The sequence below is a fragment of the Vicia villosa genome, linkage group LG3 (genome assembly GCF_029867415.1).
Source record: "Vicia villosa cultivar HV-30 ecotype Madison, WI linkage group LG3, Vvil1.0, whole genome shotgun sequence".
Classification (NCBI taxonomy): domain Eukaryota; kingdom Viridiplantae; phylum Streptophyta; class Magnoliopsida; order Fabales; family Fabaceae; genus Vicia; species Vicia villosa.
Window position 1 is genome coordinate 198117013 of NC_081182.1, and position 144179 is coordinate 198261191.

General features: G+C 36.3%; 10 protein-coding genes and 1 pseudogene across 50 annotated transcripts; 8 read left to right on the forward strand and 3 right to left on the reverse strand.

Moving 5' to 3' along the window:
• The first annotated feature begins 7816 nt into the window (after window positions 1-7816).
• LOC131593233 (putative disease resistance RPP13-like protein 1) lies at window positions 7817-14884 on the forward strand. 9 transcript variants are annotated; one of them, XR_009280803.1, is made up of 10 exons: window positions 7817-11835; window positions 11909-12051; window positions 12154-12279; window positions 12448-12553; window positions 12663-12873; window positions 12985-13085; window positions 13165-13299; window positions 13445-13561; window positions 13743-14043; window positions 14281-14884. XR_009280803.1 is itself a non-coding variant. In XM_058865545.1 (2 exons), the coding sequence occupies exon 1, from the start codon at window positions 8084-8086 to the stop codon at window positions 11819-11821; it is 3738 nt and encodes a 1245-aa protein (XP_058721528.1). In that variant the 5' UTR covers window positions 7817-8083; the 3' UTR covers window positions 11822-11835; window positions 11909-12052. The 9 variants fall into 9 exon arrangements, 1 of the variants encoding a protein (XP_058721528.1); XR_009280805.1 differs by having other exon boundaries at window positions 13448-13561; window positions 13739-14043; XR_009280802.1 differs by having other exon boundaries at window positions 13448-13561.
• Window positions 14885-17055: 2171 nt separating this feature from the next.
• Window positions 17056-24309, forward strand: LOC131593237 (putative disease resistance RPP13-like protein 1). Of its 7 annotated transcripts, none has more exons than XM_058865561.1 (6): window positions 17056-21206; window positions 21311-21434; window positions 21915-21974; window positions 22077-22336; window positions 22483-22588; window positions 23876-24309. In XM_058865561.1, exon 1 carries the CDS (start codon window positions 17425-17427, stop codon window positions 21190-21192), a length of 3768 nt encoding a protein of 1255 aa, XP_058721544.1. In that variant the 5' UTR covers window positions 17056-17424; the 3' UTR covers window positions 21193-21206; window positions 21311-21434; window positions 21915-21974; window positions 22077-22336; window positions 22483-22588; window positions 23876-24309. The 7 variants fall into 7 exon arrangements, with proteins under 7 accessions (XP_058721544.1, XP_058721545.1, XP_058721541.1 ...); XM_058865562.1 differs by having other exon boundaries at window positions 22077-22308; XM_058865558.1 differs by lacking the exon at window positions 23876-24309 and adding an exon at window positions 22969-23329.
• LOC131659687 (putative disease resistance RPP13-like protein 1) lies at window positions 22197-36004 on the forward strand (annotated as a pseudogene).
• On the forward strand, window positions 25674-101695 carry LOC131593236 (putative disease resistance RPP13-like protein 1). 10 transcript variants are annotated; one of them, XM_058865547.1, is made up of 10 exons: window positions 75644-75903; window positions 76605-86956; window positions 87046-87185; window positions 88896-88958; window positions 90007-90232; window positions 90327-90361; window positions 90441-90533; window positions 100696-100759; window positions 100925-101062; window positions 101358-101695. In XM_058865547.1, the coding sequence occupies exon 2, from the start codon at window positions 83106-83108 to the stop codon at window positions 86940-86942; it is 3837 nt and encodes a 1278-aa protein (XP_058721530.1). In that variant the 5' UTR covers window positions 75644-75903; window positions 76605-83105; the 3' UTR covers window positions 86943-86956; window positions 87046-87185; window positions 88896-88958; window positions 90007-90232; window positions 90327-90361; window positions 90441-90533; window positions 100696-100759; window positions 100925-101062; window positions 101358-101695. The 10 variants fall into 10 exon arrangements, with proteins under 10 accessions (XP_058721535.1, XP_058721530.1, XP_058721532.1 ...); XM_058865549.1 differs by having other exon boundaries at window positions 101384-101695; XM_058865548.1 differs by lacking the exon at window positions 100696-100759.
• Window positions 46948-47346, reverse strand: LOC131659688 (uncharacterized). Its single transcript, XM_058928843.1, has one exon. It carries the CDS (start codon window positions 47344-47346, stop codon window positions 46948-46950), a length of 399 nt encoding a protein of 132 aa, XP_058784826.1.
• LOC131659689 (protein MAIN-LIKE 1-like) lies at window positions 74462-75045 on the reverse strand. Its single transcript, XM_058928845.1, has 2 exons — window positions 74842-75045; window positions 74462-74746 (listed from the first exon to the last, which is right to left on the reverse strand). The coding sequence occupies exons 1-2, from the start codon at window positions 75043-75045 to the stop codon at window positions 74462-74464; spliced, it is 489 nt and encodes a 162-aa protein (XP_058784828.1).
• LOC131659690 (uncharacterized) lies at window positions 87658-88722 on the reverse strand. The gene has a single exon (XM_058928846.1). It carries the CDS (start codon window positions 88720-88722, stop codon window positions 87658-87660), a length of 1065 nt encoding a protein of 354 aa, XP_058784829.1.
• Window positions 101696-105643: 3948 nt separating the features above from the next.
• On the forward strand, window positions 105644-107209 carry LOC131659691 (uncharacterized). Its single transcript, XM_058928847.1, has 3 exons — window positions 105644-106320; window positions 106405-106728; window positions 107071-107209. The coding sequence occupies exons 1-3, from the start codon at window positions 105644-105646 to the stop codon at window positions 107207-107209; spliced, it is 1140 nt and encodes a 379-aa protein (XP_058784830.1).
• A 690-nt stretch (window positions 107210-107899) lies between these two features.
• LOC131659692 (uncharacterized) lies at window positions 107900-113467 on the forward strand. Its single transcript, XM_058928848.1, has one exon. It carries the CDS (start codon window positions 107900-107902, stop codon window positions 113465-113467), a length of 5568 nt encoding a protein of 1855 aa, XP_058784831.1.
• A 13842-nt stretch (window positions 113468-127309) lies between these two features.
• On the forward strand, window positions 127310-136547 carry LOC131593238 (putative disease resistance RPP13-like protein 1). Of its 18 annotated transcripts, none has more exons than XM_058865567.1 (15): window positions 127310-131130; window positions 131219-131381; window positions 131827-131891; window positions 131974-132021; window positions 132112-132175; window positions 132315-132421; window positions 132523-132634; window positions 132941-133029; window positions 133787-133852; window positions 133947-134039; window positions 134395-134450; window positions 134544-134682; window positions 134777-134857; window positions 134962-135100; window positions 135282-136353. In XM_058865567.1, the coding sequence occupies exons 1-2, from the start codon at window positions 127403-127405 to the stop codon at window positions 131250-131252; spliced, it is 3762 nt and encodes a 1253-aa protein (XP_058721550.1). In that variant the 5' UTR covers window positions 127310-127402; the 3' UTR covers window positions 131253-131381; window positions 131827-131891; window positions 131974-132021; window positions 132112-132175; window positions 132315-132421; window positions 132523-132634; window positions 132941-133029; window positions 133787-133852; window positions 133947-134039; window positions 134395-134450; window positions 134544-134682; window positions 134777-134857; window positions 134962-135100; window positions 135282-136353. The 18 variants fall into 18 exon arrangements, 17 of the variants coding, with proteins under 17 accessions (XP_058721550.1, XP_058721552.1, XP_058721560.1 ...); XM_058865569.1 differs by having other exon boundaries at window positions 133947-134022; XM_058865577.1 differs by having other exon boundaries at window positions 133947-133969.
• A 5247-nt stretch (window positions 136548-141794) lies between these two features.
• Window positions 141795-143045, forward strand: LOC131593242 (putative disease resistance RPP13-like protein 1). Its single transcript, XM_058865583.1, has one exon. It carries the CDS (start codon window positions 141899-141901, stop codon window positions 142685-142687), a length of 789 nt encoding a protein of 262 aa, XP_058721566.1. The 5' UTR covers window positions 141795-141898; the 3' UTR covers window positions 142688-143045.
• Window positions 143046-144179: the final 1134 nt, after the last annotated feature.

Genomic DNA, 144179 nt, shown 5'->3' on the forward strand with positions numbered 1-144179 from the left:
TCTCAAAAACCGGATCTCTTGGTGGAACAAAACGGTCTATGGGTGGATAGACCTAAAAATAGACATAGATGGAAAAAAGATGCACTCTTTAGATAACAAGTTTGTTCATTTTGCAGGTGACGTTCCGGAAGAAGTGGTTATGGAAAGAATAAAAGTGGTGGAGGATTTTTGGGATAACATTAACAAGAGAGAAGGACTTCTAAGATTAAAGTCGAGGCAACTTTGGCTTTCCGAAGGAGATGATAATACTAGATACTTTCACAACTCTCTAAAAGAAAGAAGAAGAAGGAATTCTATTTGCTCCATTGAGACTTTAAAGGGAAGAATGGAAGGGGTCGATGGAATAAAAGAGTTCACTTTCAAACATTTTGAAAATTTCTTTAAAGAAGAAACCCTCTTAAGGCCAGAGCCAACCGGGATCGATTTGAATTCTCTATCTTATGATGATTCTTTGGACCTTGAGAAACCTTTCTCCGAAGGTGAAGTGAAGGAAGCCATTTGGTCGTGCGATGGTAACAAAAGCCCGGGGCCGGACGGATTCTCATTGGAGTTTTACAAAAGGTTTTGGCTTTTCCTCAAAGTAGATTTGATGAAGTGTTGCAATGACTTCTACCTTAAAGGTACTCTTGTAAAATCCATTACTTCTTCTTTTCTCGCTCTTATACCTAAAAAGAAGAATCTGCAAGATTTGTTTGAATACCGTCCCATTTGTTTAGTGGGGAGCATTTACAAGATTATTGCTAAGATATTAGCGGCAAGATTGAGAGGAGTAGTGGACAAGTTGGTCTCTTCTAACCAAACCGCTTTTGTTCCAGGTAGAAGCATGATGGACGGGGTCTTAATGGTTAATGAGATTCTTGATTGGGCTAAAAAGAAAAAGAAGGGGTGCTTATTACTCAAAGTAGATTTCGAAAAGGCGTCTGATTCGATTTCTTAGAATTATCTTAGGTGGATTTTGGTGACAATGGGATTTGGCAAAAGATGGATGAAATGGATGGAGTCTTGCATTTTTACTAGTTACATGTCCGTGTTGGTAAACGGTAGTGCAACAAAAGACTTCAAGGTTCAAAGAGGATTATGCCAAGGTGATCCTTTATCTCCTTTTTTATTTGTTTTTGCTATGGAAGGTTTAACCGCTTTAACTAAGAAATCGGTGGAGGTGGGAGACTTTAAACCTTTCAAGCACGGAGAAAATGACTTTGTGGACATCCTTCAATTTGCGGATGATACCATCATTATAGGCGAACCCACTTATGATAATATTTGGAGCTTGAAAGTGTTGTTGAGAGGTTTTGAGTTTGTCTCCGGTTTGAAAATCAATTTCGACAAAAGTAATCTCTTCGGAACTCACATAGGAGATTGGTTTTTTAAATCGGCCACAACATTCCTCGTTTGCAAAAAAGGATCCTTTCCGTTTAAATTCCTTGGTATTTGGGTGGGTGAGGGAGCTAACAAGAAAATGGTGTGGAAGGAAGTGGTTGACAACATCAAATCAAGACTTTCAAAATGGAAAGGTAGAAACATATCCATTGGTGGAAGGGTGACTCTCATTGGATTCGTTCTTAACGCTATCCTTATTTTTACTCTATCTTTCTATAAAGCTCCGAGTAAAATTGTTCATGAAATAAGAGGTATTCTTAGCAACTTTTTGTGGTGTGGGAATATGAAAACAAGATGCATTCATTGGGTAAAGTGGGAGAATGTTTGCAAGGCAAAAGGGAAAGGAGGGTTAGGTTTAGGAGATGTGGGAGAAATGAACAAATCTCTTCTTCTTAAATGGAAGTGGAGAATTTTGAAGGAAGACAAGGCTATATGGAGTCGAATTTTAATTTTGAGATACCTTAACCCGAAACTTAAAGTGTTAGCTTCTTGCAAGGACTCTTTAAACCGGGATGATTCTAGATGGTGGAGAGACATAATTCTTAACGATTTCAAAGAGGATGAATCAGAAGATGGTTTTACCAATTGGGTAAAATGTGAGTTAAAGAATGGTAATAACATTCCCTTTTGGCATAGTTGTTGGTTGGGTGATCAAACTCTCCGAGCTTCCTTTCCGTATTTGTTTGAACGGACAACCAATAAACTAGGTGCGGTGGGCGATCTTATCATTTGGAACAACGGTGCCATTTCTTGGAACTTGGAAGCTATTTTTGGTAATGATCTTTTGACTACTCCGGTTCCGAACTTTTCTTCTTTTAATATTCTTGGCACGGGCTCGGTTCTTGGGAATGAATTGAGGGATTTAAAGGAGCTTCTAGATGGAGTGGTGTTGGACAATTCGGCAACGGATGAATTCCAATGGAATCTAACCTCTAACGGAACTTTCTCGGTGTCTAGTGTATCGCATTTGGTGTCTAATGCAAAGAACCTAGCTTGGCCAATTCCAACCATCATGTTGTTGGATGTTATTTGGAAGACAACCATTCCGTCAAAAATCAAGATTTTTTCTTGGAGATTTTTCATAAAAAGACTACCGCTAAAAGTTCTTCTAGCAAATAGAGGTATGTCTAACTTTCCTTCCATTGATTGTTCTTTTTGCAATAGCCATCCGGAATCCTTGGAGTATCTTTTCTACCAATGCCACGTTTCAAATGCGGTATGGAATAGAATTTTTATTTGGTTGGGTAATGAGGTTGCTGTTTCGTTGGAAGAGTTCAAGAGCTTTGGGTGTATCCAAGACAAAGTGAAAAATACCAATATTAAAGCTAATCTAAATACAATTTGGTTGGCTACAATATGGTGCATTTGGACTATGAGAAACACCGTCACTTTTGATAACGTTCTTTTTAGCTTTGATGAGGTGATTTCTAACATCATGTATTACTCTTGGAGATGGGTTTGTAGTAGCGAACCATCGCGTAGGATTAATTTTTATGATTGGTATAAATTAACATTATGTTGTAACAACAATTACTAGTGTATTCTTGTTGTAAGGGTTGCACCCCTAGTGCGATTTCTTATATTCATTGCTTATTAAAAAAAAAATTGTTCTTAATTTTCTTTCAAAGTTACTATATGTGATTGCAAAAAGGTCATTAACAACAAACTAGGATTTTTAGCTGTGTTCACCATGCTAATCTTTAACTGAACTAAAATAAATATTTTCAATGAAAATTATGATATCACAAATCTATTAAATTAAATTAAATAAAAGAATAGTTTAACACCCACGCGCAATTTAGTTATTAATAACTGTGACATCAATAATTATTTTACAATAATTTTAAATTTAATTTAAACTCTTTCTTAGATTTACTACTTTATTCCTAAATATGTATTTTCTAAGAAAAAAAAAAGCCTATACATAAGTTTCATTTCAAAGATGAACACAACTATAAACAAAATTTACTGCTAACATAGTTAGTAAGAAATTATCTGACCTAAACCTACAAGTAAAAGGTTAATTTTAAAATATATTAATGTTACTATATAAAATATGTGTTGTTATCATAAAAAATAGGAGAATGTAGATTTATGTGTTTCTAAGTAAGAAGGTAAAAATGCCACAAACGATCTATCTCAAGTTTGGATGACAAAGTCAGTTAAAGTCATTGACAATAGCTCTCAACCTTAATAATAGTGTTTCAATAAAAATATCTCATACCTCATCAACAAAAGGACCCAAATGCTTATATGATCAGAAGCAATATGACAAAGAATCTTGAAGCCTCAGATAAAGTGTGAAGGCAGGTCATGTCTGTCTATCTATTTGAGTGACCCGAGTATTGTAAAAGTAAGGAAGTAGCTAAGAAGTGTTGTGATAATGACAAGGTTCAATTTCAATCAACACTTTGTTAACTGATACAAAGAATAATAGCAACTAAAATAAATGATCTTCAACAATAATAATCAATAAGCAGAGAATATAACAGAATAGGGCAAGAAAAAACGAAAAAGTTTGTTTACCTAGTTTGATAAAAAGATATACTCTGGGGGCGAGAGCAGCTCTACAATTTACTATACTCTACAAAAAACGCTCATTAGTGATGTGGTTTTCACGCCACAATGTGTAAAATCACGTCACAACCTGTTTTTTGCGACGTGAACATCTATGCCGCAGGGGAGTGCGTAGCAACTTTATAGTGACATGATTTTAATGTCACTAATTAGTAACGTGACAATCACGTCGCAATATCCTGCACGCAAATTAGGGTCTGATATTAGCAGGTTGCGACGTGATCTACATGTCACTAATTTGTGACATGTATTTCATGTCACTAAAATTAATTTTAAAATAAAAAATAAAATCGGATATAAAATTAATAAAAAGGTTTTTGTTAATAATTCAGATTCAAAATTAATTATTATATTAATAAAAAATATTTATTTAAATATAAAATAAAAAATTTTAATATAATAATTAATAAAATATAATTAATAAAAAAACTATGAATTAAAATTAAATTTAATATCTTGCATTAATTAAAATAAAAATAAAAATAAAACTAATCTTTATGGGTTTTCTGGGTCAGGAAAATCATCAATGTTAATGTCATTATTATTCTTCTTATCCGTCGGTGCACCACCAACTCCACAAACTCATACGTTTCCACCAATCGTTTGATTACCGCTTTCTTGGAATTGCATAAATAATCGCATTTGCTCCTCTATCTTTGCTTGCCTCTTCGCCATGTCTCTTTAAGGTGACCCCTTTTTAAGATGTCCTATTTTTTTGCATTTTCAGATTTAGCCTTAAATTCTTCTGAATCCAATAGACAAAAAGTTGCTCAAAAACTTCTTTGCCTATCCATTCGGGACAACCACCATCAAGTTCCCAACGTTTTTTAGCATGCCGTAGCAAGTCAGAAAGTCCTTTTGATGTTCTGCTATAAATAGTTAGAAAATTATAATAAAAAATTGGGTTAAATAAGTTTTTGGTCCCTATAAATATTGCAGTTTTATTTTTAGTCCCTCTCTGCCTTTAGGCAACGGTTTTAGCTGGTTTTGGCAACGGTTTTCTTGTAAAAACCGTTGCCTAAAGGCAGGGAGGGACTAAAAATGAAAATTGGAATATTTATAGGGACCAAAAACTTATTTAACCCTAAAAAATTTTAAATAATAACAATGACTCAAAAAAAATTAATTATACCTTAAACAATATAAACCAAGCATCTTTATTTGAAACTTCTCCAAAACTCTTCCAAAATTCTTTATAGATTTGCTGAATCACATAATTTATACACCTGACAGCAGTCCGACTCGGTCCAAAACTAAACAACAATAATTTGAATTAGCATGCATTAAATATAAATTAATATTAAAAAAGGAAATATATACTTAATTAAAAATTTATAAATAAGATACTTACGAAACTCCCTCGGATCATCCCCCTTGAAGATCGTCGCCATCCAACTGAACAACGTCCTCATCCAGCTCCACATTCGATTCCACGTGTTCATTCTCACGTGCAGGTATGTGTGTGGTAGGTGGGATGCGAGATCCCTCAGTTTGTTGAAAGGATGGGGGCACCTGTGTGGTAGGTGGGGTGCGGGATTTTCCAGTCTGCTGAAAGGATGGAGGCACCTATGTGGGATGTGGTCCCCCAATCTGCTGAAAGGATCAGGGCACCTATGTGGGATGTGGAGTGCGAAATCTCTCAGTCTGCTGGAAGCGTGGGGGCACCTGTGATGGATAGCTAGGTGAAAAGCTAAGTGGATAGCTAGATCCCGCTCTCTGCTGGTATGATTAGCTAGGTCCTCCGGTTTGCTGGAATGGATAGTTAGGTCCCCTAGATGGGCTAATAAAAGATAGTGCCCCGAATGAGAACATAGGATACTCATGAGAGGAGAGTAATGGCATAATAGGCTGAGTACTGACCATGGACATGTGATCTAACTGACTCTTTGGGGGAGGACACAATGTCAACTGAGGTGACGGCATACTACTATCCTAGGCGTTCGGTCTTTTTACCCTTACGCTTTTCAGATTGGAGTAGCATTTTGCCTATATTTATTATAGAGAATACACAATTAATATATATTCATCAACACAAATAATAAATTTACAAAAACACATTCAATAGATGGTTTGTTAAGTAAAATTATAAAAACACATTTTCATAAATACACATAAAGTACTTGCTATCTGATGAGCGAAAAAAGCCGACTTGAACCTCCAAATTGAAAAATATATAATCGAACCAAAAAAACGACTTCAACCTCCAAATTATAATTAACTTACAAATAGGACTTTTTAGCCTAACCAAAATAAAAGTTGGGTCCGTCAATTTTAATTATATCATTTCAAAGTGTGAACATGAAATCTTTTTTTATACACATGCATTGGGACAAGAAAGATAGACTTATACCTAATGATGGAACGAGAAATCATTTTAAAGTACTTTTGAAATGATTTTGATGGAGAAAAAGGAAATACAACGGGTAATTATTTAATTAACTTTTCTACATTGTTTTAAAAATCGGACCGGTCATTAAATTGGTGAGGATGTTGGGTCACTGGTCGAATCGCATGACTAAATTGGATTAAATTGGATAACTCGGTTGAATAAACCGGTTTTTATTGCAATACTATATATTTATTAAATCGATCGAACTGACTGACTTAGTCTCTAAAAAATATCACAACACCTACAAAATTTTAAAATTTTAAAATATCATAGTTTCACATGTTTATTCTTTACATTCAAATTCTAAATATAATCATCACTCACAATAAAATAATACAAAATATAAATTTTAATAAATTTTAAATCAGGTCTAATTGCAAAGAGGAAAAAATTGTTTCAAATAAGGTTTGAATAAAGTCTAAATATATTTTAATTATATATTTTTTTAAAAAAATCATGAAAACGACGTTGTTTTGTGCGAAAAAATAGAGCATGCATTTGAACCACCGGTTTTCTGAAACCGCTGGTTCAACGGTTTTTTCCGGTTTTGACTGATTTTGGTCAATTCTCACCGGTTCAATAGCATACCTGGTCTAGCAATCAAACTAGACCGGTGACCCCTCCGGTTCTCGGTCCGACCGGCCGGTTTGATCCGGTTTTTAAAACACTATTTTTCCTGTTTCTTCTTTTTATCTATATATCATTTTTTTAATCAAGGAAATATATATAAGTGAGAACTAAGGATTCTACAGCCCGATTACAAAGAAACGGGATAATCCGACAAAAAAAGATTACACACCAATTAAAATTACGAGAGAAATATTAGAGGGTCTTTACTAAACTCGTAAAAGGAATAATTGAAGTGTGTAATTTTCCCACACTTAGACCACTTCCAAACTAAGAGCTTAATATTCCAAGCATCATTCCAACAACAAATCCCGTTCTTCACTAACCATAACGTCCAAGAAGTGGCGACCCAAACTACTCCTAACTTAGTATCTTTATTCTTATAAAACCGAATGAAGGAGTACCAATCCATAAAAACAAGCTGATATTTTATTGGTCGCCTCAATAAATATTGAATGTCAATATATGATTCTTAAAATATTATAGAAATAATTCAGCCATAAAATTTCGATAAAATTAAAAGAACTCTACTAGAATAATAGTTTTCAGTCTGAAGAAAAACTGGAATTTGACTGCGTTCTTAAGAATTGATTTGGTGTTATAATCACTCTTTAAACATTATTATGATGTTGTATTTTATTTTAAAAAAAAGTTATGTTTCTAATGTTTTCATTCGTTTTATGTTATATGAACTCTATTTCAAATGTTTATTGTTTCTAATATTTCAAAATAATCGTTGCAGTGTATTAATGGAATCGAAATGATTGCTAGCTAACTTTAATATTTTCTTTGACACAATAAACAAATGTGATTATCATTGTTGACTGACTATCAATAGGAAATTGAAGTAGTGGACACAATCATTCCTCCACTAATTCCGGCTTTTTGTTCTATACGTTCCATTACTAATAATTGTTGCTTTTTCTTCTTTATGTTTCATCATTAATAATTGTTGCTTTTTCTTCTTTATGTTTCATCATTAATAATTGTTGCTTTTTCTTCTATACGTTGCAACAACTTAATAAGTCTTGTTAAGCTGCATTTTCATCTACCTTGCATTTCCTTTCTACACTAATTTCTCAAATTATTCTTACTCTGTTGAACTAAGTTATGGCGGCTATTGTTGGAGGAGCATTTCTATCGGCTTCTATGAAGATATTAGTGGGAAAGATTGCTTCTGGCGAGTTTGTTACTTTATTTCGGAGGACTAAGCTTAACGATGAGCTGTTGGATAAGCTGAATGTATCACTGCTGAGTCTTCAATCTGTACTTTATGATGCTGAGGACAAACAGATCACTAACCCTGCTGTCAAGAAGTGGCTGGAGATGTTGCAAGATGCTGTCTTTCAAGCTGACCAACTGTTCGACGAACTCAACACTGAAGCTTTAAGGTGCCAAGCTGAAGGTGGTCAGGTTCTTAATAAGTTTTTGTCGTATTTTAAAAGGTTTAATAAAAAGATCAATTCTAAACTGCAAAAACTATTTGGAAGGTTAGAACATTTGAGAAACCAAAATCTCGGATTGAAAGAAGGTGTTTCCAGCTGTGTTAGGAATATAACTCCTACAAGTCCTTTTTTAGGAGATGAATCTGCTATTTATGGCAGAGATGATGACATAAAGAAACTCAAAGAGTTTTTGCTGTCAGAGGATGGTTATGATAGTGGAAATAAAATAGGAGTGATTTCCATTGTGGGTATGGGAGGGTTAGGAAAAACAACACTAGCTAAACTCCTTTACCATGACCGCGACGTGAAGGAGAAGTTTGAAGTCAGCGGGTGGGCACATATTCCAAAAGATTTTGATGTTGTCACTATCACTAAAACCATTCTTAAATCTGTCACTTCAGGAACAATTACAGAAACTGACTTAGTTAAACTCGAAGATCAGTTGCAGCAAAGTTTAAGTAACAAAAAGTTTTTGTTAGTACTGGATGATATATGGTATGGAAACTATGTTGGTTGGAATAGTCTAAGTGGTATCTTTAATGTTGGACAAATAGGAAGTAAGATTATCATCACAACTCGAGATGTAAGAGTCGCACTACCCAAGCAAAAATCTGTCTATGTCCACCATTTGAGATCTTTGGAAACTGAAGATTCCTGGTCTTTATTAGCCCAACATGCATTTGTAGAAACAAACTACCAACAACATCCCAATTTAGAAATAACTGGTAGAGAAATTTCCAAAAAAATTGGTGGCTTACCATTAGCTGCAGTAGCATTGGGGGGTATTCTTCGCACCAATTTGTCACAAGATCATTGGAATGATGTATTAAACAGTAGTATATGGGAACATACAAATGATGAGGTGCAACCAGCTTTGCTATTGAGCTATCAGTTTCTTCCAGCTTCCTTAAAAGGATGTTTTGCTTATTTGTCAATTTTTCCGAAGAACTCAATCTTAGTGAAAGCGATGGTGGCTCGGTTGTGGATTGCAGAAGGCTTAGTACCTTGTCCGGAAATTGAGAAAAGTTGGGAAAAAGTAGCAGAAAAATACTTTGATGAACTAGTGTCAAGGTCTCTGATACGTCAACGGTTCGTTGCTCATGAGGAAAACAGTTTTGAAATGCATGATCTAATCAATGATTTAGCTATGGCAGTTTCATTTCCGTATTGCATTAGATTGGACGAACATAAGTCAGATGAAAGGGTGCGACACTTGTCATACGACATAGTAGAATATAACTCATACAATAAATTTGAAAAATTGCATGGACTAAAAGGTCTACGGACCATTTTACCCATGCGGTTGCAAGCTTCATCTGGGTATGACGATTCGGAGTCGTGGAAGTTATTTTCTGACTTGTTGTCAAAAATGACACACTTACACGTGTTGTCACTTTCACCCTACCAAAATATCACTGAGTTGCCCAAATCAATTGGAAATTTGACGTATCTGCGATACCTGAATCTCTCTCAAACTTGGATTAAAAGTTTGCCTTCAGAAACATGCAAGCTTTATAATTTACAGACGTTGTTATTGTCAAGATGCAACAAACTTGCTAAATTGCCAAAGGACATTGGAAAATTGGTGAAACTACGCCACCTTGACATCAATGGCACTCCATTGGAGGAAATGCCTATACAGTTATCTAGACTAGAAAATCTACAAACATTGTCCAATTTTATTGTGAGCAGCGATAACGATGTTGGATTGAAGATTCAAGATCTTGGAAAATTTCACCATCTAAAAGGAAGCCTTTCCATCTCACATCTTGAAAATGTAATTGACTCGTCTCAAGCTTCTCAAGCAAACTTGGAGATGAAAAACGAAATTGACAAGTTGGAACTAGAGTGGTCTCACATTGCTCCTTCAAACTCACAAATACAAAGTGTTGTATTGGAGCAACTGCGCCCATCGATAAATTTGAAGAGTTTGACCATCTCTGGATATGGTGGAGACAAATTATCAAATTGGGTGGGAGGTCCTTTATTCGTAAACATGGTGTGTTTGAGGATCACAAGGTGTAAAAATATTTCAGTGCTGCCATCCCTGGGACAACTCGGTAATCTAAAACAACTTTTTTTTAGTGAGATGAAATCTGTAAAAAGTGTCGGTACCGTATTCTATGGAAGTGGTTCTTCTTCATTTCAACCATTTACCTCTTTAGAGATTCTAAGCTTTGAAGATATGGCAGAGTGGGAGGAATGGAAGTTGATTGGAGGTACATCTATAGAGTTTCCTAATCTTTTAAGCTTATCATTAAATAATTGTCCGAAACTGAAAGAAAACATACCTGGCAACCTTCCTAAGCTTGAAAGTTTGTCACTTGAAAATTGTCCCGAACTTAAAGGGATGGCACCCAACAATCTTCCTTCACTTGCCAACCTTAACTTAAGGGATTGTCCCTTATTGATGGGGTCAACACATTCTATTACAAACCCACCATCTGACGTATTCAGCCAATTGGTGATTTGTCTCAATTCTCTTCAAAAGTTGACCTTATACAGAATTCCATCTCTAACATCCTTTCCGAGAGACGGTCTTCCCAAAACCTTACAATCTCTCTATATCATTTCCTGTGAGAATCTGGAATTCTTTTCTCATGAATCTTTTCATAATTACTCATCACTGGAGGAATTGAGGATATCTGGTAGTTGTAATTCAATGACATCATTTACCTTGGGCTCTCTCCCTGTCCTCAAAAGTCTAGTTATTGAGAATTGTGAACATTTAAAATCCATATCAATAGCAGAAGATGCATCGGAACCAAATCTAGTGTTTCTTAGAACCATCACAATATGGAGCTGTGATGAACTGGAATCAGTTTCCTTAAATCGATTACCCATTCCTAAACTCACTTATTTATGTTTGCGGAGTTGTGAGAAGTTAAGTTCTCTACGATTCACTCAAACTAGCCTTCAAGAAATGGAAATTCGTGAGCTTCCAAATCTTCAATCTTTTCCCATAGATGATTTGCCGATCACTTTGCGGGAACTGTCGGTTAGTAATGTTGGAGGGATTTTGTGTAATACAACTTGGCAACATCACACGTCTCTTTCAAAGCTGGCTATTAGGGGTGATGATATTGTGAAGGGGGTGATGAAAAGGCAAGTTCCATTTCTACCCACTAATCTCGTTTCCTTAGTGATCTGTGATCTTAAAGATATAGAATGCTTGGATGGGAAGTGGCTTCAACATCTCACCTCTCTCCATACACTTCACATTTCTAATGCACCCAAACTCAAGTCATTGCCAGAAAAGGGGGAATTTCCTTCCTCTCTTAAAGAACTGCATATCATAAGATGTCCGCTGTTGAAAGTAAATTTGCAGAGGAAGAAAGGGAAAGAGTGGCGTAAGATATCTCACATTCCCTCAATATATATAGAATTGGAAATCATCAAATGAGTAATTACATCAAGGTGAGTCACTAAATACCATCAATAAATATGTTTAATTGCACTGTTTATGGATAACATTTTCTTCCTAATCTAGGTTTTAACTCCATTTGGGGTTCAAATTGAAATGGAATGCTTCCTCGTTCTCACATCAAAACCCCTTTGATTCTTCATTATATTGTTGCTGCTGACATGGAGAAGATTCTAAGAGAAGAAACAGCAAAACAAGAGACAACAACTGTATGTGTTTTCTCAATCTGTTATGTATTACTTCATTTATATACCCGTTGTCTACCCATTACAAATAGTTCCCTGCTTAGTGAGGGGATATTCTTTGTCCAGGAAAGAAAGGTTTTATGAACTTGGAATAATATGGATGTCACAAACAAACAGAATTGCAAGAAAGTGTTTGTATCTCCTCTGAAGCATTTAACCAAATGTTTCACTCTCCAAGGCTACAACATAGTTGTGAGTATTTTTTTAAGAAGATATCAATTTCTAGTAAGTGTACATTGATTTATTGCTTTGAAATTTATGAAAGAAAATTGAAAAGCGTGTTAATTTGATGATTAAATATAATTTTGAAATAAACTAATTACTTTGGAATTTTTAAAAGATGTGTTTCTGTTCAAGTAGGTTATAACGCTTTTGACAAACATGTTACGTGTCGATGAATTTGAATCCCAACTTTCAAAGCATGGAAGTCTTTAAGAAACAATACTTTTATGACTAGCACATATATGTGAGTATCCATATTCCATTTTCATTGGAACGATGACTAATTTAGTACTATGAATATTGTTGCATGTCGTTTCTATTCATTTTAAGGCCAAATGATGTTTCTATAACAGGCTTCCTCAACATTGTTCTGCATGGCTACAGATTGCTAGTATTTTTTCGGAATACGTGAAAAATATGGCCCAACTGCAGTTTCTATAGACCAGTTCTCATTTTTACACATCTCTAATCTTAAAGAGATATAATGCCTGGATGGAAAGTAACTTCAACACGTAGTCAGAAGAGGGAAAGCAAGTTTGTGGAAGAAACGATGAAAAGAGTAATGTAAGATTGCTCACATTCCTAACTTGCTTATAAATTATGAATTAATCATATTCACATTCCTTGCATCATATTCACATTAGTAGTTGAAATACTTCTTCTTTCATTTTTCAGATTGGGGGCTGAAATTCAGAATTCCAACTGCAGACAAAGTCAGATTTCTAAGATGGTGAAGATTCTAAGAGAGAAAATTGCAAGCTAGCTAGAAAACAAGTGTATGTGTTTTCTCAATCTGTGAGATTACACACTAACACAAAATTTGTTAGTTGATACTTTCCTTTTTATTTAATATAGACAACTGTTGGGCACACTCATGGAGAAATCTGGAGGAATTGCAAAATTACTCATGGATCAACTGGACCTCACAAACCAAGAGGATCACCGAAGAAGCATTTAACGAAATGATGCACTCTGCAAGACTTCATGGTTGTGAGTATTTGCTAATCATAATATGAACTTCCATTTATGGTGAACATATTAATCTTAGTCTTTCTAAATACAAAAAATTTGTGTATTTTCTGCTTCAAGTTTATATTTGACTGTTACTAACTGAAATCTATCATCTGGTTAATAGCAGATTCTGAAAAGGCCTTTGTTAAAAGTATGTTTGATTTTGGATTGTTTTGCATTGGGAAGGAGTTTGTTAAAGCTGCCACCGATACTATTTTGATAACATTATGGAACCTCAAAAGTATGGTTAGATCTTCTCTTTTATTTTTGTTTCTTGTTGGTTACCTCTGTTCAGATATTTCAAATATATTTTTGACATTATTCACTTAGAAAGCATTCATTCTTAATTTTATTTGCTTCTGGTTACTACTTTGTTCTATTAACCTTTACACTATATCTCCATTTGTTTTTCTGTGAGGTAGATCTGTCCAATGATATTCCCTTCAAATCTGAATGGTCGATATCCGGAAATTTCCATACGTCTGCAGAGAGATCCTCCACATCAGTCAAGACACATTCATCCTATATTTGAGGCATTCAAAAATGGAGTATCCCCGCCACCTTCAAGGAAAAGAAGAGAGCCATCTTGGAAAGACTAAGAGTTTAGTTGATCATAGCAACAACTTTGCCTAGTTTTGTCATAGGCATGCAACACCTTTTTATTGAAAATTAGAAGAGTTGGCAAATGCGATCATAAGGAGAAAATTAGAGAGCGTGGCTAAGGTAAGATATGGTTTTTCTAAGTTCTAGTTGATATTTTGTTTTGATAATAAATATAAATGTTTTGGAGGGAAGCAAAGTAACATTAATTGGTTTTTCTGAACTTTGTTAGGTTGCAAATAAAAATTAAATGTGCCCAAAAGTTCTAGTCTTAAAACTGGTCTTGGTGCCAATAGCATAATAAGATTTTTAGCCACCACACAAGCTTTGATAATTAACTTCTTCTTTTTTTAACTTCAGGAAAGGATCTACGATGTGTTCTTGAGTTTCAGAGGGGAAGACTGTCGTGCAAAATTCATTTCACATCTCTATACCTCCCTTGAAAATGCCAGGATTTATGTTTTCAAAGACGATGATGGGATTCGACGAGGAGATCAGATCTCAGTCTCACTTTTGGAAGCAATTGGACTGTCTAGAATCTGTATCGTTGTTTTGTCAAGTAACTATGCTAATTCAAGATGGTGTATGCTAGATGTGGAGAACATCATGGAAATTGGCAGAAGCAAGAGTCTGGTGGTTATACCAGTGTTCTATGAGGTAGATCCCTCAGAAGAGAGCCATCATGGAAAGACTCAAGAGTTTGGTTGATCATAGCAACAACTTTGCCTAGTTTTGTTGGAGACATTGCAACACCTTGTTATTGATTTTTGTTTTCTGTAACATGTAAAACATAAATATGATTAATATAACGGAACTACAGCTGCTCTGTAGTCGGAGACGTAGGCACAACTGGCCGAACTTCGTTATCAAATATCGTGTGTTCTCTTTATGTATTTTTGTCGTATTTGTTTAGTTTTGAATTGGAATTGTCGTTCTAACAATTTAAAATACATTGAATTTTGAACTCTTTTCTTGACCTGTAAAGATGTCACGAGTTTACCAAAAGTATATCACAACAAAATGATTACTATGTGGCTGAAAGCTTGGATGAAGAAATGGCAAACATGTGTGTTTATTAATGCAGTTCTCTAGTGAACATTGATCTTGAGAAGCATGGGAAATGTCACATGCAAGGAATGTTTTCATAGTATGGAGACTGGTAAACATGCTGGCATGATAAAGTGCTGGAGGGGACATAGAAAGATGTTGCAGAGCCGTGATTGTTACCAACATGAGGAACTTTCACAATCTCAGGCACTTTGTGCTTCAGTATATTATACATTAATATACAGCATATTGCTAAAAGGTTTTGTTCTAAATTACTGCTCTTATGATAACTCCCCTTGCAATTCCTTTGAAAATGACTCTATTTCCTGCAAGGTAAAAAAAACAATGTTCTCATGGTTGGTTCTTCTGATGTCTCAACACAAACACGTCCGTTGATTACATCTTCATCCACTTCAGCTGCATATGTTGGAAGGGGATAACACGATGATTATAAGAATGGTTAAAAGAAAAATTACGAGGATGTGTTATAATATAGAAGTTTGTGTCGATGTATGATAAACACAAATTTTTTTAGTGAAAGAGAATGTTCTAAGTTTTGATGTTTATAAATTAAAATTTTCAAAAATAATTTTATTAAATAAAATATAAATTGACCAATTGTATGCATATATGTTTGAACTACACAGTTTCCCAAACCTAAAATGTGGACTGAAGCTTGGAATGGATGGTAAGCTATTTCGTTTTCATCACATCACACTCAGTTTCTATGTTAGTTTAAGTATTATTGACATGGTTTCAAACCAAAATCTTTCATGAATTATTGCATATAACAAACTTCAAAACTCATTTCTCCTCACTGCAATAAATGCTTTCTCTTGTTGGGATGCGATTATCGAAACAATATCTCAAACGATATTATTGATGATTAACTAAATAGTTTTGTATTCTGTTCTTAAACAATCAGGTTTGATTAGGCAGCCAAAATATGGTCATATAAAGGAGCTTCATAGAGCTATCAATATGTGCGAGCGAGCTTTGGTTTCAACTGACACAATCGTTACTTCATTAAGGAGCTCCCAACAGGTTTTAACTCAATTCAAAGTTATTTTGCTATCTGCTTGTGTTTAGCTTATTTACCATCCTATTATACCATGTGTAACTTTTCGAGCCTCATGTATACTCTACGGAATCTAGATATTGTTCAGATTTTCTCTCAAATTAATGATTTAAGATCAGCTGTTAGAGTGTTGTTCAATAATATGCTTACAACGCACCCCCTTGGTTCATCAGCATCCTACTGAATTGTAGAAATGTTGTCTTTAATACTGCAAAAGTATATTAATAATTTATACTCTTTATTTTAGATTGGAGTGCAAACATTTCGAATGCAAATGTTATCGACAAATACTCAGATGTTCTCGTGGGAGAGTTTTGATGAAGTTGTTTCTTCCCTGGACGATAGCTCCACACTCAGTGCTTCTGGTCTCTATGAACAAATAAATGTAACACGATATGCAAGTGATTATCTTGGTATACAACTTAGTAAGCCTGAATATTTTTAAAGGTATATTTTTCTATATTTTGTTGTCAAAGAATGTGGTAGTACATTTTGAGTCATGGAGCACAGGAATCTTAGGTCTGGTCGCACAACTAGTTTTTTTTTTGTTACATGGACTTATCATATTGGTTGTTTACCAAAACATAATTTAGTCTTTTAAATATTACTATAATATTTCGCATAATTAAGATTTAGATATTTAATAAATTAAATGAATTTTACTAAAATAATAGTTTTCCATCCGAACTTTGACTTCGTTATTAAGAATTGATTTGGTGTTATAATCACTCTTTAAATTTTATTATGATGTTGTATTTTATAAAAATAAATATATGTGTCTTTTTAATGTTTTCATTTGTTTTATGTTATATGAAATTTATTTCAATTGTTTATTGTCTCTAATATTTCAAAATAATCGGTGTAGTTCTTTTATTTTGAATACTGAAGTATCACTAGTCTTTTTATAATCGAAATGATTACAAGCTAACTTTAATGTTTTCTTTGACAGAATTAAAAAGTGTAAACAAATGTGATTGCGAAAAAACTATAAAATTGTCAATTATGTGTGTCCCTCAAAAATGTGAACACAATCTTTTTCTTTTTGACTATTGACTATTGAGAAGCAAGAAAAGAAGAGGAAGTTTCCATGTAATTATTATTGTTGACTCTAGGTTGTAGCTTTTTCTTCTATACGCTGCAACAACTTAATAAGTTGCATTTTCTTCTATAAGTTGCAATAACTTAGTAATTCTTGTAGTCTTACTATTATTGAGTATCAATCATTAGGCAGTAATAAAAAAGTAGTGGACACAATCAATTCACCATCCAAAAAGTAGTTGAAATAACTTTCTATAATAACTCTTGTGAACCTGCATTTCCTTCTTCTACGTTGCATTTTCTGAATCCAATCTTACTATCTTACTTTGCTGAACTAAGTCATGGCGGCTATTGTTGGAGGAGCACTTCTTGCAGCTGCGATGGAGATGTTGGTGAAAAAGATTGTTTCTCGTGAATTTGTTGCTTTATTACGGAGGACTGAGCGTGACGATGAGTTGTTGGAAAAGCTGAAGATAACACTGCTGAGTCTTCAATCTGTACTTTATGATGCTGAGGACAAACAGATCACTAATCCTGCAGTCAAGGAGTGGCTGAACAGGCTGCAAGATGCTGTCTTTCAAGTTGACGATTTGTTTGACGAAATCAACACCGAGGCTTTAAGGCACCAAGTGGAAGCTGGCCAGGTTCTTAAAAAACTTTCTTCTCCTTTTAAAAGGTTCAATAAAAAGATCAATTCTAAACTGACAAAGTTATTTAAAAAACTAGAACAATTGAGAGACCAAAATCTTGGATTGAGAGGTGATTCCAACTGTGTTTGGAATGTAACTCCTACAAGTTCGGTTTTGGGAGATGAATCTGCTATTTATGGCAGAGATGATGACAAAAATAAACTTAAAGAGCTTTTGCTGTCAGAGGATGGTTGTGATAGTGAAAATAAAATAGGAGTGATTTCCATTGTGGGTATGGGAGGGTTAGGAAAATCAACATTAGCTAAACTCCTTTACAATGACACAGTAGTGAAGGATACATTTAAGGTGAGAGGATGGTCACATATTCCAAAAGTTATGGATGTTGTCACTGTCACTAAAACCATTCTTGAATCTGTCACTGCAGAAACAATTGCTGAGACTAACTTTGTTAAACTCCAAGAAAAATTGCAGCAAACTTTAAGTGGCAAAATGTTCTTGTTAGTATTGGATGATATGTCGCATGAAAACTATGTTGATTGGAATAGTCTAAGTGATATCTTTAATGTTGGGCAAATAGGAAGTAAGGTCATCATCACAGGTCGAGATGAAAGAGTTGCACTACCCACTTTAAAATCTCTCTATGTCCACCGTTTAAGCTCTTTGGAAACTGAAGATTCCTGGTCTTTATTAGCCAGACATGCATTTGTAGAAAGAAACTACCAACAATACCCTGATCTAGAAGAAATTGGTAGAGAAATTGCAAAAAAATGTGGCGGTTTACCATTAGCTGCAATAGCACTTGGGGGTATTCTCCGGTTCATGTCACCCGATCGTTGGAGTGATGTGTTAAACAATAGTATCTGGGAACAGACAAATGATGCGGTGCAGCCAGCTCTCCTATTGAGCTATCGTTATCTTCCAACTTCTTTAAAAGGATGCTTTGCTTATTGTTCAATTTTTCCAAAGAATTCAATCTTAGTGAAAAGGATGGTGGTTCAGTTGTGGATTGCAGAAGACTTAATACCTCAGCAGAATAGTGAGAAAAGTTGGGAAAAAGTAGCTGAAGAATACTTTGATGAACTAGTTTCGAGGTCTCTTATACTTCAACGGTCCATTGATGATAAGTCAAAAGAGTTCACTGGTGATGAAACAGCATGCTTTGAAATGCACGACCTCATCAATGATTTGGCTATGACAGTTTCATCTCCATTTTGCTCTAGGTTGGACAAACATAAGCCAGATGAAAGAGTAGATGAAAGGGTGCGTCACTTGTCATATGATAGATTAGAATATAACTCATCCGATAAATTTGATCTATTGCATGGGTTAAAAGGTCTACGAACTTTTCTACCTATGCCATTGCAAGTTTCATGGGAGTATTCTAATTCCGTGTTGTCGAAATTATTTTCTGACTTGTTGTCGAACATGACTCAATTACACGTGTTGTCACTTTCTCACTTTGAAAATTTCACTGAATTGCCCATCTCTATTGGAAAATTGATCTATCTGCGATACTTGAATCTCTCTAGCACTCGAATTAAAAGATTGCCTTCAGAAACATGCAAGCTTTACAATTTGCAGACGTTGTTGTTGTCAAGATGCAAGGAACTCACTGAATTGCCAAAGGACATGGGGAAATTGGTGAAACTACGCCACCTTGACATCAGCGGCACTAAATTGAAGAGAATGCCGGCACAAATGTCCAAATTAAAAAATCTACATACATTGTCTGACTTTATTGTGAGTAGCGTTAAGGACTTTGGATTGAAGATTGGAGATCTTGGAAAATATCCCTATCTACGAGGAAGCCTTTCCATCTCACAACTTGAAAATGTAATTGACTCATCCCATGCTTTTGAAGCAAACTTGGAGATGAAAAAAGAAATTGATGAGTTGGAACTAGGATGGTCTTACACTGCTCCTTCAAACTCACAAATACAAGTACTCGAACGGCTGCGTCCGTCAAAAAATTTGAAGAGTTTGACCATCTCTGGATATGGTGGAGACAAATTATCAAATTGGGTGGGAGATCCTTTATTTGTAAACATGGTGTGTTTGAAGATCACATGGTGTAATAAAATTTCAGTACTGCCATCCCTGGGGAAACTAAGTAATCTTAAAGAACTCTCATTTGTAGGGATGCAATCAGTAAAGAGTGTCGATACCATGTTCTATGGAAGTGGTTATTCTTCATTTCAACCATTTATCTCTTTAGAGACTCTAAGTTTTGAAGATATGGCAGAGTGGGAGGAATGGAAATTGATTGGAGGTACATCTATAGAGTTTCCTAGTCTTATACGTTTGTCTCTAAGTCGATGTCCAAAACTGAAAGAAAACATACCCGGCAACCTTCCTAAGCTTGAAAGTTTGTCACTTGAAAATTGTCCCGAACTTATAGGGATGACACCCAACAATCTTCCATCTCTTGCCGTCCTTAGGTTAGAGGATTGTCCCTTATTGACGGGGTCAACACATTCTATTACAAACCCACCATCAGACGTAAGCCAATTGGTGAATTGTCTCAATTCTCTTCAAAAGTTGACCTTATACAGAATTCCATCTCTAACATCCTTTCCGATAGACGGTCTTCCCAAAACCTTACGATCTCTCTATATTGATTATTGTGAGAATCTGGAGTTCTTTTCACATAAATCTTTTCACAATTACTCATTACTCGAGTATTTGAATATATCCAGTAGTTGTAATTCAATGACATCATTTATCTTGGGCTCTCTCCCTGTCCTCAAAAGTCTATATATTTACGGATGTGAACATTTAAAATCCATATCCATAGCAGAAGATGCATCGGAACAAAATCTAGTGTTTCTTAGAACCATCATAATAGAGAGTTGTAATGAACTAGAGTCGGTTTCCTTAACTGGATTGCCCATTCCTAACCTCACTGATTTAAGAGTGGATTGGTGTGAGAAGTTAAGTTCTCTATCTGAATCTATAAAGAATCTAACTAGCCTTCAAGAAATGACAATTACTGGCCTTCCAAATCTGCAATCTTTTCCCATAGATGATATACCTATCAATTTGCGGGGACTGTCGGTCGGCAAAGTTGGAGGGATTTTGTGGAATTCAACTTGGGAACATCTCACTTCTCTTTCAAAGCTGGATATTGAGGGAGATGATATTGTGAAGGGGCTGATGAAAAGGAAAGTTCCGTTTCTACCCACTAATCTTGTTTCCTTAGGGATCTTTCGTCTTGAAGATATAGAATGCTTGGATGGGAAGTGGCTTCAACATCTCTCCACTCTCCATAAACTTGAGATTTGTAACTCACCCAATCTCAAGTCATTGCCAGAAAAGGGGGAATTGCCTTCCTCTCTTAAAGAACTATATATCAATTTTTGTCCGTTGTTGAAAGAAAATTTGCGGAGGAAGAAAGGGAAAGAGTGGCTTAAGATTTGTCACATTCCCAAAATATTTATAAACTGGAAAATCATCGAATGAGTTGTTACATCAAGGTGAGTAACCAAAATACATCTTTCGTGTTTCCTGTTATAAATATCATCAATAAATATGTTTAATTTCAGGTGTTTATGGATATAACATTTTCTTCCTAATCTAGGTTTTGGTTTCATTTGGGGTTCAAATTGAAATTAAATGCTGAAAAGGATTGACAATTCCAACAAGATACAAGTCACATTCTGAAAGAGGATATCATAAATGGGTTGCTCAACAAGTCTAAAATTGTGAGTTCTAATTAACTTTTACTTTATTTTTTAATAGAATCAATTCCTGAGGTCAAGTGTTTATACTTTTATGTGAACAAATGAACATTGAGTATGTTTTATGTGACTATTGCTTGCTTAATTCCCCAAGTTATACACATGATATTAAGTAGTAATAACTAGTATATCAGGGAAAAAAACTAGAATAGAGTTGCAGTCTAATAACATGTATTGTCTCGGCGCCATCATTTATGTTGCATTGAATTTAAATCCATTAAGCAACATTCAGTTAGATGTGTTTCTGTAGACTGATTTTGTGTATTGAATATAGAGAGTCTATAATATAATTTGGTTATCTGGTTACTCTGACATTTTATTTTTGTTTGCCTCCATAACTATTATGTTAAAATTCCGTCCGTCGTGTTTTTCGATGTATACTTTTCCCCTTAGATTCGTTATGGGATTGATTGTTATGTTTAATAATATATTTTTGTTCACAAGGTTGATTCAAAGATGAAGGAGATTCAAAGAGAAGAAACAACAAAACAAGAGACAACAATTGTATGTGTTTTCTCAATCTGTTATGCATTACTTCATTTATATTTATGTTGTCTACCCATTACAAGTAGTTTCTTGCTTAATGAGGGGATATTCTTTGTCCAGGAAAGAAAGGTTTTATGAGCTTGGAATAGTATGGATGTCACAAACAAACAATATTGCAAGAAAGTGTTTGTATCTCCTCTGAGGCATTTAACCAAATGTTTCACTCTCCAAGGCTACAACATGGCTGTGACTATTTTTTTAAGAAGATATCAATTTCCATTTGATGTATATTTGTTTACACAAGTTCCATGTGTTGTTAAAGCCAAAATGAAGACTATTGCCACTAGTGCAAGTAATACATGAGGGTCGGGAAGTGCCTAGTAATTTTTATGAATTTTTTCCAATACAACAATAATTATGACTTTTTATCCCTTCCTCATTTTTTCATGAGTTGTCTCTACTTTAAGTTTATATATTATATGTTACTATTACTTATTGCAAATTTATCTTCTGTTTTTTTTTTCAGATTTTGGAAAGGCGTTTGATAAAAATATGTTGGATTTTGGCATCTCTTGTAGTAGGAAGGAGTTTGCTAAAGAGATGATGATTTTGGCACATAAATCTTGAGAATGGTTAGCTCTTCTCTTTTATTTTTGTTTCGAATTGGTTAACTTACATCATGCACTGCGTGTAAGTAGATCAAAACTGAACGAGTATCAATTATGCTTGTACCTCTGTTTGGATATTTCAAATGTGTTTTTTACATTATTCAGTTAATTTCAATTATATCTCCAACTTTACAAATACCAACTTAATGTCACTTAGGAAACTATTTTAGTCACTTAGAAAACTTTGGCCAACTTCATCATTAGTGCCTAATAACTCATCCATTCTTAATATTATTTGCTTCTGGTTACCACTTTGTTCAATTATAAATGAACACCATAAAGCTTGACACAATATTTCCATTTTTTAATGTTAATTAGCTTTGTGTTTGCTCAACTGAATGTAGATTCTTCCAATGGTTTACCCTACAAATATGAATGATGTCAGAAAATTTCCATGCCTTTGTAGAGAGATCATCCACATCAGTCAAGGAATAGAAGAGAGCTAGTATCTTGGAAAGACTCGAGAGTTTAGTTGAGCACAACAACAACTTTAACTAGTTTTGTTGGAGACACTACAACACCATCTTTTTATTGATTTTTCTTTACTGACAAGGGAATAGGTTTCTCAAGTTCAGCTTGTTTGTTAAATTGTAACATGTAAAACATATAAAATTGATTAATACAACGGAACTACAGCTACTCTGTAGTCGGAGACGTAGGCACAATTGGCCGAACTTCGTTATCAAATATCGTGTGTTCTCTTTATGTATTTTTTTCTGTATTTATTTTCTTTTGAATTGGAATTGTTGTTCTAAGGGACAAGTACCAGCATGATAATGAAAGGAATGTTTTCATAGTATGGACTGGTAAACATGCTACAGTTAGATTCATGTAGCAGGAGCTATTCCATTGATAGGGTTCTTGAAATTAATCATATGTGACAATCAAGGATAGTTAGAAATAGTAGATGTGGATGGAAGTTCACGTTACGTACAACTACGGTTGAAATGCAATATTTATTTAACTCATGTGAAGTGTTAATGTCCATAAATTGTTAATGCCACAATCCCTAATGAGAAATGGAGTTGTGAATGTCCACTTAGTCTTCACTTTGAAGATTAATTGTAATGGTGATCCACAAACCTCGAGGAGGGTATTATTTGTTCCGGAATCATATTTGCATACAGAGATTGCATTAGGATTGTGTTTGCATTGTCATGATGTTTGATATTTTGAGAACATGCCAGCATTTAGGCCTTATATTATGAAGTGATATGTGTACTTTCTTTGTGAATTTTGTACTTTCTTTAGATCATGATCCCCTATTTGCGATTGTGGACTTTGGGAGATGCTCTCAGACAATATTTGCTTGCTGCTTGGGAATTTGTTGTATTATCATGTAGTCACACCTATGTCGGCCGTAATGATGATCTCAAAAAGGAACAATGGCTTTCATGTAGGAATTATACATTGGTAGGTGTTCCCTGTAACTTCAGTTTTGATAGTTCATTCATGCTTTATGAAATGGACGACCATTGTGGAATGAGAGTTGCAGAGACTAATGACCATGGCGTTACTATAGAAGTTGTTAGGCTATATGTTAGGGAAGAAAATATTTGCATGGTTCAACAGTTTGGTTGCATGCAGCTTCATTAAGTTTGTAAATCAAAGCCTATATAAAGGCATCCAAGCTATGCTTTGTATATTATTAGGTTTGTAAAATCAAATACTAGTGAGAAATTTCATTTGCTCTTGCTTTCTCTCTGCTTGTGTATTTCTTGTTTCAGTTTAATATATGTCCCTTGATGTCAAATTATTGTTAGAGCAATGTTAGGTTTTTCTAATGTGAGTGTAAAAAATACTTTGAGTGTGTGAGAAACAAAAGAGTTTTTTGTTGTGTAAAAAAATATTGTGACTATTTTTCTGAGAAATATTCGACAAGTAATTACATTTTTGTCTGGTCCTGTGCAAAAATAAATGCAGAATTCGATTTTAGCTGATGGAAACTTTTGATGACAATACATCTAATAGCTCACAATGTTTGGACATTTGTGGATTCTAATTTACAACAAAGACTAGATGAAGTATCTCGTAGAAATGACCAATTGACACTTTCACAAATTCATCAAGAAATAGATTACTCAATGACTTGCGTGCCATGAGAGATTGGCTACTAAGCACCGTCTGAAAAAATTTGGTATGGTTATTGATAAATGCTGTTGTTTTTGTTCTAATGAGAAAAACAAACCACCTGTATTTTGGTTGTGTTGTATTAAGGATTATTTGGCCTAAGGTCCTTTGGTGGATTCAAATTTACAGAGTTCCACAGAAATGAAAGGAAGACCTAGATTCGTTGATTATCTCCACCAAAGGGAAGGGATGGAGAGTATATATTCTGAAATTGGTTGCTGCTGAAACTCTTTATAAAGTTTGGAAATACCGTAATGACATAAATTTTATGATAATAGTGTGAACCGGTCGAATTGGGAATCGGCCAGGTAATCGGTCTGGTTCAGTTGCTGGATTGGACAAGTCATTGAACCGGTGAATCCGTCAAAACTGGTATAAACTGCTAAAATTGGAAATATCGGCGGTTTTCCTGAACCGATGGTTTAAGGCTCTGTTTGGTAAGACATGTTTTCGAGCTTATAGCTTATGTCTTATGTCTTATAAGCTCATATGATAATTTAGACCCGTTTGGTAACGGTCTTTTCATCACGAGCTTATAGCTTATTTTACTAGCTTATAGCTTATTTTCCAGACGTTATTTCAAATAGCGTTTTAGCTTATGTCTTATAGCTTATTATTTTTTCTTCCTTTTTTATCCTTATTATTTTAATTAAAATTCATTTTTAACCCTTATTATTTTAATTAAAATTCATTTTTAACCCTTATTTCTATTCAACCGAGTTATCCAATTTATTCTGATTTAATCATACGGTTCGACCAGTGAACAGTAGTTCAACCAATAAACCAGAAAGTAACTAAATATCCTCCTTACCAATTTGATGTCGGATCTGATTTTTAAAAACTAAGATAGCTAAAAATATTATTGACATCTAGTTGATAAGGGGCTGGTGGAACAATTGCAATTTGGCCTAAATTATGTTACTAATTGCTGCAGAAAATAGTAAAAAAGTGAGGGGGAGACAGTCATGTTAATGGGCTGAAAATAGAATAAAAGAACATAAAAACAGTTAAACAAAATTAATCGGACCGACCGGTTTGAACCGGACCATACCGGTTCGGCCATCTCTTCCTCCTCCATCATTTTCTCCTGAAAACACCATGCGGGCCGGCCACTGGTTATCTGTTCATCTTCTACCTCTCTCTCTCTCAAGCTTCCATTAAAGACATGAAAAAAGCTTGTTGAAGGTAATGAGAAATTGATCAAAACTCAATCAAATTTGGTGAAATAAAAGTCTATCTCACTTATAATTTCATGGGGATCAAGAATATATGATTAGTTTTTGTTGATTTTGTCATTTTCTTGGTTTTTTGAATTTGGTGAAATTTTGCTCATGTTCATGAAAGGTTTTTTAGTGAAAAAGAAGTGATTTTTGAAAGATTAATTCAAATGCTTATGCTAAAATTAATGCTAATTGTATATGGTTTTTATGTATTGAATTTGATCTTGTGAAATTGCAATTGGAATAAAAAGCTTATTCTATGTTTATGTCAAAAAAATGAGTTTCATGAGAAAAAGTGATTATGAAAAAAAATCTATTTCATGTTATGTATTAGAACCACTGCTAATGCCATTCTAAATATGCAATTAGAACTATATTAACAAAAGCTAATGTCAATCAAGTTTCTTGAAATATGGTTTTTTGGTGAATGTATATAAGTGCTTATTAGTGTAAAAGTGATTATTTTGACTAATTGTTGCATATTGCCTAAACCAAACTTGTTGCTATACTACATGCAATCTATTATGACACTAAATGCAAATTGGTGGTTAGATTGAGAGGAGCCTACACTATGTTAATTTTCATGCTACTTTAATGTAAATTTTCACGAATAATTAAGCTACTTTTATGATCAAATCAATTCCAAAACAGCGGCATAATCAAAGTAAACACCATATACATTCAACAAGAACATTTCATACAAGCAAGAACATGACCAGTGGCATGAGATGAAGAGAGTTCAAGGCTTACCGACGGAGCGGGGATTTGCTCCGGTTAGTATTGAAAATTGTCGATAAATTCACCAACGAGAAACGCGGAAAACTTCAAAGTAAGATTTTTTCACTCCAATTAATTTCCAATGATGACAATAATTGAATATAGATGAATAATCTTGAATATTACTTGTTGAAACTTTGATGATGAATGTAGATTAGAACCTTGAAGTAAAATGATGAATATGTTGATGAATGTGGTAAACCTTTAAGTCATGAAACTTGATGAAATCTTGGATGATGATGATGATTGAATAATTGTTAGATGTAGAATATAACATTTGCACTTGAATATGAATAACATTGAGATGATAACACTTGAATTTTGTTTATTCTTGAATGATGAATACTTGTGGAATTGTTGTATTTTGTTGAATTTTGGATGGAGGTTTAGTTTCCCCAATCTAGAATTTCCATTTTTGAAATTCTAGATGGTGATGGTGATGAACTTTTGTGATGGTTAGGGATGTAGTAATGGAAAATTGAGAGAGTGGAGAAAAATGAAAGTACGAACATGGTGAAAATGGTTAAAATGCTTAGGTCCCCAAAATTATGGAAATGGAGGATTTTTATAGTTTTTGTGGGTGGTTGTGAACCTTTAGATTGTAATCCAAGTTAGAAGTTTATCAATGGTCGAAAAGCAATTAGAGGCTTAGTTGCGGATCATTAACCGTAGCCGTTGGATGAAAAGTTATCAATGGTGGAGGTATAGTAGAAAATTGGTTTGATTTTGTGTTAGTTTGAAAACTTTAAGGAAGTTGAAGTTAGCTAAGGGTAAATGTGTAAATGCATGAGTTTGAGAATAAATAGGTAGTTGAAGGAAGTTAGAGGGAAGACATGATGAGGTTTAGCATAAATACCAAGTCTCAATGTAAGACTAATGGTCACTTGAACTAAACTTGAATTTTGCTTTGTATTTCCTTTTGAATTTACCTTTGAATTCACCACTTTTACTTTGAATTTTTGTGAATTAAGCCATTCCTTTGAAAGTTCTTTTTTGAGAAGTGATTTTGTTGAAAATAAGTGCTTTTGTTGGTGGTCAAATTCTGACTTTGTAAGGGTTGCACCCCTAGTGCGATATCTTATAAATTGCGTATTGAAAAAAAAAAAATTCTGACTTTTTACTTGAGAAGTACATAAACCCCCTAAGCGTGAGGCCTAGTAACGGCGATATGCTTAAGTTTATCGGTTGGCAGATTATCCGAGATATGCATCCCGAGCGTACATAAGTCCTAAAGTAGTTTATCGGTTGCTTTATTTTACTGTATATCTGAGATCTTATTTGTTTTGATACTAAACAGTGATGCTTTGTATCCGTGTTATTTTGTGTTTGTTACATTCTTCCTAAAGTATTTCCTACTAAATTAAGTTGATAAAATGGACACTTATATTTTATTTTTTATGTTGAGAATCATAACAATCTGTTTCTCAACATATTTCAATTTATTTATGTTTTTCAAACAATTTTAGATGAAAAAAATGCATTATAATACATATATCATTTTCTTATATATCAATAGCATACTCAAAATTTAACTCACTAATCAACATTTTATTTTTATTATAAGAAGTATTTTGAAAGACATGGATTTAAAATTTATTTTGAATTAAAATTTTTAACAACACAAGAATCGCTCCAAATAAATATATTTAGTTAGCTGAGTATATTTCCTATAATTTACCACCACTTCTCAAAAGACAAGATCTTGTATTGAGTATCTATTTGAGGTCACAGGTTCAAATTCCAATAAATACAAAAATATATTATTTCAAATATTAATTTTTTTTACATTAAAATAATAAAATTTAAAATTCATATATGATTTATATAAAACAAATTTACTTATTTTTATACGTAGTTATCTAAACTAAACAGCCCATGTGAGTCTCGTTTCATTTGTTATATTACTCCCTCCGTCTATTATTATATTTCCATGACAGTGCATTATTGAAGTAATTATTATTTTATTTTGGTTGACAGTCTGTAGCTTTTACTTCTATACGTTGCAACTTGCATTGCATTGCATTTTGTTTTAAAAGGTTTAATAAAAAGATCAATTCTAAACTGCAAAAACTATTTGGAAGGTTAGAACATTTGAGAAACCAAAATCTCGGATTGAAAGAAGGTGTTTCCAGCTGTGTTAGGAATATAACTCCTACAAGTCCTTTTTTAGGAGATGAATCTGCTATTTATGGCAGAGATGATGATAGAAAGAAACTCAAAGAGTTTTTGCTGTCAGAGGATGGTTGTGATAGTGGAAATAAAATAGGAGTGATTTCCATTTGGGGTATGGGAGGGTTAGGAAAAACAACACTAGCTAGACTCCTTTACAATGACCGTGAAGTGGAGGACAAATTTAAGGTGAGAGGGTGGTCACATATTCCAAAAGATTTTGATGCTGTCATTGTCACTAAAACCATTCTTGAATCTGTCACTTCAGGAACAATTACAGAGACTAACTTTTCTAAACTTCAAGACCAATTGCAACAAACTTTAAGTAACAAAAAGTTTTTACTAGTATTAGATGATATATGGCATGCAGATGAGAACTATGTTGGTCGGAATAGTCTAAGTGATATCTTTAATGTTGGACAAATAGGAAGTATGATCATCATCACAACTCGAGATGAACGAGTCATACTACCCGAGCATAAAAATTGTGTCCACCATTTAAGATCTTTGGAAATTGAAGATTCATGGTCTTTACTATCTAGACATGCATTTGTAGAGAGAAACTACCAAGAACATCCTGAATATCCCAAACTAGAAAAAATTGGTAGAAAAATAGTCGAAAAGTGTGGCGGTTTACCATTAGCTGCACTAACATTGGGGGGTGTTCTTTGCAAGAAATTGTCAGAAGATCATTGGAAGAGTGTGTTAGACAATAGTATTTGGAAGCACACAAATGATGCTCTACTATTGAGCTATCATTATCTTCCAACTTCTTTAAAGGGATGCTTTGCTTATTGTTCAATATTTCCAAAGAACCTAATCTTAGGAAAAAAGATGGTGATTCAGTTGTGGATTGCAGAATGCTTAATAATACCAGCGCTGAATAGTGAGAAAAGTTTGGAAAAAGTAGCTGAAGAAAACTTTGATGAACTAGTGTCGAGGTCTCTAATACTTCAACGATCCATTGATGATGAGTCAAAAGAGTTCATTGGTGATGAGGAAGTTTGCTTTGAAATGCACGATCTCATCAATGATTTAGCTATGGCAGTTTCATCTCCATATTGCACTAGGTTGGACAAACATAAGCCAGATATAAAGGTGCGATACTTGACATACGACAGATTTGAATATAACTCAGACGATAAATTTGAAAAATTGTATGGATTAAAAGGTTTACGAACTTTTCTACCCATTCCGTTGCAATATAAATGGGGTTATGATAATTCTGTTTCGTCGAAGTTATTTTCTGACTTGTTGTCGACAATGACAATTACACGTGTTGTCTCTTTCAAACTATAGAAATATCACAAAGTTACCCAACTCTATTGGAAATTTGGTTTACTTGCGATACTTGAATCTCTCTGATACTTCGATTATAAGGCTTCCTTCAGAAACTTGCAAGCTTTACAATTTGCAGACGATGCTATTGTCAAGATGCGAGAAACTCACTGAATTACCAAAAGACATGGGAAAATTGTTGAAACTACGCCACCTTGACATCACTGGCACTAAGCTGAAGAAAATGCCGGCTCAAATATCCAAATTAGAAAGTCTACAAACATTGTCGGACTTTATTGTGAGCAGTGTCGAGGATGTTGGGTTGAAGATTGAAGATCTTGGAAAATATCCCCATCTTCGGGGAAGCCTTTCCATCTCACAACTTGAAAATGTAATTGAACCATCCGATGCTTCCCAAGCAAACTTGGAGATGAAAAAAGAAATCGACAAGTTGGAACTAGGATGGTCTTACAGTGCTCCTTCAAACTCACAAATACATAGTGTTGTATTGGAACGATTGCGTCCGTCGACAAATTTGAAGAATTTGACCATCTCCGGATATGGTGGAGACAAATTACCAAACTGGATGAATGATCCTTTATTTAGCAACATGGTGTGTTTGAGGATCTCAGGGTGTAAAAAATGTTCAAGGCTGCCATCCCTAGGGCAACTAGGTAGTCTTAAAGAACTTTTTATTAGTGACATGCAATCAGTAAAGAGTGTTGGTACTGTCTTCTATGGAAGTGGTTCTTCTTCATTTCAACCATTTACCTCTTTAGAAACTCTAATCTTTGAAGATATGTCAGAATGGGAGGAATGGAAGTTGATTGGAGGTACATCCATAGAGTTTCCTAGTCTTATACGTTTGTCTCTAAAGTGCTGCCCGAAACTGAAAGAAAACATACCTGGAAACCTTCCTAAGCTTCAAAGTTTGTCACTTGAAAATTGTCCCGAACTCGAAGGGATGACACCCAACAATCTTCCTTCACTTGCCAACCTTAACTTAGGGGATTGTCCCTTATTGATGGGGTCAAGACATTCTATTACAAACCCACCATGTGACGTATTCAGCCAATTGGTGATTTGTCTCAATTCTCTTCAAAAGTTGACCTTACACGCAATTTCATCTCTAACATCCTTTCCGAAAGACGGTCTTCCCAAAACCTTACAATCTCTCTATATCATTTCCTGTGAGAATCTGGAATTCTTTTCTCATGAATCTTTTCATAATTACTCATCACTGGAGGAATTGAGGATATCTGGTAGTTGTAATTCAATGACATCATTTACCTTGGGCTCTCTCCCTGTCCTCGAAAGATTATATATTTTCGATTGTAACCATTTAAAATCCATATCAATAGCAGAAGATGCATCGGAACCAAATCTAGTGTTTCTTAGAAGCATCACAATATGGAGTTGCAATGAACTGGAGTTAGTTTCTCTAAGTGGGTTGCCAATTCCTAAACTCACTTATTTAAGTTTGCGGGACTGCGAGAAGTTAAGTTCTCTACCAGAATCAATAAAGACTCTAACTAGCCTTCAACAAATGGAAATTCGTGAGCTTCCAAATCTCCAATCCTTTTCCATTGGTGATTTGCCTAACAATTTGCGGGAATTGTCGGTCAGCAAAGTTGGAGGGATTTTGTGTGATACAACTTGGCAACATCTCACTTCTCTTTCAAAGCTGACTATTTTGGGTGATGATTTTGTGAAGGGGCTGATGGAAAGCCGAGTTCCGTTTCTACCCACTAATCTTGTTTCATTATATATCTATAATCTTGAAGATATAGAATGCTTGGATGGAAAGTGGCTTCAACATCTCACCTCTCTCCATGAACTTTACATTTCTTTTTCACCCAAGCTCAAGTCGTTGCCAGAAAAGGGGGATTTGCCTTCCTCTCTTAAAAAACTGCATATCACATGGTGTCCATTTTTGAAAGAAAACTTGCAGAGGAAGAAAGGGAAAGAGTGGCGTAAGATTTCTCACATTCCCTCAATATATATAAACTTCAAAATCATCGAATGAGTATTACATCAAGGTGAGCCACCAAAATACATCTTTTCTGTTTCCTGTTATAAATATCATCAATAAATATGTTTAATTTCATTCATTCTTAATTTTATTTGTTTCTGGTTACTATTTTGTTCTATTAAACTTTACACAATATCTCCATTTGTTTTTCTGTTAGGTAGATCTGTCCAATGATTTTCCCTACAAATCTGAATGACCGATATCCGGAAAATTTCCATACATCTGTTGGGAGATCCTCAACATCAGTCAAGACACATTCATCCTATATTAGAGGCATTCAGAATTGGAGCATCCCCGCCACCTTCAAGGAACAAAAGAGAGCCATCTAGGAAAGACTCAAGAGTTTAATTGATCATAGCAACAACTTTGCCTAGTTATGTTGGAGACATTGCAACACCTTTTTATTTATTTTTGTTTTCTGATAAGTGAATAGGTTAATTGATTTCAGTCGCTGTAGTAAATTGTAACATGTAAAACATAAATATGATTAATAAAACGGAACTGCAGCTGCTCTGTAGTCGGAGACGTAAGCACAATTGGCCGAACTTCGTTATCAAATATCGTGTGTTCTCTTTATGTATTTTTTTTCGTATTTGTTTAGTTTTGAATTGGAATTGTTGTTCTAATAATTTAAAATACATTGAATTTTGAACTCTCTTCTTGACCTGTAAAGATGTCATGAGTTTGCCAAAAGTATATCACAACAAAATGATTAGTATGTGGCTGAAAACTTGGATGAAGAAATGGCAAACATGTGTGTTTATTAATGCAGTTCTCTGGTGAACATTGATCTTGAGAAGCAAGGGAAATGTCACATAAAATGAGTGTTTTCATAGTATGGACTGGTAAACATGCTGGCATTAAATTTGCTTAGAGTGTGGAGTTTGTCCATATTACTAAGAAAAGGAGAATGATCAAATTTTAGGTATGTCTGTCTTTATAGGCGAAGCTTTTGTTTTATTTCAAGGACTTATTTTATGTATAACACATGATGGGTATAGTTGGATGACTAAACTATTCTTTTTAGAGAGGATTAATATTTGTAGGTGAATGGTTTGCATTTTGTGTTACGGCGTACAGAAGTGCATCGTTTGGCACAGCCGTGATTGTTACCAACACAGCGGTGCATGGCTCGACATAGCCGTGATTGTTACCCACTTGTGCTTCAGTACATTATACATCAATATATAGCATATCGGGAAAAGGTTTTGCTTCTAAATTACTGATTTATGATAACTCCCCTTGCAATTCCTTTGAAAATGACTCTATTTCCTGCAAGGCAAACAAAATATAAATTGACCAATTGTACGCATATATGTTTGAACTACACAGTTTCCCAAACCTAAAATGTGGACTGAAGCTTGGAATGGATGGTAAGCTATTCAGTGTTGTCAAATATCGGTTATATCGCCGATATACCGGTTTTCCATATCGGAATTTGCCTTTCCGATACGAGATCCGATATTCCGTTTCAATTTCGCGACGCTCCGCATATCGGCCGTTTTCCCCTATACCGGTATACCGGTTTTGGATTCCATATCAGAAATTATTTTTTTCTGATTATTTTTTTAACAAGTTATATTAAAAAATAATTTAAATATTGAATGTGAAGAGGTGGAAGGTTAAAGTAGGCTAGGTGAAGAGGTGGGACAGTAAAAGATGGACAGTAATAATTAGTAATGGGCTGTGAAGAGGTGAAGAGGTGCACAATATTTGAAGAGGTGGAGTAATAATTACGTGGTCAAGAGTATGGATATTAACATAATAATTAATAATGGGCTGTGAAGAGGTGAAGAGGTGCACAGTATTTGAAGAGGTGAAGTGATAATTGGGAAGCTGTTTATAGAGAGCATCAGGTGTTGGAGAGCCTACAAGATGTACTAGACAAACAACTAAAAAGAGAAAAGCAACTCCAAACCCCAATGTTATTGGCACTTCATCTAAAACAAAGAAGTCGGCTGCATCTAGGAAAGGAAAGCAACATGTGGTTGAAGAGCAAGATCCTGTTTTTGTAGAATCAGAAGAAGAATTTGAGGATATTATTTCAGATGATTCAATTGAAGAAGCTGAAGGATATGCCTCACTATCGGAAAATGAGGACAATGATTATGTTGGGGAATAATTAGACCTTTATCACTAGTTATGCTTAGAAGTTATGCTTAGAAGAACTACTAGTTATTCCTTATTTTGAAGTTTGAAGCTTAGAAGTTATGCTTAGAAGAACTACTAGTTATTCCTTATTTTGAAGTTTGAAGCTTAGAAGTTATGCTTAGAAGAACTATCGTTTTAAGTCATTTTGATTTTGAATTTTGAAGTTTGACCTACTTGGTTGTTAGAACTTGTCATTTTGAGTTTAATCTTAAGTAAACTTTTTTAAAAGTTGTTTATGTCAAGTAGCTTTTTTGTGTTTCATGTTTTATTTTAATCGCTTTTGTGGTTTCCGATATTTGCCCGTTACGATATCCGATATTTCTCATATCGGATTTTTGGTGATCCGATATTTTCCGCGATCCGATATTAACAACACTGAAGCTATTTCGTTTTCATCACATCACACTCAGTTTCTATGTTAGTTTAAGTATTATTGACATGGTTTCAAACCAAAATCTTTCATGAATTATTGCATATAACAAACTTCAAAATTCATTTCTCCTCACTGCAATAAATGCTTTCTCTTGTTGGGATGCGATTATCGAAACAGTATCTCAAACGGTATTATTGATGATTAACTGAATAGTTTTGTATTCTGTTCTTAAACAATGCAGGTTTGATTAGGCATCCAAAATATGGTCATATAAAGGAACTTTATAGAGCTATCAATATGTGTCCAGCGAGCTTTGGTTTCAACTGACACAATCGTTACTTCATTAAGGAGCTCCCAACAGGTTTTAACTCAATTCAAAGTTATTTTGCTATCTGCTTGTGTTTAGCTTATTTACCATCCTATTATACCATGAGTAACTTTTCGAGCCTCATGTATATACTCTACGGAATCTAGAGATTGTTCTGATTTTCTCTCAAATTAATGATTTAAGATCAGCTGTTAGAGTGTTGTTCAATAATATGCTTACAACGGACCCCCTTGGTTCATCAGCATCCTACTGAATTGTAGAAATGATGTCTTTAATACCACAAAAGTATATTAATAATTTAAACTCTTTATTTTAGATTGGAGTGCAAACATTTCGAATGCAAATGTTATCGACAAATACTCAGATGTTCTCATGGGAGAGATTTGATGAAGTTGTTTCTTCCCTGGACGATAGCTCCACACTCAGTGCTTCTGGTCTCTATGAACAAATAAATGTAACACGATTATCTTGGTATACAACTAAGTAAGCCTGAATATTTTTAAGGGTATGTTTTTCTATATTTTGTTGTCAAAGAATGTGGGAGTACATTTTGAGTCATGGAGCACAAGAATCTTAGGTCTGGTCGCACTCCACCGACTTGACCAAGGAAAATGGAACTTGTCGCACTAGAAATGGACTTATCAGGTTGCATATTCTTACTTTAGATACTTAACTACATCCTTAGGAAATGAGGCATCACCATTGTCTCCAGCCACACCCTTTTGGACCAAGCATTCAAGACTCTTCATCGTGTTTTCCTTCGTTGCAATTACATCACAAAATATTGGATTCGGTTGGCCTTAACGATTGACATGATGAATCTTGACACAAATACCTTCGATAGTCTTTTCCATATTTGTAATCGTGAATGAAGCCTCAACTCAAGCAACTGATCATTATAACAATCACCTTGAATTTCAAATTCTTTAGTTTTTTTTTGTCATTTCAAAATAAATAAATTTAACTTAGATACAATACTCCATAAACTTTCATCATTTTAACAATTCTTCATTTTTATATCCAAATAATAAATTTTGTACAAATTATTTTAAATTTCCTCAAAATATTACATTTCCTCATCAAAATAGTTCATCCAAACACACTATTAGTGTTTCTAAATGAACTAGACCATATCAGCGTGAACCTTTTCCACTCATGTGTAGAAAGTTAAAATGTTTCAAATGACTATCAATTATGTTTGACATTATTCACTTAGAAATCATTGGGCAACTCCATCATTAGTGCCTAAAATCTCATTCAATCTTAATCTTATTTGCTTCTGGTTACTTGCTTTGTTCAAAGGTTTTTATGTAGGGCAGTATAGTCCAAAGTTTTTTTCTACAAATCTTAATGATCGATGTTCGAAAATTTTCGTGTTTCTGTATAGATATCCTTCACCATCAATCAAGACACATTATCCTGCATTTTGACACATTAAGTAAGATTATGTTTGAGAGTTTGGAGGAGAAGGAAGGAGAGGATTTTGAAAAAATAGAAGAATTAGTGAAAAGAATTGAATGATTTTGGTAGAGAGGATTTTAGAGAGTTTGCTTTTATTCATAACACCAAAAACCCCTAATAGAAAACTCAAAATTTGTATTGTATTAGGGCTTTTGAGGGTTTTAGATGACTTACATAAATTTTCAAAATATCTTTTATGTTGTTATAATATTCATAAAATAAAAAATATAGTAATGATATAAAATCTTTTATCATTTTATACAAAATCATTTTTTCAAAAAATACTAAATATTTTCCTATATATTTTTAAAAATTCGTTTTAGGAAGTCTTTCCATCCTCTCCAAACTCTCAAACATAGTTTTAAGGAACATCTCTCCATTCAAAGATCAGAATAGAGGCACTATAACACCATCTTTTTATTGATTATTTGTTAGATACTTGGATAGGTTGCTCAAATTCAACTGCTCTATTAAATTGTAACCTATAAAACATAAATTTGATTAATACAATGGCACTGCAGCTGCTCTGCAGTCGGAGACATAGGCATAATTGGCCGAACTTCGTTATCAAACATGCATTCTCTTTATGTATTTTTGTCGTATTGTTTAGTTTTGAATTGAAATTGTTGTTCTAACAATTTAAAATACATTACATTGAATTGTGAACCCCTTTCTTGACATGCAAACATATATCACAACAAAATGATTATCAAATTGTTCAAAATCTTGGAGATGAGGAAGATTGAAAATCAGAAGAGAGAGAATAGAGCAAAAAACCTCCCAATTATAGTTAATTTATAAATAAGACTTTTTGACCTAATCTTATTAAAATTTGAGGCCGTTAGTTTTGAATTATGTCATTTGAAAGTGTGAATAATTTTTTTTTTTTATATAGGGACAAGAAAGATAAAGACTTATACGATAATTTCACATTATTATTACTAATAAGATAAAGACTTTGAAAACTTTTAACAAACACCTTAGGATCACTGTATCAACACAATCTCGTGACTCAAATTAAAGCTTCTCTTTTGCAAACCATGTGAGAGGAATTGAATCTGATATTGAACACAAAAATGAAATAGACAATCAAATGGTGTTTTACTCGCATACATATCCACTATCGAGGTCATTGAATAGCAGCGTAACACATAAAACAGAAGAAAGATCCATATTGAATTGCTATGCTGCTTTGAATCTCAGATTTCTCTTTATGATTCGAAATTGGATTTACAATCAATCAAAGTTTTTCGTTCTCTCGCTGAATAGCTCCAGCCTATTTGGAAGTCTTTGCGAGGCAACTGAGGCTTAGGGTAAAATTAAAAATTAAAAATTTATAAGATATTAAATTTTAATTATTAAATTTTATTTTAAACAAATAAACTATGTTTTTATTTGTCCAATAAACAAATAAAATTATTGATCGTGACGTTTATCAATAAGTGGTTTTCTATTCTAGGATATAAATCAAATAGCAAAAACAATTAAAATTGACGCAAAACACTGTAAAAACCATACAACAATAAGCAATGTAATTGTTTATGGTATACATACATATCAGGTTTTAATAACAGACATAATACTAAAAGTACTTATAGGGGGTGTACGCGGGTTGGGTTGGACTGGGTTTGGCCTAACCCGTTACCCAACCCGTTCAAACTTAATGGGTTGGGTTCGCTATCCACCCTGCAATTTCATTAGCAAAACCAACCCAAACCGACTCGTGCATTTATGGGTTGGATTGGGTTCGTGGGTTGTGTTTTAAATGAAATAATAATAAATTTGTTTCAATTTAAAAATATTATAACACAATTCGATACATTTATACTTATTTCTAACACACAAAATGGATGAAGCACATCATATAATATCTAATAATGTTTATCAACATGACATAACACTATATAATAGTATAAAATTTCACAAGATACATTATTTTTATAAAATACGTAAGTTGGAAATGATACAAAAGAAAATAAGAAACAAAATTTAGTCTTAGAATTACATAAACTCATTTATTTAGTAATATTATTGGTGGAGAATAAAACTTTTTTAGAAAAATTATGGTTAGGACTGAGATAATAATTTATATTTTTATTTAAAATAATAACAAAAAATAAAAATTACTAATGTGACATCAATGGGTTGGGTCAACGGGTTCACGGGTTGCAAAACTCAAACCCGATACCCGAACCAAAACTATATGGGTTGTTGTGGATTGGGTTGGGTATACCCGTAAATGAACGGGTTCGGGTAATTTATGGGTTGGTTCGGTTTGGGTTAACGGGTTGGTGGGTCTACCCAAACCCATGAACACCCCTAAGTCATAGCAGAGATATTCATCAAGCTTTGTAATTAAAGAAAAATTAGAGGCCCTAGACAACCACCGCCTTTGTTACCTTGCCTTATGATCGGGCCTGTTGTGAACTTGCATTTTCTTCAACCTAACCCGCGGGTTTAATCTAGATACCTAAACGGTGGTCTATACAAGCCACAAATGTATATAAAACGTGGCCCAAACAAAAAAATTGTGATTTATACTTTAGGTCACGCCTACATATTCCACAGTTACGTTTCCGTGACCAAAGCGTTAAACCACGGTTATTTTGCATATAATTGCAGTTTTATGGCCGTGGCAGATGACCTTCTTTTTTGTAGTGTCACTACAAGAAAATCGTGTTGAAATTCTGATAAATATATTGTGATATTCACTAAATTGTAAAAATCTATATTTATTAAAATCATTAATATCTACAATATTAATACATCCACATGTAGCGTCGGTCACAATAAATCAATGTAGAGTTGGAAAATAAAACAAATATGCATTCTTTTTTATTAAGTAAAAATCATGATTATATAGAAATAGCACGTAATCGGACAACAAACTACAACGCTATTTCTTTTTGGGTGACAAAATCAATCATCTTAAATACTACATTCATTATACTAGGTGATACAAAATTGCAATGTATGAATCTTTGCATTCTCTGTAAAAGATCTACCGCTTCTGGTGCTAGAAAATCAAAAGTGTCAAAGACAAATAGTGTAAAAGCATTTTGATTGTCAGAATATTCGTTCTCATACTTGGCCACTTTACTTGAAGCGACTTAGAAAATTGTCTGTCCCACAATAAAACCTCCATTTCTCAGTCCCACCCATGGGGAAATCCCCGTCAAATCTACACATGCATATTTTCCTCTCATCCATCCATACACTAGAACATATGTTGTTCTAAGAGTCAATCTCCCCTCTTGTGGGTCAATCAAGAAATTCACAGACGCCTCTTTCTTTACAGATACCTCTGCACGCCTAAATATATCAAACATGACATCCCTAACAAAGTCATGTTGGTATTTGAATCTTGGAAGCTCTTTGCAATGAATAACATGTTTCCCAAACATATCCAAGCACACCTTGAGGCAAACAGGGCAAACCTCATCAACAGAAAATAAAGGAATCATAAGCCGGTATTTAAGGATGATACGGTACTCTCCGGAGACATGTGTTGGCCTAGATTGTCAATAGGGATAACAAGGAGAAAATCTTGAGCATGTGATGCTTGCAAACAACCAAAAACAACTTTTTGTCTTATGGTCATGTCAAACTTACTTCAATGTCTTTAACACTTTTACTAAAAAATGACATTCTCTAAAACATATTGTGCTTTAGTATGGACAATGCCCTTTCTAGTAAAACCGTTGAGGTCAAAATCTGGAGTCACAACACTAAGACCATCCAAAGCTTTGTCGAATCAAGGTCCATATTGTATACCCCACTATCTCTCAATATATGATCCTACAACACTCTAGACTGAGCCCTAGAAGCCACAAACGCATATGAGATCGCCTCAACTGTTGAGTACAAACTTAATCCCTCAACTTATTTAAAAAATTATTGTCTTAGATGAAATTGCTATAATATTCTTCGACCACACCCAACCACAAATTCAACATATTTATATTTATTCATTCGATATATCAGACATTCAATAAACGTTAAAATTAAATTTAATAAAACAATAACACGGTCCTTGAGAATTGTCTTCTTATTCTTAAGTGTTTTTATCCAATTTCTATGACATTAGATCAACACCCTTATGCAAAAGGGGTTGAGACTTCAATGTATTTGAAATTATTATAACAATAACTCCGGTTCAAAAAAACAAATACAAGAGCAATAACTCCGAATCATGAAATTTACCGAATATAGACTATAATGTTCTTATATTAATTAAACTTGTGGTTTATATTACAATTGATTAGAGGCAACACAACTTGAACGACATGTGTTGAGAATCAAATGTGAGGAAGAAGTCCCAAATTGATTAGAAAAGGGTGAGAGAACCCACACACCTATCACTTTAAGGTTTTGGATGAATATGTGGTATGTTTCTCACAAAGGTGTATCCCAAGGGTAAAATGCTCTCTTGTGTTGACCCCTGGATTTCCTCTAACAGTGGTATCATGAGCCTTTGGTTTCGAGTGAAGGGATCAACTTTCTTGTATAAAAAGTACTTCTCGCAGGTGGTGGATATGAGGTGTTCCATTAAAGAGTGTTAACAATTGTACAAGTGTATGTGGAAGAGAGAGCTTCCACTTGAGGGGGAGTATTGAGAATCAAGTGAGGAAGAAGTTCCACATTGATTAGAAAAGGGTGAGAGAACCCACACACCTATCACCTTAAGATTTTGGGTGAATATGTGATGTGTTTCTCACAAAGGTGTGTCTCAAGTTAAAAATACTCCCTCGTTAATCCCCGATTGTTGACTCAAACAACACGCCCACTTATGAGTAAAGTATGCGTCATACCCAACATAAAAAAAAAATGGTGTCATAGCGTCTTCTATAGAATTTTGAAGAGTATTACTATGCAACTAAACTCTTGATCCTTGCCAACAAGCCTAGCATAAAAATAAATGGAGATAATGTTTGGTGTTCATTTGTAAATAGAATAAAAGTAAGAATGGATACGATTATAGACCTTATGTGTGTGTAAGATTGAGAAGCAAGTAAAACTACTAGAACTTCCTATTCATGTTACATGGTAAATGCCTTACAGATTGTTTGAGAGTTGACTTTTGAAGGGTTTTGGAGGGAAAGATTTCAGAGGATTGCATCAATATCTTGAAATGTGTTTGATATTTTTAAAAAGTTAAAAAAAAAACAATATGATTTTATATGTTAATAGAGTATGTTGATTTTTAAACTTTTTAAAAATATCAAACACATTTTGAGATATAGATGCAACCCTTCAAAAAAAACTCTTCTAAAACCTTCCAAAAATTAACTCTCAAACAACTCCTAAATGAATAACAAAGAGAAAACACATGATTTCTGATACTGTTCTAAACATGTATTGTTTTCTGACTCGTGATTTTGGCTCTAAAAGTATTAGTTACATAAATAATAATAAAAGATAAGAACTAACAAGACTCTCAATGTACCTTTAAATTTATTCGATATTCATAGGCCAAAATCAAAACATATATTCGGAAAACGTGAAACTCACTACAAGAAAATCTATTATTAGCTTCGAAAAAAATCACATATAATCTTTATCAAACAGAGAGATAGAGATTAGTTCGAGATTAACTACTATATATGCAGCAACATAGACTGAGTGGCTAATTGCCTAGCAAAACTAAAACTAATCAACATTTAAATTGTAGCAAAAGTATTTCAAGAGTTTATGTTTTTTAACTAAATAGTTAGAATATCGCTACAACGGTATCATAGTAAATCTCTTGTTAAAGTTTTGAAGTAATTAGATAAAATATTTTATTTAAATTTTTATAATTAATTAAATAAAATATTTGAAAACTAATTAGACTCAACTAAAAAAATAGCATAGAAAACAAAATTTGAAATTATTGTAATAGTATATGATTAAGCATTAATTTAAATAAACAAAAAAATTGAAGTTACTGTAAGCAGTAGATAATTAAACATTAATTTAAATAAACAAAATTATAATATCATTAACAAAATCATATTTATTCATGAATGTGTCACTTAAAAAAGAGTTTTGGAATGTGAAAAAGAAGATAACTTTACATGGGTTTTGGGAATATGCAAGTCTTTGTTGGTTAATCAAAAGGTTATGTCAAGTGTCACTGTTACCGACCGAAACAATGCTTTGATGAATGCGGTCGATACCGTCTTCCCGACATCGACCGCATTACTTTGTCGGTATCACATAACGTGCAACGTGAAAAGTAAGTTCAAACCCGCGGTTGGCACGAAAGATAGGCCGGATGAAAACGGTAAAGTCATCAAAGTCGGTGTTGTGGTGGATAGGATTATGGCCACATGGAGGGAGATTTTAGATGCACACACCGAAGAGTTCTATACCGAGAAATTGGTACACTTTAGGTCTTTGTGCGTTTTCATTAAGACTTTTTGTCATTATGTCGAATCCACTATCCTTGACAAAGTAAAGGAAAAAGTTGTTTGTGCTTGGATGGATCGAGTAAGACATCTTGGTTGCACCACGACTAACCGAGTTGAATCCGCACATGCGGTGTTGAAGAGATGGTTAGGTGATAGCAAGGGAGATTTATGTCGGGGATGGGACACCGTGAACCAAATGCTCCAAAATCAACACAATGAAATTCAAACATTGTTCGGTCGGAGCAAGATGGTTATGGAACACCGATTTAAGGGCAAAAATCTATTCTCGCAATTGATTTACAACATATCCCGTTCGGGTTTGAATTTTATGTTTCATGAAGCGAAGCGGGCGGAGACAATGGGTCCGGATAGTTATAAATGTGGGTGCACCATTAGAAAGACATACGACCTTCCATGTGCTTGTATACTTTCTAAAAAAATGAATTTGAATTCACCGATACGCATGGACGAGGTAATCGACCATTGGAAGAAGCTCCGTTTTGATGATTTTGAACCGCCGAAAGAAAATGATTCCAAAATCACCATCTCCGACGAGGTGGAAGTGATAATGGATAAGTTTGCTAAAGCGAATGACACAATGAAAATGCACATAAAAGAACAATTACGAAAAATTGCATTTTCGGAGACCACCGATTTGAAACTGCCATCTCAACCGGTTAAAACGAAAGGTGCTCCAAAAAAGTCGAAAAATACACAAGAAAACACATCAAAAAAAGATCTCCTTCCTACTTTGAACAGGTTGATGCATTTTTCCCGGATTCACCGACACCAAAGTCCAAGTGTAGTGGTAACAAAGGAGCCCGTATTTCGAAGCCGCCTCGCACACCGCCGATCAAAAAATCACCCATGGTCTAAATTGATGAGATGTCATTTTTTATGCACAAATATATCGATAACATAGTTGATGTTGGAGGCGACGTCAATTGTGGATATCGGGTCGTTGCGGGTTTGCTCAGAAAAGTGGAAGAAAATCACACTTTAATTCGACGGGAACTTCTTTCGGGGTTGACTTCGCATCGGGACATCTATGCCAACTCTATGAAAATCAAGAAAAATTTGAGAAACTTCATGATTCACTTGTTCCATCACTTAGCGATATCGCCCCGGTTTCGAAGTGGATGTCATTCCCCGATATGGGCCATCTAATAACAAGTGCATATGATCGGGTGTGTGTCAATTTGACGAGATTGGGACTGTGAGACATTCTTTCCACTTCATATTCGACCGCCAATGGACGCGTTGAGACGCATCATATGTATCGAGTATCTAATATCACGCCACTTCGTGCAAGTTTTTTTGAAATCGGGGTGTCCTATACCGGCTACTTCTTGTCAATGGACGACATATCATTCAAATGAGGCGGAGACTTGGCCGAATCCTTTCGTTTCAAGAATGGCAGAGTTTGAAGAAATGATGGGCCAAGAGCGTGAGCAAAATAGAGAGCGGTCGAAGAACATACCGATTTTAGATTTAGGCGCCACTGATTGGTTCGACGAATTTTAGTTTTTACTGGGTCGTTTTTTGTTTGTAATGACCGGTGCGTGTCTTTTTTTGTATGTATTGTCGTTTACCATATAAAATCTGACCGATTCAATACATATATAATATAAGTATGTTTTATGTTGTCATTGCCTATTTTATGCCTATTTTGTATGCTTTTGGTATTGTTAACCCAAAACAGAATGCAATGCACAAAATGAAAAATTCACCTCTGTTTCTGCATAATTCGGAAATGAACTTCCGAACTATACATGTTTTCAGACCAATTTCGGAAGTTCATTTCCGAATCTTCCACTGAATGCAGGATAAGGTTTGTTGGGCCATTATTACTCTAATAAGTCTATAAATACAACACACTCTTCTTCATCCTCTTCACACCACAAAACACAAATGACACAAACCTACCCCCACCAAGCATTCGTCTACTTCACGAGTGGCTACCCGATGTCGTTCCAATTCCGCTTCTCGCATGACACGCTGTTTGCGTACTTGATAACATCGCTCAACACGCTATTGCAATATCCGGAAAATCGGAAGGTTGTCAAGCTGGAGTATCGCTCACCATTGCTTAACGACGACGGAGACGTTGAGTGACACTATTCGAGGTCAAGAACGACGAAGATTTAGCGGTTTTGTGGGCAACTTTCGACCGATTTTCTTCGAAGGGTCCGATCGAGTTGGATGCGAAACTTCAAAGATCGGGGGCCGACGTTATCAAAATGTTGACTCATCCTCACCTACCTGTGTTTAACAATATGTAACTTTAATCTTATGTAATGTGATTGATGTGATCTTCGTCCGTTAAATAAATCGAATCGTTGTTGTTTGTTATTTTTCTTCTGTCCAGACCTTATTTCAGAAGTACATTTCCGAATTCTTCCATGGGGGTGAATTCGGAGATGCACTTCCGAATTCACCCATTTTCTGTAAAAAAACATTATTTCGGATGAACATTTCTGAAATCAGTTTTTTCCATAAGAAAAACACGTTTTCAGAAATACATTTCTGAATTCACCTTTTTTCTCATAAAATAAGTGACTTCGGAAATGTATTTCTGAAATAGGGGGTATTTTGGAGATTTCACCATAGGTGACCAAGAAAGTAAGGAGGTGGGTAAAGAAATTTCCTAAAATGAATCACCTGTAGATATAAATCACCTATAGATATACGAGATGTTTGTTCAATCATTCGGTTGACAAACAAACAACTTATAATTAGGGAGGCCTCATATGAGAATCATCGGTCAATGATAAAAATCAAAGAAGAACACTAATTAAAAAGAAATTTAGAAAAAAAATAAGAAATATGTAAAAGCCAAGTGTAATGTGGAAATTGTGGATTATTGTGTTAGTGATTGTTGATGAAGAATGAGGGTGGACAATCTCTTATTTATAGACTGAAATTAGGTCAAGATCAATCCTAAATAAGGAAATGATACGACCCAGAGGTCCATAGATCTTTCTTGATGACCAAGATTAAGAACCTGGACATACTTGTGATCAGGTGCAAAAAAGATTAAAAAAAAATAGTCAAAAATGACACAAGTGCACCAAGCGGGATACGTACCGTGACCTTCTATTTGCAAGTCTTTCCTTCTTACCAAATGTGCTATGTTATTTATTTGAAATAAAAAGCCAATTAAAAATGTATGAAGCACAGGCGAGCATTTTTCTATTTATTAAAATGTAATATTTTAAGAGTAAACTATTATATTTTAAAATAGACTTTAAATTGAATATTTATAAAATTCAGAATGTCAATGTAAATGAACCCAAGATTTTTATAAAACCCAATTTTTGAAAAGTGTGGGTAATTTTTGGGGTACAACAGATATAGTGAGGATGGTTGGACAATAGTTCGTCGTGACTTGGACATGAAAATAAGAGAAAAGAAGGACTTATATGAGAGATTGTTCGGCTCAAGATTATCCGAAGTGAGAAACGGATTGATGATAGATGATGTTGATTTTCAACCACCGGAGAAATGGTTGTCACTACCAGAGATGGGCTATTTGATAGCGAATCGGTATAACGTCATTCTTGTGCATTTAGGTAACCCGTGCTTGACTTTTTTTTCCCATGACAACAAAATTTTCTCCAAGTGCTCCTACATATTGCACTGGCCTTGTCAACAAGAATCATTGGATTCTGGTAACCTTTATATTTATTTATTTATTTAATTATTTATTTTTATGTTATGTAATCAGGTTAATATGAAAGAAGGCTTCCCACTGCCACCCATCACGTTAGATTGGAAGGATTTTCGTTATCAAGCGGCGACATCTTAGATGTTAGGATTTGCAGGACGTCTTCAACATTGGCTACATCTTTCGCCTATGTTACCATCAAATGTTAATTTAGAGTAGGTGACGTTTATTACATGTAATATTTTAACTAAGAACATCTTGGAAGAAGTTTTTATTTTACTTTTTTTTTAGTAGATAGAACTTAGAATATTAAAACATAGAACATAAAACATAAAACATAAAACATTAACAGTAAAACATAGAAAATAGAACATTAACATTGAAACATAGGACATACAACTGAGGATGCGACACACAGTAATACCACTGTAAATATTCATCAACTATCTCATAGGGGTATGCCACTGGTGCGGTGTCTCTGACCACATTGGCCACGCTGTGGTCATAGCCAATCCACTCCACAGCAATGTCATCATTGCTCAACGTATCAGCAGGAGGTGGAGGAGGAATATATTGATGAAGACAAAACTGACGAAGACACCTGTCAGGTAAGTATGGCACATGTACGTCACCCCAGACAAGAAAACCTCTGTACAAAGATAACTCGTCAAAAGGAAGGTGACGTTTGTGATCCTCGAATGTGCGCCATATAACGTCTGTAGGTGTCAACTGGTCCACCTTCATGGCTCCTTGCCTGTAGGACCATCTCATCGCCCGAGGAAGCCCAATATTTTCATATGGACGCCAGTTAAGAAATTAGATACCCAATACCTTAGGGACATGGCCCAGTTAGCGGATAGAGTTCGACAGGTCGAACGCTTGAAAGCAGAAAAGGCTAGGGCTAACAAAAGTCATAAGAAGGAAAGGATAGCGTACGTCGAAGTCGAAGACGCTGATGATGAGTCTTGCGATGACTCATATAGCCTGGAGGAAGTCGAAATAGACTTAGCAGAATTAAAAGAGGCACCACCTTATGCCTGCAAACTATTAAATCCTGCAAATGGAAAGAACCCTGTAGAAAATGATAAGAATGATAGGTTTCCTAAGAAAACTTATACATTTGATATTACTAAGTGTGATGAAATATTTGATCTATTAGTAAAAGATGGCCAAATGATACTACCTCCTAATTCCAAAATTCCTCCGTTGGAACAACGGAAGAAAAGAGGTTTCTGTAAATATCATGGGTTTTTAGGCCATAAAACTTCACAATGTTTTCTTTTCAGGGATCTAATTCAAAATGCTATCAATGATGGAAGGTTGAAATTTGCTGACAAGACCAAGAGTCACATGAGGGTCGATACCAATCCCCTAAACATTGCTGATGCTAGCCTCTGTGAGGTAGAAGATATCAACATGGTGGAGGTATCGGAGATCGAAGTGGCGGAAACTAAGGCAATGCTCAACGGAAAGCAGGCTACTGAAAGCCTGAATGATGAAATAATCTTCAATACTGAGATTGAAGAAGCTTCCCAAATAGAGATGACTGAAGCACCAAAAGAAGAGAGCAATGAGGCCACTGAAGACCTCAGGATGAAACTCCAGAAAATCCAAATCTCTGAAGTTGCTCCAGCGGTGGTCAACATGGTTAGCGCCAGACACCCAACATCTGAGTTTGGCGAACTAGAGACACGGCTGACAAGGCAGAATGGGGGTATTAAAGTTCCTCTAAGAGCTGAAAGCCTCAAAGACTACCTATGGAATTGCCATGAGAGAAATGGCGGAAAACAATGGATGTGCCCAAGGTGTTCGATCATGCTGAATCGAAGAATCGAAACCAATTTCGAAAGGGCTCGACGTGAAAGATGGGAACACCCAGGGAGAGAACCAAATCCTTTACTACAAGTGTACCCAAGGATGGATGAAAGCTTATTAGGATTTTTGATCAGATGCCACAAGGGGAACTCTGAAGTTGCACTCTGCCCCAGATGTGGGGCAGCCTATGATGAGATGCTAGCACGATCATTTGAACGTGTGCACTGCTCCATGAATCAAGAAACTCAGGGGCTACGTCCTGACCTGTATGGTTTCGATGTATGGACCCCAACGAAGAGACCAGATAGTCCACACCCTAGAGTTCGAAGGGTAACGTTCAAAATCCCTGCAGATCCACCTAGGGATAGATGGGTACAAGCTGATGCAAGAACCAACAAATGGCGTAGTTGGGACCAAGGAGGAAGAACCGCAATGGCATATAGGAGACAATTTCAAAGGCCAAATCGAGAGACATATCGATTGGAGAACTATAAGGGAAAAAACCCTATGTCTCGGTCCCAATGGAGGAGGCACCAGAGGATGAAAAAGGCCCAGAAGGAATATAGACCAAGAGAAACTGGAGAAACTAGCAGCAACCAAGTCCCATACCAGGGAGCAAAGTCAAACAAACCTCCGGTGGAACGTGCATTGTTCGAAGCTGAAAAGCTCTTGGATGAAGAAGATAAGATGCGGTCAAATTCCTGGAACGAAGAGGACAGAATGACAAATGATTTTGATTCTGATGGAGTCTCGTCTATAAATTTAAATTGCAATGTTGTGTCCGTACTCCCTCACGAGTTTAACCAAGAAACTGAGGTAGAAGACTGTGAGGAGGCTGATATCGAAGAAATGGCAAAACACAGACCTGTGTGTTACTATGTGCTAAATAATGGTGCAGTCGAAGAGCAGAATGCTTTCTTCGAGAGGCCTGATGAGGGTATGAGAAATCATTTGAAACCACTCTACATTAGGGCTAAGATTGAGAATGTTGGCATCAATAAAGTCCTAGTTGATGGGGGAGCAGCAGTAAATTTGATGCCCCAGTATATGATAAAGAGAATTGGCATGTTCGATACGGACATAAGACCACATAACATGGTCCTGTCTAACTATGAAGGTAAGATAGGACAAACACTGGGAGTTGTTCAAGTCAATTTGACAGTAGGCTCAGTTACCAGACCCACTATGTTCATGGTTATACCAGCAAAAGCAAACTATAACCTGTTGCTCGGAAGGGAATGGATTCATGGGGTAGCAGCTGTACCCTCCACAATGCATCAAAGGGTGACAATCTGGAGAGAAGATGGCATAGTAGAGAACATCGAAGGTGATCAGAGTTACTATATGGCTGAAGTTAACCAGGTAAATAAATCCAACTTCGATAGGAATCTGGCAAATATAGGACCTTGTCATACTGCAGAAGAGATGTACACCCCAAATAAGAATGCATTGTATTATCTTACTTTGCACCCAAACGGATTCCAATGGGATAGAGAGATCATGGATGGTCCAACGGATACAGCACCTTTAGAAGATCATGCAGCAATACGGCCAACAGGCTGGGACGATGACATTAATCATGTCTGAGTCTTCATTCTTCGAAAGGATTTCGGCCTATGTGGCCGAGAACAAACAAAAGGCGGCTCTCGAGGCCGAATTAGCAGATGTAAAGGTAGATACCATCCAAATCAAAGAAGAGATAGCAGAATTGGAGGTGCATACAGATTTCAAACACTCCAAAGATACGATCCTAGACGAAGAGATTATGGACGAAGGATCAAACCAAAGATTAGATGCAATATACGACGAAGAACCTTTAGGGTTCGAAAAAGACCCAATGGCTTCTAATATAAAGATGTTAGCCCAAGATCCACTCGAAGAAGTAAACCTCGGAGACAGGGATCAAAAGAGGATAACATATATCAGCGCGAAATTAGAGCCAGAATTAAAAGCAACGGTCATCAAAATGCTGAAAGAAAATAGAGATTGCTTTGCTTGGGATTATGATGAGATGCCTGGTCTAGGAAGGGATCTAGTCGAATTGAAGCTTCCGATAAAAGAAGGGAAGAAACCTGTGAAGCAAACTCCTAGAAGATTCGCGCCAGAGATCCATTCGAAGATTAAAGCAGAGGTCGAAAGGCTTTTACGTTGCAAGTTTATCCAAACTACAAGGTATGTCGAATGGATTGCCAATATAGTGCCTGTAATTAAAAAGAATGGCTCTTTACGAGTATGCATAGACTTTCGTGATCTTAATGCAGCCACTCCTAAAGACGAATATCCCATGCCTGTAGCAGAAATGCTGGTAGACTCAGCCGCAGGTTTTGAGTATCTAAGTATGTTGGATGGATACTCAGGATATAATCAGATCTTTATTGCAGAAGATGATGTATCCAAGACAGCGTTTCGTTGCCCAGGGGCAATAGGCACTTACGAATGGGTTGTAATGCCTTTTGGTTTAAAAAATGCTGGGGCAACTTACCAAAGAGCAATGAACTCTATATTCCATGACTTTATAGAAACATTCATGCAAGTATATATAGACGACATTGTGGTGAAATCTACTTCGGGAATGAGTCATCTCGATCATTTAAACCAATCATTCGAAAGAATGAGGAAACACGGATTGAAGATGAACCCCCTTAAATGTGCTTTCTTTGTACAAGCAGGAGATTTCTTGGGTTTCGTAGTCCATAAAAAGGGAATAGAGATCAACCAGAACAAGACAAAAGCCATCATGGAAACCAAATCTCCATCCACGAAGAAAGAGTTACAATCATTATTGGGAAAGATAAATTTTTTAAGAAGATTTATCTCTAATTTGAGTGGACGCACGCAAGCCTTCTCGCCTTTACTACGGCTTAAGCAAGGAAAGTTCGAATGGCGTGCTGAACATCAAGAAGCTTTCGATCAGATAAAGCAATACTTGACTTGTCCACCAATCTTATCTCCCCCAAATGGGAAGAAACACATGCGCCTGTACATTTCAGCATCAGACAAAACAATAGGCAGCATGCTGGCACAAGAAGATGAAAATGGCATCGAAAGAGCCATTTACTACTTAAGTAGAGTACTCAATGATGCAGAGACTAGATATACTGCTATAGAAAAACTCTGCCTTTGTTTGTATTTCTCTTGTATTAAACTTAAGTATTATATAAAGCCAGTTGATGTTTACGTTTCGTCTCATTGTGATGTTATTAAGCATATGTTATCCAAGCCAATATTACATAGTCGAATTGGCAAGTGGGCTTTAGCCCTAACGGAATATTCGCTAATATTCCAACCTCTCAAGGCAATGAAAGGCCAAATTGTGTCAGACTTCATTGTCGATCACGCAGTGGTCGAGAATCATCAGCATTACGTGGACCTAAAACCTTGGAAGTTGTACTTCGATGGGTCGACACATAGAGAAGGTTCTGGAGTTGGAGTGTTGATAATTTCTCCTGATGGAATTCCAACAAAGCTCAAGTACAAACTCGAAGGACCATTATGCTCCAACAATGAAGCTGAGTACGAAGCGTTAATCGCCGGACTTGAGGCTTTGTTAGAATTGGGGGCAACCAGAGTCGAAATTAAAGGAGACTCCGAATTGGTCATCAAACAATTAACAAAAGAATACAAGTGCATCAAAGAGAATCTAATCATGTACTTTGTCATTGCAAATAGGCTACTCAAGAAATTCGAATACGTAGAATTGAAACATGTATCAAGGGTGAATAACCAAGAAGCGAACGACTTGGCACAGTTGGCTTCAGGATACAAAGTATCGAAAGAAAAATTGGAAGAATTGATCGAAGTAAGAGGAAGAGCAATGTCTACTAAACTTTCTCCGAGCGATCTAGAGAATTCACAATTGGGTTATGCCAACAAAGAAGAGTTCGAAGTCCTAAATATTGACTCTTTGGCAGACACGGATTGGAGGAGCCCAATAATCAACTATTTGAAGAATCCTTCGACGGAGACAGATAGAAAAATCAAATATAGAGCCTTGTCATATTTTCTAATGGGGAACGAATTGTTCAAGAAAACTCCTGAAGGGGTATTGCTGAAATGCTTGGGCGAAGCAGAAGCATACTTGGCTCTATCAAACGTACACAGTGGGGCATGTGGTGCACATCAAGCAGGACATAAGATGAAATGGCTTTTGTTTCGTTATGGGATGTATTGGCCTTCAATGTTGAAAGATTGCATAGAATTTGCCAAGGGGTGCCAAGAATGCCAAGAACACGCAGGTATACAACATGCTCCAGCAAATGAACTCAGTACAATAGTGAAACCTTGGCCTTTCAGAGGATGGGCTTTAGATTTAATTGGAGAAATTCACCCTAAATCATCCAGAGGTCAAAGGTACATTTTGGTAGGAATAGATTATTTCACAAAATGGGTCGAAGCAATACCATTGGCAAATGTGGACCAAGAAGCGGTGATTGAGTTTATTCAAAAATATATTATATATAGGTTCGGAATCCCAGAAAGCATAACAACTGATCAGGGATCAGTCTTCACTGGACGAAAAATGCAGGACTTTGCCAAGGAAATAGGATTCAAGTTGCTAACATCCACACCTTATTATGCTCAAGCAAATGGACAAGTCGAAGCAGCAAATAAAATTATAATTGGTCTTATTAAGAAGCATGTGGGGAAGAAACCCAAGAATTGGCATAAGACTTTAGATCAAGCACTTTGGGCTTGTCGAACCTCTCCAAAAGAAGCTACAAATACAACTCCTTTCCAGTTGACGTTTGGACATGATGCGGTACTACCAATCGAAATATTTTTGCAGTCAGTAAGAATACAAAGACAAGCAGACATTTCTCCCAACGTTTACTGGGAGTTAATGATGAATGAGTTGGTAGATCTAGACGAAGACAGGCTTCGAGCATTGGAAATGATTAAAAGACAGAAAGAAAGAGTATCCAGAGCATACAATAAAAAGGTGAAAGGTAAAACTTTTGTTAATAATGATTTAGTCTGGAAAGTTATTTTACCTATAGACCGAAAAAATCAGGCGTTTGGTAAATGGTCCCCACATTGGGAAGGACCTTTTCGAATCTTAAAAACATTTTCGAACAATGCTTATGAAATTGAAGAATTAGCAGAAGATCGTAGGATCTTAAGAGTAAATGGGAAGTATTTGAAGAAATATAAGCCAAGCATGTTCGAAGTTAAGATTGCAAAAACGTAGACACTTGAGGTGTCACGAAAAGCCAAAATGGTTAGCCATGTGTCAAAACACATGAGCCATATTGATCAAAATGGCTTTACATGCAGAATAACAGACTTAAAAAAGGAAAAGTCTAAAGAAATTTCAAAATATTTGTCATTCATAACTTGGGTTTTGCATGCATTACAAAAGATCCAAACAGGATCTGAAAGTACAACAAAAAGGAAAGAAAGCATAAAAACCCTAAGACAAAGGAAAAAGGAAAGTTGTTAGTTAATCCTTTGGTTTAAACCCTCCAAGGACAACACGGGTGAAGGTTCGGCTTCGAACATGTCGATGGCTCCGCCCTCACGCATGCGTCTCACTACACCCTTTCTTTGAAAGATGAAAGAAAGAAGTCTTCCGTAAGGGAGGCAAGTCACGTTCCTCTGCCGTTCAGTACCAATAGAGACAGCTTTCACAAGACCTTTGAATATCATCAAAGGAATGTTGATCTTCTTCCCTCGAAGACCACAGAAGATGAACTCCAAATCTTCAACCAAGATGTTGTTTTCGTTGACCCTCCGAGGCTGGAAGTTGCCTACGAGCATCTGATGCCAGATCCTAACAACTCTGGCGCTGAAAGGATCATTTTCCATGACGGACCTCAGCATGAGATGCGTGGTCATGTTAAAGACATCATCATCAAAGCGTTCCCCAGAGTTACTACACTTGATTAAGTGAGCAATGGTGGCAGGAGTAATACTGAAACGTGCATGCCGAATCTCAGAATCTATGGTGGTTCTACCTTCAGGATCTATGCGTACAGTAGCATTCATCCAAAATTCAGCCAACATGTTTGGATAAACAGCACCTTCCAAGACTTCCTCAAAGTAGAAGTCCAACTCCTGATTGGCAAACAAAGTTTCAAAAGTGACAAAGTGGCGAAGGAGTTCATCCTCAGAAAGTCTGAACTCGCTCCGGATAAGGGTTTTGATTTCATTGAGTGAGAGGATTTCGGCCATTATGAAAAAGAGAAGAAGGTTTTGGAGGAAGAAAAATGGTTTCTCTTTTCTGAGTTTAGGAAAGAAGAGAATGAGTGAATGAAGAAAATAAGGGTGATATTGGACCTTTATATAGAAGGGGAATACTAAAGGTTGGTTTAGTTTCTTAATAATTGATTAGACTGCAGTTGGTTTTTTCAAAGAGAGGAGTTATTACATCCGCCGTTTCCCGCCCTTGGAAGTTGAACAGCAATCATGAAACTGATTCACGCACGTCTTGAAATGACGTTTTGAAAAAGTAACGTTACTGTTAGTCATGATTAGGGCTAAAGAAGTAGAAACGTCAAGTCCAAAGGCTAAGAGGTCGCGAAGAGTATTCGGAGTTTACATGTTGCATTAATGAAGAATACTGTGGAGGATCTGAAAATATATTTTGACAAGAGATTGAAAAGATTTGCTAAGAAATAGTGCTGATAAATATTATATTAAGGGAGAAGTTAAGCATATAAATAAGTGCTTTTACAAAACATATGAGGTTTCGATTACAAATGAGAACGCAACAGATAATAAGGTTCGAAGCAGCTAGTTGAAACCCTCAGGGAGGTTATTCTTGATCTTTGAATATTGTGACTCCCAAGAAGTCATACGGAGTTCGATCACCGATCGTTGCTTCTTCAACCTTTCGATCTCAGGAATTAATTTTTGAGCAGCCTCGAAATGTGTGATCCCTGATTGTACTATTTCGACCAACTCCTTTTGATTGGATTGTTGGATGGTTGCCTGGCTGCGTTCAGCTTCCTCGATTTTCTCCTCAAGTGCCTTTATCTCTTGTTTCCAGATCTTGATATTTTTTGCATGATCATCAAAGGCCTTCTGGTCTTCTGATTGCTTAAGTTTGAGGACCTCGCCTCGTTGGGTTGCATCTACTGCAGAATTCCATGAAGAATCACGGGAGGCTATTGCTTCAGATAACTCTCTTTCGATATTTCGTTTTCGAAGGATATCAGCTTGAAGTTGCTCAACCAAGGAGCCTAACAGAACAAGTACATCTGAGACTGTTGTGGAGACTTGAAGTAAATCTACTTTTCTCAAAAGTTGATGTAAACCATGACTCTTAAGAGGATCCCGAATGAGGAGATCCACAAGATTGACATCGAAGAACCGCTCTTTGATTTGTCGAAGCACGCTAGAAGTGTCTTCTTGGTTGCCAGACTCCACAGTCGCAACTGGAATAGCGTCAGGACTTGGAGACGAAGAAGCATCCACATTCATGATAATCTTCAAGAAACTAAGAGGATCAGCATGCTTTAATTGTTCTAGCTCCGAAGGCGTAGGGGCAGGCATTGAAGTGGTCCCAGGATCAGCTTTTGTGTCAAGAGTCGAAGCTTCTTGAAAGTTTTGCTTTTCTAGTTTGGAAGTTTCCTCCGTAGCATCTGATTCAGACACGGTGTCGTCACTGTGATGAGGATGCAGATTCACATTGTCACTACCTGAGAGGGCGTGATCTTCGCCTTCCAAACTTTTGTCTTGATGGGTAGCTGGAGACTCATCAGTAGAATGACTTTCTTCAACGGGTTCATCAGGCAGCATAGTGTTGATGGGCTGAGCATCTTCGACCACGGGTGAAAGAGCGGGAGCTTTGTCTCGAGAAGTATCTGTGTCGAATAAAGCAGAGTTAGTCATAAGAATAAACCTGTAACAAGTTTGTTCAACGAAGCTAAAGATTATTATTACCATAAAGTTTGGGGACATCAACGGTAAGACCAGGATCTTTGAAGCCTGAAGTAGCAGTACCAGCATCATCCTGCAATAACAAGGTAGAAAAGTTAATCCCATTATTTAGATAAAGTCACAAGTTAATATGCGAAAAACCTGAAAGACCTTGGTTTGGATATTATCTGGACTTGAATTGTGACTTTCGACAACAAGTATGTTGCTAGTTGTTTTCAAAGGAGAATCTTCAGAGGACGCTTTATCAGTAGGAGAAGCAGTTTTGGAGGGACTCGCTCCCTTTCCTTTTTTCGAAGGAGTAGCAGATTTTTGTCTTTTCCTAAGTCCTTGTCTAGTGTTAGGAGGAGATTTATCCCCATCATCTGAAGCAGCGGGCGAAGAAACTTTCCGTTTCGGACCAGTTGGGGGCTTCGAACTCTGAAAAGACAGATGATAAGCAAAGGGACTATTGATTACGGATTATATAAGATTAAGAACGCAAAAGGTGCGTACCGTAGGCTTTTTATCAGGATTGAGAGAGCCACTTTCACTGGGTTTGTCGCTTTGGGATGTCCCAGGATTCTTTTGGGCAGGAGTCTCTTTGATCTTCCTCCTGTGAGCAACAGCTGTAGTCGAAACTAAAATTAGTATACCAGCCAAAAAGGAAAAGTCAGTCGAAAAGATTGTCTGAATCCAAACCTTCAGGTATTGGAGTCAAGACACGAACGTGTTTGAGATCTATATGGAGATGTCCTTTGAAAGTATCCAAGGTATGCTTAGTCGGAACCACCCGTTCAGCGCGTTTTTTACTACTATTTTGAAGATCTTTTAAAACGTTGCCACACACAAACCAATCTGGAAAAGGAGGGCTCAAAGCCACACCAAAATCCGCGCTTGGCAGCGGAGGAAATTTTGGAGGATTAAGTTTGAAAGCCACTTCATAACGTAGTTCTGGTCGAACATACGAGGGCAATTTCAACTTATCCAGTTTGGCGGAAAACTTTTCGCGCAAAGTAATTGCAGCCTCACGGACGGTCCGACTAAGATCATCAGGCCTATAGATAGTTTCAAAAAATTTTTGGAAAGCTTGTATTTCTTTAATATGAGTTGTAGTACCTTTACGAAAATGCTCCTGCACATCAGCAAAAGCTGCAGTTAGTTCCTGCGTCAAACTATCAGCATCAAGGATTTGAGAAGTATAATAATCCGTCCACCATTGATGGAAGTCTGGTGTACAGTAAAAGGAAGGTTCGAAAGGAATAGGGGAAAGGTTGGTGACGCCAGCATATCTGTTAACTTTCTTTTCACATTCTTCTTCTGACAAGTATAAGGTGTGGAAGCATATATGACTCCTTTTCTCATATAAGCATTTTGGTTTTATTTGGACCAATCCAAACTGTCGTGAAACCAAATTTGGTTGATAGCACACAAGAGTGCATTGCCCTTTCGATGGTCGAAGACGATAGAGGAACAATCTTGGAGTCAGAAAAGATTCCCAAATTTCCATAAGCTCAGTTTGTTGGTCCTGAGATGTTGGTGGGAATTTCTGAGTAAACCATTCAGGACCCTTGGTTCTATGTACAAACGGAGCCATAGACGGATCAAATTGACGACGTTGGGCAAACATCATCATGTACGCTAAGAAGCATTCTTGAAGTTTCCTAGGCTCTTCTTGTGGAGTCAGGTAAGCCAACCTAGTTCCTTCAATGGTTCGATTCCTGATTTTGTCATCTTCCTCCTTGATTTTCCCTCGAAACGGAAGATGAGCTTCGAACGTAGCATTTAGCCACAGTTGCAAAAGCCAGAAAGGTCCAGCATAAAGTAAGGTACCAGATTGGAAATTCTTGGTAAGGTTTGCAGCTTCGCTGAGGTTTTCATAAAGAAATCCCAGAAGTAGTTGGCCAAGATTGAGCTTTTTTCCATTATGCAATTGGTTAGCCATGCAAAGATATCTCTTTGCAACTTGTATGGATCTTGAGCAGAAAGCACACCGTGAAAGCCATAGCGCCAAGAAAGCAATATGTTCGTTATCAGAGACTTCTTCGTTCGCGGTAACATGATGTCGTTGGATAAAAGCAGTATAAGTAACTGTCGAATTATTAAAGCCAATCGTGTCATCATCCATCTCAGTGGGATCGAAGTCTTCCCCAGTTGGTCGAAGTCCTGTAATCGCAGCTACATCAAAGAGAGTAGGGGTGACCATTCCACATGGGAGGTGGAAAGTGTTGTGGGAAGCATCCCAGAAATGGACCGCTGCTACTAACATGGGTTGGTTATATGTTAAGCCTGTTTTTGATAGTTGGATCAAATCGTAGATTCCTAACGATTTCCAGTCAGATTCTTTCTTTTTCTCTACTTTTTCTAACCAGGCAAAGTATAAGTCAGGATCTTTGGCTAAAGGGAGTGACCTAAACACTTTTACAAAGTTGGTCATATAATTTAACCTAATTTTTGGCAAAGCCAAAGGGGCTACGGTTGAAGTTTCTTCAACATTAGCAGATTCTCCTGAAGGAGAGCAACCCTCTTCATTTGTGTTAGCTTTGCTCACTAATGGCCTAGTCTTATAATAAGCAGGGAAGAACTTACTTAGGGTTTGATTATCTTCACCCGGCAATGGACCCATAAAAGCAAAAGTTTTTCCAGAAAGTTCAAAGGGTATGATTACCTGGGAAGCGTAAATAGCACGAACTTCTTCAACGTTAGGGTTTGGAATATGTTCGTTTTCACCAGACCGTGTGGTGGATTGGAGCTTTAGAGCAGGTTGAAGAACGTTGGAAGATGAAGCCATCGGATGAGTTTTGAGAAATTCAGATTTGAAAAGTTTGAAGATGTTGGTTCCTTTGTTTGATGAAGAAGACGGAGAAATAGGAATGAGAAGTTGTAAAAAGAGTGCAAGTCCAAAGTATTTAAAGGTTTAACGGAAACCCTTTTTTAAAATCTTTTGGGTAAAACCCAAAGGACACGTGGCGAATGATGATTTAATCCAATGGCGGTCGAGAGATTCAGCTTTACTCCTAGTATATAGGAGTAATAATCAGGAAGTAAGGTCAAGGACGTGGGAATGTAAGTTATGAGAAGACATTTTGAGAATGACAAGACGTTTCGGAAACAGAGATTATCAATGATTATGACGTTTAGTCAGTAGTCTTGGAACTATCAAAACTTAATAAGAGACGAAATCTTATGATGGCAAAAAACGCCTATTTCTGTTGATCTTCGAAACAGGCATTTATTGGGGGCAATTTGTTAGCTGAAGATTTCGTTGAACAAATATATGTGCTTCGAAGAAGTGCATAATCGAAGGCAAGGTGGTTACTGATGACCATCTCTGAGAAGTATAAAATGGCTACTGATGGCCATGTTTCGATAGCAGGAAATGTCTAAGTTTTTTATGAAGGTGATGGCTACTGAAGGCTATTGGAAGGATATATCCTCGAAGACTTAGACAAAATTTATAAATTTACTTAAGTATTATTATTTAGCGTGTTTTGTTAGTAAGTGTTTATTAGCATACTGCCACGCGTCGAAGATGGACTCAGGCGGGAAGATTTGAAATTCGAAGATAGTCACGTAACTGCTTATTCACAGATGTCATCGCTGGAAGTTCTTATGAGAAACGTGGCAGCAGATTAGCGTAGGGCCGTTATGGTCGAAACTAGTATAAATAGGAGTTTTCATGATAGAATTCCGTGTGTTCATTTTGTACAAATCACTCACATATTTACTCAAGTATCAAGCGTTAACGAGAACGAGTTCGCTGAGAAAATGTACGTATGACACCACCATCTTAATACATGAGTATTATCTTTTATTGCTTTTCATCTTCGAATATCTTTAAATTCTTGCATTTAATTTACTTCTTATCATTTACGTTACTGTATCTTTAACTTTCATGTTATTTACTTTCATGTTATTTACTTTCATGTTATTTACTTTCATGTTATTTATCTTCATGTTACTTACTTTCAAGATCTTTAACAGTTTTATGTTTTAAGATTCTTTTTAACAGAATTGCATGTTATGTTATATGCGTTGTCTACATTTTAAAGTCATAATCGCATATAATCAAGTCATCACTAAAAAAGTGTATGTTTTTAATCGAATAACATTTGTCGAAGACAACGAATCGTGAACATGGTTCTAAAGAATGTTGATAACAATCTAATCGACTATGTGTCCTAGGATCAATCTAGTCGATCCTGCGAGTAACCAAATCATATTTATTATAGTTTGGAGGACTAGCGGTTGTTTACCGGAAATCACCGTAAACAAATTGGCACGTCCAGTGGTCATCAGTAACCAGTAATTAATTTAGAGACTTCAAGTCAAAGAACCGTCCCCGTTCGACAAGAAACGGAGGAAGAACAACCCAGAGTAAGAATTGTAGGTAGAAATGAACATCCAGATGGGGTTGTTCAAAGAGTCACTACTTTGCCACCCAATTCGATAGATGCGTGGGCATACCTAGAAAGATTGTTCCATGAGCAATTTTACATGGGTCAAACTAAGATAAGTTTGAAGGAATTGGCCAGTGTTAAGAGGAAATTCACGGAGACTATTGATGATTATTTGAATAGGTTCCGTCTGTTGAAATCTAGGTGTTTTACGACAGTTCCTGAGCACGAACTTGTCGAAATGGCAGCAGGTGGTCTAGACTACTCAATAAGAAAGAAATTAGATACCCAATACCTTAGGGACATGGCCCAGTTAGCGGATAGAGTTCGACAGGTCGAACGCTTGAAAGCAGAAAAGGCTAGGGCTAACAAAAGTCATAAGAAGGAAAGGATAGCGTACGTCGAAGTCGAAGACGCTGATGATGAGTCTTGCGATGACTCATATAGCCTGGAGGAAGTCGAAATAGACTTAGCAGAATTAAAAGAGGCACCACCTTATGCCTGCAAACTATTAAATCCTGCAAATGGAAAGAACCCTGTAGAAAATGATAAGAATGATAGGTTTCCTAAGAAAACTTATACATTTGATATTACTAAGTGTGATGAAATATTTGATCTATTAGTAAAAGATGGCCAAATGATACTACCTCCTAATTCCAAAATTCCTCCGTTGGAACAACGGAAGAAAAGAGGTTTCTGTAAATATCATGGGTTTTTAGGCCATAAAACTTCACAATGTTTTCTTTTCAGGGATCTAATTCAAAATGCTATCAATGATGGAAGGTTGAAATTTGCTGACAAGACCAAGAGTCACATGAGGGTCGATACCAATCCCCTAAACATTGCTGATGCTAGCCTCTGTGAGGTAGAAGATATCAACATGGTGGAGGTATCGGAGATCGAAGTGGCGGAAACTAAGGCAATGCTCAACGGAAAGCAGGCTACTGAAAGCCTGAATGATGAAATAATCTTCAATACTGAGATTGAAGAAGCTTCCCAAATAGAGATGACTGAAGCACCAAAAGAAGAGAGCAATGAGGCCACTGAAGACCTCAGGATGAAACTCCAGAAAATCCAAATCTCTGAAGTTGCTCCAGCGGTGGTCAACATGGTTAGCGCCAGACACCCAACATCTGAGTTTGGCGAACTAGAGACACGGCTGACAAGGCAGAATGGGGGTATTAAAGTTCCTCTAAGAGCTGAAAGCCTCAAAGACTACCTATGGAATTGCCATGAGAGAAATGGCGGAAAACAATGGATGTGCCCAAGGTGTTCGATCATGCTGAATCGAAGAATCGAAACCAATTTCGAAAGGGCTCGACGTGAAAGATGGGAACACCCAGGGAGAGAACCAAATCCTTTACTACAAGTGTACCCAAGGATGGATGAAAGCTTATTAGGATTTTTGATCAGATGCCACAAGGGGAACTCTGAAGTTGCACTCTGCCCCAGATGTGGGGCAGCCTATGATGAGATGCTAGCACGATCATTTGAACGTGTGCACTGCTCCATGAATCAAGAAACTCAGGGGCTACGTCCTGACCTGTATGGTTTCGATGTATGGACCCCAACGAAGAGACCAGATAGTCCACACCCTAGAGTTCGAAGGGTAACGTTCAAAATCCCTGCAGATCCACCTAGGGATAGATGGGTACAAGCTGATGCAAGAACCAACAAATGGCGTAGTTGGGACCAAGGAGGAAGAACCGCAATGGCATATAGGAGACAATTTCAAAGGCCAAATCGAGAGACATATCGATTGGAGAACTATAAGGGAAAAAACCCTATGTCTCGGTCCCAATGGAGGAGGCACCAGAGGATGAAAAAGGCCCAGAAGGAATATAGACCAAGAGAAACTGGAGAAACTAGCAGCAACCAAGTCCCATACCAGGGAGCAAAGTCAAACAAACCTCCGGTGGAACGTGCATTGTTCGAAGCTGAAAAGCTCTTGGATGAAGAAGATAAGATGCGGTCAAATTCCTGGAACGAAGAGGACAGAATGACAAATGATTTTGATTCTGATGGAGTCTCGTCTATAAATTTAAATTGCAATGTTGTGTCCGTACTCCCTCACGAGTTTAACCAAGAAACTGAGGTAGAAGACTGTGAGGAGGCTGATATCGAAGAAATGGCAAAACACAGACCTGTGTGTTACTATGTGCTAAATAATGGTGCAGTCGAAGAGCAGAATGCTTTCTTCGAGAGGCCTGATGAGGGTATGAGAAATCATTTGAAACCACTCTACATTAGGGCTAAGATTGAGAATGTTGGCATCAATAAAGTCCTAGTTGATGGGGGAGCAGCAGTAAATTTGATGCCCCAGTATATGATAAAGAGAATTGGCATGTTCGATACGGACATAAGACCACATAACATGGTCCTGTCTAACTATGAAGGTAAGATAGGACAAACACTGGGAGTTGTTCAAGTCAATTTGACAGTAGGCTCAGTTACCAGACCCACTATGTTCATGGTTATACCAGCAAAAGCAAACTATAACCTGTTGCTCGGAAGGGAATGGATTCATGGGGTAGCAGCTGTACCCTCCACAATGCATCAAAGGGTGACAATCTGGAGAGAAGATGGCATAGTAGAGAACATCGAAGGTGATCAGAGTTACTATATGGCTGAAGTTAACCAGGTAAATAAATCCAACTTCGATAGGAATCTGGCAAATATAGGACCTTGTCATACTGCAGAAGAGATGTACACCCCAAATAAGAATGCATTGTATTATCTTACTTTGCACCCAAACGGATTCCAATGGGATAGAGAGATCATGGATGGTCCAACGGATACAGCACCTTTAGAAGATCATGCAGCAATACGGCCAACAGGCTGGGACGATGACATTAATCATGTCTGAGTCTTCATTCTTCGAAAGGATTTCGGCCTATGTGGCCGAGAACAAACAAAAGGCGGCTCTCGAGGCCGAATTAGCAGATGTAAAGGTAGATACCATCCAAATCAAAGAAGAGATAGCAGAATTGGAGGTGCATACAGATTTCAAACACTCCAAAGATACGATCCTAGACGAAGAGATTATGGACGAAGGATCAAACCAAAGATTAGATGCAATATACGACGAAGAACCTTTAGGGTTCGAAAAAGACCCAATGGCTTCTAATATAAAGATGTTAGCCCAAGATCCACTCGAAGAAGTAAACCTCGGAGACAGGGATCAAAAGAGGATAACATATATCAGCGCGAAATTAGAGCCAGAATTAAAAGCAACGGTCATCAAAATGCTGAAAGAAAATAGAGATTGCTTTGCTTGGGATTATGATGAGATGCCTGGTCTAGGAAGGGATCTAGTCGAATTGAAGCTTCCGATAAAAGAAGGGAAGAAACCTGTGAAGCAAACTCCTAGAAGATTCGCGCCAGAGATCCATTCGAAGATTAAAGCAGAGGTCGAAAGGCTTTTACGTTGCAAGTTTATCCAAACTACAAGGTATGTCGAATGGATTGCCAATATAGTGCCTGTAATTAAAAAGAATGGCTCTTTACGAGTATGCATAGACTTTCGTGATCTTAATGCAGCCACTCCTAAAGACGAATATCCCATGCCTGTAGCAGAAATGCTGGTAGACTCAGCCGCAGGTTTTGAGTATCTAAGTATGTTGGATGGATACTCAGGATATAATCAGATCTTTATTGCAGAAGATGATGTATCCAAGACAGCGTTTCGTTGCCCAGGGGCAATAGGCACTTACGAATGGGTTGTAATGCCTTTTGGTTTAAAAAATGCTGGGGCAACTTACCAAAGAGCAATGAACTCTATATTCCATGACTTTATAGAAACATTCATGCAAGTATATATAGACGACATTGTGGTGAAATCTACTTCGGGAATGAGTCATCTCGATCATTTAAACCAATCATTCGAAAGAATGAGGAAACACGGATTGAAGATGAACCCCCTTAAATGTGCTTTCTTTGTACAAGCAGGAGATTTCTTGGGTTTCGTAGTCCATAAAAAGGGAATAGAGATCAACCAGAACAAGACAAAAGCCATCATGGAAACCAAATCTCCATCCACGAAGAAAGAGTTACAATCATTATTGGGAAAGATAAATTTTTTAAGAAGATTTATCTCTAATTTGAGTGGACGCACGCAAGCCTTCTCGCCTTTACTACGGCTTAAGCAAGGAAAGTTCGAATGGCGTGCTGAACATCAAGAAGCTTTCGATCAGATAAAGCAATACTTGACTTGTCCACCAATCTTATCTCCCCCAAATGGGAAGAAACACATGCGCCTGTACATTTCAGCATCAGACAAAACAATAGGCAGCATGCTGGCACAAGAAGATGAAAATGGCATCGAAAGAGCCATTTACTACTTAAGTAGAGTACTCAATGATGCAGAGACTAGATATACTGCTATAGAAAAACTCTGCCTTTGTTTGTATTTCTCTTGTATTAAACTTAAGTATTATATAAAGCCAGTTGATGTTTACGTTTCGTCTCATTGTGATGTTATTAAGCATATGTTATCCAAGCCAATATTACATAGTCGAATTGGCAAGTGGGCTTTAGCCCTAACGGAATATTCGCTAATATTCCAACCTCTCAAGGCAATGAAAGGCCAAATTGTGTCAGACTTCATTGTCGATCACGCAGTGGTCGAGAATCATCAGCATTACGTGGACCTAAAACCTTGGAAGTTGTACTTCGATGGGTCGACACATAGAGAAGGTTCTGGAGTTGGAGTGTTGATAATTTCTCCTGATGGAATTCCAACAAAGCTCAAGTACAAACTCGAAGGACCATTATGCTCCAACAATGAAGCTGAGTACGAAGCGTTAATCGCCGGACTTGAGGCTTTGTTAGAATTGGGGGCAACCAGAGTCGAAATTAAAGGAGACTCCGAATTGGTCATCAAACAATTAACAAAAGAATACAAGTGCATCAAAGAGAATCTAATCATGTACTTTGTCATTGCAAATAGGCTACTCAAGAAATTCGAATACGTAGAATTGAAACATGTATCAAGGGTGAATAACCAAGAAGCGAACGACTTGGCACAGTTGGCTTCAGGATACAAAGTATCGAAAGAAAAATTGGAAGAATTGATCGAAGTAAGAGGAAGAGCAATGTCTACTAAACTTTCTCCGAGCGATCTAGAGAATTCACAATTGGGTTATGCCAACAAAGAAGAGTTCGAAGTCCTAAATATTGACTCTTTGGCAGACACGGATTGGAGGAGCCCAATAATCAACTATTTGAAGAATCCTTCGACGGAGACAGATAGAAAAATCAAATATAGAGCCTTGTCATATTTTCTAATGGGGAACGAATTGTTCAAGAAAACTCCTGAAGGGGTATTGCTGAAATGCTTGGGCGAAGCAGAAGCATACTTGGCTCTATCAAACGTACACAGTGGGGCATGTGGTGCACATCAAGCAGGACATAAGATGAAATGGCTTTTGTTTCGTTATGGGATGTATTGGCCTTCAATGTTGAAAGATTGCATAGAATTTGCCAAGGGGTGCCAAGAATGCCAAGAACACGCAGGTATACAACATGCTCCAGCAAATGAACTCAGTACAATAGTGAAACCTTGGCCTTTCAGAGGATGGGCTTTAGATTTAATTGGAGAAATTCACCCTAAATCATCCAGAGGTCAAAGGTACATTTTGGTAGGAATAGATTATTTCACAAAATGGGTCGAAGCAATACCATTGGCAAATGTGGACCAAGAAGCGGTGATTGAGTTTATTCAAAAATATATTATATATAGGTTCGGAATCCCAGAAAGCATAACAACTGATCAGGGATCAGTCTTCACTGGACGAAAAATGCAGGACTTTGCCAAGGAAATAGGATTCAAGTTGCTAACATCCACACCTTATTATGCTCAAGCAAATGGACAAGTCGAAGCAGCAAATAAAATTATAATTGGTCTTATTAAGAAGCATGTGGGGAAGAAACCCAAGAATTGGCATAAGACTTTAGATCAAGCACTTTGGGCTTGTCGAACCTCTCCAAAAGAAGCTACAAATACAACTCCTTTCCAGTTGACGTTTGGACATGATGCGGTACTACCAATCGAAATATTTTTGCAGTCAGTAAGAATACAAAGACAAGCAGACATTTCTCCCAACGTTTACTGGGAGTTAATGATGAATGAGTTGGTAGATCTAGACGAAGACAGGCTTCGAGCATTGGAAATGATTAAAAGACAGAAAGAAAGAGTATCCAGAGCATACAATAAAAAGGTGAAAGGTAAAACTTTTGTTAATAATGATTTAGTCTGGAAAGTTATTTTACCTATAGACCGAAAAAATCAGGCGTTTGGTAAATGGTCCCCACATTGGGAAGGACCTTTTCGAATCTTAAAAACATTTTCGAACAATGCTTATGAAATTGAAGAATTAGCAGAAGATCGTAGGATCTTAAGAGTAAATGGGAAGTATTTGAAGAAATATAAGCCAAGCATGTTCGAAGTTAAGATTGCAAAAACGTAGACACTTGAGGTGTCACGAAAAGCCAAAATGGTTAGCCATGTGTCAAAACACATGAGCCATATTGATCAAAATGGCTTTACATGCAGAATAACAGACTTAAAAAAGGAAAAGTCTAAAGAAATTTCAAAATATTTGTCATTCATAACTTGGGTTTTGCATGCATTACAAAAGATCCAAACAGGATCTGAAAGTACAACAAAAAGGAAAGAAAGCATAAAAACCCTAAGACAAAGGAAAAAGGAAAGTTGTTAGTTAATCCTTTGGTTTAAACCCTCCAAGGACAACACGGGTGAAGGTTCGGCTTCGAACATGTCGATGGCTCCGCCCTCACGCATGCGTCTCACTACACCCTTTCTTTGAAAGATGAAAGAAAGAAGTCTTCCGTAAGGGAGGCAAGTCACGTTCCTCTGCCGTTCAGTACCAATAGAGACAGCTTTCACAAGACCTTTGAATATCATCAAAGGAATGTTGATCTTCTTCCCTCGAAGACCACAGAAGATGAACTCCAAATCTTCAACCAAGATGTTGTTTTCGTTGACCCTCCGAGGCTGGAAGTTGCCTACGAGCATCTGATGCCAGATCCTAACAACTCTGGCGCTGAAAGGATCATTTTCCATGACGGACCTCAGCATGAGATGCGTGGTCATGTTAAAGACATCATCATCAAAGCGTTCCCCAGAGTTACTACACTTGATTAAGTGAGCAATGGTGGCAGGAGTAATACTGAAACGTGCATGCCGAATCTCAGAATCTATGGTGGTTCTACCTTCAGGATCTATGCGTACAGTAGCATTCATCCAAAATTCAGCCAACATGTTTGGATAAACAGCACCTTCCAAGACTTCCTCAAAGTAGAAGTCCAACTCCTGATTGGCAAACAAAGTTTCAAAAGTGACAAAGTGGCGAAGGAGTTCATCCTCAGAAAGTCTGAACTCGCTCCGGATAAGGGTTTTGATTTCATTGAGTGAGAGGATTTCGGCCATTATGAAAAAGAGAAGAAGGTTTTGGAGGAAGAAAAATGGTTTCTCTTTTCTGAGTTTAGGAAAGAAGAGAATGAGTGAATGAAGAAAATAAGGGTGATATTGGACCTTTATATAGAAGGGGAATACTAAAGGTTGGTTTAGTTTCTTAATAATTGATTAGACTGCAGTTGGTTTTTTCAAAGAGAGGAGTTATTACATCCGCCGTTTCCCGCCCTTGGAAGTTGAACAGCAATCATGAAACTGATTCACGCACGTCTTGAAATGACGTTTTGAAAAAGTAACGTTACTGTTAGTCATGATTAGGGCTAAAGAAGTAGAAACGTCAAGTCCAAAGGCTAAGAGGTCGCGAAGAGTATTCGGAGTTTACATGTTGCATTAATGAAGAATACTGTGGAGGATCTGAAAATATATTTTGACAAGAGATTGAAAAGATTTGCTAAGAAATAGTGCTGATAAATATTATATTAAGGGAGAAGTTAAGCATATAAATAAGTGCTTTTACAAAACATATGAGGTTTCGATTACAAATGAGAACGCAACAGATAATAAGGTTCGAAGCAGCTAGTTGAAACCCTCAGGGAGGTTATTCTTGATCTTTGAATATTGTGACTCCCAAGAAGTCATACGGAGTTCGATCACCGATCGTTGCTTCTTCAACCTTTCGATCTCAGGAATTAATTTTTGAGCAGCCTCGAAATGTGTGATCCCTGATTGTACTATTTCGACCAACTCCTTTTGATTGGATTGTTGGATGGTTGCCTGGCTGCGTTCAGCTTCCTCGATTTTCTCCTCAAGTGCCTTTATCTCTTGTTTCCAGATCTTGATATTTTTTGCATGATCATCAAAGGCCTTCTGGTCTTCTGATTGCTTAAGTTTGAGGACCTCGCCTCGTTGGGTTGCATCTACTGCAGAATTCCATGAAGAATCACGGGAGGCTATTGCTTCAGATAACTCTCTTTCGATATTTCGTTTTCGAAGGATATCAGCTTGAAGTTGCTCAACCAAGGAGCCTAACAGAACAAGTACATCTGAGACTGTTGTGGAGACTTGAAGTAAATCTACTTTTCTCAAAAGTTGATGTAAACCATGACTCTTAAGAGGATCCCGAATGAGGAGATCCACAAGATTGACATCGAAGAACCGCTCTTTGATTTGTCGAAGCACGCTAGAAGTGTCTTCTTGGTTGCCAGACTCCACAGTCGCAACTGGAATAGCGTCAGGACTTGGAGACGAAGAAGCATCCACATTCATGATAATCTTCAAGAAACTAAGAGGATCAGCATGCTTTAATTGTTCTAGCTCCGAAGGCGTAGGGGCAGGCATTGAAGTGGTCCCAGGATCAGCTTTTGTGTCAAGAGTCGAAGCTTCTTGAAAGTTTTGCTTTTCTAGTTTGGAAGTTTCCTCCGTAGCATCTGATTCAGACACGGTGTCGTCACTGTGATGAGGATGCAGATTCACATTGTCACTACCTGAGAGGGCGTGATCTTCGCCTTCCAAACTTTTGTCTTGATGGGTAGCTGGAGACTCATCAGTAGAATGACTTTCTTCAACGGGTTCATCAGGCAGCATAGTGTTGATGGGCTGAGCATCTTCGACCACGGGTGAAAGAGCGGGAGCTTTGTCTCGAGAAGTATCTGTGTCGAATAAAGCAGAGTTAGTCATAAGAATAAACCTGTAACAAGTTTGTTCAACGAAGCTAAAGATTATTATTACCATAAAGTTTGGGGACATCAACGGTAAGACCAGGATCTTTGAAGCCTGAAGTAGCAGTACCAGCATCATCCTGCAATAACAAGGTAGAAAAGTTAATCCCATTATTTAGATAAAGTCACAAGTTAATATGCGAAAAACCTGAAAGACCTTGGTTTGGATATTATCTGGACTTGAATTGTGACTTTCGACAACAAGTATGTTGCTAGTTGTTTTCAAAGGAGAATCTTCAGAGGACGCTTTATCAGTAGGAGAAGCAGTTTTGGAGGGACTCGCTCCCTTTCCTTTTTTCGAAGGAGTAGCAGATTTTTGTCTTTTCCTAAGTCCTTGTCTAGTGTTAGGAGGAGATTTATCCCCATCATCTGAAGCAGCGGGCGAAGAAACTTTCCGTTTCGGACCAGTTGGGGGCTTCGAACTCTGAAAAGACAGATGATAAGCAAAGGGACTATTGATTACGGATTATATAAGATTAAGAACGCAAAAGGTGCGTACCGTAGGCTTTTTATCAGGATTGAGAGAGCCACTTTCACTGGGTTTGTCGCTTTGGGATGTCCCAGGATTCTTTTGGGCAGGAGTCTCTTTGATCTTCCTCCTGTGAGCAACAGCTGTAGTCGAAACTAAAATTAGTATACCAGCCAAAAAGGAAAAGTCAGTCGAAAAGATTGTCTGAATCCAAACCTTCAGGTATTGGAGTCAAGACACGAACGTGTTTGAGATCTATATGGAGATGTCCTTTGAAAGTATCCAAGGTATGCTTAGTCGGAACCACCCGTTCAGCGCGTTTTTTACTACTATTTTGAAGATCTTTTAAAACGTTGCCACACACAAACCAATCTGGAAAAGGAGGGCTCAAAGCCACACCAAAATCCGCGCTTGGCAGCGGAGGAAATTTTGGAGGATTAAGTTTGAAAGCCACTTCATAACGTAGTTCTGGTCGAACATACGAGGGCAATTTCAACTTATCCAGTTTGGCGGAAAACTTTTCGCGCAAAGTAATTGCAGCCTCACGGACGGTCCGACTAAGATCATCAGGCCTATAGATAGTTTCAAAAAATTTTTGGAAAGCTTGTATTTCTTTAATATGAGTTGTAGTACCTTTACGAAAATGCTCCTGCACATCAGCAAAAGCTGCAGTTAGTTCCTGCGTCAAACTATCAGCATCAAGGATTTGAGAAGTATAATAATCCGTCCACCATTGATGGAAGTCTGGTGTACAGTAAAAGGAAGGTTCGAAAGGAATAGGGGAAAGGTTGGTGACGCCAGCATATCTGTTAACTTTCTTTTCACATTCTTCTTCTGACAAGTATAAGGTGTGGAAGCATATATGACTCCTTTTCTCATATAAGCATTTTGGTTTTATTTGGACCAATCCAAACTGTCGTGAAACCAAATTTGGTTGATAGCACACAAGAGTGCATTGCCCTTTCGATGGTCGAAGACGATAGAGGAACAATCTTGGAGTCAGAAAAGATTCCCAAATTTCCATAAGCTCAGTTTGTTGGTCCTGAGATGTTGGTGGGAATTTCTGAGTAAACCATTCAGGACCCTTGGTTCTATGTACAAACGGAGCCATAGACGGATCAAATTGACGACGTTGGGCAAACATCATCATGTACGCTAAGAAGCATTCTTGAAGTTTCCTAGGCTCTTCTTGTGGAGTCAGGTAAGCCAACCTAGTTCCTTCAATGGTTCGATTCCTGATTTTGTCATCTTCCTCCTTGATTTTCCCTCGAAACGGAAGATGAGCTTCGAACGTAGCATTTAGCCACAGTTGCAAAAGCCAGAAAGGTCCAGCATAAAGTAAGGTACCAGATTGGAAATTCTTGGTAAGGTTTGCAGCTTCGCTGAGGTTTTCATAAAGAAATCCCAGAAGTAGTTGGCCAAGATTGAGCTTTTTTCCATTATGCAATTGGTTAGCCATGCAAAGATATCTCTTTGCAACTTGTATGGATCTTGAGCAGAAAGCACACCGTGAAAGCCATAGCGCCAAGAAAGCAATATGTTCGTTATCAGAGACTTCTTCGTTCGCGGTAACATGATGTCGTTGGATAAAAGCAGTATAAGTAACTGTCGAATTATTAAAGCCAATCGTGTCATCATCCATCTCAGTGGGATCGAAGTCTTCCCCAGTTGGTCGAAGTCCTGTAATCGCAGCTACATCAAAGAGAGTAGGGGTGACCATTCCACATGGGAGGTGGAAAGTGTTGTGGGAAGCATCCCAGAAATGGACCGCTGCTACTAACATGGGTTGGTTATATGTTAAGCCTGTTTTTGATAGTTGGATCAAATCGTAGATTCCTAACGATTTCCAGTCAGATTCTTTCTTTTTCTCTACTTTTTCTAACCAGGCAAAGTATAAGTCAGGATCTTTGGCTAAAGGGAGTGACCTAAACACTTTTACAAAGTTGGTCATATAATTTAACCTAATTTTTGGCAAAGCCAAAGGGGCTACGGTTGAAGTTTCTTCAACATTAGCAGATTCTCCTGAAGGAGAGCAACCCTCTTCATTTGTGTTAGCTTTGCTCACTAATGGCCTAGTCTTATAATAAGCAGGGAAGAACTTACTTAGGGTTTGATTATCTTCACCCGGCAATGGACCCATAAAAGCAAAAGTTTTTCCAGAAAGTTCAAAGGGTATGATTACCTGGGAAGCGTAAATAGCACGAACTTCTTCAACGTTAGGGTTTGGAATATGTTCGTTTTCACCAGACCGTGTGGTGGATTGGAGCTTTAGAGCAGGTTGAAGAACGTTGGAAGATGAAGCCATCGGATGAGTTTTGAGAAATTCAGATTTGAAAAGTTTGAAGATGTTGGTTCCTTTGTTTGATGAAGAAGACGGAGAAATAGGAATGAGAAGTTGTAAAAAGAGTGCAAGTCCAAAGTATTTAAAGGTTTAACGGAAACCCTTTTTTAAAATCTTTTGGGTAAAACCCAAAGGACACGTGGCGAATGATGATTTAATCCAATGGCGGTCGAGAGATTCAGCTTTACTCCTAGTATATAGGAGTAATAATCAGGAAGTAAGGTCAAGGACGTGGGAATGTAAGTTATGAGAAGACATTTTGAGAATGACAAGACGTTTCGGAAACAGAGATTATCAATGATTATGACGTTTAGTCAGTAGTCTTGGAACTATCAAAACTTAATAAGAGACGAAATCTTATGATGGCAAAAAACGCCTATTTCTGTTGATCTTCGAAACAGGCATTTATTGGGGGCAATTTGTTAGCTGAAGATTTCGTTGAACAAATATATGTGCTTCGAAGGAGTGCATAATCGAAGGCAAGGTGGTTACTGATGACCATCTCTGAGAAGTATAAAATGGCTACTGATGGCCATGTTTCGATAGCAGGAAATGTCTAAGTTTTTTATGAAGGTGATGGCTACTGAAAGCTATTGGAAGGATATATCCTCGAAGACTTAGACAAAATTTATAAATTTACTTAAGTATTATTATTTAGCGTGTTTTGTTAGTAAGTGTTTATTAGCATACTGCCACGCGTCGAAGATGGACTCAGGCGGGAAGATTTGAAATTCGAAGATAGTCACGTAACTGCTTATTCACAGATGTCATCGCTGGAAGTTCTTATGAGAAACGTGGCAGCAGATTAGCGTAGGGCCGTTATGGTCGAAACTAGTATAAATAGGAGTTTTCATGATAGAATTCCGTGTGTTCATTTTGTACAAATCACTCACATATTTACTCAAGTATCAAGCGTTAACGAGAACGAGTTCGCTGAGAAAATGTACGTATGACACCACCATCTTAATACATGAGTATTATCTTTTATTGCTTTTCGTCTTCGAATATCTTTAAATTCTTGCATTCTAATTTACTTCTTATCATTTACGTTACTGTATCTTTAACTTTCATGTTATTTACTTTCATGTTATTTACTTTCATGTTATTTACTTTCATGTTATTTATCTTCATGTTACTTACTTTCAAGATCTTTAACAGTTTTATGTTTTAAGATTCTTTTTAACAGAATTGCATGTTATGTTATATGCGTTGTCTACATTTTAAAGTCATAATCGCATATAATCAAGTCATCACTAAAAAAGTGTATGTTTTTAATCGAATAACATTTGTCGAAGACAACGAATCGTGAACATGGTTCTAAAGAATGTTGATAACAATCTAATCGACTATGTGTCCTAGGATCAATCTAGTCGATCCTGCGAGTAACCAAATCATATTTATTATAGTTTGGAGGACTAGCGGTTGTTTACCGGAAATCACCGTAAACAGATATCCACCTAACTGCTTGCAACTAAACATAGATGCATCTCCAAGATGTCTATAAAGAGTGACCAGTGCAGCAGATGCCCAACTGTAAGCATGAAGTCTACCTAGGTCTCTAAACAGCAGCAAATATCGGGCCTCGACAAGAGTGAAAATCTTGTCGGCAAAAATTGTAGAACCCACCAACATCAAAAGATATGCCCTTGTTGCAAAAATCCAGCTAGTGGCAGCACGATACTCCACGAATCTATCATATAACCACTGCAGTGAATAATAAGCTCCCCGACAATCACGCACATGTCGAGCCATCTCACCCCTCTCCACTCCCAAATACTGGATTCCGAGCTCAACAACCATCTGCTCGGTGACATGCTCCTCGGGATATCAGAACAAACCTCTAATCGGCAAGTGCAACAGACTGGCAACATCATCCAAAGTAATCGTTATCTCACCAAATGGCATGTGAAATGACGATGTCTCTATATGCCACCGCTCCACAAATGCTGATACAAGATTAACATCTATCTTGGTCAGGCTAGTTCTCTGGAGACTAGTAGGACCTGACCTAGACACGAAAGCCTCCATCTCTGGTGGGAGCATCTGAGGCACTCTATCCTGAAGCTTCGTCCCATGACCTGCGACTTTGAGCTCCTTTTTAGGACCTCTTTCCTGAAAATACAAAAAATACACATTATAAAATATAATAATAAATTAATTTTGAAATAATAAAAATAGAATAAAATAAATAAATTTATTTCACATACCTCCCTGAACCATATACGACGAGCAACGTGATCCTCGTACCGAACAAGTAATGATCGATCCGAAGGTCCTTCAAGAAACCCGACTGGCTGTGGTGGCTCCTGCGGTGGTTCATGTGGTGGCGGAATTGGTACAAAGGGACCAACTTCATCTGCTATGCGGTGGCGTCTGCTAGTAGGCCTCCCGTCTGCTCCAAGTGTGCACATGTTTCTGATTTAAAATAAAAAATTAAAAAAAATCGTAAAAAACCAAATCAGAACAGTTCAAAAATGCGTTCCGGTATGTTATTTGACTGAACTGGAACAATTTATAAATGCGTTCCGGTATGAAAAATACTAAACCAGAACAGATCACAAAAGTATTTCGGTATGAGGCAAGCGAACCTGAAGACTTTTCTAAAGGGTTCCGGTATGTGTTGTGTGTGAATAGGAACACTTTCCAAATATGTTCCGGTGTGTTTTTTATAAACCAGAACTCTTACCTCAACTGTTCCGGTGTGTACAAAATGTGAATTGGATGCCTTCCACAAAGTGTTCCGGTTTGTGCTTTAGAAATTTTTCAGAGTGTTTTCGTTTCCAAATGGTAAAATGGTAAAAAGGTAAAAATGTAAAAAAAAGTTACGTATTTATATGAGGATAATTTCGTTCAAATTTTTGTAAAAAGTAAAATTTTCTTGGAACAATTGCAATTTGGCTTAAATTATGTTGTAGAAAATAGTAAAAAAGTGGGGTGGAGACAGTCATGTTAATGAGCTGAAAATAGAATAAAAGAACATAAAAAAAGTTAAATAAAATAAATCGGACCGGCCGGTTTGAACCGGACCAGACCGGTTCGGCCATCTCTTCCTCCTCTCCATCATTTTCTCCTGAAAACACCATGGAAAGAAGAAACATGGCAGCCCCCATGTGGGGGCGGACGATGGGGATGGAGCTGGGGGCAGCCGGCCGGCCACTGGTGCAGGTGGAGGCGCCCCTTCTCTTCATGGTGGTGGTGCTATTTGTTCATCTTCTACCTCTCTCTCTCTCAAGCCTCCATTAAAGACATGAAAAAAAAGCTTCTTGAAGGTAATGAGAAATTGATCAACACTCAATCAAATTTGGTGAAATAAAAGTCTATCTCACTTAGAATTTCATGTGAATCAAGAATATATGATTAGTTTTTGTTGATTTTGTCATTTGCTTAGTTTTTAAATTTTGAAGAAATGTGAAATTTTGCTCATTTTCATGAAAGTTTCTTTAGTGAAAAAGAAGTGATTTTTGAAGGATTAATTCAAATGCTAATTGTTTATTGTTTTTATGTATTGAATTTGATCTTGTGAAATTGGATTTGGAAGAAAAAGCTTATTCTATGTTTATGTCAAAAAATGAGTTTCATGAGAAAAAGTAATTATGAAAAAAAGCTATTTCATGTTATGTATTAGAACCAAATCCAATGGTAATGTCACGCTAAATATGCAATTAGAACTATTTTAACAAAAGCTAATGTCAATTTTCATGTTTCTTCAAATATGGTGTTTTGGTGAATGTACATAAGTGCTTATAAGTGTAAAAATGTTTATTTTGACTAATTGTTGCATATTGCATAAACCAAACTTGTTGCTATACTACATGCAATCAATTCTGATACTAAGTGCAAATTGGTAATTAGTGCAAATTGGTAATTAGATCAAGAGAGGAGCCTATACTATGTCAATTTTCATGCTACTTTAATGTGAATTTTCATGAATACTTAAGCTACTTTTATGATCAAATCAATTCCAAATCAGCGGCATAATCCAAGTAAACACCATATACATTCAACAAGAACATTTCATACAAGCAAGAACATGATCAGTGACATGGGATGAAGAGAATTCAAGGCTTACCGACGGAGCGGGGATTTGCTCCGGTTAGTATTGAAAATTGTCGATAAATTCACCAACAAGAAACGCGAAAAACTTCAAAGTAAGCTTTTTTCACTCCAAATAATTTCCAATGATGACAATGATTGAATATAGATGAATAATCTTGAATATTACTTGTTGAAACTTTGATGATGAATGTAGATTAGAACCTTGGAGTAAAATGATGAATATATGTTGATGAATGTGGTAAATCTTTAAGCATGAAACTTGATGAAATCTTGGATGATGATGATTGAATAATTGTTAGATGTAGAACATAACATTTGCACTTGAATATGAATAACATTGAGATGATAACACTCGAATTTTGTTGATTCTTGAATGATGAATACTTGTGGAATTGTTGTATTTTGTTGTGTTAAGAAGTGTGGTTGGGCCTAACTCATCCCTACAAAACCGGTTTGTAGGGTGAGGACTCTTAACACACCCCCTAACTCAAGCCATATATTGTCCGATGTGGGACTCTTAACACACCCCCTCACGCCCAGTACTAGACAACTGGAGCGTGGAAATAAATGGCGGGTGACCCGATAGCGGAAACCATAGAAGGTGGCCCACCGGATCTTAAACGAGGCTCTTGATACCATGTTAAGAAGTGTGGTTAGGCCAAACTCAACCCACATCGACTATATCATGTATTTAGTTATAATCTATCTATATATAATAAAGTCTCCGTAGTGCTTTACAAAACACACGGTTTATTCAAATGTCTCTTAGTCTCTTGTATTTCAACATGGTATCTAGAGCCTGCTGAGAGACAACCATTTACCGTGCTTTACCCGGTTGACCCACTGTCTGGTGAGAAATTTTTGGCAAACCGTGTCATAACTCCGGTTTGCCTTCCATACATTGTCGTGACTCATTCTGGCATCCATTTTCAAATTTCTCCAGTCACCACCGGACTGCTATCGCCATCCGCTGTTGCCGTTATTGTTTTCGGCAACCTTTCGGAAAACTAACCCTACCGGCAGACACGCCTCCTCCGATCCGGCCGATCCCGACAATTTTTCCAGCGCCCCACTCGCCACCGTGCTACTGTTCCAGATCTGATACTCATGGCTACTACTCAGAACTTTACGCCAAACTACGATGATTTTCTCAGGTGGTATCAAAATTATCAGAACTCATTTTCTACTGCTTCGGTTGCACACGCTGGTAATTCATCTGCTTGTCTCTCTCAATCATCTTCTCTTGGACCTTGGGTTCTTGATTCTGGTGCGTCTGATCATGTTACTGGTAATAAAAATCTTTTCACTTCCCTCTCTACCTCGGGTGTCTTACCTACTATAACTTCTACCAATGGTTCTCAAACCCAAACTGAAGGGATTGGTACTGTTCAAATTCTACCTTCTCTCTTTGTTACTTCTGTTCTCTATGTACCTAATTGTCCATTTAATTTACTTTTAGTCAGTCGTTTAACTCGTTCTCTTGATTGTATTGTCACCTTCACTAAATGTAATGTTATCCCGCAGGATCGGAGTTCGGGACGGACGATTGGCGTCGGATGTGAGTCTCAAGGCCTTTATTACCTCTCAGTGTCATCTCAGGCTTGTTCAGCCAAAGATTCTCCACTCACTATCCACGCTCAGTTAGGTCATCCTAGTCTTCCTAAACTACAGAAGTTGGTTCCAAGTTTATCGAAGGTGTCTAATTTACATTGTGAATCGTGTCAGTTAGGTAAACACACTCGTAGTCAATTTCCCAATCGAGTCAATAAACGAGCTTTGTCCCCTTTTGCTTTAGTTCACTTTGATGTTTGGGGTCCATCGCGTACTGTCTCTACACTAGAGTCTAGGTATTTTGTCACCTTTATTGATGATTTTTCACGTTGCACATGGTTATTTTTAATGAAAAATAGATCTGAATTATTCTCTATTTTTGAACAATTTTATAAAGAAATAAAAATTCAGTTTGGTGTGTCTATTCGTACCTTAAGAAGTGATAATGCTCGTGAATACTTATCCCAACAATTTCAAACTTTTAAGTCGAGCAATGATATTCTCCACCCAACATATTGTCCTCATACACCTCAACAAAACGGGGTAGCCGAACGCAAAAATCGGCATCTCGTAGAAACCACTCGAACCCTACTTCTCCATGGTAACGTTCCACTTCGGTTTTGGGGAGATGCGGTGCTAACGTCATGTTACCTTATAAATCGCATGCCCCCATCTGTCCTTAACGATAGAATCCCTCATTCAATCTTTTTTCCCAATTCTCCACTTCATTCAATTCCTCCCCGAGTCTTCGGGTCCACATGTTTTGTACACAATCTCTCTCCTGGTCTTGATAAACTATCAGCTCGATCACTAAAGTGTGTCTTTCTTGGTTATCATCGATCCCAAAAAGGTTATCATTGCTACTCACATACTCTACAGCGATACGTATCTGCCGATGTTACCTTCTTCGAGTCTGCTCCATATTTCGAGTCCAGTCAAGTAACTCCGGAACCCGTTCAGGAGAGTACTCCCACACCTCTTTCGGCAGTCTCATTTCCCATTATCTCCGATCATTCTAGCCCTACGGTTGACCCCCTCACTTCTCGGCCACTTCAAACATATCAGCGTCGTCAACCCACGTCTGTCACACCTATCCTTGAGGCAATACCTATCCCTGATACACTAATTGTCCATGAGGTCATTGCAGACTCTCCTCCGACGCCTTCGCCATCATTGGATCCGATCCCGCAACCTGAGTCTGATCTTCCGATTGCTCTTCAAAAAGGTATACGTGAAACACGAAATCCTTCTCCACATTATATTGATTTATGTTATCATCGTCTTTCCCCTTTGCAGTATACTTGTTTGTCTTCTTTGTCTTCTGTTTCTATTCCTAATACTCCAGGTGAAGCATTATCTCACCCTGAGTGGAGGCAAGCAATGATTGACGAAATGTGTGTTCTTCAAAGCAGTGGTACTTGGGAATTGGTTCCTCTACCCCCTGGAAAATCTTTAGTAGGTTGTCGTTGGCTTTATACTGTGAAGGTTGGTCCAGATGGTAAGATTGATCGATTTAAAGCTCGCTTGGTAGCCAAAGGATACACTCAGATTTTTGGATTGGATTATAGTGATACCTTCTCGCCTGTAGCCAAGATGGCATCTATTAGACTTCTTCTAGCCATTGCAGCCATTCGACATTGGCCTCTTCATCAACTTGACATCAAAAATGCCTTTTTACATGGTGATCTTGAAGAGGAAGTATATATGGAGCAACCACCTGGGTTTGTTGCTTAGGGGGAGTCCTCAAATATGGTTTGTAGGCTACACAGGTCTCTTTATGGTCTTAAGCAATCTCCGAGAGCTTGGTTTGGCAGATTCAGCACTGTAGTACAACAGTTTAGTATGGTCCGTAGTGAAGCTGATCATTCTGTGTTTTATCGTCACTCTGCTCAAGGGTGTATCTTTCTTATTGTATATGTGGATGATATTGTCATAACCGGCAGCGATCAGCAAGGAATACGCCAGTTAAAACAACATCTCTCGAATCAATTTCAGACAAAAGATCTTGGTAAACTCCGTTATTTCTTAGGTATTGAGGTAGCCCAATCTAAAGATGGTTTGGTGATTTCTCAGCGGAAATATGCGTCGGATATTTTGGAAGAAACAAGTTTGTTGAATGCTAAACTAGCTGATACTCCTATGGATCCAAGTGTCAAACTCCTACCCAATCAGGGGGAGCCCCTATCTGACTCAGGAAGGTATAGGAGATTGGTTGGAAAGTTGAATTATCTCACAGTCACTCGTCCGGACAGTTCTTTTGCAGTTAGTGTGGTAAGCCAATTCTTAAATTCTCCTTGCCAAAAACACATGGATGCTGTTGTCCGAATTCTAAGATACATCAAATGTGCTCCAGGAAAAGGGCTCTTGTATGAAGATAAAGGACATACTCAGATAGTTGGATACTCTGATGCTGATTGGGCAGGGTCACCCATTGATAGACGATCCACCTCTGGGTATTGTGTACTTGTTGGAGGAAACCTTATATCCTGGAAAAGTAAGAAACAAAATGTAGTTGCAAGATCAAGCGCTGAGGCAGAGTATAGGGCCATGGCAATGGCAACATGTGAACTCATTTGGTTAAAACAGTTGCTCAAAGAACTTCAAATTGAAGAAGCAAGACCAACGACACTTGTTTGTGATAATTAAGCTGCATTGCACATTGCTTCAAATCCAGTCTTCCATGAGAGGACCAAACACATTGAGATAGATTGTCATTTTGTCAGAGAGAAGATTGAATCAGGCGACATTGTCACAAGCTTTGTCAACTCCAATGATCAATTAGCAGATGTGTTTACAAAATCTCTGCGAAGTCCTAGAACTAATTATATATGTGGCAAGCTTGGTGCATTTGATTTATATGCTCAAGCTTGAGGGAGAGTGTTGATATTTGTAAATATATAGTGTTAAGAATATTATTATATAGAATAGTCCCACATCGACTATATCATGTTTTTAGTTATAATCTATCTATATATAATAAAGTCTCCGTAGTGCTTTACAAAACACACGGTTTATTCAAATGTCTCTTAGTCTCTTATATTTCAACATGTTGAATTTTGGATGGAGGTTTAGTTTCACCAATCTAGAATTTTCATTTTTGAAATTCTAGATGGTGATGGCGATGAACTTTAGTGATGGTTAGGGATGAAGAAAGTAATGGAAAATTGAGAGAGAGTGGAGAAAATTGAAAGTACGAAAATGGTTAAAATGCTTAGGTCCCCAAAATTATGGAAATGGAGGATTTTTATAGTTTTTGTGGGTGGTTGTGAACCTTTAGATTGTGATCCAAGTTAGAAGTTTATCAATGGTCGAAAAGCAATTTTAGAGGTTTAGTTGCGGATCATTAACCGTAGTTCTTGGATGAAAAGTTATCAATGGTGGAGGAATAGTAGAAAATTGGTTTGATTTTGTGTTAGTTTGAAAACTTTAAGGAAGCTGAAGTTAGTTAAGGGTAAATGTGTAAATGCATGAGTTTGAGAATAAATAGGTAGTTGAAGGAAGTTAGAGGGAAGACATGTTGAGGTTTAGCATAAATACCAAATCTCAATGTAAGACTAATGGTCACTTGAACTAAACTTGAATTTTGCTTTGTATTTCCTTTTGAATTTATCTTTGAATTCACCACTTTTACTTTGAATTTTTGTGAATTAAGTCATTCCTTTGGAAGTTCTTTTTTGTAAAGTGATTTTGTTGGAAATAAGTGCTTTTGTTGGTGGTCAAATTCTAACTTTTCACTTGAGAAGTACATAAACCCCCTAAGCGTGAGGCTTGGTAAGGGCGATATGCTTAAGTTTATCGGTTGGTAGATTATCCGAGATATGCATCCCGAACGTACATAAGTCCTAAAGTAGTTTATCGGTTGCTTTATTTTACTGTATAGCTGAGATCTTATTTGTTTTGATACTAAACAGTGATGGTTTGTATCCGTGTTATTTTGTGTTTATTACATTCTTCCTAAAGTATTTCTTACTAAATTAAGTTGATAAAATGGACAGTTATATTTTATTTTTTATGTTGAGAATCACAACAATCTGTTTCTCTACCTATTTCAATTTATTTATGTTTTTCAAACAATTTTAGATGGAAAAAATGCAATATAATACATATATCATTTTTTTATATATCAATAGCATACTCGAAATTTAACTCACTAATCAACATTTTATTTTTATTATAAGAAGTATTTTGAAAGATATGGGTTTAAAACTTATTTTGAATTAAAATTTTTAACAACACAAGAATCACTCCAAATAAATATATTTAGTTAGCTGAGTATATTTCCTATAATTTACCACCACTTCTCAAAAGACAAGATCTTGTATTGAGTTTCTATTTGAGGTCACATGTTCAAATTCCAACAAATACAAAAATATATTATTTTAAATATTATTTTTTTAACATTAAAAATATATGATTTATATGAAACAGATTTACTCATTATTCTACATGGATGAAATGAGACGCCTCCTACGTGGTTATCTAAACTAAACAGCCCATGTGAGTTGTGAGCAGATAATCCAATACACCACTTAGTACTCACTCCTATGTATTACTTAATACATTACTTAATACTCCACTAGTCTCGTTTCCCTCGAAGAATTTGTTTTTTTTGTTCAGTATGTAGTTGTTTAAGGAGACCGATAATACTCCACTATTATTTTATTTCTATTTGAGGGAACGGTTCGATGAATTATATTTCCATGACAGTGAATTATTAAAATAATTATTAATTTATTTTACTTCTATACCGTTGCAACTTTGCAGCAACTTACAAGTCTTGTTAACTTGCATTTCCTTCTACCTTGCATTGCATTTTCTTTCCACTTCCATTTTTCAAACTATTCTTACTCGGTTGAACTAAGTTATGGCTGCCATTGTTGGAGGAGCACTTCTGACAGCTTCCATGGAGATGCTGGTGAAAAAGGTCGTTTCTGGTGAGTTTATTGATTTGTTTCGGAGGACTAAGCTGGACGTTGAGCTGTTGGAAAAGCTGGAGATTACACTGCTGAGTCTTCAATCTGTACTTTATGATGCTGAGGACAAACAGATCACTAACCCTGCTGTCAAGAAGTGGCTGGAGATGTTGCAAGATGCTGTCTTTCAAGCTGACCAACTGTTCGACGAACTCAACACTGAAGCTTTAAGGTGCCAAGTTGAAGCTGATCAGGTTCTTAAAAAGTTTTTAGATTATTTTAAAAGGTTTAATAAAAAGATCAACTCTAAATTGCAAAAATTATTTGGAAGATTAGAACATTTGAGAAACCAAAATCTTGGATTGAAAGAAGGTGTTTCCAGCTGTGTTAGGAATATAACTCCTACAAGCCCTTTTTTAGGAAATGAATATGATATTAAAGGCAGAGATGATGACAAAAAGAAACTTAAAGAGTTTCTGCTGTCAGAGGGTGGCAATGATGGTGGAAGTAAAATAGGAGTGATTTCCATTGTGGGTATGGGAGGGTTAGGAAAAACAACACTAGCTAAACTCCTTTACCATGACCGTGATGTGAAGGACAAGTTTGATGTTAGAGGGTGGGCACATATTCCAAAAGATTTTGATGCTGTCACTATCACTAAAACCATTCTTAAATCTGTCAATTCAGGAACAATTAGAGAAGCTGACTTAGTTAAACTCGAAGATCAGTTGCAGCAAAGTTTAAGTAACAAAAAGTTTTTGTTAGTACTGGATGATATATGGTATGGAAACTATGTTGGTTGGATTAGTCTAAGTGATATCTTTAATGTTGGACAAATAGGAAGTAAGATCATCATCACAACTCGAGATGTAAGAGTCGCACTACCCAAGCAAAAATCTCTCCATGTCCACCATTTAAGATCTTTGGAAACTGAAGATTCATGGTCTTTACTAGCCAGACATGCATTTGTAGAAAGAAACTGCCAACAACATCCCAGTTTAGAAATAACTGGTAGAGAAATTGCCAAAAAATGTGGCGGTTTACCATTAGCTGCAATAGCACTTGGGGGTATTCTCCGGTTCATGTCACCGGATCGTTGGAGTGATGTGTTAAAAAGTAGTATTTGGGAACATACAAGTGAAGTTGTGGAACCATCTCTACTACTGAGCTATCATTACCTTCCAGCTTCTCTAAAAGGATGCTTTGCTTATTGTGCAATTTTTCCAAAGAACTCAGTCTTAGTGAAAAAGACGATGGTTCAGTTGTGGATTGCAGAAGGCTTAATACCTCAGCCAAAAAATGAGAATAGTTGGGAAAAAGTAGCTGAAGAATTCTTTGATGAGTTAATGTCTAGGTCTCTGATACGTCAACGGTCTATTGATGATAGGTCAGAACAATTCAATGGTGATGAAGATGTTTGGTTTGAAATGCATGACCTCATCAATGATTTAGCTATGGCAGTTTCATCTCCGTATTGCACTATGTTGGACACAAATAAGCCAAATCCAAGGGTGCAATACTTGGCATACGACAGATTTGAATATAACTCAGACGATGAATTTGAAAAATTGCATGGATTAAAAAGACTACGAACTTTTCTACCCATGCCGTTGCAATCTTTAGGGGTTTATGATAATTCTGTATCGTCAAAGTTATTTTCTGATTTGTTGTCAACAATGACACAATTACACGTGTTGTCTCTTTCAAACTCTTTAAATATCACAAAGTTACCCAACTCTATTGGAAATTTGATTTACTTGCGATACTTGAATCTCTCTTACACTGAGATTAAAAGTTTGCCTTCAGAAACGTGCAAGCTTTACAATTTGCAGACGTTGTTGTTGTCATATTGCTATAAACTCGATGAATTGCCAGAAGACATGGGAAAATTGGTGAAGCTACGCCACCTTGACATTAGAGGCACTAAATTGAAGAAAATGCCGGCACAAATGTCCAAATTAGAAAATCTGCAAACATTGTCGTACTTTATTGTGAGCGGCGTTAAGGATGTTGGGTTGAAGATTGAAGATCTTGGAAAATTTCCCCATCTACGAGGAAGCCTTTCCATCTCACAACTTGAAAATGTAATTGACTCATCCCATTCTTCTCAAGCAAACTTGGAGTCGAAGAAAGAAATTGACGAGTTGGAACTAGGATGGTCTTACACTGCTCCTTCAAACTCACAAATACAAAGTGTTGCATTGGAGCGACTGCGCCCGTCGACAAATTTGAAGAGTTTGACCATCTCTGGATTTGGTGGAGACAAATTATCAAATTGGGTGGGAGATTCTTTATTTGTAAACATGGTGTGTTTGAAGATCACAAGGTGTAAAAAAATTTCAGTGCTGCCATCCTTGGGGCAACTCGGTAATCTAAAAGAACTTTTTTTTAGTGAGATGGAATCTGTTAAAAGTGTTGGTACCGTATTCTATGGAAGTGGTTCTTCTTCATTTCAACCATTTGCCTCTTTAGAGACTCTACGCTTTGAATTTATGCCAGAGTGGGAGGAATGGGAGTTGATTGGAGGTACATCTATAGAGTTTCCTAGTCTTATTAGCCTTAGGTTAAGGGACTGTCCAAAACTGAAAGAAAACATACCTGGCAACCTTCCTAAGCTTGAAAGTTTGTCACTTGAAGTTTGTCCCAAACTTGAAGGGATGACACCCAACAATCTTCCTTCTCTTGCGGTCCTTATGTTAGAGGAATGTCCCTTATTGATGGGTTCAAGACAGTCTATTACAAACCCACCATTTGACATATTCAGCCAATTGGTGATTTGTCTCAATTCTCTTCAAAAGTTGAAGTTATACAGAATTCGATCTCTAACATCCTTTCCGATAGACGGCCTTCCCAAAACCTTACGATCTCTCTCTATCTTTTACTGTGAGAATCTGGAGTTCTTTTCTCATGAATCTTTTCACAATTACTCGTCACTTGAGGATTTGCATATATTAAATAGTTGTAATTCAATGACATCATTTACCTTGGGCTCTCTCCCTGTCCTCAAAAGTCTAGATATTAAGAATAGTGAACATTTAAAATCCATATCAATAGCAGAAGATGCATCGGAACCAAATCTAATGTTTCTTAGAAGCATCAGAATACATAGCTGTGATGAACTGGAGTCAGTTTCCTTAAGTCGATTACCCATTCCTAAACTCACTTATTTAAGTTTGCGGAGTTGTGAGAAGTTAAGTTTCATAGAACCAATAAAGACTCTAACTAGCCTTCAAGAAATGCAAATTAATGACCTTCCAAATCTGCAATTTCTACCTGAATCAATGAAGACTCTAACTAGCCTTCAACAAATGACAATTACTGGCCTTCCAAATCTGCAATCGTTTTCCATAGATGATATGCCTATCAATTTGCAGCAACTATTGGTCCGCGAAGTTGGAGGGATTTTGTGGAATACAACTTGGCAACATCTCACTTCTCTTTCAATGCTGCGTATTAAGAGTGATGATATTGTGAAGGGGCTGATGAAAACGCAAGTTCCGTTTCTACCCACTAATCTCGTTTCCTTGGGGATCTTTGAGCTTAAAGATATAGAATGTTTGGATGGGAAGTGGCTTCAACATCTCACCTCTCTCCATAAACTTGTGATTGATCATGCACCCAAGCTTCAGTCGTTGCCAGAAAAGGGGGAATTGCCTTCCTCTCTTGAAGAACTGCATATCAGATATTGTCCGTTGTTGAAAGCAAATTTGCAGAGGAAGAAAGGGAAAGAGTGGAGTAAGATTTCTCACATTCCCTCAATAGTTATAGACTTCAAAACCATCAAATGAGTTATTACATCAAGGTAAGTCACCAAAGTACATCTTTCGTGTTTCCTGTTATAAATATGTTTAATCTCGCGTGTTTATGGATAACATTTTCTTCCTAATACAGGTTTTGGTTTAATTTGGGGTTCAAATTGAAATGAAATGCTTCCTGGTTCTCACATCAAAACCCATTTTATTCTTGCTGCTTACATGGGTCACATTCTCAAAGAGGATATCATAAATGGGTTGTTCAAGAAGTCTAAAATTGTGAGTTTAAAATTTACTCTTTATTTTAGTTTTGTAATAGAATCAATTCATGAGGTCACAGCGATTTTCACTTTTTTTGTGGAATAAATGAACATTGAGTATGTTAGATGTGACTGTTGCAGTTTCTGTTGCCTAATTCCCCAAGTAATAGCTAGTATAACAGAAAAAAATAAGCTAGATTAGAGTTTCAGTCTATTAACACGTATTGTCTCGGCACCATCATTTATGCTAAATTTAAATTCATTAAGTAACATTCTATTAGATGTATTTTTATAGAGTGAGTTTATCAAATGAAAAGAAAATAAATGGTTTTGTGTATTGAATTTCAATTGCTATTATATTTTTTTTTTTTTTTTAGTAAGCAAGTTGTATTAAAAAGAGAACTAAGGGTTCTCAACACCTGTTTACATCAAAAGAGCGGAAGAAACCCCTCACAAAAAAAATCAACAAGAGATTACAAACCGATTTGACACTACGAAATAAATAACAAAGGATCTTTGTTGAAATCGTAGAAGCCACAAATAGGATGAGTAATATCTCCTATAAAAGCCCACTTCCACACCAAAACCTTGATGCTCCAAATAGTATTATCCACATTCCACACCTCATTCCGAAAACACACACCATTTCTATACAACCAAAGAGACCATAAAGTTGCTAACCAAACTACTCCTAGTTTACCTTCTTTAACTTTCTTCATTTTACAAAAGGACAACCAATCCAAAAAACCACCCAAACAATTCTCCTCCATCCCACCATAAGGTTTGCCTATCCACCTAGCCATTGAAGACCAAACCAAAGCAACCGAAGGGCATAAAAAGAAAGAGTGCATCATACTTTCCGGATGAACACCACAAAAAACACACTTGGAAAAATCTCCCGAAAAAGTAATACCTTTCCGAAGCAATAAATCCTTTGTAGGTAGTCTATTAACCAAGACCCTCCACCCAAAAGCCTTAATTTTAAAAGGAACTTCCATTTTCCATATCAAGCTCAATGCCCCATCAAATTTATTTGAAGGACCAAACGGAATACGGAACCCGGCAAAAAACTTATAACAAGAAGCAACGGAAAAGACACCATCCGCTTCGGCCATCCACTCCACGGTATCGGACTCCCCCTTACCCGGACCGCGGCCTTCCAACAAAACCCCCAAAGAAGCCAAATCCGAAACCAAATTATGAGCGCTCAAATCCAACGGATTGAACCCTAAATTCCCCCACGACCACACTCCATCAACCCATCCTCCCATGCCCGCCACCGCCACTCTCTTCAACCCCGACACCTCAAACAAACAAGGAAAAACCTTCTTTAAACAACAAGAATCCAACCATGAGGCTTCCCAAAACGGAGTAGAAAACCCATTCCTAACTCTAAACCGACAAAAAGACTCCATAGGATCTCTCTCCCCATAAACCCCCCTCCCTCCAATAGACACCAAATCCCTCCACCAAACGGAACCAAAAGAAGGAGAAGAAAAAGAAGAAAAAGAAGAAAGAGAGGAAGAAGGAAAAGTACCTCCACATAAGATCTTCATGTTTAGATCAATTGCTATTATATAATTCAGTTATCTGGTTACAACATTTTATTTTTGTTTGTCTGCGTAACTATCGTGATAAAATTCCGTCCATCATGTTCTTTGTTGGTTACTTTTCTCTTTAGATTTGTTATGGGATTGATTGTTATGCTTAATAATATATTTTTGTTCAGAACGTTGATTCTGAGATGGAGGAGATTCTAAGAGAAGAAACAGTAAAGCGGGAGACAACAATTGTATGTGTTTTCTCAATCTGTTGTGCATTACTTCTTTTATTTTTCTGTTATCTGCCCCTTACAAATAGTTTCCGGCTTAATGAAGGGATAGTCTTTTTCCAGTAAAGAAAGGTTTTATGAACTTGGAATAATATGGATGTCACAAACAAACAGAATTGCAAGAAAGTGTTTGTATTGTATCCCCTATGAGACATTTAACCAAATGTTTCACTCTCCAAAGTGTTGTTCAAATCTCTTTCATGACTTCTGTTTCTAAAACCCAAGTTCAATAAAATAGTGTTAATCTACAAAATAGGATGGGAGTTTGATTACCCTGCCTCAGTTTAGAGATCATGCTTTGATGGATGAACTTAATCTGCCATGCTAGGTACTTCACCTTTAGGTTTAGAGATTTGAGACGTTTAAGACCAAAATGAATTGACATTTTTCAATTCTGAAAATCTAATGATTTTTGTTTTCCTCCAATGTTTGATTTACCAACATAGTACAGGCTATTATACTCAAATTCTGGATATTTTTGTGATGTTCTGTCAGATCAATTTCATACATAAAATGTATTTTGATACTATTCAACTAGTGTCAAACATATCTCCCACTTTACCAACATTGAATGTCACTTAGAAAACATTGGACAGCTCCATCATTAATTCCTAAGATTCCATCCATTCTTAATCATATTTGCTTCTGGTTACTGATTTGTTCTATTATAAATGAACACTATCAAGTTTAACACAATAATTATGACTTTTTCTCCCTTCCTCGTTTGTTACTGTTATGATATATTAATCTGTCCAGGGTCATATGGCATGCCTTCTATGAATTAACAATGGTTTTCTATATGCAAAGATAACTTGTAGTTTCTTTCTCAGTATAAGATATATGTTTTCTGAACTGCACCATATCAACATGTGTCTTTAAAATTCATGTGCATTGATTTAATGTTAAGAAAAAAAAAGTACTTTTACGACTAGAACTTCTTAGCTTTGACTGTCCCTAATTCATTTTCATTAGAATGATGGCTAATTTAGTACTATGAATATTGCTGCAGATGCGGCTTCCTCAACATTTTGTGCATGGCTACTTAAAGATAGAGAATGCTTGGATGGAAAGTGGCTTGAACATGGTTGTAAGAAGTGGTGTAAGTTTCCCTCTCTTAAAGAACTGAAAATCAATTTGTGAAGAAGAAATGAGAAAAACAGTGGTGTAAGATTACTCACATTCCCAGCATGCTTATAGATTATGAATTGGTCATATTCAGTGAGTATCATGTTCCAGTGAGTCGCTGAAATACTTCTTCTTTCATGTTTCTTATTATAAATATGTAATCAATAAATACTAATAATTCTCACATCTGGGATTGAATTTCAGAATTCCAACAGCAGACAAGTCAGATTTCTAAGACGGTATGTGTTTGCTTAATATGTTAGATTACACACATAGAAACAATTTTGATAATTGAATTACCTCTTTTATTGGGTACAGACATGGAGCAATCTGGAGGAATTGCAAAATTACTAATCCATTAACTGTGACATCATAAACCAAGAAGATCACAAAAAAGTCTTTGTCCATGAGGTAATGGTGTAGTTACAGGTCTGACGTAGTGATATCACCGATGTAGTATTTAACCCAAATGATGCACTCTGCAAGGCTTCATGGTTATGAGTATTTGTTAACAGTATACGAACTTCCATTTGTGTTGTGGTGAACATATTAATCTTAGTCTTTCTAAACGCAAATAATTTTTTGGTTTCTTTTCTAAATGCAAAGATAATGTGTAGTTTTCTGAACTAAACCATATCAGTATGAGGATTTTAAATTCATGTGTGTTATTTGTGAATAAGAATTAGTGTTGGAATATATTATTTCTATTTGTATTATTTCCCTATTTGTATTATTTCCCTTTATTAAGAAATAATATCATTATTGTATTACCATTATATATACCAGCCTAGAGCTCAGGAATAAAATATAACAACTTTTTTACCATTCCTTTCAATATGGTATCAAGAGCTCTGGGTTAGGGTTTACTGTAAAACTTCCACAACAGTTTTCGATTGACATACCCGTTTAATCCCCTATGGCGAATCACGGCACGAATTCGCCCGCTCTAGGTTTTGCCTACACCGGATCCAATAATGGCGGTGGCCGCGGTGATGGCGGCGGCCGCGATAACGGTGGTGGCCGCGGAAATGGCAATGGTGGCGGACACGGCGACGAAACATCGGGTGTCACAAACAATGGCAGTTATTTCAATATAGGCGGCAATGACCAAGAGGGTTCCTCATACTCCCTCAAGGTCAATATTCCTAAGATGAATGGGAATAACTATAATGAATGGGCCCAGACAGTTCGCTTGGTATTGGATAGCAAAGGGAAGTTGGGTTTTTTAACTGGAGGAGTAGCTGAACCGGCAGTAGGAGACCCTCTTTACAAACAATGGAAATCTGAAAAATCCTTGATTATTGCGTGGTTGGTAAGCTCTATGGATACTGGAATAGGTAAGCCTTATATGTTTTTGCCTTCTGCAAAGGATGTATGGGAAGCTGTTAAGGAAACATACTCTGATATTCAAAACTCTTCCCAAATTTTTGGTTTAAAATCAAAGTTATGGCATGCGAAACAAGGGGACAAGAATGTTACTGCTTATTACAATGAGTTGTTGACCCTTTGGCAAGAGTTGGATCTATGTTATGATGACAATTGGAGGTGTACAGAAGATAGTGTTTTGTTTCTCAAAAGACAAGAAAATGATCGTGTCTTCATGTTTCTCGCTGGGCTCAATAAAGACCTTGATGAGGTAAGAGGTAGAGTTTTAGGAAAAATACCATTGCCAACTCTTCGTGAAACTTTTGCAGAAATAAGAAGGGAGGAGGCACGACAAGGTATTATGATGGGCGAAACACCACGAAGCTCTGAATCTGAAGGCTCGGCTTTGGCTACTAGAAACCTTGACGAGGAAAAAAGGGTAGACAAAGTTCCTTGGTGTGACCACTGTAAGCGTGAATGGCATACGCGTGAAACCTGTTGGAAGCTCAAAGGGAAACCTCCTAACTGGAAGAAGAAAAGTGGTCGTGCATTTCAGGCTAGTAATTCTGATCAAGGGCAGCAAATTTCTTTACCGCAGCTTCCACTCACTACATAACAACTAGACAGACTGTACAAACTCCTCGAGTCTCCAACTCCTTCTTGCTCTATAGCAACAAAAGGTAATTCTGCATTTATTAGTGTCAGTCCCAGTCATACTTGGATAGTAGATTCAGGTGCCTCTGATCACATGACAGGTGAATCTATTTTTTTCTCTTCATATAGTCCATGTGCAGGTAACCAAAAAATAAAAATTGCAGATGGCTCTTTTTCAGCCATTGCAGGTAAAGGATCAGTTGTCTTGTCTCCAATGTTAACTCTGAAAAATGTCCTTCATGTTCCAAATTTATCATGTAATTTAATGTCCGTCAGTAAATTAGCCCAAGATATAAATTGTCAAACTAATTTTTTCCGATCTCACTGTGTCTTTCAGGATTTGAACTCGGGGAAGATGATTGGCAGTGCTAAGGAGAGTGGAGGACTCTACTACCTTGACATTGGATCTGCATCACAACTACCTTCAAAAACAATAAGTTCCTGTTTTGAGTCTTTTTCTGTTTTGAATAATAAAGATGAAAACATTATGACATGGCATTTAAGATTAGGTCATCCTAGTTTTCGTTACTTAAAACACTTGTTTCCTAAGTTATTTCATAATAAAAACTTTTCTTTGTTTAAATGTGAAGCATGTGAGTTTGCAAAACATCATCGTTCCCAATTTTCAATACAGCCTTATAAACCATCAAAACCTTTTTCTCACAGTGATGTTTGGGGCCCTAACCGTACAAGTACACTCTCTCTCAAAAAATGGTTTATCACATTTATAGATGACCATACAAGAGTATGTTGGGTGTACTTGTTAAAGGGGAAATCAGATGTTTGTCAGGCTGCAAAGAATTTTTTTACAATGGTGCATAATCAATTTCAAACAAATATCCAAGTTTTTAGAAGTGATAATGGCAAAGAATATTTTAACACTATCCTGGATGATTTTTTTCTAAAAAATGGGATTGTACATCAAAGTTCATGTCCTAATACTCCTCAACAAAATGGAGTTGCCGAAAGAAAAAATAGACATTTATTGGAGGTTGCTAGAGCTTTACTTTTCACAAATAAAGTACCAAAATATTTGTGGGGCGAAGCCATTTTAACAGCTGCATATTTAATTAATAGAATGCCCTCCAAAATTCTTAATTTTCAAACTCTGATTAATACTTTCAAAGAATGTTTTCCTAGTTCTCGTGTGTTAACTGATCTGACATTAAAAATCTTTGGTTGCACAACTTTTGTTCATGAACATAAGAATGTTGGAAAAATTGAACCACATGCTATAAAGTGTGTTTTTGTTGGATACTCCCCAACCCAAAAAGGATATAAATGTTTTGATCCAAAAACCAAAAAAAATGTTTGTCACTATGGATGTTACATTTTTTGAAAATAAACCTTTTTTTGATGACACTCATCAAGGGGGGATATAAAGGAAGACTTGTTTCAAATTGAGAACATGAGTTTTTTAAATAATTTATCTTTGCCTGTATCACAAAGTTCTGAGACTTATACTTCTGCACCAACAGAAAATGGCCATGATTCTTTATTTAATCCTACTCCTGTTATGAGTAACGATCCTTGCGAATCTGAGCCTACATTTTCTCATGTAGAAAACAATGAAATTCCTGAAAACGATGATAGTGATGATCTAATTGAAATGCCACAGAATAATGAGTCACTTCAGAAAAACAGATTTGAATTAGGAAACGGGATTTGGAAAGGGAAGGTTTTTGTAAAAAAGAACCACAAAGGAATGGATGAGTCCCCATCTCCACACTGTCAGGAATCTGAACCGGGGAATGATCAACCTCCTAAGAATAGGAAAGGTAAGTCCATCTCTGTTTCTGAAAGTCGTATTTTGTATCCTGATATAGATGATCCTGTTGCCATTAGAAAACCTGTTAGATCGTGTACTAAACACCCCATGTCCAATTTTATATCATATTCAAATTTGTCTTCATCTTTGTCTGCCTTCACCTCAAAATTGTCTAGTGTAGAAATTCCAAAAAATGTACAGGTTGCTCTAGAAATTCCAAAGTGGAGGGAAGCTGTACTTGAGGAGATGAAAGCTCTAAAAAAGAACAAAACTTGGAGTGTTATGACACTACCGAATGACAAGAAGACAGTTGGATGCAAATGGGTGTTTACTGTGAAGTATAATTCAGATGGGTCAATTGAAAGGTACAAGGTTCGCTTGGTGGCTAAAGGATTTACTCAGACCTATGGTATAGACTACTCAGAGACATTTGCTCCTGTTGCAAAACTGAACACTGTAAGAATTCTTTTATCTCTTGCTGCTAACCTAGATTGGCCCCTACATCAGTTAAATGTTAAAAATGCCTTTCTGAATGGCGATCTAGAAGAAGAAGTATACATGGACATTCCTCCTGGCTTTGAAGACAAATTTGGATCAAATGTATGTAAATTAAATAAGTCTTTGTATGGATTAAAACAGTCTCCAAGAGCTTGGTTTGAAAAATTCACTCAGTCCATGAAGAAACGAGGGTACATTCAAGGACAGGTTGATCACATCTTATTCACAAAGTTCTCCCATGATGGGAAATTGGCTGCCCTGATTGTATATGTTGATGATATTGTCCTTACTGGAGACGATACAGTTGAAATGGCAAGAGTAAAAGAGAAATTAGTAGTAGACTTTGAAATCAAGGACTTAGGATCCATGCGATATTTTCTTGGTATGGAGGTTGCTCGGTCAAAGAATGGTATTGTGGTTTCACAGCAGAAATATATTCTAGACTTATTGAAAGAAACAGGAATGAGTGGATGTCGTCCTGCAGACACCCTTATGGATCCTAATGCTAAACTTTGGGGAGAAGGTAGTGTTCCTGTTGACACTGGAAGATATCAGAGATTGGTTGGAAAACTGATTTATCTGTTACACACCCGACCTGATATTGCTTTCTCAGTTAGTGTAGTAAGTCAATTTATGCATTCTCCTTACGAGGAACATCTTAAGGCAGTCTACCGGATACTAAGATATTTGAAGGGAAAGCCTGGTAAAGGCTTACATTTTAAGAAAACTAGTGAAAGAAATGTGTCTATTTTCACGGATGCTGATTGGGCAGGCTCAGTCACTGATAGAAGATCAACCTCTGGATATTGTACTTATGTTTGGGGTAATCTTGTGACATGGAGGAGTAAGAAACAAGGAGTTATAGCAAGAAGTAGTGCAGAAGCTGAGTTTATAGCTATGTCTCAAGGTATTTGTGAAGGGTTATGGATCCTTAGAGTCCTAGAAGAACTTAAGATGAAAATTGAGCTTCCATTAAAATTATACTCTGACAGTAAAGCTGCCATTAGCATAGCTCATAACCCAGTTCAACATGACAGAACCAAACATAGTGAGATTGATCGACACTTCATAAAAGAGAAGTTAGATGCTGGAATCATATGTCTCCCTTTTGTGACTTCAAATCAGCAAACTGCGGATATCCTTACCAAAATTTTGGCAAGACCATCCTTTGAGCATTTGATTGACAAGTTGGGCATGATAGATATCTATGCACCAACTTGAGGGGGGTGTTGGAATATATTATTTCTATTTGTATTATTTCCCTATTTTTATTATTTCCCTTTATTAAGAATTAATATCATTATTGTATTACCATTATATATACCAGCCTAGTGCTGAGGAATAAAATATAACAGCTTTTTTACCATTCCTTTCAATAATTAGTTTAAATGTATTTATTTAGTGTAATTACCGATATAGCTCTGTAGCCTTTATATATACGAGAAATAATAATGAGAAAAGTATGAAGCCAAGAATTATTGACATGGTATCAGTAGGTTTTCGATCAAACCTGTGAGTCTTAGGTTAATCTTGGCTTTATTCAGCGACACCCCACTGGGTCGCTCTTGAAATCATCTCGGTAGATCTCGTTTCTCGGTAATTGAAATCATCTCGGTTCTCAGTAATCTCTTCCAAGATTGCGATTCTAATCTCTGTTGCTTACAATCGTGTTTCTGGTAGTGCTCATAAGTTACAATTTTGTTATTCCTCCTTGTTTGCAAATCGTGTTTGCTTTGGTCGTGTTCTCGTATCGGTGTCGGCAAGTATTCTGAATTAGGGTTTTGATTTGGTGTCGGCAAGTATTCTGAATTAGGGTTTTGGTTTGGTGTCGGCGAGTATCCTGAATTAGGGTTTTGATTTGGTGTCGGTGAGTATCCTGAATTGGGGTGTTGATTTGGTGTCGGCAAGTATTCTTTAGTGTTCCGGTGGTGTTTCTTGTTTCACGTTAACAAAATTGTTACGTTAACAAAATTGTTCTTAAGTCATCTCTGATATTATGGCTTCCGAAAAAGAGAGAGATCATATTTGTGTTCGTTTTACCGGAAAGAATTATCTTGTTTGGGAATTTCAGTTTCAGATGTATGTCAAAGGGAAAGGATTATGGAGTCACTTGGACGATGTCTCTTTGGCACCGTTAGAGACAACTGACTTAGATGCATGGGAAATAGAAGATGCTCAGATTATCACTTGGATTCTCGGTACTATTGATCCTCAAATGATTAATAATTTGCGATCTTTTTCAACTGCTCAAGAAATGTGGAACTACTTGCAGCGTATCTATAACCTAGACAATGCGGCCGAACGTTTTCAGTTGGAGATAGACATTGCCAATTACAAACAAGGCAATCTGTCTGTTCAAGAATATTATTCTGGTTTTTTGAATTTGTGGACAGAACACTCTGCAATTATACATGTTGAGGTACCCAAGAGTTCTCTCGCGGATGTCCAAGAGGTCTACAATACTAGTAGGCGAAATCAATTTCTCATGAAGCTTCGTGCAGAATTTGAGGTTGTCAGAGGTGCCTTGCTGAATAGGAATCCTGTTCCTTCTTTAGATACATGTGTCGGTGAACTTCTCAGAGAGGAACAACGTCTTGCTACTCAAGGATCCATGTCTCATGATGTTGTCATTTCTGAGTCTGCTATGTTTGCATATGCTCCTCAGGGTAGAGGTAAAGGTCGTGATATTCGACATGTCCAATGTTTCTCTTGCAAACAATTTGGATATTTTGCTCAGAGTTGCAGTAAGAATTTTTGTAATTATTGCAAGCAGCGGGGCCATATTATCTCTGATTGTACCACTCGTCCTCCACGATCAGCACAACGTTCGGTGCAAGCATTTCCTGCTAGTACAAACTCTACAGTTGGTCCTTCCATCACCAATCCATCTAATGGTGGTGCTCTCCAACCTGAAACAATCCAACAGATGGTACTTTCCGCTCTTTCAACCTTGGGAATTCAGGGTAAGTCTTCGAATGTTTCCTGCCCGTGGTTTCTTGATTCTGGTGCATCCAATCACATGACAGGCTCTTCTAAATACTTGCTTAATACATTCTTACCATGGTAATCAGAAAATTCAAATTGCGGATGGTAATGCTCTCTCTATCACTAATGTTGGTGACGCCAACTCTGATTTTCGGGATGTGTTTGTATCACCTGGACTTGCTTCCAATTTATTATCTGTTGGTCAATTGGTTGATAATAATTGTAATGTAAATTTTTCTCGTGATGGTTGCCTTGTGCAGGAACAGGTGTCGGGGAAGGTGGTTGCGAAGGGGCCTAAAGTGGGAAGACTGTTTCTACTTCAGTTTATTTCTAGTCATTTATCTCTTGCTTGTAATAATGTCTTGAATTCTTATGAGGATTGGCATAGAAAATTGGGTCATCCTAACTCTGCTGTTTTATCTCATTTATTTAAAAATGGTTTGTTGGGAAATAAAAATGTTGTTTCTAATGCCTCTCTTTCATGTTCTGTTTGCAAATTAGCTAAAAGTAAAACACTTCCTTTTCCGTCCGGTGCTTATCGGGCTTCCTCTTGTTTTGAAATGATTCATAGTGATGTATGGGGTACGTCTCCTGTAGTTTCTCATGCTTGCTATAAATATTTTGTCACATTTATTGATGATTATAGTCGTTTTACTTGGATATATTTTCTTTGGTCTAAATCTAAAGTGTTTTCTATGTTTAAGAAATTTCTGACATATGTTGAAACTCAATTTCATGAAAGTGTTAAAAAATTTCGCTCTGATTCTGGTGGTAAGTACATGTCTCGTGAGTTTCAAGAATTTCTTCAACAAAAAGGCATTTTGTCTCAACGATCTTGTCCTAATACCCCCCAACAAAATGGGATGGTAGAACGCAAGAATTGTCATTTGCTTGATGTGACACGCACTTTACTTCTTCAAGCTTCTGTACCACCCCGATTTTGGGTGGAGGCTCTTTCCACAGCTGTCTTCTTGATCAATTGTCTTCCTTCTACGGTTATTGATCTCGATTCTCCTTTTTTTTGTCTTTTTAAAATTCATCCTAATTATAATGATTTACATACCTTTGGATGTGTTTGTTTTGTTCACTTACCTCCATTTGAAAGGCATAAGCTTGGAGCACAGCCTGTTCAATGTGCGTTTATGGGGTATAGTCACTCTGATAAGGGATTTGTGTGTTATGATGTCACTAACCATCGTTTTCGTATTTCTAGGAATGTGACATTTTTTGATAATCAGTTTATGTTTCCATGTGTTTCTTCTGTCATGAATGATATTGTTACTCTTCCTAAGTTTTCTATTATGCCTCAATCTATATAACGCTATAATTCAGGTCATGTATATGTCAGAAAACACAAACAGCAGGTTCCCACACCCCTTCCCGACGCTGAACCGTCACCTGATCCTGTAATGGTTGAACCACGACGTTCTGGTCGAATATCTCGAGCACCAGATAGATATTCACCAGACAGGTATGATTCCTCACATACTTCTCTGACTGCCACACTCTCTAGCATATCTATTCCTACTGCTATTCACAGGCTGTTAAAGATGTACGTTGGATAAAACTAATGAATGAGGAACTTCAAGCTCTTCAAGAGAATTTCACATGGGATATTGTCTCTTGTCCTCCTGGTGTTAAACCCATTGGCTGTAAATGGGTGTATTCTGTGAAATTGAATTCTGATGGGTCCCTCAACCGTTTCAAGGCTCGCTTGGTTGCCTTAGGAAACAAGCAGGAATATGGAATTGATTATGATGAGACATTTGCACCGGTTGCCAAAATGACATCTGTTCGTACGGTACTCTCTATAGCTTCTTCTAACGGGTGGAATCTTCATCAATTAGATGTGAAAAATGCTTTTCTTCATGGTGACCTGGCGGAAGATATTTATATGACTCCTCCTCAAGGTTTGTTTTCGTCATCTAAGGGTGTGTGCAAGCTCAAACGCTCCTTATACGGTATGAAACAAGCGCCTAGAGCATGGTATGAAAAATTTCGATCCACTCTACTTGGGTTTTCCTTTACTCAGAGTCAGTACGATTCTTCTCTATTTATTCATAAAACATCTACTAGAATTGTCCTACTTCTTCTGTATGTTGATGATATGATTATTACTGGTTCTGATCATGCTTCCATTCAAAGCCTTAAACAGCAGTTACAAGCAGCGTTTCATATGAAAGATCTTGGTAATTTGCATTATTTTCTTGGTCTTGAGGTTCATTCTACATCCAAGGGCATATTCCTCCATCAACACAAGTATGCCACAGGTTTAATTTCTATGGCTGGTCTGCAATCGGCTAATCCAGTAGATACTCCTCTTGAGGTTAATGTTAAATATAATCGTGATGATGGTGATCTGTTGCATGATCCCTTATTGTATCGTCAACTCGTGGGTAGCCTTAATTACTTGACTATTACTCGCCCTGACATATCATTTGCTGTTCAACAAGTAAGTCAATTCATGCACTCTCCTCGCCACCTACACTAGGCAGCAGTTCGACGTATAATTCGTTACTTGAAGGGAAGCTCTCATCGTGGTTTATTCTTTCCTACTGGAGTTCCTCCTAAATTGAGTGCTTATAGTGATGCTGATTGGGCAGGGTGCCCTGATACTCGACGATCTGTCACTGGTTGGTGCATGTTTCTTGGCTCTTCATTGATCTCATGGAAAAGTAAGAAACAAGCAAGAGTCTCTAAATCTTTTACTGAATCTGAGTATCGCGCCATGTCTGCTACTTGTTCTGAAATAATTTGGCTTCGTGGTCTTTTGGATGAACTTGGATTTCCTCAAATAGAGCCAACTTCACTTTATGCTGACAATACTAGTGCCATCCAAATTGTTGCAAATCCTGTTTTTCATGAACGCACCAAACATATTGAAGTTGATTGTCACTCAATCCGTGACGCTTATGATGACAGAATAATATCACTTCCTCATGTCAATACTCAGTTGCAGATTGCAGATATTCTTACCAAGGCTGTTCCGCGTCCACGTCATCAGTTTCTTGTTAGCAAATTGATGCTCATTGACAAGCAGCATCAATTTGAGGGGGGGGGGGGGGGTGTGAATAGGAATTAGTTTAAATGTATTTATTTAGTGTAATTACCGATATAGTCCTGTAACCTTTATATATACGAGAAATAATAATGAGAAAAGTATGAAGCCAAGAATTATTGACATTATTGACCATCGTTCATGGAAGAAAGTTAAAATGTTCTTCGATTTGATGATATAATTAAAATGCGTGTCAATTAGAAACAAGTTTATTGATTCAATAAATTAGGATGCTTTTGATGCAGATGAATTGGAATCCTACTTCAAAGTATAGCAGTCTGAGGGTCGTATTTTTATCACATCATAGTTGTGAGTGTTCCTATTCCACCATTTCCTAACTTAAAGTAGAGGAATACATGTGGTTCATGAAGTGACTAATATTTATTATGAATTTTTTTTCAATACAATAATTATTATGACTTTTTCTGCTTTCTTCATTTGTTCATGAGTTGTCTATCTTTTGGTTTATTGCAGATTCTGAAAAGGCGGTTGTTAAGAATATGTTGGATTTCGGCATGTCTTGTGTTGGGAAGGAGTTTGTTAAAGATGTTGCCACCGAAACTATTTTGATGAGATTTTGGCACATGAATCTGAAGGCACCATGAGAGTCTGGTTAGCTCTTCTCTTTTATTTTTGTTTCTATCTGATTATCATCCAGTTCATGCACTGCGTCAGCGTGTAAATAGATCAAAATAGAATGAATATCAATTATGTTTGAACCATTTTTTTGGATATTTCAAATGTATTTCTAACATTATTCAGTTAATTTCAATTATATCTCCAACTTTACAAATACCAACTTCACTTCATCACTAGTGCCTAAGATCTCATACATTCTTAATCTTATTTGCTTTTGATTATACACCACTTTGTTCTATTATACAATATTTTCATTTTTTAATGTTAGGTTTATGTTTGCTCAACTGGATGTAGATTCTTCCAAAGGTGTTTACCCTACAAATCTGAATGATGCCAGAAAATTTCCATGCCTCTGTAGAGAGATTATCCACATCAGTCAAGGAGCAGAAGAGAGCTATCTTGGAAAGACTCGAGAGTTTAGTTGAGCACAACAACAACTTTACCTAGTTTTGTTGGAGACACTACAACACCATCTTTTTATTAATTTTTCTTTAATGATAAGGGAATAGGTTGCTTAAGTTCAGCTTCTTTGTTAAATTGTAACATGTCAAACATATAAACTTGATTAATACAACGGAATTGCAGCTACTCTGTAGTCGGAGACGTAGGCACAATTGGCCGAACTTCGTTATCAAATATCGTGTGTTCTTTTTATGTATTTTTTTTTCATATTCGTTTTCTTTTGAATTGGAATAGTTGTTCTAACAATTTAAAATCCATTGAATTGTGAATCCCTTTCTTGTGAGCTGTAAAGATGTCATGAGTTTAGCAAAAGTATATCACAACAAAATAATTATTAAGTGGCTGAAATTGGATGAACAAAAGGCCAACCATATGTGTTTATTAATGCAATTCTCTTGTGAACACTGATCTTGAGATGCTAAGGCAAGTACCAGCATGATAATGAAAGGAATATTTTCATAGTATGGACCGGTAAACATGGTACAGTTAGAGGGAGAGATTAGATTCATGTAGCAGGAGCTATTCCATTGATAGGGTTCTTGAAATTAATCATATGGGACATTCAAGGACAACTAGAAATATAGTAGATGTCGATGGAAATTCACGTTACGTACAACTACAGTTGAAATGCAATATTTATTTAACTCATGTGAAGTGTTAATGTCCATAAATTGTCAATGCCACAATCCCTAATGAGAAATGGAGTTGTGAATGTCTAATTATACTTCACTTTGAAGATTAATTGTAATGGTGATCCACAAACCTCGAGGAGGGGATTATTTGTTCCGGAATCATATTTGCATACAGAGGTTGCATTAGGATTGTGTTTGCATTGTCATTATTTGAGAACTTGATGCTTGGGAATTTGACGCAATATCATGTAGAGCCACTTATACCGGCGGTAGTGATGATCTCAAAAAGGAACAATGGCACCTTTCATGTAGGGATTATACATTAGAGGTAGGTGTTCGTTGCACTACAAGAAAATTGCCTCCTAGCCACGTGAAATAGTGACGTGATTTTCACGTGTGTAAAATAAAGCAGTTGTGGCGTGAAAATCACGTCGCAACATGTTTATATAATTTAAAAATAAAAAGTAACGTTAATCAAGGGGGGAGTCAGAAAAAATTAAAAAAAAAATGTTGTGACGTGTAAATCACGTCGCAACTAAAAAAAAAAAAAACAATTGGAGTCAGAAATGCACAGGGGGGAAGTTTGAATTTTTCAAAATTCAGTTGTGACGTGTAAATCACGTCGCAAATAACTTTTTAAAAAACCAAAAAACTTTAATGCCAGAGTTGACTGACAACGAGCACGTGGGTTGGGAATCTTCATTTGTTGCGACGTGACTTTCATTTCGCAACTTGGCGTTGTGAAAATCACGTCACTAAACTCTTAATACCTTTTCCCAAAATGCTTCTCCCTCTCCCTTCTTTCCAGAACCCTATTTACTTCTTCATTCCCCATTTCTTCTTCCTCTCTTCTTCCCCATTTTCTCCCAAATTTTTCTTCACACATTCTCTCAAATTTCATTTCAATTGCAAAATATTCAAGGCATGTATCAATTTATTTTTACTCTTCTGTATTTTATTTATTATTTTCGTTTTAATTTGTATAAATGATTTGTTTGTGTTATAATTTTTTTTAGGTGTAATATTTGTGATTGGAGGAGCATTTCAAGAAGACATTTGAAGATTGAGGTAATATTTGACATTTTATTTAGGTGTAATATTTGACATTTTATAAATGTTAGTTTTGTAAATGTTAGTTTTGTGTTATAAATGATTTGTTTGTGTTATAATTTTTTTTAGGTGTAATATTTGACATTTTATTTTTTTTAGGTGAATTAGTATTTTTTAAACAACATTTTAAAAGAAGGTTACTACATAGTTATTAAAAAATAATATATTATTTTGTTCTAAAAATGTTTATTATAGTGTGAAGTATATTATTTTGTTTTAAAAAATAATATATATAATAATATTTTGTTTATAGTTGATATAAGTAAATGTTTAATTATTTATTTATAGTTGGTAAGTGTTTAATTATTTACTTATAGTTGATATAAGTAAATATTTAATTATTGTTACTAAAAAAGAGAATGATTGGATATATGTGCAGTATGGAATATTATTTGTATTATCGTAGTTGGATGTACGATAGAGTGGAACCAGGAAGACGTGCACTTAAACCCAATTTTATAGAAGGAGTTAACGGGTTTATCACGTGGGCGTTTGCTCAAGAATGTTGTCGAAGCGAAGGAGGAGTTAGGTGTCCCTGTCTTAAATGTGAATGTAGACCTATAATTAGTGACCCAGATGAAGTGGTCAGGCATTTGTATAGAAGGGGTTTCATGGAAAATTATTGGGTTTGGACGTATAATGGTGAAAAATTGCCGAGTAACGTACCAGACACTAGCAGTACGCATGCTTCAAGTAGTCGTCCGTCAATGGAATATGAGGAAAGACCGCCTATTGAATATGAGGAAAACTTTAATCAGATCGGTGACATGGTTGAGGATGCTTTTGGTGTGAATGTGACCTATGATCAACCTGAAGATTGTGATGGGGAAGAGATGCCGAACGAAGAAGCGCAGAGATTTTATCAATTGTTGAATGAGATGAATACACCGTTGTTTGACGGTTCGTCTGACTCCAAGTTATCAATGTGTGTGAGATTATTGGCCGCCAAGTCAAATTGGAATGTTCCTGATCAGTGTTTGGAATTCTTTGTAAAAATGATGTTGGACTCAACTGAAATGAAAGACAACTTACCTACAACATTTTATGAAGCAAAGAAGTTGGTGTCGAAGTTGGGCTTAAGAGTAAGAAAGATTGATTGTTGCATTAATGGTTGTATGTTGTTTTATGACAATGAGTTTGGTACTCAAGATGGATTGTTGGAGGAATGCAAATTTTGTATGAGTCCAAGATATAAAGTTCGCAATAGAGCCATTAACACTAATCAAGACCGTGTAGCAGAAAAGTCCATGTTTTATCTTCCGATAATTCCAAGGTTAAAAAGAATGTTGCTTCAATGCACAGTGCAAGTCAGATGACATGGCATCATACAAACAAAACAAGTCCAGACACTATGCGGCATCCATCTGATGGCGAGGCATGGAAACACTTTGATCGAATACATCCTGATTTTGCCGCAGAACCTAGAAATGTCAGGCTTGGATTATGCTCAGATGGTTTTGCTCCTTATGTTCAAGCGTCGGGAAGTGCGTATTCTTGTTGGCCAGTTATTGTAACCCCTTACAACCTTCCTCCCGAGATGTGCATGACAAAACCATATATGTTTTTGACGTGCGTCATTCCAGGACCTTCGAGTCCAAAAGCCGGAATTGATGTGTATTTACAACCTTTAATTGATGATTTGAAGAGGTTGTGGATTGGTGGAGAATGGACTTATGATATATCACGTAAACAAAATTTTACTATGCGAGCCGCCTTGATGTGGACCATCAACGACTTTCCAGCATATGGCATGTTGTCTGGTTGGGGTACACATGGCAGAATGGGTTGCCCGCATTGTATGAAAGAGACAAAGGCGTTTACGTTGGATAAAGGGGGGAAAAGCTCGTGGTTTGACTGTCACCGCAGATTTCTACCAAAAAATCATCCGTATAGAAAGAACAAGACAAATTTCATAAAAGACAAACAGGTAACAGATATGCCTCCGCCCCGATTGTCACCAGGTGCTGTATGGGACAAAGTTTGTGGGCTACCAAAAATTACAGATACTGGAAAGGCATGTAGAATTGAAGGATATGGGGTCGATCACAATTGGACAAAGAGAAGTATATTTTGGGATCTTCCATATTGGAAAGATAATTTGTTGCGCCATAATCTAGACGTTATGCATATTGAGAAGAATTTTTTTGATAATGTATTTAACACTGTGATGGATGTTAAAGACAAGACGAAAGATAATGAGAAGGCTAGACATGACATGGAAAAATGGTGCAATCGAAAAGAGTTGGAGTTGAAGCCTCAACCAAATGGGAAATTATTGAAACCGAAGGCTTGTTTCAGTCTGACCTCCCACGAAGGTAAAGTGGTTTGTCGATGGTTAAAAGAATTGAGAATGCCCGACGGCTATTCTTCAAATTTAGCAAGGTGTGCTGACGCCAACACTGGGAGGTTGCATGGTATGAAAAGTCATGATTGCCATGTTTTTATGGAACAATTGCTACCAATTGCATTTGGTTCTCTACCTAAACATGTGCTTAATCCACTGACTGAAATTAGTCAATTTTTCAGAGATATTTGTGCTTCAGCTTTAAAAGTAGATGACGTCATTAAGTTGGATCGAAATATTCCAGTCATTCTATGCAAGTTGGAACAAGTATTTCCGCCTGGTTTTTTTGACTCCATGGAACATTTACCTGTGCATCTCGCCTATGAAGCTTATCTTGGAGGACCTGTTCAATATAGGTGGATGTATCCGTTTGAAAGGTTCATGGGTGATTCAAAACGATCAGTGAAAAATAAGGCTAGAGTTGAAGGATCGATATGTGCACATTACTTGCATCGAGAAACATCACATTTTTGCAGTCACTATTTCAAGCATTTGATGTTAACTCCAAGAATCATTCGAAATCCTGTCAATGTTAGTGAAAGGAGTCAATTCACTTTATCGGTCTTCGGGCTTCCAGGCCGTCCATCTGGAAAAAAGGGTGTGCATTGGTTGACCCAACAAGAAATGCAATCTGCCCATGTTCATGTCTTGATCAACTGCGTTGAAGTTAAACCATTTCTTGAGTAAGTATACATACCCCTAACTTTTAATTTTCTTTACAATCATAAAACTCATTACTCTGAAACTTATAATGTGTTTCTTTTTAGGGAATTCAACAACACCTATTTTCATACTACCGGTGTACAATCAACATCTGGTGTCATCCATGCTCAATTCCCAGCATGGTTTAAGGAGAGAATGTATAGCATTGTTGCACCGACTCCCGAAATACTCCATTTGAGAAACTTGTCTCAAGGCCCTATTCAAAGCGCAAATGAATGGCACACATACTTCGTGAATGGATATAAATTTCACACTCATACATGGACTGAAGGGAAAAAGACCATAAACAGTGGTGTTTTTGTGAAAGGAGTTACAGATGGTGGTGAAGATGACTTCTATGGTTTTGTCAAACATATCTATGAGTTAGTGTACACTTACTTGGACTCGGAAAATAAAGTTGTCTTGTTTTATTGTGAATGGTATGATCCAACTAGAGGCACAAAAATAGATAGGACATATGGTACTGTTGAGATTCAAATGGACCGGAGGTACAAAGAGTATGACCCTTTCATAATGTCACATATTGTTAGGCAAGTTTACTATGTTCCTTATCCTTCATTTGTGCCACGTAAACGAGGGTGGTGTGTTGTCATAAAAACAAAACCAATGGGTCATATTGAATCTGACGATCTAGTGGAAGAAGATCTTGCTTTCCAAGTTGATGAAGTGGAACAAATTAATGATGTGGTTGCAGATGAACAAACTACAAGTTTGTCTGATACAATGGTTGAGGGGCATCTAGTTGATTCGTCTATATTGGATGAAGAGCATGGAGATATTGCATCTGAGGACAATATCACATCAAATGATGAGAATGATGTGGATGACGAGCACGAAGATTTAGAATAATGAATATGTAAACATTTGTTTTATCATATAAATAGTTATTTTAATTAGATTTAGTTTTATCATATAAATAGTTATTTGTTTTATCATATAAATAGTTATTTTAATTAGATTTAGTTTTATTATCTATGCTAACAATATAAAATTTATTTTTTAAGAATACATATATAAAAAACTACCAATTTTAGTTTCCCTCCCATTCACAAATCAATTTTAGTTTCCCTCTTACTCCTAAAATTTTTAGATAAAATTTTTAGATCAAACTTTTAACTAACTAAATAAAATAAATTTATAAAATTATAAAATAGATTAAAACTAAACAATGAAACCAAATTCTAAATTTCACTCAATCTCTCGATCAATCCATCCTCACAGCAAAAACCTGATAAGAAGTTGGGCAGGCCCAATAGAGAAAAAAAGATTTCAGTTTTACTTAAAGACTTTTACTATTAAATAGGTGCTGATAGTATTATTTTAACTTTATTTTTGGTTGTTGTTTTTGGGCCTTTTGCTGTTTTAGCCCAATTAGAGGGTCTAACCCTAACTATTTATATTGTATGTTTGTGCTTTTGAATGGTATGAAGAAAGTATGAAGTTTGTTTAATGTCAATTTCTTTTTATGCCATTTAGATCTAAATTTAACCTAGCTATATCTAACATTGGTGCTTTCATCTCCTTCCTCTCATCCCTCCCATGGCTCCTCCTAAACCTCCCAACCCATCTTCTAAAGAAATTTTAGAAGAAGCACTTCAAATCACTACCTTAAACCTAAACAATGCAATGCAAGAGACACAAGAGCAAATGGATGTAAGATTCCACCAAATCTCTACAGAATTATCCAACCTCCAAACAAGGTTTGATAATGACAAAAGTGTGGAAGACTCTAGATTTGACTCCATCATGGCTGCCATTAACAAAATTTCTATTGCAAAAGAGCTGCAGCAAGCCATTACTACTACTTCTGCTACTGTTCACGGAGCTGGTTCAACAAGCAGATCCGCTACTGTTCACGGATCCGGGACCACTGCTGGGTCCGCTACTGTTCACGGAACAGTACCTCCGGTCACCCCAGTTACTGTTCATGGAACAGCAGTCACATCAGGTATGATACAGAATCCACATTCTATTTCTAGGGTTCCTCCACCTAATTTTCACAATTTGTCACCAACACACACACCCTTAAGAAACTCTGCAACTTTTTCAACTACACACCCCCAGCCAACACCTAACCGCTACATTCATCCTCACACCTCCTCAACCTTCGTTCCATACCCCCCTATCCCAACTATCCTATCAACCTCTCAACCTTTCACTATCCCTTTTTCCCAACAGCCCCCATTCTCACAATTTCCTTCCCAACACCCTTATCCCAATCTCTCCAATATACCACCATTACCTACAGCCCGTTCTCCAAAACTCGAATTACCTATGTTTGATGGTTCTGGACCTTTGGATTGGCTTTTTCAAGCGGAGCAATTTTTTAATTTTTATAATATGCCCCCGGAAAACCGTTTATCATTAATATCCTTTTATATGAAAGGTGATGCCCTTAGTTGGTTTAAATGGATGCATAATAGTCATTTATTATCTGATTGGGCCTCGTTTACAAGAGCTTTAGAGTTGCGTTTCGGCCCATCTACTTATGACAATCATCAGGCAGAATTGTTTAAGTTAAAACAAGAAGGAACAGTGGTTGAGTATCAAACCAAATTTGAACAGTTGGGCAATCAAGTGGTGGGCCTACCACAAGATGCTATCCTTAATTGCTTTATTTCTGGTCTTAATGCTGATATTAGAAATGAAATGGCAATTCAAAAACCCACTAATATCTCACAAGCTATTGGATTAGCAAAATTGATTGAAGCAAAACTTAAAGATTCTAAACCTAAATTCCCCAAACCCTATGCTAACTCATATCCCAAACCGAACCCCACTCCATCTGCTGCCCCAACCCAGAAAAACCAGTATACTACTCCAGCCCAATCTACATTCCGGCCCAAAACCCCTTCTACCCAACAACCCTCCCACCTGCCTATAAAAAAATTATCTCAAGCCCAAATTCAAGAAAGACGAGCCCAAGGGTTGTGTTTTAATTGTGATGAAAAGTTCATTCCCGGACATAGGTGTGCTACGGGCAGATTCTTGATTCTATTATGTGATGACGAGGTCATGGAACATACTCAATTGTTTGAAGAACAGCAAGAGGCTGTAACGGAGACAGAACCAAGTGACACTTATTTTCAACTATCCACCCAAGCTTTAACGGGTCAGTTCTCTCCACAAACACTTAAATTCAAAGGCTTAATTGGTGGTTTATCGGTAATGGTTCTAGTAGATACGGGTAGCACACATAATATTCTCCAACCCCGAATCGCCCATCATCTTAACCTTCTTACAACCCCAATTCCACAGTTTTCAGTAATGGTTGGTAACGGTTCTCATCTCCAATGTGAGGGAATTTGTAATGATGTCAAGCTTACCCTACAAGAAAAACAGTTCAGTCTGCCCTTTTATCTTCTTCCAATTGAAGGGGCAGATGTCGTTCTAGGGATGGCTTGGTTACGAACGCTTGGACCCATCCAAGCAGATTTTTCTGTTCCTTCAATTACATTCAACCATGAAAATTACCCCATGACAATCCAAGGGGACTCTTTTTCTAGCCCTCAACAAACAACTTTTCACCAACTTAAACAGCTTGTCCATCAAAATTCAATTGCCTCTTTACATCTCATGCTTTTCCAACCAAGTTCCACTTCTCTTGCTACCCCACACCCCAACCCGCTAGAAAACTTACCAACAAACACTCACCCTCAACTTTCCAACCTACTTTACAAATTCTCAAAAATCTTTCAAAGCCATGTTGGCCTCCCTCCATCCAGAACCCATGACCATCACATTACCCTTATTCCCAACACTACCCCCATTAATGTAAAACCCTACAGGTATCCTCACTCCCAAAAGACTGCCATGACCACTATTATTGATGACATGTTAAAAGAGGGTCTAATCAAACCTAGTCACAGCCCATTTTCATCCCCAGTTTTATTAGTGAAAAAGAAAGACGGAACATGGCGTTTTTGTGTGGATTACCGCGCCCTGAATGCAGTTACAGTTAAGGACAGATTCCCAATACCCACCATAGACGAATTACTCGATGAACTTGGTTCAGCAAAAGTTTTCACCAAATTAGATCTACGCTCGGGTTATCACCAGATCCGAATGGCATCAGAGGATACACATAAAACAGCTTTTCGTACTTTCGACGGACACTATGAATTCTTAGTTATGCCTTTCGGCTTGACTAACGCACCCTCAACATTCCAATCAGCAATGAATGATCTTTTGCGGCCTTACTTACGCAAATTCGTTTTAGTATTTTTTGATGACATCCTAATCTATAGCACTAATTTTTCTGATCACCTTGCTCATTTACAGATTATTTTTCAGTTACTTATGACCAATTTTTATGTTGTGAAGTTATCAAAGTGTGTGTTTGCAGTTTCTACAGTTCATTACCTAGGGCATGTCATTTCTATGGGCACAGTGGCACCGGATGCAGAAAAAATAAAAGCTATTCTAGATTGGCCTCAGCCACGTTCTCTCACGGCACTCAGGGGATTTTTAGGCCTTACCGGATTTTATCGTCGATTTGTAAAAAAATACGCCTCTCTCGCCGCTCCTCTCACCGATTTGTTGCGTTCCACTAAATTTGTTTGGAGTACAGAGGCGGCCGCAGCCTTTACAGAATTACAAAGACGAATGACCGACATGCCGGTATTATCTTTACCAGATTTTACAAAGAAGTTCATAGTAGAAACCGATGCTTCAGGCGTGGCTATCGGTGCTGTTTTGTCCCAGGATGGTCATCCGATCGCCTACTTCAGCAAAAAGTTGTGTCCGCGAATGCAAGCAGCTTCTGTTTACGTTCGAGAGATGTTCGCTGTAACAGAAGCCATAAAAAAGTGGCGTCAGTATCTTATTGGTCAAGAGTTTCATATCTATACTGATCAAAAGAGCTTACGAAATTTGTTGCTCCAAAAGATACAAACCCCAGAACAGCAGAAATGGGCCTCAAAACTACAAGGATTCAACTTTGAGATTTTTTACAAACCTGGTAAATCCAATCTGGTAGCCGATGCTCTGAGCCGAAAGTACAGTGTTGATACGCCCACCTTGCTAGCTATTTCTTCACCGATCCCAGACATCATCTCCAGTTTACGCAAATTTTATGCAAAGGATGAAAGAGGTAAACAAACAGTCAAGACACTACTCAGTAATACTACCCATCCAGACTTCAAATTTTCAAACGGGTTACTGTTTTACAAAGACAAAATTTTCGTACCTGAAACAGAACAGATCCGGACACATCTTCTTTGGGAGTTTCATTCTACCCCATCCGCTGGACACTCAGGTCTCAAAGCCACTTTAGCCCGTATCTCCACCTCTTTCAGTTGGCCGGGAATATACAAAGAAGCAAAGAGTTTGATTAAGACGTGCAAAGTGTGTCAACAGAACAAATACTTAACACAGAAAAAAAAGGGATTGTTGCAGCCATTACCTACGCCAAAACAAGCTTGGGAGGACATCTCAATGGACTTCATAACCAAACTGCCTAACTCCTTTGGACACACCACCATCTGGGTCGTCTGCGATCGACTCACAAAATCTGCCCATTTCATTGCAATGCCTTCTCACTTTTCAGCACAAGATCTGGCAAGGCGTTTCACAATGGAGATCACACGTCTTCATGGCCAGCCCAAGTCCATTGTATCAGATCGGGACCCCCTGTTCCTCAGTACTTTTTGGAAAACATTTTTCAAAGAACAAGGCACAATATTAAAATACAGTACAGCATATCATCCAGAAACAGATGGTCAAACAGAGGTCATAAACAGATCTATTGGAACGTACCTTCGTTGTTTTGTCAGTTCCCAACCGAGTAAGTGGTACAAGTTTCTTCATCACGCAGAGTACTGGTATAACACTTCGTTCCACTCATCTATCGGTATGACACCGTTTAGAGCTCTTTACGGCCGCGACCCACCATCTATCTCAGACTATGTCAACGGATCTACCTCGGAGACATTAGTTGAAGACATCCTGCAACAAAAGCAACAGATCTTCAAAACTCTGAATGAAAACCTTCAGAAAAGTAGGATCCAGATGGAAAAACAAGCAAACACAAAAAGGAGCGACGTTACCTTCCAAGTTGGGGACCGTGTTCTGTTGAAGCTTCAGCCGTACCGTCAACAAACTGTTCAGAAACGTCCTTCACAGAAACTTGCATCCCGCTTCTGCGGACCGTTCACCGTCATTAAAAGAGTGGGCCAAGTTGCTTACTTGCTAGACCTTCCATCTTCTTCTCGTGTGCACCCAGTGTTCCATGTTTCTTTGCTGCGACCGTATTTTGGAACTGACCCCTTGAATGATTTTAAACCTCTTCCTCCGTCCAACACTCTTCCGTTTCTTACAGATCTGGACAGCTCTTTCTTACCTAATGATGAGAACCTACAAAATAGACAACAGACATTAGCATCACAACCTTTAACAAACTCAGCAAGTAACAAGCCGAGGGATCTCTTACCGTCGGGTCACCATCTTCATACTTCCGAAACGGCAATCGCTACAGAGGAAGATTCATTGTTGGTGGTGGGCAAGAAGACCGTTCGTGAGGATGAAAAAGCGGAAACGGCTTCTATGTATTCAAAAAAAGAAGAGAGAAACATTTTAGAGAAAAAAAATAGTTTGGAAGAAACTGAGAGAGAGAAGGACAATAAGAGGATTGTGATACGTAAGTCTTTAACTTCTACAGATTTACTTCAACCTTTTCAAGTACCAAAGGGACCCACATGTTCTGCACTTTCAAAAAAACACATGGCTCGAGGTGATCTTTCACGTGATTCTGCTTTGCTTCCCAACGTTCAAAAGCCAGCCCATGTACAGCTGTATCCCACACGTGATTCTACTTTGTTTCCCAATGTTCAAAAGCCATCCCATATACAGCTGTATCCCAATAGTATCTCAGCGGCTGCAGCATGTACCAACACGTGTCCCACTAAGACTCACACAAACCCTAATTCGTCAAAAGACCTACCCGACCCACCTTCCCAGCGGCCCAACAAGACAATTGTGCACTTGGATTCTTCTAGTGTGAACCTTGAGGACAAGGTTCTCAACAAGCCCATGAGTATTGATAAGAAGTTGGGCAGGCCCAATAGAGAAAAAAAGATTTCAGTTTTACTTAAAGACTTTTACTATTAAATAGGTGCTGATAGTATTATTTTAACTTTATTTTTGGTTGTTGTTTTTGGGCCTTTTGCTGTTTTAGCCCAATTAGAGGGTCTAACCCTAACTATTTATATTGTATGTTTGTGCTTTTGAATGGTATGAAGAAAGTATGAAGTTTGTTTAATGTCAATTTCTTTTTATGCCATTTAGATCTAAATTTAACCTAGCTATATCTAACAAAATCCTTCGTCTCTCAATCCCTCAATCAATCCACAACAGAGTGATCCTTTTTGAGTTTCCTTCTTGTTTATTTGTTCTGTGGCAAAAGGGGAATCTTTTTTTTTTTTTATTTCTTGCTTCATGGTTATAGATTGTAGATTGTGAAGTGTTGAGTTTTATTGCTATTTCATTATCAATTTTAGAATTGGATTTTTAGGTGTAGTTTGGGCAAGGGAGGGTGTTATTTGTGTTGGTGATTTGTTGATTTATTGGTAAGAATGATCTAATCTAACAATTTTTTACATATTAACAGGGTTTGATATTATATAGAGTGAAAGAGTAAGTTGGATTTCAAGGGACTGAGTTGAAAACAAGGAGAGAAGTTGTTTGAGGTATACTAATAGTGCTCTGTTTTTATACTAATAGTTCAATAAGGGCATAAAGACACAAACCTTAAAAATAATCCACCAATATTTATATTGGTCAAGTTCTTCAACATGTTTGAAGTTAGCAAAAAGCTTATTATTCTAATTGGGTTTTGCTTGCTCACAATTTTTCTATTCATGGGACTTATATTTACAACATAGTTTGTCAAATGAATCACCTGAGATCTAAAATGGTGATATTTCATGTATTATATGATGTTCATCGCCACTTTTGTTATTGATGCAATTATGGAAGAATCTACAAAAGTTGGCACCTAAGCAAAACTGGGTTCACGTTTTGAATTGTTTCTACTAAATGAATGTAGTTAGTTTCAATTGATTATTTAATTCAATGGTAATTTACAACGGTGAAGTAGCCGCTGAAGACAAATGGCTTGAAGCCAAGTTTCTTTCCTGAAACAATAAGTTGTTAGCAGAATAACATTCACACAAATGAAATGCTTATTTATTGCTAGACAAAGGTTTATATATTGTTAGACAAAGGAAACCTTACCGATTCTTCAATTGCTGGGAGTTAGTTACAGAAATCTTTTGTAAAATTGTAACAATAAATTGTAAAATTGTAACAATAAATCTTTGAAAGAAAGCATATAGATAGATTAAATTTTAATTCTTCATATCTCAATTATACTGCTTGAGATTAATAACAATAAAGTGAACTAAAAGAAACATATGTACTATAATACATAGTGTAATTTTTAAAAAAAAATTCTAGTTTACGTTTTTAACCTGTAAAGATAAAATATACCTTATAGAATCATCATGTCATTATAAGATAATAAAGTGTTATTTATTTTTTATTTTTTTTGGCTTAGTAGTGATGCTCTAGAAGTAAGAGGTGCTCCTACAGGGACCTCTAACATATTTAACCCTTTATATTAATTGTGTAATCTCTATAAATAGGTAAAATGCCACCCCGACTTGATAAAGGTAAGGGTGTAGCTGATGATAGTGGTAAGAAGAAGCACCAACGCCCACGATTAGTAGTATGTCAGTCACCTCAGTTGGCCACGTGTCCTCCCCCGCAGAGTCAGGTTAATCGTATGTCCATGGCAAGTACTCAGGGTTTTCTGCCACTACTCTCCTCTCAGTATCCATATGACAGTCCGTCTTTTATTACCCCACCGCCACCTGGTTACCCATCCTTCCAGCAGACACAGATGTCCCCATCCTTCCAGCAGACACAGATGCCCCCATCCTTCCAGGAGCCACAGATGCCCCCATCCTTCCAGCAGACACATGTGCCCCCATCCTTCCAGCAGACACATGTGCCCCCATCCTTCTGGCAGACCGGAGGATCTAGTTTTCCACCTCCCACACAGACTGGTCCCTCATCTTTCCATGTCACTAAGTAGTGACATGAAAATCACGTCGCAACACTAGACATTAAATGCACATTTCAGTTGACTCCTAGGCAAATTTAGTGACGTGATTGCCATGTCACTACTTAGTGACATGGAAATCACGTCGCAACTAAAGTTGCTTTTCTGACCCAAACGCTGCTATGTCTGCTCTGACTGAAAATGCATTAATCTCTGACCCAAATTTTGCGACGTGATTTTCACTTCACTAAGTAGTGAAGTGAAAATCACGTCACTAAAAGTTGTCACCTTGCCTCCTGCGACGTGAATTTTCACTTCGCAAATATTAGTTTGTGATGTGATTTTTTGATTAGTGGCGTGATATTCACGTCACTACTGAGGCTTTTTTTTTGTAGTGTTGTAACTTCAGTTTTGATAGTTCATTCATGCTTTGTGAAATGGACGACCATTGTGGAATGAGAGTTGCAGAGACTAATGACCATGGCGTTACTATAAAAGTTGTTAGACATGAAAATATTTGCATGGTTCAATAGTTTGGTTGCATGCAGCTTCACTTTTCTTTGATTCTAAGTTTCTTAGCCATTAAGTTTGTAAATCAAACCTATATAAAGGCATCCAAGCTATGCTTTGTATATTATTAGGTTTGTAAAATCAAATACTAGTAAAAAAAATTTTTTGCTCTTGTTTTCTCTCTGCTTTGCGTGTTTCTTGTTTCAATTTAATATATGTCCCTTGATCTTGATGTCAAATTATTGTTAGAGCAAGGTTTTTCTAGTGTCAGTGTAAAAAATACTTTGAGTGTGTGAGAAACAAAAGAGGTTTTGTTGTGTCAAAAAATATTGTGACTATTTTTCAAGAAAGTTACGAAAAATAATCATATTTTTGTCTGGTCCTGTCCAAAATAAATATAGAATTTGATTTTAGCTAATGGGAACTTTTGGAGAAATCTACATGTCACCCTCCATATTATACACGTCACCCTCCATTTTACATTATTTTCAAAATGCCCCTAACACTATTTACTTAAATATTTTACCTTTTTTTTAAAAAAATTGATGTTGCCAAAATCATCAAAAAGTATATTTCCGGTACAATAGAGCAAATTTCTGATACCTCTTTTTGGTCGATACCGGAAATTTTTTGTTTTTTACAAAATTCCGGTATATACTTACCGGAAATTTCCAAATTTCCGATGTGATTTAAAAAAATTATGTCCCAATATACCGAAAAAATGTATACGTTTACCGGTAATTTTATACATGTGTTGATGTGCACTCTTGGAGATGTTGGAAATTTGTATACATGAACTGGAAACTTGTATACGAGAAATGATAGCAACACTCTCTTTTCAACACTCTCTCCAACACTCACCTTCTTATTGGTTGAAACATGTGTGGGTCCTACCATTTTATGTGGGACCCATTTTCAAAGTGAGGGACCCACACATGTTTTAACCAATAAAAAAGTGAGTGTTGGAGAGAGTGTTGAAAAGAGAGTGCTGCTAGCACTCCTCCTTGTATACATGTGCACTCTTATACAACATTATTCCCATGATCAAGGTTTTAATTTTTCATATACCAGAAATTTCAAATTTCTGGTATCAATTTTAACTTCTCCACATACCGTAAATTTGAAAAATCTAGTACCGAAAATTTTAATTTTCCAGTATGTAGCATCAGGCACGGTAAATTGGTAAATTCAACCAAATTTACAGTACGGTACCGGAAATTTCAAAATATCCTGTATTTTACAAGGATAATTTGGTAAAAATGCCCTATTTGGGGGGGGGGGGGGTGACATGTATAAAATGGGGGGTGGCATATAGATTCCTCGAACTTTTGATGACAACACATCTAATAACTCATAATGTTTTGAGATTTGTGGATCCTGATTTACAACAAGGACCTGATGAAGTCTCTTGTAGAAGGATCAATTGACACTTTCACAAATTCATTAAGAAATAGATTACTCAATGGCTTGCGTGCCATGGGAGATTGACTACTAAGCGCCGTCTGAAAAAGTTTGGTGTGGTTACTGATAATTACTATTGTTTTTGTTCTAATGAGAAAAACTATAAACCACATGTTTTTTGGTTGTGTTGTATTAAGGATTATTTGGTCTACGGTCTTTTAGTGGATTCAAATTTATAGAATTTCACAGAAATGGAAGGAAGAACTAGATTGGCTAATTATCTACACCAAAGAGAAGAGATGAAGAGTATCTATTCTGAAATTGGCAGCTGCTAAAACTCTTTACAGACTTTGGAAACACCGTAGTCACATAAATTTTATGGTAATAGTGTGGATCAATGTTTTAAAAACCGGACCAATTTTATACCTATATCATAAATAAATTCACAAACCGGTTCGACAAGTTTGTCAATTTAAATACCTATGTTTAAAACTTGTCGAACGAGGCCAATTTTGTACCTATATCGTAAACCGGATTTATTTATTATACGACTAGGGAAGGGGTGGAGAGTATCTATTCTGAAATTGGCAGCTGCTAAAACTCTTTATAGAGTTTGGAAACACCGTAATGACATAAATTTTATGGTAATAGTATGAATCAGTATTTTAAAAAAAATTAAATGCTAATTATATTTTGTGGAGACTAAATCATCCGGTTCGACAAGTTTTATACATATATAATTTTGTTATAACGACCGATCTATTCAATCGAGTTATTCGATTTAATCCGATTTAGTCATGTGGTTCGATCAATAATCTAGTAGTTCGACCAATAAACCAATAACCCACTACCCTTATATATTTGACATCCAATCTGGTGTCATATTTGACATCCAATCTGGTGTCGATAATACTAAGACAGGTAAGGAGATTATTGACATGTAGTTTATAAAGGGGCTGGTGGAACAATTGCAATTTTGGCCTAAATTATGTTACTAATTGTTGCAGAAAATAGTAAAAAAGTGGAGGTGGAGACAGTCATGTTAATGGGCTGAAAATAGAATAAAAGAACATAAAAAAAAGTTAAATCAAATAAATCGGACCGGCCGGTTTGAACCGGACCAGACCGGCTCGGCCATCTCTTCCTCCTCCATCATTTTCTCGTGAAAACACCATGGAAAGAAGAAACATGGCGGACGGACGGTGGTGATGGAGCGGGGGCCGGCCGGCCACTGGTGCAGGCGGAGGCGCCCCCTAATCTTCATGGTGGTGGTATTATTTGTTCATCTTCTACCTCTCTCTCTCAAGCTTCCATTAAAGACATGAAAAAAGCTTGGTGAAGGTAATGTGAAATTTTGCTCATTTTCATGAAAGGTTTTTTTAGTGAAAAAGAAGTGATTTTTGAAGGGTTAATTCAAATGCTTATGCTATAATTAATGCTAATTGTATATGGTTTTTATGTATTGAATTGGAAGAAAAAGCTAATCCTATGTTTATGTCAAAAAATGAGTTTCATGAGAAAAAGTGATTATGAAAAAAAAGCTATTTCGTGTTATGTATTAGAACCATATTAACAAAATCTAATCTCAATTTTCAAGTTTCTTGAAATATGTTTTTTTGTTGAATGTACATAAGTGCTTATTAGTGTAAAAGTGCTCATTTTGACTAATTGTTGCACATTGCCTAAACCAAACTTGTTGCTATACTACATGCAATCTATTATGATACTAAATGCAAATAGGTGGTTAGATTAAGAGAGGAGCCTACACTATGTCCATTTTCATGCTACTTTAATGTAAATTTGCATGAATAATTAAGCTACTTTTATGATCAAATCAATTTCAAAACAGCGACATAATCCAAGTAAACACCATATACATTCAACAAGAATCATTCATACAAGCAAGAACAGTATCGGTGGCATGGGATGAAGAGCGTTCAAGGCTAACTGACGGAGCGGAGATTTGCTCCGGTTAGTGTTGAAAATTGTTGATAAATTCATAGACAAGAAACGCAGAAAACTTCAAAGTAAGCTTTTTTCACTCCAATTAATTTCCAATGATGATGATGATGATTGAATATAGATGAATAATCTTGAATATTACTTGTTGAAACTTTGATGATACTTTGATGATAAATGTAGATTAGAATCTTGAAGTAAAATGATGAATATGTTGATGAATGTGGTAAATCTTTAATCCATGAAACTTTATGAAATCTTGGATGATGATGATGGTTGAATAATTGTTAGATGTAGAATATAACAATTGCACTTGAATATGAAGAACATTGAGATGATAACACTTGAATTTTGTTGATTCTTGAATGATGATAACTTTGGATGGAGGTTTAGTTTCACCAATCTGAAATTTCCATTTTTGAAATTCTAGATGGTGATTGTGATGAACTTTAGTGATGGTTAGGGATGAAGAAAGTAATGGAAAATTGAGAGAGAGTGAAGAAAAATGAAAGTATGAAAATGGTGAAAATGGTTAAAATGCTTAGGTCCCTAAAATTATGGAAATGGAGGATTTTTATAGTTTTTGTGGGTGGTTGTGAACCTTTAGGTTGTGATCCAAGTTAGAAGTTTATCAATGGTCGAAAAGCAATTAGAGGCTTAGTTGCGGATCATTAACCGTAGCCGTTGGATGAAAAGTTATCAATGGTGGAGGTATAGTAGAAAATTGGTTTGATTTTGTGTTAGTTTGAAAATTTTAAGGAAGTTGAAGTTAGTTAAGGGCAAATGTGTAAATGCATGAGTTTGAGAATAAATAGGTAGTTGAAGGAAATTAGAGGGAAGACATGTTGAAGTTTAGCATAAATATCAAGTCTCAATGTAAGACTAATGGTCACTTGAACTAAACTTGAATTTTGCTTTGTTTTTCCTTTTGAATTTACCTTTGAATTCACCACTTTTACTTTGAATTTTTATGAATTAAGCCATTCCTTTAAAAGTTCTTTTTTTGAGAAGTGATTTTGTTGGAAATAAGTGCTTTTCTTGGTGGTCAAATTCTGACTTTTTACTTGACAAGTACATAAACCCCCTAAGCGTGAGGCCGGGTAAGGACGATATGCTTAAGTTTATCGGTTGGTAGATTATCCGAGATATGCATCCCGAACATACATAAGTCCTAAAGTAGTTTATCAGTTGTTTTATTTTACTGTATATCTGAGATCTTATTTGTTTTGATACACTAAAGCTCCCCCAACAACTACAGTCTTTTCAAATAAAAGTGAAGCCCTTCGAGGATCACTAAAGCTTTCACTTTGAGTATTCCCTTGTGAACTTCCTGGCCCACTTTCAGCCTGAAGCTCATACGTCAAAGTTCCTTGTTTGATTCCACCGATTGTTAATTTTATATCTTTCATTTCAGAAGCAATTTGATGTCTCTGCTTCAGGGTTTTAATAATTTGAAATGCCATTTTGGGGGAGGCCATGCATCCAGAACCAGAATGGCTTGCCAAATACATGATGTAGTAATCAACGACATCTTCTATGCGAAAAGATGCTTCTCTTAGATGCCTCACCTAAGTTTTGACTCCTTCATTGAATCGTCTTTCTCCACCATCTTCAACAGAAGCCCTTGTGTCTGCATCCTTGAGGAAGGCGACTATGCTCTCAAGTTCAACTTTGATGTCATGGAAGTCTCTGTGTGCTCTTGTCAGCAAAGTTCCTTCTTCTGATGCAAGTTTGTAGAGTTGATTCAAAACAAATGACACTGTAGCTTCTGCCATTTTCAACTCCTGTTACTTTTTGGACAAATTAGCTCTTGCAAACATGTTCAACTCATTTCTTTTGCTACTTGCATTTTTCTATAAGCTAGATTTGTTTATTGGAGATATTTTTTGACCAATGTTTTAGTAAAACTAAGTTTATAAAAGAAACTGTTTTCTTTTATGGATGTGGGGACATATACAATTATTATAAAATTTCTTTTATTTATTTATTTATATTTTTTTAATTTTAATTTTGCATTCTTTTAGTTCTCCCAAACCCATTTCATTCTAAGAAAAGGCTCCCAAGTTAAGTCCTTTAACCCCGTCGGATTGGTGGAATGAAATTATATCAAATAGAAAACTCGTTTTAGTACCGCTACCGCTTCAACTGCGAGAAGGAAGCATGAGGAAGAAGATGACTCGACTTGCGTCTGGAAAAATCGGGAAGACAGACCTTAGATGGCTCAGTTTCGATCCATTTGGTTAAGTAATTGGTAGCTACCAAATGGGTAGAAGAAGGGGCTTATATTCATACATGTACTCTTTAGATACTTAAGTGCTCATATATATATATATATATATATATATATATATATATATATATATATATATATATATATATATATATATATATATATATATATATATATATATATTTCTAAAAAAATGATTCATTATAATTTATCATTTTATTTTTAGTTTTAACAACATTTATAATTATTTTTAAGAATTTTATTTTTAAATTAAAAAATTAACAAATATTTATACTAAAATGCATATAATGATAAAAATATATAAATATCCATTGTGTGGATATGATATAGGGCGGGTAACTGTGAATGTCCATATTCATATCTATTTAAAAAAAAAATTATTATCCTATCCTTTGTAAGTAATTTTTATGAGTATCTACTAGAGATGAGTTTAATTGTCATTCTTATTTCTATTTTTTTTATAATTATTAGATCATATATAGCTCTTGTACATAGCTTAGTTGAAATCATTTTATTGTCCAATTATAGATTGACACTTGTACAGACCCGATAGGATAGCTTGATATTATGTTATCTTGTATAAATACAATGTAAACCTCTCATTTCAATCTCAATGAAGAATCATCTTTTCTGATCCTCTTTCTCTTTTCTGTTATCATCTTCATCGTGTAACTGAAGTTAGTTACACTCCCTTCTTCACCATAGCTTACTTCCATGGAAGGAAGACTTGGATTCTGCAACCTTAATATGGTATCAGAGCTCATATAGCTCTGGTAGCCATTGTTGCTTCTCTTTACCTTTCTCTTTTCTCTGTTCGATCGATAAGCGATCGCTTCCCTTAAACCTCTTCTTGTTTCTTCTTTCTTTTTCCATTTTCTTCATCTCTGCAACAATGGCATACCAACAGTTCGCTGACTTCTCAACAAACTCCACCAATCCATTCTATCTTCACCCTAATGAAAATCCTGCGCTGATTCTTGTTTCTCCACTTCTTGATGACAAGAACTATCACAGCTGGGCTAGATCAATGCACATTGCATTGATCTCTAAGAATAAAGATAAGTTTTTTGATGGATCCCTCGCCAAACCCCCTGTTTCCGATCCCCTCTACGCACCATGGATTAGATGCAATACAATGGTGTTGGCATGGCTTCACCGCTCCATTTCCGAGTCAATCACAAAGTCAGTTCTCTGGATCGATAGCGCTGCAGGGGTTTGGAAGAATCTCCTACTCAGATTCTCACACAACGACATCTTCCGCATCTCTGATCTACAAGAAGAAATCTACAGGTTGCGCCAAGGTAATCTTGATGTTTCCAACTACTTTACTCAGTTAAAGGTTCTATGGGATGAATTAGATAATTACAGGCCCCTCATTACTTGTGCTTGCGCCATTCCTTGCTCTTGTGGTGTTGTGATATCTTCACAACAATATCGGGCAGAAGACCAAGTCATTCGATTTCTTAATGGTCTCAATGAGAAATTCACTCACTCCAAATCTCAAATAATGATGATGAGTCCTCTCCCTAGTTTGGATAAGGCCTTTTCTCTCATCATTCAACAGGAGCGTGAACTTAATCATTCATCCTCGACACAGATTCAGGCATCTACAAATCCTGAAGAATTAACTACAGCTTGTCAAGCTCAAGCTTGTTATGGAAGTTCTAATGCCAAACCTGGAAATTATACCAAGGGCAGAGGTCAAGGCACCAGCAGAGGTTCTACCCGTGTATGCACACACTGTGGCAGGAGTAACCATACTGTGGAAACTTGCTTTCTTAAGCATGGATATCCACCAGGATTCAAGAACAAAAGCAAGAACCAGTATACTCCTACCAACAATCAGTCGAATGCCACGACAAATGCTGTCTCTGAAGCTTCTCAGCAAGACTCAACCGCTCCTTTGTGCAATTTCACTCAAGAGCAGTATCACAGCCTTCTTGAGCTACTCCAACAATCAAAGCTTAATCCCCAAGCCAACTCTGTCTCAACTTCACCCCTAGCCATGAACACTCTTTCCTCCAATACTATTGGTAAGTCTTCTCATCTTTGGATCCTTGACACTGGAGCAACAGATCATATCTCTCATGACATTCATGCATTCTTCAATTGCAAACATATAATCCCTGTTCATTTTAATTTACCTGATGGTTCTGTTTTGATTGCTTCTATGAGTGGTAGTATACACATTTCTCCCAATCTTATCCTTCACAATGTGCTATATATACCAAGTTTCCATGTCAATCTCATATCCATTGCCAAGCTTACCAATGCAAATAGTTGTTCTGTCTCATTTGATTCTAATGTTTGCAAAATTGTGCAGAATCATTCTCAGGCAATGATTGGTATAGCTAAGCTTCAAAGAGGCTTATATGTGATGCAAACTGTCAACCAATCCTCTGCATACCATTCTGCCACTTCTGATTCCCATAATCTGTGGCATTTAAGGCTAGGACATGTTTCAGACAAAGGAATGCTATCCATTTCTCAAAAATTTCCCTTTATTCCTTGTAAACCCAATAATGTACCTTGTGACTCTTGTCATTATAGTAAACAAAAGAAATTGCCATTTCCTGTTAGCACATCTAAATCTACTTTTCCTTTTGCCATTTTACAAGCTGATATATGGGGTCCTTATTCCACTATTTCTATGTTAGGACACAGATATTTCCTCACACTTGTTGATGATTATAGTAGGTTCACATGGGTAATCTTTCTTAAAACTAAAGCTCAAGCTAAACAAAGCCTAATTCATTTTGTTTCCTATATTGAAAACCAATTTAAAACCACTCTTAAATGTCTTAGAACTGACAATGGTAGTGAATTTATAAGCCTTTCACAATTTCTGATTTCTAAGGGCATAACACAACCACTTGTGTTGAGACTCCTCAGCAAAACGGGATAGTTGAAAGAAAACATCAGCACATATTAAATGTGGCTAGGTCTCTTTATTTTCATTCTAACATTCCTTTAACCATGTGGAACTTTTCTGTGCAGCATGCTATTCATTTAATAAACAGATTACCCTCCCCTTTGTTACAGTCAAAGTGCTCTTATGAACTTTTATATTCTGAACCACCTTCCATTGTTTATTTAAAGGTGTTTGGATGTCTTAGTTATGCTGCAACCTTACAAGCTCATAAAACAAAATTTGATTCTAGAGCTAGAAAATCTGTTTTTCTAGGCTTTAAAGAGGGCACTAAAGGATACATTTTATATGATTTACATAGTCATGATATTTTTGTGTCAAGAAATGTGGTTTTCTATGAACAACATTTTCCCTTTCAAGTATCTCAACCACACACAGCACCTCATAATACTACACATAATCCTGCCTTACCTACATATGAGGATTTTCCTCTAAGTCAAACTCCCAAAAGTACCACAGACTTTTCTGTATCCCTTGATTCCTCATCATCTACATCCACACCGGGCCCCATCCCACCTCAATCTAATCAAAACAGACAAACCAATAGTCCTTTACCCTTAGCTGTCACAACCTGCAATGACATTGACAACCCCACATCTCCCTTATCCATTAGTCCATCCAATTCTCCAAGACCTAATGAGTATTCTTCTTCACCTATCAGCTCTAGCTCTGCTTCTCTTGACCAACCCTCGAATACCTCAATTACACAGCCTGCACTAAACAATCCTTCTATTCCCTTGAGACAATCTACTAGAGTCTCACATCCTCCCAGCCATTTAGCAGATTATCACTGCTACCTCACTACCAAAAATAATTCTGAAATAGCTTGTATTGATAATAAAGTATTTCATCCTTTATCTAATGTCATTTCATATCATAACTGTTCCCCATCTTATAAGCATTTTTGTTGCTCCATTTCTTCTAACATTGAACCTAGGACATATAACCAAGCTATTAAGCTTGATTGTTGGAAGCAAGCCATGAATGCTGAGTTACAAGCTTTAGCAGAGAATCACACTTGGGATGTGGTTGATCTTCCTACTGGTAAGACTTCTATTGGCTGCAGATGGGTATACAAGGTTAAGTACAAAGCAGATGGCACTATAGAGAGATACAAGGCCCGATTGGTGGCCAAAGCAGATGTAAACCTCTCATTTCAATATCAATGAAGAATCATCTTTTCTGATCCTCTTTCTCTTTTCTGTTATCATCTTGGTGTAACTGAAGTTAGTTACACTCCCTTCTTCACCATAGCTTTCTTCCATGGAAGGAAGACTTGGATTCTGCAACCTTAATAATAATGATTTATAACCATGGTGGGTTTTAGTATTCTCCTAGCACTTTTGGTGTTCTTGGATACTTTTCTATTTTTTTATATATTTGTAACTCTCCCATTGTTCATTTTAATATATGATTCACCATTTGCTATTTACAAAAGTTAAATACATAAATTTCAAACCATAATACCACCATTTGCATTGTTCAATGGTTTCTACTCAAATAAGATGTTGTATTGTCTATTCCGATTTCGTTGTTGTTCTAATGGCAAGGATGAAATGAGACGCCTCCTATGTGCAGTGTTTTAAAAATCGGATCAGTCATCAAACCGGTGAGGGTATGGTTTACTGGTTCATTGGTTGAACCATTGGGTCACTGGTCGAACCGCATGACTAAATCGGATTAAACCGGATAACTCGGTTGAATAAACCAATCTCTATTGCAATACTATATATTTATTAAATCGGTCGAACCAAATGACTCAGTCTGTAAAAAATATCACAACACCTACAAAATTTTAAAATATCATAATTTCACATGTTTATTCTTTACATTCACATTCTAAAATATAATCATCACTCACAACAAAATAATACTAAATATAAATTTAAATAAATTTTAAACCATATCTAATTACAAACAGGAAAAAAGTTGTTCCAAATAAGGTTTGAATAAAGTCTAATTATCTTTTAATTAATTTTTTTTTAAAAAAAAATCATGAAAACGACGTCGTTTTGTGAAAAAAAAAAGAGCATGCATTTGAACCGCCAGTTCACCGGTTTTTTCCGATTTTAGCCGATTTTCATCGGTTCAATAGCATATCTGGCCCAACAATTAGACATGTTCATTTTAAAAGATGGACATTTTAATATCATAGATATGTTCATTTTAATATCCATCTTTTAAATTTTTTTTTTCTGCTGTATTATATAATTGAAGTTAGAGAATCAAATATACAATTTATTATAAGTACATATCAATACTTAAAATTTGGTGTATATTATTAGTCTTTGTGATTATGTGTGTGTTACCCATTGAAGAATGGATTCAAACTTTATAAATCATGGTTTGATAGACGTGTAATGTGATTCTAAACGGGACCTGTAGATATGTTATGGTTTGATATTAAAATCACTCAAATATAATATAAAATCTACAAGTTTTTATAGGAGGGAACGGTTCAATGAATTCATTTCCATGACAGTGAATTATTGAAGTAATTATTAATTTATTTTTGTTGACACAATCAAATCAATCCACAACATTTTCTTCTCTACGTTTCAACTTGCAACACTTTACTAATAAGTCCTGTGAAGCAGCATTATAGTCTACCACCTACATCTATGTATTTTTAATACATTACTTAATACTCCACTAGTCTCGTTTCCCTCGAAGAATCTTTTTAATACATCACTTATTACTTCATACTCCCTCGGAAGAATTTTTTAATATTTGAGGGAACGGTTCAATGAATTATTATATTTCCATGACAGTGAGTTATTAAAATAATTATTAATTTATTTTGGTTGACTTCTATACGTTGCAACTTGCAGCAACTTACAAGTCTTGTTAACTTGCATTTCCTTCTCCCTTGCATTGCATTTTCTTTCCACTTCAATATTTCAAACTATTCTTACTCGGTTCAACTAAGTTATGGCTGCCATTGTTGGAGGAGCACTTCTTTCAGCTTCCATGGAGATGCTGGTGAAAAAGGTTGTTTCTGGTGAGTTTCTTGATTTGTTTCGAAGGACTAAGCTTGACGTTGACCTTTTGGAAAAGCTGGAGATAACACTGCTGAGTCTTCAATCTGTACTTTATGATGCTGAGGACAAACAGATCGCTAACCCTGCTGTCAAGAAGTGGCTGGAGAAATTGCAAGATGCTGTCTTTGAAACTGACGAACTGTTTGACGAACTCAACACTGAAGCTTTAAGGTGTCAAGTTGAAGCTGATCAGGTTCTTAAAAAGTTTTTAGATTATTTTAAAAGGTTTAATAAAAAGATCAATTCTAAATTGCAAAAACTATTTGGAAGATTAGAACATTTGAGAAACCAAAATCTTGGATTGAAAGAAGCGGTTTCCAGCAGTGTTTGGAGTGTAACTCCTACAAGTCATTTTTTGGGAGATGAAACTGCTATTTATGGCAGAGATGATGACAAAAAGAAACTTAAAGAGTTTTTGCTGTCAGAGGATGGTTGTGATAGTGGAAATAAAATAGGAGTCATTTCCATTGTGGGTATGGGAGGGTTAGGAAAAACAACACTAGCTAAACTCCTTTACAATGACCGTAATGTGAAGGACAAGTTTGAGGTGAGAGGGTGGGCACATATTCCAAAAGATTTTGATGTTGTCACTATCACTAAAACCATTCTTAAATCTGTCACTTCAGGAACAGTTATAGACACTGACTTAGTTAAACTCGAAGTTCAATTGCAGCAAAATTTAAGTAACAAAAAGTTTTTGTTAGTACTGGATGATATATGGTATGGAAACTATGTTGGTTGGAATAGTCTAAGTGATATCTTTAATTTTGGGCAAATAGGAAGTAAGATCATCATCACAACTCGAGATGTAAGAGTCGCACTTCCCAAGCAAAAATCTCTCTATGTCCACCATTTAAGATCTTTGGAAACTAAAGATTCCTGGTCTTTATTAGCCAGACATGCCTTTGTAGAAACAAACTACCAACAACATCCCAATTTAGAAATAACTGGTAGAGAAATTTCCAAAAAATGTGGTGGCTTACCATTAGCTGCAGTAGCATTGGGGGGTATTCTCCGCACCAATTTGTCACAAGATCATTGGAATGATGTATTAAACAATAGTATTTGGGAGCATACATATGATGAGGTGCAGCCAGCTCTCCTATTGAGCTATCGGTTTCTTCCAGCTTCTTTAAAAGGGTGCTTTGCTTATTGTTCAATTTTTCCAAAGAACTCAATCTTAGTGAAAAAGATGGTGGTTCAGTTGTGGATTGCAGAAGGCTTAGTACCTCGTCCAGAAATTGAGAAAAGTTGGGAAAAAGTAGCAGAAAAATACTTTGATGAACTAGTGTCAAGGTCTCTGATACGTCAACGGTTCCTTGCTCATGAGGAAAACAACTTTGAAATGCATGATCTAATCAATGATTTAGCTATGGCAGTTTCATTTCCGTATTGCATTAGGTTGGACGAACATAAGCCAGGTGAAAGGGTGCGACACTTGTCATACGACATAGTAGAATATAACTCATACAATAAACTAGAAAAATTGCATGGACTAAAAGGTCTACGAACCATTTTACCCACGCCGTTGCAAGCTTCATGGTGGTATGACAATTCCGGGACGTGGAAGTTATTTTTTGACTTGTTGTCAAAAATGACACACTTACACGTGTTGTCACTTTCACACTATAGAAATATCACTGAGTTGCCCAACTCAATTGGAAATTTGACGTATCTGCGATACTTGAATCTCTCTGAAACTTGGATTAAAAGGTTGCCTTCAGAAACATGTAAGCTCTATAATTTACAGACATTGTTGTTGTCAAGATGCAAGGGACTCACTGAATTGCCAAAGGGCATTGGGAAATTGGTGAAACTACGCCACCTTGACATCAAAGGCACTCCATTGGAGGAAATGCCTGTACAACTATCTAGACTAGAAAATCTAAAAACATTGTCAGATTTTATTGTGAGCAGCGTTAAGGATGTTGGATTGAAAATTGAAGATCTTGGAAAATTTCCCCATCTACGAGGAAGCCTTTCAATCTCACATCTTGAAAATGTAATTGACTCATCTCAAGCTTCTCAAGCAAACTTGGAGATGAAAAAAGAAATAGACAAGTTGGAACTAGGATGGTCTTACACTGCTCCTTCAAACTCACAAATACAAGTACTCGAACGGTTGCGTCCGTCGACAAATTTGAAGAGTTTGACCATCTCTGGATTTGGTGGAGAGAAATTATCAAATTGGGTTGGAGATCCTTTATTTGTAAACATGGTGTATTTGAAGATCACTGGGTGTAAAAAAATTTCAGTGCTGCCATCCCTGGGGCAACTCTGTAATCTAAAACAACTTTTTTTTAATAAGATGGAATCTGTAAAAAGTGTTGGTACTGTGTTCTATGGAAGTGGTTCTTCTTCATTTCAACCATTTACGTCTTTAGAGACTCTAATCTTTGAAGATATGCCAGAGTGGGAGGAATGGAAGTTGATTGGAGGTACATCTATAGAGTTTCCTAGTCTTATAAACTTGTCTCTAAACTACTGTCCAAAACTGAAAGAAAACATACCTGGCAACCTTCCTAAGCTTGAAACATTGTCACTTGAAAATTGTCCCAAACTTGAAGGGATGACACCCAACTATCTTCCTTCTCTTGTCGACCTTTGCTTAAAGCGTTGTCCATTATTGATGGAGTCAAGACATTCTATTACAAACCCACCATCTGACGTATTCAGCCAATTGGTGATTTGTCTCAATTCTCTTCAAAAGTTGACCTTATACAGAATTCCATCTCTAACATGCTTTCCGATAGACGGTCTTCCCAAAACCTTACGATCTCTCTATATTGATTATTGTGAGAATCTAGAGTTCTTTTCTTATGAATCTTTTCATAATTACTCATCACTCGAGGATTTGCAAATACACAATAGTTGTAATTCAATGACATCATTTACCTTGGGCTCTCTCCCTGTCCTCAAAAGTCTAAATATTCACGGTTGTAAACATTTAAAATCCATATCAATAGCAGAAGATGCATCGGAACCAAATCTAGTGTTTCTTAGAAGCATCGAGGTAGGGTATTGCGATGAATTGGATTCAGTTTCCCTAAGTGGATTACCCATTCCTAAACTCACTCGTTTGCATTTGTGGAGTTGTGAGAAGTTAAATTCTCTACCTGAATCAATAAAGACTCTAACTAGCCTTCAACATATGGGAATTAATGACCTTCCAAATCTACAATCATTTTCCATATATGATACGCCTATCAATTTGCGGAAACTGTCGGTCGGCAAAGTTGGAGGGATTTTGTGGAATAAAACTTGGGAACATCACACTTCTCTTTCAGAGTTATATCTTAAGGGTGGTGATATTGTGAAGGAGCTGATGAAAAGGCAAGCTCCGTTTCTACCCACTAATCTCGTTTCCTTAGCGATCGCTGATCTTGAAGATATAGAAGGCTTGGATGGGAAGTGGCTTCAACATCTCACCTCTCTCCATGAACTTGTGATTTTAGGTGCACCCAAGCTCAAGTCGTTGCCAGAAAAGGGGGAACTGCCTTCATCTCTTATAAAACTGCATATCGATGGCTGTCCCTTATTGGCAGCGGAATTGCTGAGGAAGAAAGGGAGAGAGTGGCGGAAGATTTCTCACATTCCCAAAAAAATATATACGGATGAGTAATTACATCAAAATACATCTTTCATGTTTCCTGTTATATATATCATCAATAAATATGTTTAATTTCACGTTTTCATGTTTATCCAGGTTTTCGTTTCTCTTTGGGTTCAAATTGAAATGAAATGCTTCCTCTTTCTCACGTCAAAACCCATTTTATTCTTGCTGCTGACATGGGTCACTGAAAAGGATTGATAAAAGTCACATTCTCAAAGAGGATATCATAAATGGGTTGCTCAAGAACTCTAAAATTGTGAGTTCTAATTGTACTCTTTGTTTTTTTAATAAACTCATGGTGGTTTATATAAATGAACATTGAGTATGTTTTATGTGACTGTTGCTTGCTTAATTCCCCAAGTTATATCAGAAACAAATAGCGTCTAATAACATGTATTGTCTCAACATAATCATTTATGCTGCATTATTAAATTTAAATCCATTAAGCAACATTCTGTTACATGTGTTTCTGTATAGCGAGTTTATCAAATGAAAAGAAAATAAATGGTTGTGTATTGAATTTCAATTGATATTATAGATAGTCTATTATATGATTTGGTTATCTGGTTACTCACATTTTATTTTTTGTTTGCCTCCATAACTATTATGTTAAAATTCCTTCCGTCGTGTTCTTCGATGTAAGCTTTTCTCCTTAGATTCGTTATGGGATTGATTGTTTTATTTAATATGTTTTTGTTCAGAAGGTTGATTCAAAGATGAAGGAGATTCAAAGAGAACAAATTGCAAAGCGAGAGACAAAACAATTGTATGTGTTTTATCAATCTGTTTTGCATTACTTCTTTTATTTTTCTGTTGTCTAAATCTTACATTGTTTTAATTTATTGCAGCAACATTGTTGTGCATGGCTTGGGATTGCTAGCATGTTTCTGGAAGAGGTGAGTCATGCCCCAGCTGCAGTTTTTATGGATCATTTCTTATTTTTACACCCATCTCTAATCTTAAACAAATAATGCTTTGATGGAAAGTGACTTCAACACGCTGTCTGAAGAGGTGAAGAAAGTGTGCAGAAGAAACGAGGAAAAGAGTATTGTAAGATTGCTCACATTCCTTATAGATTATGAATTGATCTTATTCACATTCCTTGCATCATGTTCCGGTGTGTAGCTGAAATACTTCTTTCATTTTTCTTGTTATAAATATGTAATCAATAAATATTATTAATTCCCAGATCGGGGGCTGAAATTCAGAATTCCAATTGCAGACAAGTCAGATTTCTAAATTCTAAGATGGTGAAGATTCTAAGAGAGCACATTGGAAGCTAGATAGAAAACAAGTGTATGTGTTTTCACAATCTGTTAGATTACACACATAAACACAAAATTTTGTTAATTGATACTTGTCTTAATAGATACTTTCCCCTTTTTTTTTAAATATAGACAACTGTCAGGCACAGTGATGGAGAAATCTAGAGGATCAACTGGACCTCACAAACCAAGAGTACCATCGATGAATCATTTAACCAAATGATGCACTCTGTAAGGCTTCAAGGTTGTGAGTATTTGTTAATAATATTTGAACTTCCATTTGTGGTGAACATATTAATCTTAGTGTTTCTAAATGCCAAGATCTTTTTTTGGTTACTTTTCTAAATGCAAAGATAATGTGTAGTTTCTTAGTATAAAAGATTTGTTTTATGAAGTAGACCATATCAGTATGATACTCTTACATTAATGTGTATTATTGACCATTATTCATGGAAGAAAGTTAAAATGTTCTCAAATTTGATGATATAATTAAAATTCATATCAATTAGAAAGAAGTCTTTTGTCTAAGTAAATTATTATGATTTTGTAGATGGGACAACAAACTTTGCACATGGCTATCCCAGCTTTGCAGTCTCTGTTGGGGTTCTATATCGAGGAAAACCTACTGCTGCTACAGTGGTGATTTATTATTATCTTTTACTTCTATTTCATGTTGCTTAATTCAAACTTCATTGATAATAACTCACTCTTGTGCCATAACTTGAAATTGATCAAAAAACTACACATTGTTTTATTTTCTTTTCCATATGACAAGATATCCTCTAAAAAGCGTATCATAAGCCAACCTTCTATACTATCTGTCATTAATTCTGCATCCTTATACGGTTCCATAGTCTCCATGCCTCATTTCTTCCATTTACCGCCATGTCCTAGAAAAACCTCCATTCACACCACTAAATTTCCATATAGAAAAGCAGCTATTTTCTGATGGAGTGGTATGAGGAAGGATATTAATCTTTATGCATTGGGGTCTGGCAACCACTATCCATTTTGAGTCATCTGTGGAGTGACATTACTCTGATGATTGTGGATGAGGTATCTAACTCATAGATGTCTAGCCTAGATAGTGGAGCGGCGATCCTGAAACTGGAATAAAGGGATACCTGTGGCAGGATGTTTTTTGAATATTTTATATTGAAGCGGAGCAATATAGATTACATTTAAAGTCTTTGTATGCGTGGCATCGGTTTGACATAATGATATTTGTGATTAAGATACCAACTTCCATTTACCCAAAATATATGTTTTCTGTCTGCATCATATCAGCACGAGCCTTTTACGTTCATGTGTATTATTGACCATAAAGATAGAAGAACTTGATATATGCTGAGAAAGTCGTCTTTCGTTTCAGTAAATTATTATGCTTTTGATGCAGATGAGTTGGAATCCCTACTTTCAAAGCACGACAGTCTAACGGTTGTACCATTATCAAATCATAACTGTGAGTTTCCCTCTTCCACCATCACTTAACTCATGTTTTGTGCTATGATTTCTGATTTCTGATTTCTGCTTTGTCATTTCTACACTGATTTCAGAAATACCATGATTCGTACAGAAGGTGTTCTCACGTTAAATATTTTTAGCTATATTTCATTGAAGTCAATTATTCAGGTGTTGTTCAAATTGTGGTAGGCCATGCTAAGTACTTCATCTTTCGATTTGCAGATTTGAGATGCTTAAGAACAAAAAAGAAATGACATTTTTCAATTCTAGAAATCTAATGATTTTTGTTTTCTTCCAATGATTAATTTATCAACATATTACCGGCCACAAATTCTGGATATTCTTGTATTTTTCTGTTAAGTCAATTTCATACATAAAATGTATTTTTGATATTATTTAACTAGTGTCAAATATATCTCCCACTTTACCAACTATTAAGAAACAGTACTTTTATTCCATTTTCATTAGAATGATGGCTAATTTAGTACTGTGAATATTGCTGCATGTCGTTTTTGAAGCCAAATTATGTTCCTATAACAGGGCTTCCTCAACATTGTTGTGCATGGCTTGGGATTGCTAGTATTTTTTCGGAAGAGGTGAAAAATCATGCCCCAACAGCAGTTTCTATGGATCAGTTCTCATTTTTACACATCTCTAATCTTTAATTGATATAATGGCTGGATGGAAAGTGACTTCAACATATTGTCAGAAGAGGGGAAGCAAGTGTGCGGAAGAAACGAGGAAAAGAGTATTGTAAGATTGCTCACATTCCTAGCATGCGTATAGATTATGAATTCATCATATTCACATTCCTTGCATCATGTCCCGGTGAGTAGCTGAAATACCTCTTCTTTCATTTTTCTTGTTATAAATATGTAATTAATAGATATTATTAATTCTCATATCGGGGGCTGAAATTCAGAACTCCAATTGCAGACAAGTCAGATTTCTAAGATGGTGAAGATTCTAAGAGAGAAAATTGCAAGCTAGCTAGAAAACAAGTGTATGTGTTTTCTCAATCTGTGAGATTACACACTAACACAAAATTTGTTAATTGATACTTTCCTGTTATGTCTTAATAGATACTTTCCTTTTTATTTATTATAGACAACTGTTGGGTGGGCACACTCATGGAGAAATCTAGAGGAATTGCAAAATTACTTATGGATCATCTGGACCTCACAAACCAAGAGGATAACCGACAAAGCATTTAACGAAATGACGCAGTCTGCAAGACTTCATGGTTGTTAGTATTTGTTAATCATAATATGAACTTTCATTTATGGTGAACATATTAATCTTAGTCTTTCTAAATACAAAAATTTTGTTTTGCCTACTTTTTTAAATGCAAAGATAATGTGTAGTTTCTGGCTTCAAGTTTATATTTGAACGTTACTTACTGAAATCTACCATCTGGTTTATTGCAGATTCTGAAAAGGCATTTGTTAAAAGTATGTTTGATTTTGGATTGTTTTGCGTTGGGAAGGAGTTTGTTAAAGATGCTGCCACCGATACTATTTTGATGAGATTTTGGCACCTTGAAAATCTGGTTAGATCTTCAAGGAACAGAAGAGAGCCATCATGGAAAGACTCAAAGAGTTTAGTTGAGCATAGCAACAACTTTGCCTAGTTTTGTCAGAGACACTGCAACACCTTTTTATTGATTTTTGTTTTCTGATGAATAGGTTATCGAGTTCAGTCGCTGTAATAAATTGTAACATGTAAAACATAAATATGATTAATAAAACGGAACTGCAGCTGCTCTGTAGTCGGAGACGTAGGCATAATTGGCCGAACTTCGTTATCAAATATCGTGTGTTCTCTTTATGTATTTTTGTCGTATTTGTTTAGTTTTGAATTGGAATTGTTGTTTTAACAGTTTAAAATATGTTGAATTTTGAATCCTTTTCTTGCGCTGTAGAGATGTCGTGAGTTTAGCAAAAGTATATCACAACAAATTGATAATTAAGTGGCTGAAAACATGTGTGTTTATTAATGCAGTTCTCTTGTGAACACTGATCTTGAGAAGCAAGGGAAATGTCACATGAAAGGAATGTTTTCATAGTATGGACTGGTAAACATGCTGCCATGATAAAGTGATGGAGGAAACTATTAGCACATTAATTTTCATAGATATATGGAAGGGTTGCGGAAACTAATGACCATGTAGTTACTATAGAAGTTATTGTGTTAGATGTTAGGTAGGAAGAAGTTGCAGAGCCTTCAATGGGAGTGAGTTAATCTTCTCCCAAGGATATTTTGTCGTAATGTTTATTGATGTATCAATATGCCTAGTTCTAATGGAGGATTGTGGGATATGAGGATAAAGATGTAATCTCGAAGATGAGTGATGACTCATAGGTTATACTTGCTTAGAGTGTGGAGTTTGTCCATATTACTTTGAAAAGTAGAATGATTATAGTTGGATGACTATGCTATTCTTTTTAGAGAGGATTAATATTTGTAGGTGAATTGTTTTCATTTTGTGGGACGACGTACAGAAGTGCATCATTCGGCACAGCCCCGATTGTTACCAACACAGCGGTGTATGGTTCGACACAGCCGTGATTGTTACCAACACAGCGGCACAATCTCAGGAACTTTGTGCTTCAGTATATTATAAATTAATATATAGCATATTATTGCTAAAAGGTTTTGCTTCTAAATTAGTGCTCTTATGATAACTCCCCTTGCAATTCCTTTGAAAATGACTCTATTTCCTGCAAGGCAAAAAAAAAAAGCAATACTCTCATGGTTGGTTCTTCTGAAGTTTCAACACAAACACGTTCGTTGATTACATTTTCATCCACTTCAGCTGCATATGTTGGAAGGGGATAACATGATGATTATAAGCATGCTTAAAAGAAACATTATGAGGACGTGTTAGAATATAGAAGTTTGTGTCGATGTATGAGAAACACAGTTTTTTTTAGTGAAAGAGAATGTTTTAAGTTTTGATGTTTATAAATTGAAATTTTCAAAAATTATTATATTAAATAAAATATAAATTGACCAATTGTATGCATATATGTTTGAACTACACAGTTTCCCAAACCTAAAATGTGGACTGAAGCTTGGAATGGATGGTAAGCTATTTCGTTTTCATCACATGATACTAAAGATTGAAAATTATGAAATGAATATCCAGCATACTCAATTTCTATGTTAGTTTAAGTATTATTGACATGGTTTCAAACCTAAATCTTTCACGAATTATTGCATATAACAAACTTCAAAAATAGGTTCATCTCAATCCTTTCTACACAGAGGCGAGCTCCCAACTTTCATTGTTCAATCCACATGCCATATTGTTCATGCTTTCATCAATGGTCAACTTTCAAGTATGTGAATTTACTTGCATTTTGTTAATACCTATTTCTAGCTGATTAATAAAAGTTTACATAGGAACCTAAACTTAAAAGTTGTAATTATATTAGTAATTGCTTGATCATTGTTTGCTCATGAATCTTGATTACAATTATTGGCGGAATGTGTTTCTATATATCGTATGTTGTCAAAGAATGTGGAAATACATTTTGAGTTATGGAGCACATGACCAAAACCACGGACTTGACCAAGGAAAATGGGACTTGTTGCATCAGAAATGGACTTATCAGGTTGCATACTTACATTAGATACTTAAGGGAGATACAATAAACCTTTGCCTTTAATTGGTTTGAGCCAAAGTGTAAATTCTTGGGTTTTCCTACCGACAAGGAAGTTATAACATAAATTTTTCAATCTGGTTTTCGGCATGTGAAACTTTTTGTAGTGGTTTACCTTCAAGTGAAATTTATTCTTCATGATAAAGGATATTATTGTCGGTGATGACAATGTGAAATTCTTGAAGTGGTTTATCTTCAAGTGAAATATATTTTTCATGAAATTCTTGAAGTGGTGTAGCTTCAAGTGACTATATTCTTTATGGTGGAGTTTGATTGTCGGTGAAGACAATGAAAATTGATGTATTATTTTTAATCAAGGTGGAGATTGTTAAGATTGATTAAAAATATACATGTTGATACTCTTTATGGTGGAGTATAATTGTCGATAAAGACAATGAAAGTTAATGTATTATTTTCAATCAAGGTGGAGATTGTTGGATTTGGTTGAAAATATATGTGTTGAAGAAGTCTCACATCGCTTAGCTTTGTGAAGGAAGAGGGAGTCCAAGGCTATAAAAAAGATTCAAGTTCTTTGTTACAGGATGCACCAGTCAAAAACACTTTAAGCTTCTATTTGACTTTTTGTTCTCTTATGCTCTTGTATTAGAGTGTTGTGAGATGTAGTTAAATATTTGTTTTGGAGGGAGTGAGTGTATTGGAGGCCTATGGTATTTGAGAGTATATTATATGTTGTAACAATTTTTACATAGTGTTATTTTCGGGTTGTCTATTGACAACGGCCGTGGTTTTTTCTCCGGATTGGGGGCCTGGGGTATTTGAGAGTATATTATGTGCTGTAACAATTTTTACAGTGTTATTTTCGGTTGTCTGTTGACAACGGCCGTGGTTTTTTCTCTGGTTTTAAAGTTTCCACGTTAATCTCTTATGTTGTTATTTTGTTTCTCCTTTTTTTTTTTATAGAAGTTGTAAGGTTATATGTTAGGGAAGAAAATATTTCCATGGTTCAATAGTTTGGTTGCACGCAGCTTCACTTTTCTTAGATTTTGATGGGGATAGTAGTTATGTTGATATAATTAGACCATTGAGACCACTAATAAATGTGGTGGACTTGATTCTAAGGCTATGTTGATATAGTTAGCTATGTTTTGCTCATGTTCATGAAAGTTTTTGATTTTTCCTTTACCCACCTCCCTATGGGGGTGACCCCCAGCGAAAACCCCATTTTACCCCGCTTCGGAAATGCATTTCCGAAATATTTTTTTTTCTAAATTTTTCCAGACTTCGGAAGTGTATTTCCGAAAAAATCCCAAAAATTGGGATTTTAACTAATTCGGAGATGCATCTCCGAAACAACAAAAAAAAAATCCAAAAAAATCCCAAAAATTAATTTTAGGATATTAATTAATTCAATTATCATAAATTTGATATAATTTATGATTAATGAATAATAATAATTATATATTTTGATATAATTTATGAATTATGAATAATAATTATTATATATTTCTATTTTGATTCATATTTTAAAATTTAAAATAATTTTAATTAAAATAATTAAAATAATTTCACTTACAAAATGAGTTATAATTTTTTATTTATATATTTATATTTATAATAATTATTATATATTTATATATTTACAAAAATAATTAAAAAAATGAGTGTTTTAATTTATATATTTATATAATAATTATAATAATTATTATATATTTATAAAAATTATTATATATTTATATAATAATTATTATATATTAATTATATATATATATTTATACATTTATATAATAATTATAAAAATTAAAACAATGAGTGTTTTAATTTATCATATATATTATATTTATATTTATATATTATACTTAATTTTAAATAATTCAAAATTTACTTATGAAATTAAGATGTTTTTGATTTATATAAATTAGTAAAATAATTTTTAACTTTAAAATTGTTTAGGAAATTTTATACCTATTAGTTGTATTGATTCACCTTGATTCTATACCTATTAATGATATTGATTCACCTTGATTTTAATTTTTTAATAATTATTGAATTTTTTCGGAAGTGTATATCCGAAACATTCCAAGACCAATTTGGTCTTGGAATATTTCGGAAGTGTATATCCGAAACACCCCCTCCCAAAAAAAAATTCGGAAGTGTATATCCGAAACACCCCCTCCCAAAAAAAAAAAAATCGGAAGTGTATATCCGAAGACACCCCCCTCCCAAAAAAAAAGGTGTTTTCGGAAATGCATTTCCGAAAACCCAAAAAAGGGGGTGTTTTCGGAAGTGTACTTCCGAAATCACCCTTTTTTTCAGAAAAAAGTGATTTCGGAAATGCATTTCCGAAATATGGGGGCATTCTGGGAATTTCGCAAGGGGTGGCCAAGAAGGTTAGGAGGTCTATTAAGAAATTTCCAAGTTTTTTTTAGTGAAAAAAAGTGATTTTTGAGGGATTAATTCAAATGCTTATGCTAAAATTAAGGGTTAAATAAGTTTTTGGTCCCTATAAATATGTCAGTTTTCATTTTTAGTCCCTCCCTGCCTTTAGGCAACGGTTTTTACAAGAAAACCGTTGCCAAAACCAGCTAAAACCGTTGCCTAAAGGTAGGGAGGGACTAAAAATGAAACTGCAATACTTATAGGGACCAAAAACTTATTTAACCCTAAAATTAATGCTATGGTTTTTATGTATTGAATTTGATCTTGTGAAATTGGAATTGGAAGAAAAATCTTATTCTATGTTTGTCAAAAAATGAGTTTCATGAGAAAAAGTGATTATGAAAAAAAGCTATTTCATGTTATGTATTAGAACCAAATCCAATGGTAATGTCACGCTAAACATACAATTAGAACTATTTTAACAAAAGCTAATGTCAAGTTTCATGTTTCTTCAAATATGGTGTTATGAAAATGGAGGATTTTTATAGTTTTTGTGGGTGGTTGTGAACCTTTAGATTGTGAACCAAGTTAGAAGTTTATCAATGGTCGAAAAGCAATTAGAGGCTTAGTTGCGGATCATTAACCGTAGCCGTTGGATGAAAAGTTATCAATGGTGGAGGTATAGTAGAAAATTGGTTTGATTTTGTGTTAGTTTGAAAACTTTAAGGAAGTTGAAGTTAGTTAAGGGTAAATGTATAAATGCATGAGTTTGAGAATAAATAGGTAGTTGAAGCAAGTTAGAGGGAAGACATGTTGAGGTTTAGCATAAATACCAAGTCTCAATGTAAGTCTAATGGTCACTTGAACTAAACTTGAATTTTGCTTTGTATTTCCTTTTGAATTTACCTTTGAATTCACCACTTTTACTTTGAATTTTTGTGAATTAAGCCATTCCTTTGAAAGTTCTTTTTTGAGAAGTGATTTTGTTGGAAATAAGTGCTTTTGTTGGTGGTCAAATTCTGACTTTTTACTTGAGAAGTACATAAACCCCCTAAGCGTGAGGCCTCGAAAGGGCGATATGCTTAAGTTTATCGGTTGGTAGATTATCCGAGATATGCATCCCGAACGTACATAAGTCCTAAAGTAGTTTATCGGTTGCTTTATTTTATTGTATAGCTGAGATCTTATTTGTTTTGATACTAAACAGTGATGGTTTGTATCCGTGTTATTTTGTGTTTACTACATTCTTCCTAAAGTATTTCTTACTAAATTAAGTTGATAAAATGGACAGTTACATTTTATTTTTTATGTTGAGAATCACAACAATCTGTTTCTCTACATATTTCTATTTATTTATGTTTTTCAAACAATTTTAGATGAAAAAAATGCAATATATAACACATATATCATTTTCTTATATATCAATAGGATACTCGAAATTTAACTCACTAATCAATATTTTATTTTTATTATAAGAAGTTTTTTTGAAAGATATGAATTTAAAACTTATTTTGAATTAAAATTTTTAACAACACAATAATCACTCCAACTAAATATATTTAGTGAGTTGAATATATTTCCTAAAATTCACCCCTTTTCAAAAGACAAGATCATGTATTGAGTTTCTATTTAAGGTCACAAGGTCAAATTCCAACAAATACAAAAATATATTAATTTAAATATTATTGTTTTAAAAATATATGAAACAAATTTAGTCATTATTATACATGGATGAAATGAGACGCCTCCTAAGTGGTTATCTAAACTAAATAGGCCATGTGAGTCATGAGTAGATAATCTTTTTAATACATCACTTATTACTTCATACTCCCTCGGAAGAATTTTTTTAATATTTGAGGGAACGGTTCAATGAATTATTATATTTCCATGACAGTGAATTATTAAAATAATTATTAATTATTTTGGTTGACAGTCTGTAGCTTTTACTTCTATACGTTGCAACTTGCAGCAACTTCTACATTGCATTGCATTTTCTTTCCGCTTCAATTTTTCAAACTGTTCTTACTCTGTTGAACTAAGTTATGGCGACTATTGTTGGAGGAGCACTTCTTTCAGCTTCCATGGAGATGTTGGTGAAAAAGGTTGTTTCTGGTGAGTTTCTTGATTTGTTTCGGAGGACTAAGCTGGACGTTGAGCTGTTGGAAAAGCTGGAGATAACACTGCTGAGTCTTCAATCTGTACTTTATGATGCTGAGGACAAACAGATCACTAACCCTGCTGTCAAGAAGTGGCTGGAGATGTTGCAAGATGCTGTCTTTCAAGCTGACCAACTGTTCGACGAACTCAACACTGAAGCTTTAAGGTGCCAAGCTGAAGGTGGTCAGGTTCTTAATAAGTTTTTGTCGTATTTTAAGAGGTTTAATAAAAAGATCAATTCTAAACTACAAAAATTATTTGGAAGATTAGAACATTTGAGAAACCAAAATCTCGGATTGAAAGAAGGTGTTTCCAGCTGTGTTAGGAATATAACTCCTACAAGTCCTTTTTTAGGAGATGAATCTGCTATTTATGGCAGAGATGATGACAGAAAGAAACTCAAAGAGTTTTTGCTGTCTGAGGATGGTTGTGATAGTGGAAATAAAATAGGAGTGATTTCCATTTGGGGTATGGGAGGGTTAGGAAAAACAACACTAGCTAGACTCCTTTACAATGACCGTGAAGTGGAGGAGAAATTTAAGGTGAGAGGGTGGTCACAAATTCCAAAAGATTTTGATGCTGTCAGTGTCACTAAAACCATTTGTGAATCTGTCACTTCAGGAACAATTACAGAGACTAACTTTTCTAAAACTATGTTGGTTGGAATAGTCTAAGTGATATCTTTAATGTTGGACAAATAGGAAGTATGATCATCATCACAACTCGAGATGAACGAGTCATACTACCCGAGCATAAAAATTGTGTCCACCATTTAAGATCTTTGGAAATTGAAGATTCATGGTCTTTACTATCTAGACATGCATTTGTAGAGAGAAACTACCAAGAACATCCCGAATATCCCAAACTAGAAAAAATTGGTAGAAAAATAGTCGAAAAGTGTGGCGGTTTACCATTAGCGGCACTAACATGTTAGAACAAGATTTGTTCTGATCAATTATCTTAGTTTTGATGATAACAATAATATGAATTTTGCTTAAGATAATATGGTACTCTAATCCAATGCAATTTCCTTTTCAGGAAATATATAAAGAGTACGCATAATTCAGCGCTCAGAAGCTTTGTCTCAAGGGTTCAGCATGCAACATCAGAACATGGTCTGGCAAGACATCAGAAGATGGTCGAAGCAGAATCAGAACATGGTTCTATGGAAGCATCAGAAGAACAAGAGAACAGAAGCACTGAAGTTCTGATGGTATCACGCTCAGAAGCACTTCAAGGTCAGAAGATCAGAAGATGCTTTGCACCAAGCTGTTTGACTCTGATGATATTCAAACGTTGTATTCACAAACATCAGATCAGAAGGAAGTACAAGTGGCAAGCTACGCTGACTGACAAAAGGAACGTTAAAAGCTACTAAAGGCTACGTCAGTAGACACAGCGTGAACAAGGCTCGAGGTAGTTGACAAAAGCGTATAAACATTAAATGCGATGCTGTACGGAACACGCAAAGCATTAAATGCGTTCAACGGTCATCTTCTCCAACGCCTATAAATATGAAGTTCTGATGAGAAGCAAGGTTAACGATTCTACACCAAAACAACTCACATTAACTTGCTGAAACTCTGTTCAAATCAAAACTCAGAATCTTCATCTTCATCAAAGCTCACTACATTGCTGTTGTAATATTTTAGTGAGATTAAGCTTAAACGATTAAGAGAAATATCACAGTTTGTGATTATAGCTTTTAAGAAGCATTTGTAACTCTTAGAATTGATTACATTAAGTTGTAAGGAACTAGAGTGATCGTGTGGATCAGAATACTCTAGGAAGTCTTAGAAGTTATCTAAGCAGGTTGTAACTAGAGTGATCGTGTGGATCAGTAGACTCTAGAAAAGTCTTAGAGGGTGTCTAAGCAGTTGTTCCTGGAGTGATCAGTGTGTGATCAGAAGACTCTGGAAGACTTAGTTGCTGACTAAGTGGAAAACCATTGTAATCCGTGCGATTAGTGGATTAAATCCTCAGTTGAGGTAAATCATCTCTGCGGGGGTGGACCGGAGTAGTTTAGTTAACAACGAACCAGGATAAAAATAACTGTGCAATTTATTTTTATCTGTCAAGTTTTTAAAGACACACTTATTCAAACCCCCCCTTTCTAATTGTTTTTCTATCCTTCAATTGGCATCAGAGCGCCGGTTCTAAGGTGCA

What these genes read in the sequence shown, in the direction of transcription:
- LOC131659689 (XM_058928845.1), bottom strand. Translation starts at nt 75,045, where the DNA reads ATGTGCACACTTGGAGCAGACGGGAGGCCTACTAGCAGACGCCACCGC. An exon ending in GTCGTATATGGTTCAGGGAG is followed by an intron (nt 74,747 to 74,841) that starts GTATGTGAAATA and finishes TTGTATTTTCAG; the next exon opens with GAAAGAGGTCCTAAAAAGGA.
- LOC131593233 (XM_058865545.1), top strand. Translation starts at nt 8,084, where the DNA reads ATGGCGGCTATTGTTGGAGGAGCATTTCTATCGGCTTCTATGAAGATA.
- LOC131659692 (XM_058928848.1), top strand. Translation starts at nt 107,900, where the DNA reads ATGGCTCCTCCTAAACCTCCCAACCCATCTTCTAAAGAAATTTTAGAA.
- LOC131659688 (XM_058928843.1), bottom strand. Translation starts at nt 47,346, where the DNA reads ATGAAGGTGGACCAGTTGACACCTACAGACGTTATATGGCGCACATTC.
- LOC131593242 (XM_058865583.1), top strand. Translation starts at nt 141,899, where the DNA reads ATGGCGACTATTGTTGGAGGAGCACTTCTTTCAGCTTCCATGGAGATG.
- LOC131593236 (XM_058865547.1), top strand. Translation starts at nt 83,106, where the DNA reads ATGGCTGCCATTGTTGGAGGAGCACTTCTGACAGCTTCCATGGAGATG.
- LOC131659691 (XM_058928847.1), top strand. Translation starts at nt 105,644, where the DNA reads ATGCCCGACGGCTATTCTTCAAATTTAGCAAGGTGTGCTGACGCCAAC. An exon ending in GAAGTTAAACCATTTCTTGA is followed by an intron (nt 106,321 to 106,404) that starts GTAAGTATACAT and finishes GTTTCTTTTTAG; the next exon opens with GGAATTCAACAACACCTATT. An exon ending in AAACATATCTATGAGTTAGT is followed by an intron (nt 106,729 to 107,070) that starts GTACACTTACTT and finishes ACAAACTACAAG; the next exon opens with TTTGTCTGATACAATGGTTG.
- LOC131593238 (XM_058865570.1), top strand. Translation starts at nt 127,403, where the DNA reads ATGGCTGCCATTGTTGGAGGAGCACTTCTTTCAGCTTCCATGGAGATG. An exon ending in AAAAAAATATATACGGATGA is followed by an intron (nt 131,131 to 131,218) that starts GTAATTACATCA and finishes ATGTTTATCCAG; the next exon opens with GTTTTCGTTTCTCTTTGGGT.
- LOC131593237 (XM_058865560.1), top strand. Translation starts at nt 17,425, where the DNA reads ATGGCGGCTATTGTTGGAGGAGCACTTCTTGCAGCTGCGATGGAGATG.
- LOC131659690 (XM_058928846.1), bottom strand. Translation starts at nt 88,722, where the DNA reads ATGAAGATCTTATGTGGAGGTACTTTTCCTTCTTCCTCTCTTTCTTCT.